Genomic DNA, 137,597 nt, shown 5'->3' with positions numbered 1-137,597 from the left:
CCATCTTTCGAGCCCAGATCCTCATCGCCTCCATAAACCTCCCCAAGCTCTCCGGCTTACTCATATCAATGGGGGTTTGTCCTTTGGCAACTTGACCCATTTGAGTGCCTGCAATCATGTTGGTTAATGCGAAGTCATCCTGGTCTGTCAAGGGTCTGATGGCTCCTGTGACCTTGCCCTGTAGTATATCTTTGGCAAGTTCGAACTCTTGACATACAGTCCTGGCCAATCCAACCCCGTCGACCGTCTCTAGAGCTTTGACCATGCCGCCGACTGTCTTAAAACCCCCAGTGATGTAGACCTTGGTCCTCGTAAGAGCCGGAACAATTAAATCAGCAAATTCCAAGAAAAATGCTTCCCTCTTCTTGGTTGACTCCCGCCGATGTTCGAAGGCCATGGACTGGTACGTTCCACCGCTCAATTCGACGAAGTCAAACTCCGCTGCTTCAAGCATGATACAGAGCTCCCTAGCCTCTTCAACAGTAAAGCCCCCGGCCTGGAATTCCATACTGTTGATCTTGATTCCGAGTATAAATCCGGAACCAGAAGGGAGCTTGGCACGGATAGAGCTGGCGATATCCAGAACCAACCGCGAGCGGTTCCTCAAGGATCCACCATACTCATCAGTCCTGTGATTTGTCGTCTGGGATAAAAATTGCCCGAGGAGATAGCCGTGAGCCGCGTGCAACTCGATGCCATCGAAGCCGGCATTCGCCAGATACTCCGCTGAATGGGTGAAACGAGCCACAATGTCGTCGATCTCTTCATGTGACGCAGCATGTGGTTTTGCAAACCGCAGTCCAAACACTTCTCCCTCCAATTGGATGTCGCTGGCGGATACAGGGTTGGCTTGAATGTTCTGATCAACCTGTCGCCCCGGGTGGCAAACCTGGCCGGTGATCAAACTTCCCTGGCGTTTTGCCGCACTAGCTATCTTGTTGAAGCCTTCGAATCGTGGGCCTTCGAAAGGCGCCTCCAGTGGAATGATTAGGTTCCCGGGGGCTTCTAATTGATCATAATCGAGCATGATGTTTCCAGTGAGGATGTGCCCGAGACCACCTTCGCCCCATCGCCCGTAGAGTCTCTGGAGTCCTTCGCCTGGTATACCTCTCGCCTTGAGGTCCCGAGGATCCCAGGAGCTTATTCTTTCCGTCATAGCACCCTTCAGAAATCTGTTCGGCGCTACTTTACCGCTGAACTCGAACACGAGTGGCTCTCCCAGGGTGGCCGCATTGTCAATGTCTGAAGGATAACGGTCGGACATCCTCTTGACTCTTGTATAATGGGAGTAAAAATTGAAGAGAAAAATGTCTCATTGAAGTTCCAAACGTCTGGTATAACGATACTTAAAGGCAGTTAGAACGTGGCAGGACTTGTGTCATAGCCGGTGACAGTAAAGCGAAGTAAGCTTCAGCTCATCAATTGACAAACTTGTCGATTACTTCTGATTAGTCAAGCCTAAAGTGGCTAACCCGCATAAGGTAGTTTCGCTGCACGAGTTCGAGTGACGAATTATTGAGCTTTGATATGCTGTTCAGTGGAGATACCGCATGATTGGGTTTGCCACCGACTAATTCTTTCTAGTTATATTACTAGAAACCGAGCGATGAGGAGTTCCGGCACGTGGGAATTTGGAGCAAGTTCCAGGCCAAAGCACTTGATGATTCGTTTGTAAGTCGGAACATTGAATGCCCACGTATCGGAGACAATAGATGGTAAATATACTTTTATGGTGTAGACTTGTAGGTAAGTTCTGTTCTTAACCATAGTAGTATAGAGCCTGAAACCATCAGTTCCTTCCGCGAGATTGCCAGCCATAACCCTAAGTCCACTTCACGAAGAGTAGCCTCGACAATCAGTCTGTGGTAATTCGGTCTGTGCTCAAGGCCATCCTCCGCCTCAGCTCAGCTAATTCAATTCCAATCGGGTTTTAGCACGTACTGTCTAAAGTCTTTTGGTTTCGACAATAGGAGACACTGCGAAATGAACCTCTTGGTCTTTCCCACGGTAAGCCTCTATATCGTGTACCTGTAGGAAGTAAGGCCCTCGATGACACGTTCTCCACGGCCAGCTTGTCGATTGGCATAGGAAAACCACATCATGGTAACCACTGTTACAACAAGACTGACGATAACCAGAACTCCCACGGCGATCACACCAGGAAGATAGCCAGGGGCGTCCTACCAAGGTTAGACTTTTAGGGAAAATACCGTCAGAAGTCGCAAGAAGTTTACCTGTTGTCTGAACACCAAAGCTGAGTAGATACCCCCAATCGAACTCAAAGACGTTCCCCACACTGCCCAAATGCTTCTCTTTGCGTCCCCCCTGACATTATTCATGCCCCAAGTATTGCCCGTAACAAGAAGGGCGTTTACACCGCTCTGTCCGAAGAATGCACCCGCATACCGAGCTCCTGGCACTTTCAAGAATGCAATCATGCAGAGGCCAAGGATAGTGAGTAAACAATGGACGAGAAGAAATGGCCCACGAATTTTGAGCCTATCAGAGGCATACGCGGTCGAAAAACAGTACACTGCAGAGAAGCCCGCAGGTGGGGCCGTGAGAAGAAATGACATCTTCAGAGAGAAACCTAATTCTCTGCGAAGAATAGTTGGGAGGAATAAGAGAAAGCTGTAGCCCCCAGCTGCACCAACTAGAGCAATAAAACCCCTGAAGCCATCAGTATGAAGATCTCAGAGAATTACATTGACTTACAGAGCCCACATATAGGGCTTTCGAAGAGTCTCGAATATGAGATTCCACGTTATTTTCTCAGTTTCGAATGAATTAATGTCTGCAAGAAGCCGTTGTTTGACTAAAGCTTTCTCTGCTGGTGTCAGCCACTTGTTCTTTTGGTCATTGTACGGCATATCTGGGATGATGCGCCAACACAAGACCGCGTAGCCGGCTGTGAGTGCCCCTTCGACAATGAAGATGTATTTCCATCCATTATGAGCAGGATTATCTGCGACCTGTGTCAAGCCATAGGCCAGTATGTTTGCGAAAGACGAGAAGAAGTTTCCAATTATGTAATAAACAGCAATCCTAGTCTGCTGTTTAGTCCATTAACTGTTCGACAGGAAGAAGTCATACCTTTTCTGGTATTCATATCTGCAATACCATGACGACAGGAGGTACACAGTGCCGGGAAATAGACCCTGACAAGTTAGTTCAGTTTATTCCACCAGGGTAGGAACCTCATACAGCCTCAAAGACACCCAACAGGACCCGCAAAACTGCGAGCACTTGCCAACTGTGAATAAAACCAACACAAAGAGTCACAATGCCCCAGCAGGACGCCAAAGCACTTAGCCATATTGCCGGTCCGACCTTCTGGAGAACGATATTGCTAGGGAGTTCAAATAGGATGTACCCGAGATAGAATACAAGAACTGTTGAGTAGCTAATGAGTATATTTCAAGGAAACCCAGGCGGTGTTTAAACATACTGACAATAGAAGCGCGATTTCCAACATTAAGCCCCACTGCTTCATCAATTCCTGCAATGCGAGCTCCTCCTAAATTGGAACGATCAATCAAGCACCAAAGATAAAGACCACCAAGGATCGGAATAAGTCGGCGATCGATCTTCCAGCTAAACCGAGCAGTCAGCATTACATCCAGAATTTGAGATGTTGTGACCTTACAGGACTTGTCGCACAAGCGCTTGCTCTGTATCATCGTTTTCTCCTGAAGAATCGACTGCAGAGCTTTTCAATCCTTCCTCTAGATGTATGGCCTCCTCTTTGAGCATCTCTTCTGCTGAGGCAGCAGTCTTAACCGGGGTCTCCATCTCTTAGATTGAAAGTATAGGGTTTAAAGGTTTGAAAAGTCTTGCTTGTGCACTAGTGAATAAGCGAGGAAAAGATGTCCTTTGAGATTACGTTACCTCAATATATATGGATGTTTGAGATTCTACGGGCCGCGGTTCAAACGAAAACCCATGACCTTGGGGAAGGCCGAAGAAAGTAAATCCGCACCCACAATTGTTTACGAATAAACCCCATACTAGGTAGGTATACACTTGGCTACTTTAAGAGGGTGATCAGTGGATAGCGGCTCCGGTTAGTAATATTTCGATACACCTCTTGGCGCCCAGATTAGCCATGAGCAGCGGCAGTCCCTTTTAGGAGAACAAAGCTACTAGTGAACGACTACCGAAGTTAGTCCTTCAGCGTGCCGCCTTGTTGCTAATAAGAGCGCACTTTTCTACCTTTTGTGCCACCGCCACTGACTTGTAACGCCCTTAACATACTAAACGCACCAAATTTGACGGCAATAACTAGCAGAATCCGACTCCCCAATGTGGCCTGGTATCCTGCAATGAAGTGGATTATTGCCAAGACAATTGTCGAAATGACAGGAGCTGTGGATGATCGCCTTCCCCCAACAGAGATGCCATGTACGGCATCACGGCCCACCATGCATAGTCACATTCAACTTCTCATTACGTCTCGGACCGAGGATACCTCAGAAAACTTCTCGTATTCATCATATCAATCTATTTACGAGGTCTGTTGTACATCGACCACTTTTTAAGCACTTTCCGCGTATTGAGGTTCTGGCCTTGGCGATCTTTGACCTTGGTGTCAGAAACCATCCACCAAGGTTAGCAAAAAAAAGCCGGGCTTTCGTGTAATCGCGATAATGGCATTAAAATCCATAATTAACGATGCTATTGGGGCACATATAGCATGTTATGCATTAATGCTTTGAGCTTTATCTAAATTGCCTCCGCACGAAAGACCTAGCTGCCTGGATTGCGATTCTCGGTTTGAGAGGCCTCGTAAGTATTAAGCCCACGCTGGTGGTAGGTCATGTCGCCGAATAAACTCTCTTGAACGATCAATAAACCGCCGCATTGGGCATTCAGCGACATTGATAGGAAATTTACCTTGTTTGTATTGCCATCCCGCTCTCGGAGCTGTGTCCATCTCCTTCATTGCACCTGGACAAAGGGTGTTACCGCCTGGAGGAGATGTCAAAGCTTCTCGACGATGAGGTACCCGTGTTTGAGAACAGCTACAGTCGGCAAGGACCCAACATTTGAGTAGAGCCTGAATAGTACGGATGAAAACGATGTGCTACATCCTTAAGACACCCCATGTCATCTAGAAAGACCCAATATGGTATCAGAACGTACCACGACATGTCAGTATGATAGGATCTTAAGCTCTATATCTTGGCGAAGGCAAAGAAAGACTAGAACAAGTTAAAGCAGGTAACCAGTACCTATGGCTGGAATGGACTCATTGCATCAGGAGGTCACAGAAACCCTTCCGAACCACTCTTTTATCTTGCTATCCCTGAACTCCTGATACTTTCATGCTACAGTTATATCCGAGAGCATTTGATTCTGTGGCGGCAAAAACATCTCTCAAACACAGACTGCAATGCTTTGGAGAAAAGGAAATTTGTTTGAGCTTGGTGGTACCTGGTTAACGTCAAGCAAAGGATCTCGGTATCCTAGATTGCTCAGAAATTTCTGCAATATCCACCTAATACCTCGTACTTTCACCGATATATGTAATTAAGGATAGGGCCTGGAAATCAACCCAGAGGCCAATACGCAGCGCATCATCCTCGGACTAGAATCTCTGACAAGTTGGCAAGTGCCTGGGTCATCGAAGGTCAAGAGCCTCTCGTAACCTCTTTTGCAGATTAGGTTCGCCAGCGCTCGTAAGCGTGCTTAGAACGTAACATTAATACCATGTCATTCCCATTCGAGAAACTCACCCTCCAGACTCTTCTAGCCGATGATAACGGCAAAGTTCCTGGTCTCGTCATTAAGGCTATGTCCATAGACACGAGGGGCCCGATTTTCCACGGAGCTCTGCAAAACCTCCAAGAATTCAATGCAGGCGGTCTCAGCTTTGTATTGTCCTATAGTCTAAGCGATTTTCACCGCTTCGGTTGATGAAGTACTAGCACAAGGTGCAACCTGCCCATTCATCTCATAAACTACCGGTAGCGGTGCTTCTTTATAAACTTCTTCTATCATGTCGGAAAAATTCCTGAAGTTTGGAGTGGCCATTTGATTTAAGAGGTCTTTCGCGGCGTTCCAGTCTACGGAACATTATTATATGGTCCTAATCAAAACAAACATGCTTACCCGAGATTAGTAGAATGCCTTTCGCGCCAGCCGACTCGACTCCATCCCGCATCTTAATGCTTTCTACCTAGACTACATTCAAGCCTATTGTGTTGCTCTGAATAGTCTCTCCAGCTTTAGGTACTATCGCCCCAAGTCTCGCCCTGACCTCCGGATTAAGATGAGCACCTGCGATAATCAACTCAACACCTATTATGGTCTCTGACTGTTAATGCTTGGAAGTTTTGTCGTGAAACAAAAGCTGAGCTAGAGTACTTCTCCGAGAACTAAATCCTGTGCAAAATTTGAAAAGTAAGGCGACATATCCCACTAACGCCAATGAGAGACAGAATAAGTTACTTGACTCTACTACTACACTTTTCGAGGGAGAGCCGGATCATCTGACGTCCGACGGCTTAAGTTCGGCTACCCGACACCCCGCCGATGTTGATATTGAAATGTGACATCACCTTTCAGCCCCGATCCATCTAGAGGGTCTTGCCACCAGTATTTGCTTTCGGCTGTAAGTACTTCATACAAGATGCTCTTTACAGACTTTTACCGTGGGCCCATTCTTATTATCGTCCAGCGCCTCAATTGACCGCCAAGCGGGCCGCGGGTCGAAGCCGGGCCGCGGTTTGTGCCCTATCTAGCAACTGAATAGCCGCTATCGGCTCAAACGGAGTTTGCGAATTGGGAAAAGTCCCAATCCGGGGCAATTTACTTGGCGCACTTCCTATACTATCCTTAACCAGAGTTGGGATGGTCCGATAAGACAATGGTTCAGATTTCAAGCGAAGCAAGGAAGACGGCTACAGACATACAAGAAGTACGAGCACCACCTCTACGATGTTTAATGCAGTGTCTGACCATTTCATAAAGATCGTATATACAGAAGAGGATGGAAGGCATGAGACTGCTCACCAACCTGATGAGACAGTTGGAGAGTACTGCAGGCCACATCAACTCGAACGACTTGGCCGGAGGCGAAATCTAGACCGCGAGTGGTCCGTTCTGGGTTGCCGGGCTCCGTGTTCAGTGTTGAAGTGGCAGTGCAGCATGCTGTTCGCTGCCCTAAAGAATCTAGGACTGTAAAATGTGCTTCATCAGATGTCGGAGAATGCCAGAGACGTGTTTGAAGGGCGCCAAGCTCACCTCAAGAGACCTTGATGCGGTCGATCATTTTGGTACTTAAACTGTCGGTTGAGATCTAGCTAGGCCTGAAAACTCTACATTTTACCTCTTTTACACAATAATGACAGGTACACCCTATAGCCAGACTTAGCTATATATAGAGGCACTTACTTAATCCTCACTCAAGTCTATTATCCTCAAAACGATATTTCTCAATCAACACAAACTAATCCCACCACGGTATTCTTTGTTTCCCTTCGCAAGCAGACTATGAGAGGCTTGAGCTTTCAACTGGTGAAATTTCACCACAGTGATGCGAGTTATGTCTACGGTGTTTCGCACTTATGATATATGCGAACCTGACATTTTGAGTGTGGGGGATGATTGAGGCACTTATGCACCAGCTCTACACAAATCTTATATCAGTTGGCCAGCGGTGGTATAGCGAAAAGTTTGTTGAACATATTCCCAGGGTCAAAGCGAGTCTTGAGGGCTTGCAGTTCCTCGTAATTATCACCGAAGATGTCTTTCGATTTCTCGTCGTAGTGGTCGTAGTTTCCGTAGAATTGAGTGGCTTTCTTCCGACCTCTAATAGTGGTGACTTCCGCAGAGGGACAGACCACTTGATCGCTGTGGTCGATCAGCTCTTTCTTGAACTTCTCGTTGATGTATCGAGCCCATTCACGACAAACAGCGTCATTTTCTGGCTTTGTCCAGATTGGACAGATCAGGCTGTTCCCATGAGTTCCTCGATTTGCAAAACTACCGGCGTCGAATTCCGCGACTTTCCTGGTGTCGATTAATTCCCAGATCAGGACACTGCCTTGCGCGTCATCGTTTCGGTCTACGAATTTCTGGTATTCTCCAAATATCTCTTGGACGAAAGCAAGCCTCAACGGCAATGTAAATGCGGCGCCTTTCATACTAGCGCGCAACCCGTATGGTGGTGCAAGGAATTTGTTGATCTCCGCGTAGGGAACCATGCTCATTGTAGATATCTTTGGGCCCAAGTCAAAGAAATCTCGATACACAGCCTGACCTTGCTCGGCAGTTCCGAAATAGATGATGGGAACGGCGATCATTGCCGTATCGAGACCAGGGGGTCGCATGAAACCGATGCCCCCACAGCCGCGACCGTCGACCTTGACCTGTCCTGCGCTATTGATGACATACGCTCTGTTCACCGCTTCCGTGACGCCTTGCATATTGTGTGATGTTGGCTCGAAAAGAAGTAAGCCTGCATAGACCTCTGGTGGGACGTCGAATGCCTGAAAAATGAATTCCGTAGCGACACCGAAGTTCTGTCCCGCTCCACGCAAAGCCCAGAAAAGGTCAGCGTTCTCCTGCTTGCTGGCGGTGACGACATCGCCGTTTGCGAGGACCACTGTACACTGGATCAATACGTCGATCGACAATCCGTAGAGGCCCGACAGCCAGCCATAACCACCCCCAAGGGTCAGTCCTCCAACGCCGGTGTCAGCGACGGTTCCCCCCACGGTCGCAAGATTATAAGGGGCTGCAGCTTGGTCAACGTCCCCCCAATTAGCACCACCGCCAACGATAAACAGCTTTTTCTCACTGTCGACCCGAATAGTGCGCATTTTGTCAAGATCAAAGAGCAACCCGCCATCTGTGCTACTCGCTCCGGCTGTTGAATGGCCTCCACCTTTTACCGCAATATCAAGGTTCTCTTTAGCTGCATACTTCGCTACGATCGAAACCTCATCGCTCGTCGTGGGAACAACCACCAAACCCGCCGGTTTTACTGCTGCTTTCGACCATCGAGCGATGGAGCGATTATAGTCCACGTCGGTTGAGATACGAAGCTCTGCCGAAGTATCCTGGAGCAGCTTGCGAAGCTCAGAGACGTGATTTGGCGATACTGGCTTGCGGCCATAAGATGAGACTGAAGGCATAACCATAATCCCTCTGCATCAGTTAACGATATTGATTTTGGGCTTGAAGCAGGATGCAAGCCCTAGTGTAATGGAGAGCGTGGTCAAATGTGTAGAGTTGAGCAGTACAAACGTGTAGGCTTGAGCAGTATGAACAGGGTAGTCGCATTTGTCGAACTGCCTACTAGAGCTATTTTTATACACAACCCAGAGCGCAGAATAGCCCAAATAGCGACGCCCACAATGACGCTGTCAACAAGAACTTGCGTAATCCTACGTAATTCTGCGCTTGGGGCGAGCAAGTCTAACAGTCGATATAGGGCCGAATGCGGTAATCGGCGCCTTGAGGCGCCTAGCGATATGACCTCGGATGTGAACAGAACATGCAGCCCGGATATGTAGATTTCGTTCAGGGATCACCCCGGGAATGTTCACCCGGACCGGATAGCCGCACCGAGGCCGTAGGACGGAGGAGAAATTTGTGGGTCGGGTGACAGAGATTGGAAGCGGCTGCCCTGGCGGACCTGTATCAGCTGAACGAAAAAGGTCCTGCCGAGGCTGACATCGGACGTGGTGTGAAGGATTCCCGACGTTTCCACCCTCAACAAGTCACTGTTTCATCATAGTCGAACTTTGCCTCACTAAACACTTGTGCCATTACTCACAGTGCCTGCACGCTGGTGCGTTGGCTGTCATGGCTTTCAATATCATCACGTGGGAGAACGCTGTATTTTATGGAAAAGAATGAAGAGAGTCCTACGATAGAAAGCCCGTTCCGGCGCGAACAACATACAACAATATAACGGCCGAATCGTGATGATAACTTTGTTATCCTTTATCTGAGGCATAAATACATGATATGTGCATAGCCTTGATTCAGTATCTGGCATCACAAGTGTCCCAATCTGAGCCTAAACCCCACTGCTAAGAAGCCCACACATCAGTCGATTCCGAGTACGTGAACATCTTGGTGATGATCAAACATTAGAACCGAAGGACGTCATGTTCGAACTGAACATAACTTTGATAGATATGTCGATTAACCTGCCATAGACGCACATCAGTCAACAGCTCATGTTCGTGAGGTCGTGGGTATTTTTCAGAGCTGACGAATGCTGTCCTAACCTATGAATATTCTTAAATTAGACGTACTGAAGAACGCGTGAAGGGGGAGGTCGAAACTGTGCACGATTCAATTTAGGGGTCGATGAGATTTGAGGTGGTTGTGTATCTTGAGAGCGCGTTGTGCGTAACTCGGGGTTGGGTGATAAAACTTTTCATAAACAGTTTAAGGTCATCGTATGCATCCCCTTGTACTTATAGCTCCTCGCTCGCAGGGCTTCACAAAGCTTCCTCAGAAGTGATGCGCAAGATCGTTGCTGAAACAGCTTGACACTCTGAGGTAATCCGCCCGCCTCTGTGCTCCTTCTTGTCTTTGACCATGCCCTTCAACTCGTCGGTACTAAGCCTGACCTTCTACTTGATTGTAAAGACTCACACTCGCTTTGTCAGTTCCTACCTCAGTTGCTACTCTAACCACTCCATCACCACTGTGGCCCGATACAACAAGCTCGTGGGTGTTGTGGTCGATACTCAGGTCGGCTGCATAGACTGCGACTTCGTCGCCAAACAACTTCGCCATCTCTTCCAAAGGTATGTTCTTAGTTTCGGGTACATAGAACAGCACAAACGCTGCTCCGAAACCTGACAAGATTATAAACAAGAGAAAGAACTTCCAACCGATGTGACGAAAGGCCTTGCAGTTCCAGTCAGTACAGTCATTCATACCAGGTTATCATCATCTGTTCTGAAACTGGGGCGACTTACCGTTGGCGCAACTTGAAGATACACCAAGTCCGATAAAGTAATGGTGCCGATGCTCAAAGCCATGCCTTTGGCACGGAGGTGGTTCGGAAAGAGCTCGCTGTAAAATACTATGCCAGCGACGTCGATTCCAAGGCTATAGAAGAATAGGAAGAGGTATGCCGCAGCTACTCCCATCTGCAAACCGGCGCTGTTGGTACCTTCCGCAGCGAATGAGCTGACCATCGCGGCTTCCAGGATAAGGAAAACGCAGCATCCAGCTACTCCTGTGAACATGAGCGGCTTGCGACCCAGACGATCCATGACGAGAGCCCCGAACAGGTTTCCCAAAACACCAACCGAGATCCAACCACACTGGAATTTGAGCTGGTGTTCGGTATCATATCCCAGAGCTGCATAGATTGTTGGCCCTATTTTGAAGTTTAGCAAATTCGTGAACCATATTCGCTTTGGAGTACACAGCGACTAGCTCACCATAGTTATTCAGAACTAGCACACCCGTCGATTGGCTGATGAAAGCAAAGCCGATGGCCATGATCATGCGCTTGCGGCTGCTTGGTTTCCGAAATATCTCAAGCTACATCGTTTATCAGCATGATAGGTTACCTCTCTGGAGGTGCAGGGCAGCTAACATATGAAGTGATCGTATGACGGTCGATTTCGGCTTGCTTTGACATCTGATAGAATTCCTCCCTGGCGAACTCCTGTTCAGAGTCTCCCTTCACAGCATGGAGGCCAAAGACGACCTTGCGTGCTTCTTCGACCCTCCCCTGCATCAGAAGGAAGCGAGGCGACTCGGGGATGACAAAGCAGACCATTATCATCATAAGTGGCCACACCAGAGCTAGGCCGAGAGGTGCTCGCCACTGGGTCGCCGGATCGTCTATATAGTAGAATGCGAGTCCCATCTGTAGACGCAAATTTCAGGTTAGCGAAGCGGCATGCCCAACGAGATCAAGACAAGATCGGACATGACACGGGGAAGTTGATGGTAGGGTGCGGGCTGGTTCGAGTATAGAGAGCTCCTCTTCAACCTGCGGGTGGTGAACTCACATAAGAGGCCAGACTATAACCCAGGCAAATGTTCACACCATTCATCCCCACCATGAGACCCCGGAGGTCAGGTGGCGCGAGCTCTGCAGAGTACATCGGCGCTGATGAAAGGTCAACTTCATGTTCCAGTATGACCGAGTCTATTTACTGACTGAGCGCCAAGAAACCGTTCGCCCCTGCGCCTGCGAAGAGCCGGGCGATAATGAACATAGTGACATTTTGGGCTCCACAGAGAAGAGAACCACCAAGGAGGGATAGGAAGCTGCAATAGTAAAATGCTCCTTAACGCCCGTACTTATCGGCGACCCATGACGCGATAAACACGTTAATAGTGGCGCCGGCTTGAAAGACCTATCTTGCTATCAGGCAACGGAATCCTACTGCAGAAGTTGGACCTACTCCCGACATGGCCCCAATGAGGTTTTCCGCATCTTTGGTGGGCCCTGGTGGATTCTCTGTTGTATCGTGTAGGCCCATGTAAATCAAAAATGATGGTTGTGCAAGTGTCACGCCAATGATGCTCGCCGGATATCCAAAAGCGATCTGACCCAGAGACACAAGCCAGCAAATGAAGAAGTTCCAAGAATTCCAGCGGCGACCAGAGCCGAAGGCCATGGCGCAGAAGATGGTCCTTTACCGAAATGTAAATAAGGTCTTTAAATTTTGGCACCAGAAATGATCCTGGTACAAGAGTATGGCAAGTGGAACTCCCGTGATGCTGCAGGCAGGCAGGAAGTCTCCCCAGTGAAATAAACCTACAGCTCCGTCTGTATTTCAATGCCACCTGGAACATTCCTCGGCCAGATCACAAGAGTTCGGTACCTGAGCTGCCTCTCGGATTCGTCGCAACAACCAGGCCGAGAATCTCGCTTGTCTTCATTTTAGAAATTCTGGAATGTTTCCTGTCCATGCCGGACGCGTGCTTGTAAAGCCTCGGCACATGGCACTTCATTTGATTTCGTCTTCGTCCGTTGAAGAGGCAGGGATGCCTAGTCCATCGGTCGATATCTGCTTGCAGTTGCCCGCCCCTTGCAACAATTTGGCAAGCTGAGGGCAGGTCATTCAGCAGACCCCTCAATTCGACGATGACGAGGATGACCCTGTGCCGTTACGTGCAGTCACTTCACAAGCAGTTACAATGTGTCTCAATGACGTCATGTCAAATCCAACCCGAGCACCGATATTATTGCTTTGTCAGAGTGCTGCGTCTGCACAATCTGTGAAATTTTAAGGTAGAGGCTGCTAAACACTTATTTTTTATTGATTTAGGAAAGTTATTGAGATAATGATGGAGAAATACTGTTGTAGTAGATGTTGCTCATTCTAAACTGGCTGAGGCCTTCTCAAATCGACGGTAAACTTTCACCTCATTTCATAAAATCATTGCCGGGTGAAGCCATTCGAGTTTCGTCGTATCTTATTCACAAAGATTGCATTATCGCATCAAGGAGATGGCCCGCTCAGTGCTTCGGCGCTCCCCCTGCCGCACCTGCTCCCAGCGAAAGGTGAAGTGCGACCGAATCAAACCAAGTTGTCAACGCTGCAAGAGAGCCTATTTGAGCTGCGAAGGGTACGAAGACTCCGTGACGTTTGTCAACTTCACGAAAGAGCTAGCTCAATCCACATCGGAGCAGATATATTCAACAGAGTCCCAGATTTGGCACCATGTTGCAATCACACGTTACGTTCATCGACACGCGTCACAGCTCAGAATCGGACCGTGGCTGAATTTAAGTGCATATTTGCAGGACTTCTGCATGTCACACTTGACACGAAGCGTCTTCGTCGGAGGACCTCCTGGTCAAAGGCAAGAGGAGAACTCCTGGGTGCTGACCGCCTTGCGAAGAGACGAGACTTTGATCACCCATTTTGCAGCCTTCGGCGTCGCGAAAGCCTATTTTGCTCGACTGTACGAACAACCCTGGCTTTTGGCCGAGGCTGCACAAGACTACGGAAAAGCCCTACAACAATTGAACTCGAGCTTAGCAAGTTCTGCCTCTGCCGCTTTCGCTAGGCATCTGGTAGCGATGTTCCTACTGGTATTCTACGAGCTGTTGTGTCCAACTTCACACGCAGGCCTTTACTACCATTTCCGCGGTATCGAGACCCTGATCCATTCGCAATCGCCAACCTTTTATCAAGCTCAGCCTAATTTAGGCTACTTCATGCAAGCTCGAGTCCTCGTCATATCAGGAGCCTTGCTGAGCTCGAAGAAGACTTTTTTGGCCGAACACGACTGGAAGTTCATCCCGTGGTCAGGGCAAACATTCAAATCGTTATACCATGAAATTTGGGATCATCTCAGTGACGTTGCGACACTTCTGGAGGAATTCGAAAAATTAACAGAAACGAAGGAAAAGGAGGTTGCAGGTTGCAACTTACTTTCGAACAGAGTAAAAAAGAAATTCGACAGTATCGAATCGTGGAGACGGCGTTGGGACGAACAGAATAGCGGCAAAATACTTCACGTGGGAGTCGACTGGAGACAAACGTTGCTGCCACGTGTAGATCCAATCGTGAATGTGTCGAGTGCGCTTGCGTACGCCAACCAGCAATGTGCGCGCGAGATTATGCTATACTACACAGCGCTACTTTATCTCTACTCTGTGACAGCAAAGTCTCAGACACTACTTCAGTCTCCTCCCACCTCTCACATACACCTGGAGCTTAGCTCCCCGGGTTGTGGCCTCCACCATGTCACTTGGCAGATTATCCTCTCGGTTGATTACCTGATGACATCTTCACGTGTAAAAGCTGGCATGTCATTTCTGACCTTGGGCGCCGACGCAATGCTGAGATGTTACAAAAGTGCGGACTGGCTCATCGATTTGTTGATGCGCATGGCAGATATATCAGGGTATGGCTTCTTCAGGCAACTGCTGAAGTACCACGTCCCGCACGTGATCTCAGCATAGAGACCTTCTCATCTTGAGATTAGCTGTAGAGGAACTATGGATCGTCCAGTGCAAGTGTTCCCCAGTCGCCCGAGCAAGAAAGGCGGACGCTTGCTTTGTCGGACCTGCTACCCGAAAATGCGAATCATGGAAACACGCTTATGCTGTGAGACTCTCACCTTCTCGTTCCACTAGACCGGTTGACCAGAGGTGGTGACAATTTCTAAGCAGAGCGACTATGCCGCGCTGGCGGAGCCTTGGTCTTTCGCTATGGGCAAGTAAATCTGGTTTGCGTTAGTCTGTTGTCGTGGATCAGGCTAATCTTTCTGGATACGGTATAGTTCACCGAGGTGCTGGATTAGTCTCCCCATAAACTTTAGGCACATATACGGCTTAGAGTCGAACAACAAATGCCAATAGTCTGCTTTTAGCAGACGTACCCTACCGCCTCAAAATTTGTGAAACGCATCCGTTTCGACCGTTCGACACTGTCTCAAACACTTGAAATGACAGTTTGACCATTTCCAACTTCCATGAAAGATCTCTACAATTTCGACTCACACGTTCGTCGAGTCCATTTGCTGTAAACCATGTCTTCTGGGAAAGATATGGAACAATCAATCAAACCTCGAAGATCTGATCTCATGGCCGGAAAACAAAAGAATGTGCCCTTCCAAGATAAATCTTGTCAAATCAGGGATGTGAGCATTACGAAGTCTATATCAGATCTACAACCATATGCTCACTGGACAGGCTTTAGACAAAACTACGAGTACCCTTCTTCATATTTTTCAGGACGTGTCCACTACCGAGCTTAATACGTGTGCATCCGTGCTGAAAGAAGAAATTACAACAATGGAAAAGAGGCTCTTAGCATCTGTCGCCCTCAGGCAAAACGGACGACATGCTTCCAGTTTAGACACTTTGATGACACAAACCTCAGGATCTCCGTCCTGCTCGGCGACAGCTCCGCAGGATACTTTTGCACAACTGCTTTCGAGCTTCACGACTCTGGCCGACGATACGGACATCTTGGAAACCACAATCGACGACTTGCCATCGAGGCGTCTCCCTGTCATCGAGGCAGAAGAGATCATGATGTCTCCTTCCTTGGGCAACTGCTCGACGTGGAGTGACAGCGACATGCGGAATGACCGATACGACCATACGCACCTTGACGATCAGTCGACGATAATTATAGCACATCAAACAACCAGAGCACGGCTCTTGCTCGAGTCTAATGATTCTGAAAGATTCGCAAGGCCTGCAAAGAAGGCTGGTGTTCGCAATAATTCAGCACTTTCGGAAGTTATACTGCCTTTTACTCCACGAACAGAAATATGTGAGCCATTTCAGCCGAATCTGTTGCGATGTCTACGAATGCCTGGCGACGCGCAGGAAACCAGAAAGCGTGCGAAACGAGGCTTTTGGGCAGTTCGAGACAAGTGCCAAGGCTGCGAAGTCGGAGAACAAGCGGGGTATCATGAAAAGTCTACACAGAATAGCTTCACTCAACCGATCAATGACCTTGAGCGGATCAATACTAAGTCGATGGTGCCTACATCATTTTCAGACAAAGTCGAGCTGTTGGAAAACTCCCAAAACCACGACGTAACATCACTCGCTGCGCTCCAGACCCAGGCCTTTTGGAGGCCTAGTATGCCAAGATATATCATGCCGTTATGCCAAGGATCAAATAGTGTCCTTCACTATTTCGCAACTCGATTGGGCAATGACGAAGAGACAGTGTTTCTGTTTACACGACTGTTTCACGCCATTGGCAGCGCTGAAGCTATCGACCACCTCAAACAAGCCTTGATATCAGCGAGGAAGGGGAGGTTACGTGGAGCACTAAAAGGCCAAAATGACCTCCACACAACGTTTGCCGCTCTTGATGACCTAGACGGGCTCTCCGCACTTTCGTCTATCCTGCGACGCCACTACCTTGTCAAACTACTGCAATATCGGCTAGAGCAAGAGCAAATTCACCAGAAGCCAAGGAGCGTGTCCAAAAAGGCAAAGAAGAGTCACAAATACGATATTCACAATGTTCAAAGGCTTGCCTCAAGCGATTCGACAATTGCGGAGAGTGTGAAAGTGAGCGGAGCCGCCAGGAATACTTCACGAGCAGACTCGAGGGCTCTTGCGACCCTCATGGCCACGATCTACCCGGCGCTCCAACCTGCGGTTAAAGGCCGCGGTTCCCCGTCCGATACTGAATATCAAAGAAAGCTACAGAAGCTCAAAAATCGGATCACGTGCGCTAGAAACTGGGCGAGGATCGCGCACGATTACTCTGCCAGCATTATCGCACTGATCCCATCTGGGGGACCATATAAGATTTCGACAGATCAGTGAGACTCCCCAACTTCATACAGGGAGTGGCTAATGAAAAATATTAGAATTGAAAAATTGCCCCAAGCAAAAGTTTCCGTGTTCCTTGACTATCTGGGGTCGAAAAGGGGCCCGTTTCTCCGATCTATTTGCACAAGCTTAACGGATCGTGTCTTTGACATACTCAGAGGCGTGGACAGTCATGCACGATATAATTTCGAGCTAAACACCCCGTATGATGCAGGCCTCCAGTTCCATCGGTGCTTAGAATGGGAATGGCTGTGCTCTTTGGAGGTACCGGAAATACCTTAGCTCGAATACATTAATTACAGGCGAAGCCGGTAGCATACTAGGCCAATTCTACAACACCTTCTGTATGTACCGTAGTCCCCACCGCATTACAAATAACCCCGCATCGATATCCCGCCTTTTTGCTTGAGGTTTAAAAGCCTGGCGCATTTTCGGTTTTAGTCACTTTTAAGAGCGGCCGCACTCCTAGAGGTTTTCCACATCCTCATTAGCACGCCCTAGAACCTCTCATCTTCTACCAAAGTCGTGTTGAGTCAAATTTAATGATGAGTGCGGGAGTGTTCGGTGCAGAAAAGCGTAGCGCGAAACGGGCGCAGCAAGCATGTTTGAATTGCAGACAGAAAAAGGCCCGTTGTAACGGGGAGAAGCCAGTCTGTCGTACGTGCGCTGAATCCTTTCTAAGTTGTCGTTGGGCTATCGGTTCAGCGTCAGGATCCAGGACTCGAGCTACTGTATTGCGGAATGAGACTCTCGCCACCAGGATATCAATACTCGAGCAGCAGCTGAAGTCCATCGCTCCCGGAACCTATGATAAAGCCGGAATGATCGAAGTGGAGGCAGAGGTCAATCTCAATTCGATAAGAGCCAATTCGCATGCAAACATCTCGTCAACTGCTGTCGTGCCGATAACACCAAACGATCCCATACAGCTTCCTTCTCAGTCGATGTTTGCTGGTATTATAGACGACTTTTTCAAATACTGTCACAACCAACCGTATAGCTACTTTCGGGAGCGCACATTCCGTCGGCAGCATTCACACAGAAAACTTCCTGTCTACTTACTCTATGCGTTCGCTGCAACGGCGATTAGATTCTCACCGCTGTTTTTCGCTACGAATGACGGAGACAAACTAGTTCAGCCTTACTGCGATATCGCCTGGACACAGGTTACTCAATATGCCTTCCATCCAACTAGCGAGCTTGACATCACATTGGTACAGACGTCGAGTCTACTATCTGTGATAGATTTTATACGTAAGTTGCCCTTCTCGTTGGAAATAACAGTTCTAATACTAGATAGATGGTCATCATGAGCTTGCTTGGATGAAGATTGGCCTTGCAATACGCTTCGCGCAAGCACTCCATTTGCACCAGGAGCCGGACTCGACAATTCCCGATCACGAGCAGGAGGCTCGGCGACGGACTTTCTGGTCCATCTATCTACTCGATAGACTCATTTCGATCAGCTCTCACAGGCCAACAATGCTTACCGATATCGACTGTATAGTTAGACTACCAGATGCCGAGGCTATATTCCAGGAAGGACGAACAACGCCTCAAGTACCAAATTTATACCTATTCAACGAACGTTGCAGCCCTTTTCCATACCACGAGCTTAGCCATTTTGCAAGGGTTGTAGTGATTGCATCTTCACTCGGACGTGTGGTCAAATATAGCATGGCAACCCAAACGCACTATACGCAGCCACCGTGGCTTAGCAGTAGCGAGTACTCAGAGATACTCGGTTCTCTCCGGAATTTGGAATCCCGATGGCCTTTACCTGCCACGGATCTTGGACAGCTGGTGGAAGAAACCGTGAGTGAGAATAATAACGCCGACCAGCAGCCGGTAAGCCATTTCGTGTTCTCACAGGCACTACTTCACCTCTCACATTGTCTATTGGATCATCCGGCACTCTTACACCATCGATGCCGTTCTCATAACAGGGAGATTCCACACAGCTTTTTGGCCGAGGCGCTAGAAAGGTGTAGGCAACATGCATCTGATCTATTGGCTCTGCTGGACAGCGCAAGTAACTGCGGCTGCGTCTTAGAAAGTAGCGTCTACGGCTATTGCGCATTGACTGCCGGTACATTGCACTCACTCTTCGAACATCACGAGAATGCAGCTGTTGCTCTCGATTCTACTGCAAAGGTGTCAGTAGCCCTCCACTTCTTACAGACTAAAGCGGAACGGCAGCAGTGCTACAAGAATATGGTATGTTACCGCGAAATAGATCCACATCGAACACTTCGGTGCCGGTCGCTTGTGGTATTCCTCAAATGTTGTTAAAGGAATGACTAACTTTATAACACAGGCAATTTCACTCAAGAAACTGAAAATCGACCCCAGCACCGCTCGTGTCTTGGTCAGCCCGAGCGTCCTTGCCAGGAGGAACCTTGCCTTCGACGACCAGCTGCTAAGGGAACTATTGGAGTTCGCGCATGTCATCAAAGCTCCAGTATTAGCCAGACCCATCCAGGAAAATGCCACGCTAGATTGTCAGAGCACCCTTTCGCAGAGTTCCCACTTACCATCTGAGCGATCCAATTTCGGCCCGTTGGACTATTTAGCAGCTGTGAATACCGGGCCAGAGATTGCTGACATGCCTTCAAACTTCAATTGTCGAGATCTACTTGGTGAAGAAATTGGTGATATCTGGGATGACGTGATGCATGCAAATAGTGTCGCTGACATTATGTCGTATAGGACCTTCTCGTAGCCGCACTTTTAGTTTAGACCCATCCGAAAGAACCTCTCTTTGTGTTTAGGAGACTCCCACTTCCATTGGCTAGAGGGTCACGAGGGTCGACTTCTTCATGAGTACGCATAATTTTCTCCTACAGACGATGGAGTGGTTTGCGCGTGGTTGTGGACATCACAGATTCTGCCACTGACAACAGCCTTTAGCTGCAACAATGAGTATCCCAATGTACTTAGAGCGATCAGAACAAGCCTAATGTCTCATCATCTCTGGCTCACGACCCTAAAAAGTCGATCTTATTCGTGCAGCCAGGCAAGCAAAAGACCGCGTCGAGGCAGGATACGTTACCTAGACAGCAATAAGCGTGATCGAATAGAGTCCTTGCGTAGTCTAGGCCACAACTCCAAAGCGCACGGCGGACGAAACAACCGAGAAAGTCATCCGCTATCGACTACATCGCAACGAGGAAAGATGACTCATCATTTTTTGGTAATACCTACAAACTACTGCGGACCGATCTTGCGCCGAGCCCTAGGTCTGTCAACTAGGTTTGATTGTGCCCAAAGTGAACGAGCCATCAAGTTGTGCATCTGTTAGCTCCTCCATTTCAAATCACAGAGCTGTGAAAATCTGGCTAAAGATTTAAAATTGAGGCGAGGAGAATCAAAGTCAGGCTCTCCGTGTATCGTTCTATGTGTTGCCGAACTTCTATCACCGCAGCAAACACGACAGGTCTACAATCCGAAACCAGGCTATACGCCAAGTCGACTCCTCCTCGGTACTCGGTCCGTTTGATATGTTTGTTCCCCTGATTGACTTGATTCCATTACCCGATTCCACATACATATAAGGGTTCTATGTGTTTACTATCCCAAGGGACAAGTTGTAGCCGGAACCATTACACAACAATCTTTTCCATGGCTGTCGCAACAACAGTGGTGCTAATCACAGGTTGACTGATACAGTCGAGTCAAATGCGGAGACTAAGCTAACGCCGGTGCAGGAGCAAATTCGGGCGTTGGATATGCAACTGCCGAAGTGATCGCTGAAGCATCCGAGAGCTACCACGTCATTCTCAGCAGCCGCAATCTTGAGAACGCTGAGAAAGCCTTGGTTGAGATCAGCAGCAATGCCAACGTCAAAGGCTCGATATCAGCTCTGCAGCTTGATGTCACCGACAGAGTCTCTATTGAGGCGGCTGCCCGTGAAGTACTCAGAGACTTTGGTAAAGTAGATGTACTTATAAATAATGCAGGTTGCGGTGAGTGACTCAATTACACCCTACGTGGCGTGGCTTATGAGACATATAGCAAACCAAGATCCAGATCTTCAGATCAGACTAAAAGATACACTCGCGGTGAATATTATAGGTCCTGCGCTTGTTACCGAGATTTTCAAGCCCTTGCTACTGAAGTCTTCTAAGCCTCGATCGATTTATATAACTAGTGGACTAGGGTCCCTTCATAAGGCGTCAGATCCTGATGATCCCTCTTCGAATAGACCAGGCACGACGGTCTACCGTATCAGCAAAGTAGCGCTTAATATGCTCATAGTGGAAGAGTCAAAGGAACTTGGCCCACGAGGAGTCAAAACATTCGGGGTTTGTCCAGGTCATGTACGATCAAATATCCGTGGCCGCTCGGAGGAGGCCATCAGTTCGGGAGGGAGAGCAGGAGACCCGCGTATCTCAGGTCAGACAATTCTGAGAGTCATAGAGGGTCAACGCGATCAACATGTGGGAAAGATGTTACATAAAGACGGCGTCTACCCCTGGTAGGACTAGGAGGAGAGAAGTCGTCGAGTTCTGCTTGTACTTCAACACTGTTTCTTTACTATGGGCATAGTATGCTCGCAATCTCAACTTTAGTTCTTACCCGGAAAGCATGTCCCCACGTCGTATCTTCCACATTACCAAGCCACGAAGATAATCGCGCTGTATCGACAGTATCTGCCTAGCTCTTATCCCGAGGTGTCATGATCAAAGTGCTGTAGAGACGTAAACGTTGGGCTTGGATGAATGGACAAGCAGAATCGTGGCCATCATCTATCATGGAGATAGGACGGCAAATCCTGTTCTCCCGGACGTCTTTATTCCGTGACAAGCAGCGACCATGAGACTGTTCACAGTGGATACATATTGTTGCTGACATATTACCACAGAACTTATCACTCCGTGGAGCTGACTTCGAAGGCACTAGCTGGAGGCTTCCATTACAAATCAAGAGTGCTTCCATATTGTCGCTTGTGGATATCCTCCTTCGATAAGGGTTTAAATTCCCTCGTTCCTTCCTCCTTGAACTCATACTTTGCAATTCGATCGTGTTTGGAAGTGAGAATCTTCCGTATTCAAGATGGTCGTCGTCGCTATCATTGCTCCAACGAGCACTATCGGAAGTCCTCTGGTTCAGGCAATCCAGAGCACGCAACATAAAGTGGTCACCGTCTCCCGCTCCCCTCAGCCAGAGCTTTCTGCGAAAGGCATTCCGACTCATGTGGCAACATATCTTCCAGGCGGGCACGCAACTCTTGTTGCCTTTCTCAAAGCTCAAAAAGTCCACACTATCATCAGTGGTATATGGTCTTTGACGGGCCACGTGGAATCGCACCTCGCCGTGTTGGCCGCTGCCAAGGAGGCCGGTGTCCGCCGCTTCGCTCCTTCGGAGTGGTCTGTGCCTGTCTATCAAACAATCGGTCTCTATGCCATGAAACTGGAAGTGTGGCAAGAGTGCCTCAAGTCTGGCCTTGAGGTCACACGGTTCCAATGTGGGATCTGGATAAACACCCTTGGTTATGGCGCAACGAAAGAGCCTGAGGAAGCTCTTGCGGGTTATCATGGCCCGACTGTCGGGATTTTTATGGACAAGGGAGCTGCGACTCTTGTCAAAGATGGGAACGACGAACTCGTGTTCTCACGGCTGCAAGATATCGTGCCCCTCGTCGTCAAGTCACTTGACCTACCCAAGTGGGAGCACGATAGTTTCATTGTGGGCGATAGAACCACTTTCAAAAATATCCTCAATGTCGCTCAACAAGTTACTGGGCGATCTTTCGAAGTCAAATATCTCAGTGAGCATGACATCGATCAAGGTCTTCAAAGCAGTGATATCATCGAAAAACTATCCAGCCAATTCTACAAGGCTCTGGCTAATCGGGAGTTAAGTTTTGGACAAGGCCAAACACTGAACAAAACCTTTCCCAATGTTGGGATGATTACTGTGGAGCAATTCATTAAGCGTCACTTTGGAAGATAGTGCGATTATTATGGCTGCTAAAGGATGAAAAGACGTCTGCCCAGACTTTAGTGCGTCGAAGCTAAGGGTATTAGCTCGGACCCTCGTAAGACTCGATGCTCAGGCATTAAGACGCTATCATCGAAGCTAGCAAATAGTCTATATAGTCTAATAGCTCCTACGGCTGAATTAAATCCTCATATCCCGCAAGAATCACAACTACCCCGGTAGTCGTTACTTAATCGGGCAACAAATAATGCAACATTTCCGAAACCACCGCACCACTTCGTCATCTTCACGACGCGAATTATACTCACCACAAATTCTAATAGTTATGTTGAACAGAACTGAAATATAGTTGAAGGCTTTGATCACCGCCACAGGAGTTTTTCTAATCGAGTTTAAGCTCGAATTAGTCGGGAAATCATAAAGTTTACAGCGTGGATTTTTAGGTGGCTTAGGAAAGTTACATTATCTGTTGCCCCACTGAGTACTCTTATCTTAAGCAACCTTTGCCATAGCTGCTTCAAATCTTGGCAAGAACTCCTTGACAATTGTGGCATCCACGAATTCATCCACCCGTGCAATCTTGGTACCACTTTCGTCCACTGTGATAACAAAAATATACTCGTTCGCATATGGTCCGGCGACCGTTTCTGCTTTACTCCTGGCGAAAATTATCACCTTCCCAGCTGACTCGTCCACAAGTGGCGCCTTCTCATCGATAGTAAAGTTGAAGCCCTTTGGGATACCAATCATCAAATTTTCCACGAACTGGCGGAAGGCGTTGTTGTCGAGGGGCGCCTGACCTAATGACGATGGTAAGACATTATGAGTACAATCAGAGGTACGTAGTGCCATGATGTCTTCGAGATTCCATTTGTTGTAGACCTCGAAGAGGCTTTTCGCCATGTGCAATAGTTGAGCTCGCGTGCGAGTCATTTTGAGGGAGATTAATTATATCGTGGGAGAAAAACGGTTAAGGATATGGGTAAATATCTGAGGTGTCCGTAACAAACGAGTTTGCGGATATATACTTAAACATTGTCTCCGAGCTATATTGTAGGAAAACGGGTCGACACTCTAAGCTGTTATCTGCTTACGACAGCGCTTCTCGTGCCTCGGCAACGGTACGTTTGCCATCACCCAGATCCGTCTATTAAAAACAATCCGAACACATCGCGGGTCGGGTCGTCGACGGACGAAACTGTCTCACTCACAGGCCGAGGCGAAAGCTTCGTCCACATTAGTCGTGAGACTCATTCTAGCAAACCATAGTCAACAGAACGTACGCTGTTGAGGGATTATAATGTCCCTGATCTTTTCAGGCGTTCGTAAGGTTCGGAAGAATGCTCCTTAGGCACCTAGACCTGCCAGGCCAGGCTAGGTTAAAGGAGGATCGAGACGATCTCTAATAGTATGGAACAAATCCAGGAAATCCACATACTAGTACTAACATTAACCCTGTAAGAGCTCAGAACAGCAATAAATTGGCTTCTATAAGGCTTCTTAAGGATCTAGAGACGCGCGCAGAATCACTAAAGCCATTACCAGCGCCTACTCTATGTCCCATTCCTCATCTTCGTGATTGCGGATATATGGAATAGGCACGTCTTTGCCGAACTGCGTTTCGCCTATAGTCCACCCATTTCCCAGGAAGGCAAAAACATTGCTCGGATCGTTATATACAATGTGATAATGCTCAAAACGGGGCTTTTTGAGGTATTTCAAATGATGTAACAGAGATCCGGGCCAAATGTATACCCGACCATTGATCTGGTTGTCCTGCCGGTATTTCGTGATTAGTTACAATGATCGATGTGCGAGTCTCATATTTGTAACATACCTTGTACCAGCTCCTACAGTTCTCGGTCCAGATGCTATGTTTCTCGTGCCAGGCATCCATATAGAAGTTCAACTGCCTTGTGATATCAAATCGTGGCTCAATATACCGTATGTGGTCTTGTTGCATTTTGCGACAACATTGTAGAATATACTCAACCTGGACCTCCATCGATGGTAAAGTACAACCCTGGCCCCAATTGCCACGCGGACCGTTCACGATAAAGTAATTGGGAAAACCAGGCATTGCAATACTTGCATAAATATTAGGTTGCTTCTGCTCTTGCATTACCTGTCCGCTTGTGCCAGTGATGGTGAAGTGAGGCACAAATGCCACGTCAAATCCTGTGGCGCAGATAAGAATGTCGACTGCGTGTTGCTGACCATTGATAGTGTTGAGACCGGTGGCGGTAATCTCTTGTATATCTTCCAAGACCGCTGAAACATTAGGACTGGTAAGAGCCTCGAGATAACCCTCGCCTGGCGTAAGGCGTCGACATCCAGGACTCCAATCAGGAATCAAAGCCTTCTTGAGATCTTCGCGATCGCCTAAACGCTCTGCCATGGACGCTTGCAGAACTTCCTTAGATTTAATATTGAGGTCTGATTTGCGATAGAACATCTGGAATCCAGTAACGACCGAGCGCTCCAGACTTTTACGGTAGGCCAAATGATAATCTGAATTCTCACGAAACTTTGTTTTCTCTTTCTCCGTATACTGATGCTTACCGGCCGCATGCGGTTCCATGGCGTCAGGATCGGCGTCCTTGTTAGAAACATTACTGCCGATCTGCGGCCCAATGTAGGTTTGATTTCGTATGAAGACATCCACATGCTTCGCCGTTAGCACAAGTTGTGGGAGTATCTGGATTGAACTGGACCCGCTGCCGAGGAGTCCAACTCTCTTCGCTTCCCAGTTGATGGAAGAATCCCAAGCGGCGGAATGAACGAGTTGCCCTTGGAACTTTTCAAGGCCTGGAATTCTAGGCCACTTCCATTTGTTTACGGCACCAGAGCCATTAACTAGAACGTCACAGGTATCTTCAAATCGAGTCCCATCTTTATCTTTGAGCTCGAGTACCCATTTCGAGTCTTTCTCACGCCATTGCGCTTTCTGGACCGTAGTGTTGAAGCGGATATATCTTTCAACATTATATTTCTTGGCAAAGTTTAAAAAATACTTCTGGATCTCGTTCGCGTAGCTGTAGTAACCACTCCACTCTGGGTTTGGTTCGAAGGGAAAGGTGTAAGTATGTGCAGGAATGTCGCACGCACAACCCGGATACTTGTTCTCGTACCAAGTCCCTCCAACGACGGAGTTCTTCTCGTAACAAATGAGTTCATAGTTCGTCAAGAATTTTTCCGCCTTGTGAGCAAAGAGAAGACCTGCCGCACCTGCGCCGACAAATACAATTCTGATCTTCTGAGGACTGCATTGTGGATACTCGGGCACGTGGCTTTCTGAATACGTAGACAGCCTAATGGACCCCATTGCTGTACAACATGAACACGGAAAAATCGTGCACAGCTGTTTTCCTCCTCGTCCGAGTGAGTATTATCTAGAAATTTCTCTAAGACAACCTCGTGCAGGTTGGGGCAAGCCGGTGCCTAACTCCGACCGGCTGGCGTACAGCGAAGCCGAGGTCCGTGGTAAGGATTCCGAACCAGCATTTGAGTCCGTTTCCGATCGCTGAGCTCACGTTGCGCACCGGCCGAAAAGAATGTTATGGTGAACCCTAGGTTGTAGACTCTTCATCAGAACTTCGCTACGCTGGGGTATTAGGACTTCGCCTCAATCAACCTTGCCCATCCATGTATGGAAGACGTACAACTTTCTACGCGATTCCCCCAGCCGCTATAGATCAACATGCCCCGAGTCCAAGGCAAAAACATATAGTTTTTTGTTTAAAATAGAGCGGGTCACGAGGAGTGATTTTGTCACGCAAAAACTTGCTCTGTAAATGTAATAAGGCGTAAGGGCAGCCGCTTAGGGAGTTCTGCTTACTATTCTTATTACCATCTCGTGAATTCCTCGAAGATACATTAGAACGACTCGAAATTCGTGAGGAGATCCAGTGAGACGCTAAGAAGTAGATATAGCGGGCTAGGTTTTCTTGACACAAGGTATCCTTTAATGCTAGTCGTGAAGGGGGAGTAAATACCGAATTACACATTTTGTAGTTTCTCCAGTACTTTATATTTTCTATAGTCTATCAAAGCGCTCGAATTCTACAGCAGTTGAAGCTTTATATACGACCTAATAAGAAAACGGATGTTAAAATCGTCTCTCCCTGTCCAGGCTTCACGACAAAACGCTTCGCATTCCTTAGAGACCTTATAGTTGATAACGCTATTATCGTGCCGATAGCGGTACTAGTATTTATCTATACGGCTATATTCGTTATTATATAGTAGCGGTTTTCTCAAAACTATAAAAAGGGGGCAAGGGAAGACATCAAAGTTTCCGATATTAAACGAGCCTCAAAGTTTTATTAGAGAACATAAAACTAAGGACGTTAAGAGAATCCAGTGTTAATATAATTTAGTAGTACTCTATATCTACAATTTAACGTTCTAAGCCTATAAGTCTCGTAAATCCTTAGTAATTCTATATTTAAGCTATATTATATCGGGGTGGCCACGCGTTTCGTAAGTACCTTGGTCACGTAAGGAGCGGTAGATAGAGTAGAGCCTTGCGAGCATCAAAGAGCTTATCATTAGTCGATAAGAGGTTATTATTTAGTCGTTAAGTAATTAGTTAATAAGTCGATATATACACCTCTATAGAATAAAAGCGTTAATACCGTATTAGTATCCGTGCCTTAGTTGTTCCCTTACTAGTTATATTTATTATTAGTCGTAATCCTTCATTTATATTATATTTAATCGTTTAAAGAGGCTAGAAAGTCTTTAATACCTCTATTAAGTAGTCGCTAGAACACGATTTACCTAGACGTAGGACTAGGAGGAGAACTAGAGTAAGTTACTCTTATCTAGTAACGTAGATGATAAGCGAGTGAAACAGACAAGCGGGTGAAACACTCCACCCAAAATTATGCACTTCTTACCTTCCACCGCGTTTTCTCTATCACCAATGATGACAACCACTTCTACTGATCTTCAATTAAACCTCGCATTCAAGTTATCCAATGCGACCCAAAAGTTAGTATACGGTCAGCTGCACGCTTATACTCGGTCAGCCACGTCACGCTCAGTTGATGGCTTCGCGGGACCATGTCTCGACGCGATAGGGCTCCCAATTCACGGATCTTAACGGTCCTGGAAGGATTGACGATTATTAAGTACGTTCTAGGCCTTGATGTGCGATCTTTCCTTCCCCGGCTTTGTGAGGTAGAAGATATGGCTAATCGACTGCTTGCGAAGCGCGACGCGCCGAAGGTCGGGAAGCGCTGGTCCGCAAACTTTGTCAAGAGACAACCAGAGCTCCAGACGCGTTTCTTTCGTCGATACGACCATGGGAGAGCCTAATGCGAAGATCTAGGGGTGATTCGTGGTTTGATCTCGGTCGTGAGGAATACAATCACTAAGTATGGCATCGTGGACTCGAATATTTTCAACTTCGAGGAGACCGGGTTTATGATGGGTATTACAACAGGTATGGTCGTGACAAGCACCGAAGGACTTTCTAACACGAGACTAATCCAGCCTGGTAATCGGGAATGGGTTACATTTATTCAAGGTGTCAACGCGCAGGGCTGGACTGTCCCTCCGTACATCATCGTTTCCAGTAAATATCATCTCTCAACTGGTACCAAAATAGTACTCTCCCTCACGACTGGGTAATCGCTATATCCCCAAACGGCTGGACCACTAATGAGAGAGGCCTGGAATGTATTCAGCACTTTAAGAAGTAAACTCAGCCTCGGACCTCGGGTCGATATCGTCTTCTTATCCTCGATGGCCATGGCAGTCACCACTTCACCACTCGACCGACTTTGAGCTCTACTGCAAGGATGATAATATTATTACTCTCTGTATGCCTCCGCGTTCATCTCACATACTTCAGCCTCTAGATATCGGATGTTTTGGCTCACTGAAACAGGCATATGGTCATCGCATCGAGAAGAGGATGAAACCCGGTACCACCCACATTGCCAAGCAAGCATGATTGATTCTTTGACTAATTACACACTCGATCTGAGAAGTCTCTCAAATGTTGGGATCATCTCAGCCGGTAATGTTGGAAATGCTAGTTTAGGGGTTGGGGACACGGTTGATAAGATCATATTGACAATGTCCTCTAGGAGTCGTGTTTGTTCTACTGGCAACCGCAAGCCACTTCCAATTGCAACAATAGCCCATTTCCTGCTTTCCAAGTGCTCCTTAACACTATTTCTTTCCTCTAGAGGGAAATCGGGGTTGATAAATCGAGCGTCGAAGGCAATGCCTGCTGTGATGGCATCTTGGGCTATCTTGGCTGTGCCTTCAGCCATCTGAGCTGGTGTCATGCCTAAATATCCTGCTATTCCAATGGCTAACACCGGTCGAAGCTCTGCCATTCCGTTTTTTGATGATGCTACTATTGGTATTGTTCAATCTGCTTGGACATTAGTTTTAGAGCTGTTGGAGAGATATCGTGACAACATACGGTTCAGCTAAGATACTATCAGATAACCACGAGACTTGCTAGAAACAGTGAACTCGGAAATCTAATATTGCGTCAAACATCTGAAGGGCCAACTTCGCAAGATTTGGTGATATCATTAAAATTGGTAGCGACCGGCATATAGCAGTAAGCACTAATGCAGATAAGGCGTAACATCTATCTATATAAGTACTAGCTTCAAATTCTTCCTCTTAGTCTCTCTATACGACTCAGTAGCCATGGACCCACTTTCTTCAAGTTTCCGAGAGACACTTTGTAATTATTCTCTTTTGTAAATTTAGTTAGTCACGTAAAGTTGGCTGAGGCATCTTTAAACACGACTACTACCTTCCGGTAACAAGGTAATGCATTCGACAGCATCCACGCATGCTCGAGGAGAGACTCCACAACCACTTACACACTGTTCGTCACTAGAGAAGGCAGTGCTTATGTGGCGATAAAACGCACCAAGGCCTCAACCGCACGAGCACCAACCCACACCGAAGGTTGACCATAATGCACCCTAAGCGACTTCACTCTAGGTATGTAGCCTTTTCAAATCAAGTACAGGAAGAGCTTAGGAACCAGAACCTCTCCTTAATGCAATTGGCAAAAATGGTCGGTAAAAGCTGGCAGAAGTTCAGATCTATCCTTCTGGATGAATATGCAGCGTAAGCCCGTATGACTGCTTGAATGGTATCACCATAGTATCCTCCTTGACCATTCAAGTTAGCTCCTCCGTCGAGTAGTATCTGCACTGGCTTTTCGGGACACATCCTTGATCCTTTAAAATGCTTTCGAATTAAGGCAGTCTGTAGAGAGAGGTTCGAGAGTGTCTCGTTGCCGCTTCCTCGAGCGAGGGTTCTCCTCAAGAACAAAAATAAATAGTGGAAACTGGTCCTTCCTGACAAGATTGGCTTCGTGACATCGTTCAAGGGGAAAGCGGAACTTCGCGTATTGAAATGTCCCAATTAGAAATCATCCATAGTTAGTTAAAGTAATGTTCCCTCTTCGCACTCAGATACTGTATTTGGTGTGGTCGGTGTATGAGACAATATAAATATTCTGTCGTTGTTTCAAAACACTCCCCTGGAGATTATCTTCACCCTTCAATGGTGTTATCGGCCCGCCCTGCCTGGTGGGAGACTAAAAGTCACCTTGCACCGAGACATGTACAATACATATGGCCCTGGCATCCGCAAACACAAACAAGCAGTTCACCAAATATAGTGATTTAAGCTGGCAGGCGGCGCCTTCAAGGAGACGCTAGCATAAAAGTGCTAACCTTAGACCAATAATATCTAGACTAGCGTGGCGGAAAAGGATAGTGACTGCGTCATCAGGTAATTTACGAGGCGGTTGAAGTAAACGGCCCTGGTCACATCATCACAACCAACATTAGCTAGTGTAAACGAAGAAGTTCAAAGTTACAAAGTGGCTAGCGTACACGAGAACGTGCTCCGTTTACATCACTTACAGCAGCCATGCCGTCGATTGGTTAGCAAATCACATAACATGCTGGTGTCGTGCTTACTCGAGCCAGTCCATCAGCCACACAGCCACACAACCACACAACTATTACGAGTTGACCCGCGGCCTCCATGGCGACCTGCCCTGACTGGAAGGTTGGGAAAGGCGGCTTTGACGTTACGGACACTGGAGCGAGGCTCGGGCCACGTGAGGAATTACTGACTACCACTGATCATACTAAGCAGCGTCGAGCATGCGGGATTCTTACAAGTATACAGATACGGTCATTACACGAACCTTTCATAGACTCATCGTAGTCAATCTATTAATTACAACTGCACTATTTCATGCGCGGTCGGCACGTGACCTTTTTTTCTTGGCGTGACCTTAACCAAATTTTAAGAACATTGATCTTGGTAACCAACGTAATTCAAATGCCTACAGCATTATGATTTCTATGTAGATTTGCATGAAACTTGTCGAAGCAACCCGTCTTGATGCAAAAGTGCATTTAGTAAGAGGAAGCTTCCAAATTAAGCGCACTTTGACCGAATAGGGCGGCTGCCAGTAGAGCGCAGTGATAGGATAGGTAGCGTTCGAAGCTATAACTAGCGAAGCAATTTAAATAGGTGCGTGCCTAGAATAGCGATCTACGCCGCGATCGTATCCTACTACCCTACTACCCTACTCTATAATTCCCACCGATGGAGACTAAGAAAATTTATACGACGGGAACTAAGGAAACGTAATCCGGCCAATGGGATTAAGTATATTTACGCAATGTGTGGAATCGAAATTTGCAAGAACCTATAACCTTAAGAGATAAGTTCGAGCTGGCGTAAACTGGGAATTCGGATGTCGGCTTCAGTCTCTAACTGCTGCTCAAGTTTAGAGCATTGATAATCATAATATCCACTGAGGTCCTACTGGCAAGCCATGACGCTACACTAAAAGGGGAAATCCACTCACAGTAGTTGAAACCTACTGTAGAATCACCCTGATTTATGCCTCACCGTGGTGTTTGTAATGCACACGGGACATTCGTCCACACGGCTTTGCTTTGCCGGCCATGCCTCAACGACCATGCTGTACCAACCGGCGACGGTACACACTAGTGCTGACAAATAAAGTACCACTTGATGGAAGACGGAGGTTGTGTTTAGGGGCGTTTATGACAATGGCGATGATATCTAAACGACTCTATGATTAACTCTGGTCATTGGCGAAAGATATAAATTCCTCGGTCTCTACCATTCGCCCAATATAATCATATTCATTTTGAGAAACTACAAACATCTCTAATACACCTTCCCAGACTCAGAATGTCAGCATCCAGCAAATCAGTCTTCTTACTCGGACCAGGCCTGTGAGTAATCAACCATTTCCCAATGTCTCATGTCTTGTGACCATACTAATCGTCCAACAGCGTAGGTCGTAATGTCGTCGATCTCCTTCTAGTAGAAGGATACTCGGTCACGACCCTCGTCCGACGAGAATCCGCAGCTGCCGAGCTGCAAAAAGACGGTGTCAAGACCATCCACGGCACACTAGCCAACAGTGAAGTCATCACCAAACAGACCATTGCTTGCGACATTGTCTTCCACATCGCCACGGCCGACGACCTCCCATCCGTCCAAGCCGTTCTCGAGGGCGTTAAGTTTCGAGCGCAAGCCGGCCAGCAGACCATCTACATTCACACCAGCGGCACTGGTCTATTCGGCGACGCTGCAATGGGCCAATACAAAGGCGAAAGGGTCTACTCGGACGACAAGCCCCATGACATTGACGCCCTCCCTGACACGGCGCCACACCGGACGATTGACCTGACCATTATCCGGGCTCGCCAGGAACTCGGCTCTAGAGTCAAGGTAGCCATCATGATTCCGCCGCTAATATACGGGATTCAACACAAGTACAAACGCCTGTCAATCCAACTACCCACGCTGGCACGGTTTGCCCTCAAACACGGCTATGCCGGACAAGTCGGCGAAGGTAGGTCCGTATGGTCGACCATACACGTGCTAGATCTGGCTAGAGGGTACATCACGTTATTACACTGGCTCGAGAAGACGTCAGCAGTCACGGTGCTGGAGAACCCGTACTTTTTCTGCGAGTCTGGGGACGATATCGCGTGGGCTGAGCCTATCGCGGTCATCGGCCAAGCGCTGCATGCCGCCGGGCGCATCAAGGATCCTGCCCCAAAGACAATACCGGAGCAGGACTACAAGGACCTCTTTGGCGAGTTTACGCCCTTGGTGGTGGGCTCAAATTGTCGCAGTCGTGCCACTCGCTTGAGACAGTTGGGTTGGCAGCCGCGGGAGAAGGGAGTGCTCGAATCGCTCCGGGACGATGAACTCCCTCTGCTTCTGCAAGAAACTGGCGAGTTCAATGGATACACTGGCGTGGCTGCCTCATGAACACTGACCACAGCCCTCGTCCTCAAGCCGCTAAAGTTATGCTGCTCCCATATGGATGTAAACCTGCATAGAATAATATCCGACGGGGAGTCGATGAAGTCTCAGATTTGAGTCCCGATATTTATGTCCTTGTCCTGTTCCTCTAATTCAGCCAATAAGGCCCCTTCGGTGGTGTCGATACCACTGGTGAGCCCATCATATCAGTGTCATCGACAGAAGTACTCTGTATAGTTGACCAACAGCCTTGCTGCCAAATTTTACATGCTCCATCCTAGCTGGTGGTCGGAACAATTTATCTACTCGGTCGATATATCATAGGTCCAGGTTTGCACTAATAGTCGAAGCCGATCAGACCGTTCGTACTGATGTTGATTTGATGTGGAGGGAGAAATTTTGAATACGATGAGATCATAAAACTGGAAGTACAACCGAAAAAGCGGCCTGCTAATGCTAGGCTCATGCTCGCCATTATCTTCGTGGCGATCCTCCATCATCCTGGGTTTTGTTCGAAGAAGTCACTCGCTAAATAAGGATCTATGAGGACGTCCTCGAACGGAAATTGAAAGATGCTGTTAGAGCAGAAGATATCGTGTTGAATAGACGCCGAAGGGGCATCGGCCCCGCCTATGACGGAAGTGTCCGCCATAGCCTCATCTGGTTTATAGGTCTCATCCAGCGGTATATTGGTGATTTCTTGAATGACAGACGCCGTACGCTGGCCCATGTCCATGGGAAATTTTTGCATATCACATACTCGCATGATAGTTTGAACAATCTTGCGAACGTGGAGTGCCACAATCTCGGTACTCTCCATCTGCTTCATGATGCTGAGACAGCCTGTCAGTGCTGCCAATTCGGCTGCGACGTTATTCTTCTGCTTCTCTGCGATCTCGGCAATGAGCGTGGTTGCTGCTAAAGTGATATGATAAAGAGCAGAGCCAGTCAAAGTATAGGCTTGGTGATGTGCTGTATAGTCTTGTATCAACCTGGAGATTTGTAGGGCGTGTTCAACACAAGTCCGTCTCGACTTGAGCATATCTGAAACTCTGCTATCGAGGCAGGTCCCAAGACCAGCATTATGTCGATTGAGGAGGATGAATAGGGCGCAATACTGCATCCTATAGCCAGAGTCAGGGCGAGACATCAAATTCATTTCATCACCCCACCTACCGCAATTGATAGACCGCAGGTGGTGATGTGGCAGAGGGTATTAGAGTAGCGTCCATGTTGGCGTCCCAGGTCTCCAGAGCGTTCATATAAATGTTAATCTGCTCCTGGAAACATGAATTGGTATTTCTTTGAGTCATTAGCGGAACGGAACCACAGCACTGGTCAGGTGGAGCGTACAATCTCTCGCTAATCTGCCCTGCTATATCAAGGATCTCTGTCCAGGCAGCAAATATTACCGCGTCCCACGACGTGGAAGTCTTGCTAGGTTTTCGAACGTATACATCACATAGCTTGATGATGGGGGGACGGCCAAGGTACAAACCCCAATGCCTATCAATGATCAGTGAGATTGCTGTGGCATAGAGAACAAGTTGACAAACCTGTCTAGTCCAAAGCACCCCCAGAATACGACATTTCTGACTTCTATGTCGATCTGGCTGCATCTGCTTTGCGACATGTGGGACAAGTCTTGATGAAGGCCTAAGTCGAAGGCTAGCCTGCATGCGGTTCCTATGCCAGGTCAGAAAGGAGAAAATAGAGGCACTTTTCGAACTCACCTGATTTCAGCCATCCTTTCATGTCATCGGACTGTATGCAGTCCAGGACACTCAATAACATTAGAGACTGTATAGTGGTTATTGATGGGTTCAATAGTTCTTTCTCGAGAGCGTCTTGAGCAAGTCTAAAAAGCGCCGGTGTCTCGGTATGTTCTTCATCCATTGATGGGATCGACAAGGCTCGGATCTCTGGATTGGCCGAGATTCGCGCTCCAGACACTAGAATGCACAGTAGTAGACAACGGCTGTAGTAGGGACCGCGAGCCGCCTCCAAGCCCGCCAGAAAAGCCTCTTTGTGGATTATGCGCATGACGTTATGCTGATAATTCCAGTACAGTTCGAGTAGATACTGCTGCATTGCCTGAGGAATTTCCTTCTCAAAGTCCGAGCCTGCTCGAGAGATGTTCTCGCAATAGCTAAGGATCGATGTAACATTTTCTGTGAGGTGGAGACTTGACGTTGGTCCAAAATACCTTGACTGCCCATTCTCGATACTGCTGTTGAGGCGATTCCTCGTCCCGCGTAAAAGGGTGATGATACTTTCGCCGGAGCTTGAGCTCGGCGTGGTATCTGCCAACCCTAGACCGTCCCTATTGTTGAGATCGATAGTACTCGCAATGGGTTCAACGGGTTCCCTGTCCACAAATTCAGATGTTTCGAAGCTATTGGACGGTGCAATATTGTTCGACCCTCGGGGCTGGGGCTCCGGCTGGGTCTGTGATGAGACAATTTCATGTTCGCGACATGGATTACAGGAAAGAATCGCTTGTTGTGCTTCAAGCTGCGACTGTAGGTCTGCGAGTATGGCTTTGAAATCTTGCACTTGGTTTTCGAGGTCGACGATGTATTCCTTGGAAAATCGTCTCCGAATGATGTCAATTCTTGAGGTGAGCATTCGAATCTTCGTACGTACCTTTGGCGCTCATCGCGCTCCGGAAACCGACAGGGTATCTTCATTGACCTACACCTTTCACATACGCCATCTACACGCTCGCACTATTTCGAATGTCAGTAGCGTGAGCTCTAGAGGTTCAGAGCGACCGACCTTGATCTTTCTGGGTCGGCAGCTGAGGCACGCCAGCCCTTTAGAAGCCTTTTGTTGCTTCGGCATGGATGGTCGTCGTTATCTCAGGGTGTTTCGCGACTCGGAGGTTGATTCTGGCGGCTTGGACTTTTGAAGCCTGAGACCACGTTCGACAGCGCAGACGACTAGCCCAAAGAATCGATATCCCTCTCTCATGAAGTGTCCAGTGCCGTGCTAAGAGATCAGATCTGAAACACACATTGTTTGTAAGGTGGCCACAGTTTCCGGAAGTTGAGATGTCTAGATGTCGACCACGCGGGGTCAGCCCTTCCGCCAAGAGGGTGAGGGTTTTCTGGATGCCGATCGGATCGATTTCCCCAGTTCACGAGATCATAACCATGAAGCTGGTTTTACGTGGGGTAAGCGAAATCCCCATGGGAGACCAACAACCAATCATGAGGCCGTAAATGAACGCATGAAGACCTAGACTAACTACTGGGCAGAACCGGCTCTGAGCGTTGGCAAATGGCAGATTATTAAGCGCGGAGAAGCAATCCCGATGGGTCAGTAGTGATTGGCATCCCTACCCTGCACAGTAACGTGCTGCCAAGGCTGCTAGAACACCGGATTGGAACTAGTGCGGCGTAGGCACACCGGCAGAGTTACCAGATTGGGCTTACGCGCGGACTCGAAGGCATTCTAACATCGTTATCAGCCGCTAAACCTAATTTCACTTCATTATTCGCAGCCGAGGTCCGAAATGTCTCACATCATCATCAAGATCTACAAGAATACCATAAGTCTTCTGGGGTTTATTTTCTACCAAGCAAAGAATGACCAAATGCTACGGTTATTACTACGACCACAGATCGACTACAGCTCGACCAACAATTTTCCCTTCTTTCAAAAGCCGCACCGCGTCTGGGAGCTGCGCAAAGGGGAACCTTGTGACAACTGGCGTGATCAGCCCCTGCGCACACAAGTCCAGCACCTCTGCAGCTTCGCTCAGTGTTCCTACGAAAGTTCCTCTCACAGTGATGCCTTTGGTCACGAAATCGTGCGGATCGGCCCCAGCGATAGCTGAGCCAGTGGCAGGTAATCCGACGCAAACCATAGTTCCACCAGTCCGTAGATAGTCCATTGCTGTGGCGTAACTGGATGGATGAGCCGAAGTGACGATGACAGCGTGCGCTCCACCATTCGTGATCTCTAGCGTGCGCTGAACTGGATCCGGTTCTAAAGAAATGTCAAGGAATTCGGGTGCTCCAAGAGACGAGCATAACTCTTTTTTGGCCTTGCCCTGGTCGATCGCAATCACACGTGCGCCCATGGCTTTACTGATCATGACCGCGAAATGACCCAGCCCTCCTCCAGCACCAAGCACGACCACCCACTCTCCAGCGCGAACGCCACTCTTTCGTAGAGCAGAGTAAGATGTAAGCCCTGAGCACATGATGGGCGCCGCGTAGTGAAAATCCACTTTATTTGGAATTCGAGTTGCGTAGTTGGCGGCGACGACAATATACTGTTGATAAGTTCCTTCCATGGTCAGACCGGAAAATTCTGCCCGAGGGCAATGTTGTTCGCGGCCTTTCATGCAATTCTCGCACTCATGACACACCCATGAGATCCCCTTGACACCGGCCTTGTCTCCAATTTGCCACGTCGTCACACCTTTCCCGAGGGCTTCGACCACTCCGGCGCCCTCGTGGCCAGGAGTTTCCATCCTCGACTTGAACCCCGACCATTCGCGCAGCATCATGCTAAGATCGGAATGGCACAATCCTGTGACGCTAAGTCGGATAAGAAGCTGACCATCTCTAGGTTGAGGTTTGGGCTTGTCGATGATCTCGAGACTGAAATTCGGACCCGGGTTTCTGATCACTGCCGCGCGCATGGTCTCTCCCATCTTGCAAAGAGGTTGGTGAGGATGACGAGCATACAATTCAGGAGAGAAGAACGCTACCTCATACAGCAATTATTGTGTCTGTGATTGTTTTTCATCCGTTGGACCTGCCACAGCGGCCATACTTTGCCGGCCATGCCTCAACGGTCACTCTCTGCCATTCGGTGACACTTCGCCGGTCACGACGCCAATTGAAATTCGGGAGGAAATGGATCTGATTTTGATACCTGGAGGTGTGAATTGTCCGGTAACGGCACGGCATTAATGGTTTGAATAAAATTCTATCAACTTAAATTGACTTTGCAATTTCATTATTGAGACTAAGTTATCAACATTTCGATCGTTATTGAAGGACACCTTTCAGCTCAGTCAATCAGGATGGCCAATGGTGTTCAGGGCGTGCACGACATAGAAACGAGATGTTTCATCGATAATAAATTCGTGGAAGCTAAGGAGACCTTTGCGATTCACAACCCTTCAAATGGGGAATTGACTGCACGTATCTCCCAGGCTGATGTTGACCTAGTTGATTCGGCTGTAGACGCAGCCGAAGCGGCAGGGCCAGCCTGGGCAGCACTTGATTCAAGCACGCGGGCAGAGTGTCTCAATCGACTCGCTGACCTTCTAATCGCGCATACACAACAATTTTGCTGGCTTGAGGCCATCAGCGTGGGAAAGGTTGTCACGTTCTATCCGGCAGAGATTCAATGGGCGGCAAACGTCCTGAGATACAACGCAGGACTCGCACGAGAGATCCACGGAGAGACCAGCATGGCAACAGCAGGGTTCCTTAATATGACTATCCGCCAGCCGTATGGCGCCTGTGGAGCCATTTGTCCTTGGAACGGTCCATTGATCGCCATAGCGTTGAAAGCTGGACCCGCGTTGGTCACAGGCAACACTCTGATCTTGAAACCATCGGAGAAGTCACCATTGACGGCCCTTTACATGGGGAAGCTCATCATTGACGCCGGATTTCCACCGGGTGTTTTTAACATCGTTCCGGGTCATGGACGCGTGACTGGAGCGGCTATAGCCAGTCACATGCGGATTAGGAAGCTAGCATTCACAGGCAGCACAGCTACAGGCCGCATCGTCAAGAAGCTCGCCGCCGAGTCCAACCTCAAAAATGTCACATTGGAACTTGGGGGTAAGTCCCCTCTGATTGTTTTTCCAGACGCGGATCTCGAAGAGACTGCGGCGATGGCGGCCTTTTCCATCGCCTACAATTCGGGCCAAATATGTATCGCCAGCTCGCGCGTGTACGTGCACGAATCGATTATAGACAAATTCGTCGGGTTGTATGTGGCTCAACTCAAGAAAGCCATGGGGAAAGCAGGAGATGCACTTAATCCTACCACCACGCACGCTCCACAAGCAGACGCACTACAGTACGAACGGATCATGGCTTATATTGACGGAGCCAATAAGGAGGGTGCAAAACTTGTCACTGGAGGCAAGCGGATTGGTGTACAAGGTTACTTTGTGGAGCCAACCGTCTTCCTCAACCCGGGACAGTCTTCAACCATCAATCGCGAAGAAGTGTTCGGTCCAGTTGCAAGCGTTAATACCTTTGTATCTGAAGAAGAAGTTCTGAAACTGGCCAATGATACCGAATACGGCCTTTACGCATCCGTGTTTACCAAAGATTTGAACAGAGCTTTGAAATTCGCCAAACAACTCGAGTCCGGGATGGTGGGAGTGAATTGCACGTCGCCAACGATGCCTTTTGATCTACCGTTCGGAGGCAGCAAGCAAAGTGGAGAAGGGAGAGAGTGCGCTTTACAAGCTTTGCATGCGTGGACGGAGACAAAAACAGTCATGATCAAGCTCTGAGCCTCGTGGTTCTGGGTATGGATAGTGGTTAGCGTTCTTGTTTGTTCTACCTGGGACGAGGCGGATAGAGCTGCCATTGTCAGATTGCTGTACAAGACTGTGGTACATATTCATCGTTCAGCACTGTTGAGGTAGTCCAAGGAAATTTTACTGCTATCTGAAGGTTACTAGTGAGAGACCGCTTCCATGAATGTGACATTTAGAGTGAAGGAGTTTTACCAAGTGAGCAGTCACCAGCATATATCCGTTGGACGATACGACAGTGCAATGTGCTGGAGATCATCTCGCATACTGCACGTGTACAAGCTCTTGCTGGCTGGTCGAAGAACGGATGCGAATGTTTCGATCACAATATACCGCAAAAGCCTTGGGTCGAAAATTGAGGCGCGATAGATTGTTCAGACCCTGGAAGGTCCCAAATCAATAATCGCCGTGAAAGCATCAATAGCGCTTCTGTTCTTCGGACTCCACTACTGTACCACTCAAAAGCCTATATCCGACCTCTATTCAAGAACTTTACTGGTAAGTCCACCACACGTGCTCGCACAAACTCGCCCATGGCTTTCGCAAAGGCATCAAGACGAGACGTGTTTGACACGCCTTCGCCCAGTATACCACGAACCAGGAAATGGACAGCAAGGAGGCCTTCGAATTCCACTCTTTCCAATCCAGTGACAAGCTTCATCTCGTCACCCAGTAAGTACTCAAACTTCTTCACATCTAGGAACGTCCTTAGCCATTCGTACTCGTCAACATGTCGGACATAGAGGCCAATATTGGCATTCCCTCCCTTGTCGCCCGAGCGGCCCATGACAATGCTGCCTAGCGGTTCACGCGTTGTCGGGCCCCACTTGTCCTCGTACGGTGATTTTGCATCGTAAGATGCGGATTTCATGGCCGGGATTGTGTGCGGACGTGGGGAGAGAGCCCTTGTTTGTCCATGAAGGAATGTAAGTGACAGTTTAAGGTGGCGTTCCGGAACTAAAGACGGCCAGTAGTCGATGTAGAGTTTGGGAAGGGTATTCCTCATGTCAAGAGCACGATGAAAACCAGGGTATGTACCCAAGCTTAGACCCTCAACCATAGCCTGCAGACCATTTGGTGGAAAATCTTCCAAACGGTGGGCTTGTGCAAATATACGCAGGGTAGAAGTGGCCTCAGGCTCGTTCTTAGGATCTACCGCCGGAATTCCTACATGCTGGAATTCAAGAGTCGTGAATTTATATTGCGGTTGCGTGGTCAGCCAGCAGCGACATAGCTTCTCGAACATCTTCAACTTGATTGTAGTCTCAAGCCCAGTCGCAAATGCAAACGCTTCGGCCTGGTAACCGCCTGCTGCGAAGATGGCACACTTAGCCGTCTCTGGAGGAGCATAACCCTTGATCCCAGTTACCACGACACGGTCGGGACCTACATCCTCCACCTTGATATGGTGAAGATCGACCTGAACATCCGGGTTTAGATACATGTTCCCCTGGATTTCGTACAAGATTTGCGCTGTGATAGTTTGCTTGTTGACCAGACCATTCATCTCGGATGATTTTGTGATCACGAAGGAACCATCAGCATTGACCTCGGCTATTGGGAACGCTGTATCGTGAGGTTTCTCGAAAAGCGCCTTGTATCCCGAGAAATTCCCACCCGTGGCGTACATGGAGCATTCCATAACATGGCCGCACACCACTGCTTGCGCCAAATGATCGTATTGATCTTGTTTCCAATCGTGCCACCACGCCGCTGCTGCCACAAGGCCAGAAGCATCAGTGCTCCTTCCAGTCACGACGATATCTGCGCCACCTCGTAGAGCCTCAACGATTCCCCACGCTCCAATGTAGGCATTAGCTCCGACCCAATCGCCCTTGTTGAGCGTGTTCAGTGCCTTGTCATTGTCGAAGTGCTTGAAAGTATGCTTTTGGTCAAGTTCTTCGAAGCGATCAAGAATGTCATCGCCCTCAATATATGCCAATTTCAGCTGATGGCCGTGCTCCTGCAGTACTTTCTCCAGAGCCTCTGCACAACCTTTGGGGCTCAGTCCACCCGCATTGGTGATAAGCTTTTGTTTACGCTGGACAATGGTTTCTACTGCTTTGTCGAAAACCTCCACGATAGTTTTGACGTAGTATTTATCGATCTTTTCATTTGGATTGACCTCGCGGTCCATGTACCTCTCCCTTGCAGCCCAGCCAACCGTAAGTTCGGCAAGCCAGTCACCAATCAGGACATCTGCACGAGGCTCTGCCAGTGCTTGTACTAACATTGCCTCTTTGCGATCTCCCTGCCATCCAGAAACAGCACCAAGACGGATTGGTCGTCCCATGGCTTGGCGGGACACTCAATTGCTGTGATTCTGCACAAAGATTGTATGAATGATTATCTGAGAGAAAAGCGTGAAAGCCACTCCGCCAGAACTCTCTGATCAAGAGATCGAATGCTTATTTGGAAGGAGGCTATGCGGAGTTTCTAACAGGGTTCATAGTGAGCTTGGTCCTCGGACATCTATGACTGCCGATATAGCTGGCTTTTGTCTCCCTAGGTCTTCTGTTCTGCATCGGCAGTCGTTCGCCGTGAGTAGTCCTCGGATCGCTTTGACAATCTACGTATACCCGTAGCAGGGTTAGTAACCTCTAAACTAGTAAGCAATGAAGACGGATTTAACACTACATAGGTATTAAGGAAGGGAGATATGATGGCGCTGTTTGATAAGTAGACCAAAGCTTAATTTCGTAGGTTTTGCGTGTAAAACTCGGCACCGATCGTAAATGTACGTCTTCATGTGTCTGGGTAGCGTATGTCATTACAAGAAAATAGATATTGTGTCACGGTAATAGTTTTCCGTGACCGGTTTCACGTTCGCACTCGTGTCACTCTGTTGATGCTGGACAAGTTCGGTTACAGAGTGGCCAACCTACACCGAAGCGACTTGAAACTACATTTACAAGTAGTTGACTCCCCATTTTCGTTTTTGTTATTTTCTCACAGGGTAATGTCGGTAAAGTACCTCCGATATAGGGTAAGAACGTGGGGGATGCGTTCAGGAACAGGTATCGGTGGCCAAACTGTACCTTGCAATTTGCAGGCTATATCGTCCTTTCATGATCATGCTATACTAGTAAAATTTAGATATTTCGCTGCTGCTATCCACGGTTATCTATTACGTTAGAGCCTTTGTTGTAACGCCGACTGTTTCACACGAAAACATCTATCTTTACACTTCTCTAAGTGGTACAGTCGAGCGGCTAAAGAAGCCGAAATACATGATGAAGTTCGACCCTAACTCAAATGCATTGCCTATGCGTTCAGAGCTACCTGCGATTTCTGGAGCTCCAGCCGGAGCAGCATGGTTTTGGGGCTCGGACGATGAGGTACGAAATCATCACCGATATTATTGACGTGGACGATAGTCTTACTTCCAATCAGCTTGGGCGTCTTAATCTCCTGACCAAGGAGCGTATAGAAGAAGCAGTGAAGCTGATAAAGACCGGGACGATTATAAATCTCAAGTCGGTACATGACCAGATGACCACGGCGCATCAAGAGACTAACACGAGTATACTACAAAGCTGGCGCACGGATTATCCAGATCCTCCATCATTTGGCAGAAAGGGTTTTGAGCACACGATTCAACCTGTTAGCGAGTCTGCTTATGATGACTTGTACAATATGAATACGCAGAGTGGATCACAGGTCAGTGTCGTATTACCAATATCATTCGGCATCCACCAAAAATGTTAATAATCAACAGTGGGATGGTTTCCGGCATGTAAGACCACTACTACCATATAACTATGGGAGTACATTTATAATTTTCTGATCAGGTCGGACTCAGGTCCAACAATAATATTATCTTCTACAATGGAGTAAGTGGTATGACATCTTGAGCATCAAATAACCTAACGATGAAGCTTACCAAAGACGCAATTCCCAATGCGAAGTATGGTGGAATGCAGGCATGGGCTGAACATGGGATAGGTATGACTTCTGCCGCGTCTCTCATAGTCAATGAAGACAATAACATTTCCAGCTGGCCGTGGTATTTTGATTGACTATTGGGGCTATACTGGCAAGAGCTACGATCCGATCACTACCCACCGGATTTCGCTGGAAGACATTCACGCATGTGCCAAATCACAAGGTCTGCAATTTCAATATGGTGATTTACTGTTCATTCGTTCTGGGTTTGTCGACCACTATAATCGACTGAGCGAGACGGAGCGGAAGCATCTTGGTATGCTGAAAAAGTCGGAACATGCATTTGTCGGAGTCGAGCAAACGGAAGAGATGCTCGACTTTCTACACAACAACTACTTCAGTGCCGTAGTAGGCGATGCTCCAGCCTTCGAAGCTTGGCCTCGATCAGGCATAAACCTCCACGAATATCTCCTTCCACTCTGGGGTCTGCCAATCGGTGAGATGTGGGATCTTGACAAGTTGGCTGAGATGTGTAGAAGCAGGAAACAATACACTTTCTTCATCTCTAGCGCCCCGGCTAATGTCCCTGGTATGTATATACTGGGTTACCCAAAATGTGATATATGCTAACGTTAGAAAGGTGGTATAGGAAGCCACCCAAACGCTATCGCCATCTTTTAGAACATGATGAGATATCTGGGGTTTACGTATGCTATAGCTCTTGAGTCGAGTCTCAAGCTAGCAACATTATTTATGCTTAACTGGATTTTATATCTACTTAGGCTCTATGAATAGCCTAACCCATAGTTGAACTTACTGTAAGTCTCAGGAAGATATAGATGCTGGTTGTGTTGTAATCTACCCCGCCTTAGGCTTTTTTTCCATCTAGAAGCCCTGGGTAGGGAAAGTGTTATCTTTTCCTGCAAACTAATGCGTCTGTCAATGGATCAGCTACTGCTCTTGTGATTAATATCAATGACATCTTTAGATAACGGGCTATTCCCTACCACGTACTCATATTAATCTATACAAAAGAGAAAGGTTTCTCCTAGACCTTGACCCATTATCGAATTCTGAGTCGCGTATAGGTAGAAGTCACAATGCAGCGTGATTGCGTGACGTTCTCACAATAGCGGGATACACAGGGGAGGCATTGAGAATTCAATACCTTCTACAGCATATAGGGCCTCAACGACAAGGCAAGCAATTTCCACACATGTCTGAGCGAGAACCTGTAGCGCTTTTCGTTTTTCGGACACAAGGGCCATTGTTAGTTACATAATAAGTGTAAGCTGATGGCAAGAATAAGTCTTCGTGTATCTCAAGAACTACACTCGGCAGCGTTGTCGCCAGAACCGATAGCTTTGCAAGTTTTGGTCATCCAGGTAACATTCTTTCTGCAGTCTCAGCGGATATAGGCCAATTCCGTAACTCTCTTAAATCATGGACAACTTGTGGCTAGGGTTATGCGTAGCGACTGTCCCAGCCGTGCATATCTACAGACTTCCGTGACAGAAAGAAGCATAACTGAATCTGTTTGTGATTACTCACGCTCCCGGCAGTCGTGGTGTAAGGGTTCATCGCAGCCATTGCGTGAGATTAAAGCCTTCAGCACCCAGTCATCATATAGGTTTGGGATATTGTCAATATACTGGCTACAATAGACCGTGAGACACTCGGGTACGCTTAATTGCATTCACAACCCCTTCGTTAATCCTTATTGATTCAATATATCATTCGTAGCAATTCCATTCTATCTAGAAGAAAGCGTTGGATCACGAGCTGGCTCTAAGACCGAGGCCAGATGCTGCACATATCATTTTGAAAAGTTTGTTTTGTGACGAATGCAATGTTTAGGCGCACCATCCTCCGTCAACCATATAGGTAGCACCTGTCACGAAACTAGCATCATCGGAGAGAAGAAATGCAATGACTTTGGCTATTTCGATCGGCGCTGCCATACGTACCATGATCTGTTGGCTGGTAAGCCCATCACCCCAAACAGGATCTCCAGTGTCCGTCATGGGTGTAGTAGTCCTTCCTACAATCAAATGCGTCAGCCAGTCTTAACAATAAGAAGTAACAAGCTGCTATACCAGGTGAGATGGCGTTGATTCGAATTCCAGGTGCTTCTCGTGCTGCACTTCTCGTAAGGCCAAGCACAGCATGCTTGCTCGCAGAATACGCCCCAACCAAGCTCATCCCCCTGTGTGCTGCTACACTAGCAACGTTGACCTGTTGGTCGGAGGGAATTAGTCAATGCCAAACTCTCCTAGGCTACGCCCAAGCGCATTGCGATAAATTTGACTCATTCAACCTACTATACTCGACCCGTCTTTCATGGCATTCATTTGAGCCCGGAGACAATAAAAGACACCATTGACGTTAACGTTCATCGTTCTTGTGAACCGTTCGTCGGTTTCGTCTTTCAACAAGTTGTCGTCGTACAGTATACCAGCAATGTTTGCCGCCGCATCGATTCGGCCGTATTCTTGCAAGGTTTGATTGACCCAAGCATTAACTTGATGACTATCGGTTACGTCGACGGTGGTCGCCAGGTGCTTGACACGGTGGGGTACTCCTGCTTCCCGAAGAGACTTGAACGTTTCATCGAGTCCTTCCGAGTTTCGGTCCGCTATCGAGACAGTATAGCCTTTGGCTGCAAGCAGCTTCGCGGTGGCTCGTCCAATTCCCGAAGCTGCCCCAGTAATAGTCACCTGCAATCCAGCGTTAATACGAAGGTGTTTCAAACCAAGCAAGGCTTCGGCAATCCATTCCACAAAGTGTACTACAGTAACAAACTTTAAGCTTACCACTTTGCTCAAATCCATGTCCGACATTTCATCCCTAGCTCCTGCCGGGTTGTTTTTCCGTGTGTGAGCACTATACTGAAGTTCTCTTCGTGAAATCCGTTCGTGGGTAGATACAACTGACGACAATGATACTGGTAGTCATAAATATTAGGATTGGAAATATATTACCTTGCCATAGCTAGTTGGTATCTACCTAGTATCCAGATGAAGGAGAAAGTCTTCCGGCACAATAGTGGGGACGGCTATATACCTCCGCCCATAAAATACAATGCGTTGTAGCAGAGCTTTCGATGTGACCAAAAAGGAGCCAACGGAGTCTATGGTGAATACATAAGGGCAGTCACACTTAATCTATTCTTTCGACCAAAGTTCGTTGGAAATTTCGTGATCCAACTACCCTTCGCCTGTCGTCCACTTTTACACCTCACTTGGTCCACTATTCGAAGATGGAGACTTTCAAAGCACAGCCTACCCGCCAATTTAAGCTTAAAACCATCCTAGAATGTACAGGTGTGTGCTGGGCTGTCGCAGCCTACGGTTACAGCGCCTCAATCATTGCTACTACTTTTGGGCAACCCAGCTTCATCAGGGCAATGTGTCTTGATACTGCCCCTAACGCTCCAGATTTGATGGGAGCCGCAAACGCTCTCTTCTTTGTCGGTGGTTTCTTTGGCTGTTTGCTGAACGCTGTATTGGCGAACAAGGTCGGCCGCAAAGGTGTCATTGCCATCGGCCAAGTAATCTTGTGCGTTTCGACTGCTTTATTGGCGGGCTCTGTCCACATTGGAATGTTTATCGTCTTCCGCTTCACTGCCGGTTTCGGGTAAGTGTGATGCCATGGTCAACAGATCAGACGAGCTGACTCGTCAGTAGTGGCTACATGGGCTTGATGTCAGCTCCTCTTTGGGTTGTAGAGGTCGTCCCACCGAAAGGTCGGGGTCCTTTATTAGATATCAGCGGAATTATGATCAATCTTGGCTATGTCACCGCTTCATGGATCGGAGTTGGGTTTTTCTTTTATGAAGCCCCTCATGCCTGGCGTGCTCCATTGGCACTCGGCTGTCTACCGCCCATTCTTTGCTTGATCTCCCTCTGTTTCGTTCCTGAAAGCCCTCGACTTCTGATTCTCCAGGGAAAGTCGGAGCAGGCATGGAAGATCATCTCCGATCTACATACCGTTCATGGTAACGACAGTCTCGCGAGACAAGAGTTCGAGCAAATGAACAAGCAGATCCAGTTTGAATCGACGCTGAGAACGGGTTGGTTGGAAATTGTCCGGAGGCCATCCTACAGGAAGCGAGCTCTAATGACCATTGGTTTACTTTTCACTGTTGTCAGTTCAGGTGCTCTTGTTATCAACAGTGAGTCCAATTATTGTCTAGCTCGTGGAAGATGATGCTTATTCGTACTTCAGACTACGCCACTATTATTTACGGATCGCTGGGATACAGTCCTCAAGATCAACTTATTCTTCAGGCGGGCTGGCTAAGCACTGCATTCGTCGGCAATTTCGTTGCCGTACTCATTGTCGATCGCATTGCGCGTCCAAAGCTCATAAGTATTGGGCTCGGTATCTGCCTACTCAGCTTGATCCTAGAAGCCTCCTTCGTCGCAACATATGGAATGTCCACTAACAAGGCTGCACTTGGAGCTTGTGTTGCATGGAACTACCTATTTGTCTGGGGCTTCTCGTTGTTTCTTGATGGTGTTACCTGGTGGTATGCCGGAGAAATCTTCCCAACTCACTTACGAGCACACGGAATGGCTATTGGGATGGGAACATATGCATTGGCAAATATGGTCTGGTTGCAAGCTGCTCCAACAGCTTTCGCCAATATTGGGTGGAAGTATTACCTCTTTTTCATTATTATTACCTTTTCAGGCATGTGTGTCATATACTTCACATTCCCGGATACTTTACACAAGCCCCTCGAGGAAGTGGCAAAACTGTTTGGCGATACTGATCTTGTCGTTGCCTATCAAGAGCATGGGCTGGTTACCGGGAGTGATGAGAATGGGAGTGATGAGACCCAGATGAAACAGGAGTTCGTGGAATTACAAGAGAATGAGCTGGTTGAATAGTCAACAGTCTGACCTGCGAGTCAATTGCAGGCCGTTGTTCAGCTCTCGTGAATGTTGTGGAAGTACACAAGGAGCTACCGGAACGGCGAGCTCATCTTGTGCACGGCATTGAGCAGACTAGAGCATTGAAGTCGATATTGAGATTGAGCACTATAGGTTATGGTACTGAGAGAAACCTACTCCCTTGCCATCTCACCCGCTTGACTTGGATTCTTGGCTCTTGAATTGTAGCAATCTAGACCTAACAACGACTCTAGCTTGACGAAAAGGCGCGGTGTCAGTGCCATAGGATATCAGTTGCTACAGATCAAATCCTCAGGAACTCCGCAGCGCTGGTGTCCCCTGATGATCTACTCTGTCGCCGATTTGCCATCTCCCAGCCGCTTTGTCGTTGAGTGTAGTGATGCAGTCACCAAGGCACGCACCACCACCGAACAGTTGCTGCCGCGACTCCGACACTAATACCTCCTCTTCTACACTCCTCCTTGGCTAAACTGTCATTGCCTGCTATCTATTAGACACCTGACCCAAGTTTTCACAGCGGCAATGAATCTCCGCATACTCATAAATTGCCGTGCAACCTTTTCTGGCAGTCTCTTGAGCAACAATCCCCTCTCATATTGTGCTTGCAGACGGGTAGCATTGATCTGACCCCTCTGAGACTGTTCTGTAGCCTATCTTTGTGACAAGCATGACACCGTGACGAAAAGGTATATAGGTCATGAAAGGGTGATAAGGAAATTGTTATAACTATGTTACTCTTCATTAAATAATCTAACTTAATAAATGTAGCAAAATGTCTGATCCGCCTTAGACAGCTATTTCCTGCAAAAGCTCACTCAACGATACTATTCCTAACCGTTCGGTGAAATTATGTAGTATAAATATTTACTAGAGTAGTGAACACATATTGAGATCCTGTTCTATTCTTGGATTTCATATATACTCGAGTGGTCCCAAATACTCCTTGGCCATAGGCTGCCAGTGTTGTACTCGCAAACATGGTCCTCTTCCGACATTTCCACCGGGTCCATCCATCTGCACTCAAGCGGACAATGTGAATCCCTCGTAGCCTTTGCTCGCTGAATCTTCCAACATGGCCCGGTACTTGGGCAGTCCGGCCATATAATTCAAAGCCTCACGAGGTTTCCCAGGGATGTTATCTCCGTAGTACCAGCTCTTAGCTTTAGTGTAAAGACCCTGTTCGCCTAGATCCAGGACGTGGTCTCTCCACCACTGCTCAGCCTCGGGCTTTGCATCGATCTTCGTGATATCTTGCTCCCTTAAGTGTGATAGTAGTGTCGTGATCCACATTCCCTGGCACTCTGCTGATAGCGGTCCTGTGGCGAACGCAGTGGGTGCTTGTGGACCGTACATGAAGAACAAGTTAGGAAAACCTGACGTCGCCAATCCGAATAGAGTGTAAGTGCCCTTGGACCATTTATCCTTGATAGAGAGCTCAGGATCTAATCCATAAGTATCGATAGCTGTGATTGCTCCGGTAACGCTATCGAAGCCCGTAGCGGCCACAAGCATGTCCAGTTCAATGACTGTTCCGTCGACGGTACGAATACCTTCAGGCAACACCTCGTCGATACCGTTCGCCCGTAAATTGATCAGGTCAACATTTTCTCGATCGAACACCTCGAAATAGCCCCTCTCTAGACTAACGCGCTTTGTACCAAAGGGATCGCAGGGATTACCAGGGGCCAGGATCTCTTTGTTCTTAGAATCCTTGATGCGAGGGAGTACACTCTGGCGCCAGAATTCGTATGCTTCGTCATTGGCACTCTGATCGAATAAAACGTCCCGGTAGGTGCCTAGCCAAAAGTGCAGACCACCAGCATTGAGCAGCTCTTGAAAGACTTCGTACTTGACTTTGGGATCTAATGTTAACGAGGATTCGGGTAGAAATTCATAGTCGAAGCCTGCATGGGATTTGAGCATAGCCTTTTTGGTGTCCTGGAAAACCCTCTTCCAATTGTCGTTGGCGGCGATGTCATATTTAGGGTTGATCATTGGAAGAGCCGTATTGGGTGTTCTTTGAAAGACAGTAAGATGCTTTGCGGCTTTGGCCGTCTCTTGGATTAATTGCACACCACTGGCGCCAGTACCAATAATTCCAACTCGCTTTCCTTCGAAGCTGACGCTCTGCTGTGGCCAGAGCCCAGTATGATAGAACTCGCCCTTGAAAGTGTCCAGACCTTTCAAGGCTGGTATATAGGGCTTAGAACCAAAGCCAGTGGCGACGATAACATGGCGAGCGATAGTCTCTGAGGTTGTTCCATCGGTCTGGCATAAGTTTAGACGCCAAGTATGGGTCTGCTCGTCCCATTGTAACTGTTGCACGCGAGTGTTGAACTTGATCAAATCGAAAAGGCCCCAGACTTTGACTAAATGAGCAAAGTATGATCGCAGCTCTGCGTAATCGGGAAATCTTTGCTTCCAATTCCAGTCCAGCCACGAATTATCGTCGGTAAATTGGTAGGTCGGTACGGGAGTATCGACACGAGCGCCAGGGTAGCAGTTCCAATACCAAACGCCACCGGCGCAAGAACCTGCTTCATAAAGTCGAGCATTAAAGCCTGCGTTCTTGAGTTTGTATAGTTCGTATATACCAGAGAACCCAGCTCCGATGACAGCGACTTCGTGGTCGAGCCTTGTAAGACCTCGTGAACCCATCATGAAACTCTGGATAGGCAATAATACTTGTGTCGGAATTACTTACTAGAGTATATGAATGTTTAATTAATATCTGTAAATCTTCATTCTAAAACGCCGTTTAAATTCCACCAATGACGCTTCAAACCTTTCTGCTAAGTTAGAAGATATGGCGTTTCTCGGTAATAGTTTACCGATCGTTTATTCTTGTTGAGCGACAGCGGAGTATCCGGCACGTTATCTCATGGCCTGCGGAGTATTACAGACCACCCTGCGATTAGATTCGAAGTCTAAGACACTACTTTGTACGGGACGGAAGAGTAAAGTATTCCTCAGAGCCAGATCTTTTCATCGCTCGTGATTTCGTACAGAACTGAACGCGCGACGGTATATCAAAGGGGCATATGCTTCTAACGTCGTTTACCTATCAGACCTTCTCAGTGTTAGCAACACTATTCAAAGAGACGTCGCTCATTATATCTAGAATTCGAGTCCCGGGATCTAGTCCAGGGATCACGCCATGCTTAATAAGCATCTAGATAGCCTAGTAGAAAGTAAAGCGTGGGACCGTATGGCAAGCCTCGTGGTCAAGGTTCGGAACTCGAACGCTAGTTTCTAGACGAAATTGTATGCCCGTTGTTTGGAATAGGTCACACATCTTATTAAAATACTGAGGAATAGAGAGACAGTAACAGCGCTAATATGGTAAGTGACAGTTGCCTATATATTCGCCATACTAAACGCCCCTTAGAATTCATCCTTTCTCATACCAACCCTACCTATCAGCAACCTACTTCGACTGCCAAACTTTCACCACCGGAACAAATTCCTATAGCTCATCCACGCCACTTAGTCTTATCGCCAACTCTGCAAAGTTTAGGTTCAGAAGCTCAATAACATTGCCCCATGGATCTTGAACGTAGGCGCAGTAGGCATGATTTTTCTCTAACATTGTGATGGGTTCACCAATGATCTGGCCTCCGGCGGCCTCAATCTCTCTAGCCTTAGAGGGAGGATCAGGATCTGTAATGGCTATATGAAAAAAACCACCTTTGCTGTAGTCAAATGATTTTGTCACCCCTGCCGATTTAGGGTTCTCGAACTCGAATAACTCAAGACCTACTCCGTTGCCGGAGATGAGAAATGCGAATCTGCCTTTGTGTAATGTCGCCCCATAGATGGAAAATATCGGGGAACTAGGATCGTGGGCCCGGTCGAACTCGAGGATCTTAGGGGTTTGGTGGAAGCCCAGGACCTTAGTATAGCAGGCAACGGCAGCATCGAGATCGATGACGGAAAGCCCGACATGGTTGAACCCGTGGTTAAAGGTCATTTCCGAAGCAACCATCGATGAACGGTGAAGAATATAGTAATTTGTAGTATACCGTAGGCCGACTAGTTATCTTTATGGATCCTCTAGAGTCAGCCGTTATACAGAGCCGGGGGATGCATAATATTCTCTATTAGCCATCCTCGGGATTAAATAGGCTAGATCACGAAAATAAGTGCAAGTCATAAGACCTGCGGAAGTATGACGGCGGATTACTCCCGTATACGCCACTCTGTTCCCCGCCAGGTTTTTCAAAACGAGATAATCGATTCGCGAAGAGAAATGATCTGGTTCTTGCTCGCCCATTTTCTTGATCCAGTCATTGTACTTATTTTCGCCGTACGCGTAGCCCCGCCATCTGAGCACGTCGTTTGCATCCTCAAACACCGCTATCTGCTCCATAACAACATCGTGCCGGCGGGCAAGCCATGCCCACGTGCCATTCGGGTTACCCCTCTTCGCGAGAAACCCAAAGACGGCACGAAATTGAGGTTCGAGCAGAAGCCTCAGATAGGGACGTGACTCGATTTCCATGATGAACAGCCAGATGGCTTAGGCCGAATTTGACTCCTTGTAGGTCTGCTTGGTGATCTCGAGGGCGAGGACGAAATCCATCAACTCCACCAAAACAGTGAAATCGAGCCAGGGGCAGACCTGGTCGATGAGATCACGCACGATCTGAGTGATTTCTGGCGCGTATAGAAACTGGGCAAGGGGTCGCATGATGCTGTCGAAGATGCCATCGATTTTCTGATGGAATGTGAAGGCGGAGATAAGGCTGTCACGCACCACAGCCTTGAACATGTCACGGACCTGCTTCTTGCTCAGTGGGCCAAACGCGCCGATGCTGAGTGTTCCGGTGATCCTGCTCTTCTTCCATCCCGGGACGAGGTCCAGACTCCATTTCTTCCGGTACTGGAGACGGTCGTAGAGGTAGTCAACAGCGTCGCCGCTGTTCTTGATCAAATCTTCCAGAAAAGGCTCGAAAAACGTCGCATTGACGGTGGTGGAAAAATCTGCAGGCGGTAAGACGATCTCGTGCGGCACGGCTATCTCGATTGCACAGTTCCTTAGCGCCCACAGTTCATGTGGATACAGGAGATAAGTCTCTTGACCAAAACTCATGATTTTTTTCTGGTGCCTTTCGTCCTCGAACAGGTTGTCGAATTTCTTGTCGGATGCCTCGAACTCTTTTGGGATGTAGTTCGAATGGAGGCGCCACTGGTGCCTACTGAGATACTTGATCCACTTGCTCAGAAGACTTTGTGCCTGCTGCCGTACTTGCGAAGAGCTGTTCGGGCATGTGTAGGCGTAGTAACAGGCCAGAACAATCTGACCGAACGAATCCTTGGACATTGGCCGGTCTCTCACTTGGGCATCTCCATAGTACTCCACCCATGCCTGGTGCCGGATGGGATGGGTTTCGCCATGTTCATCCATATTTCCCCAGCTCTTGTGTTCAAGCACGTCTATGAATTTACTGATGTGCATGTTGGCATTCTGAACCTCCCATGAGTCCTGTCTGTAGTTCCCGCTTGCGAGAGCCACCACGGCAATGGCGGTGAAATTGGTCGCCTCGCCTAGTGCGTGGGTGGCCATTATATCCTTGCCTTCTTTGTCTTTAATTTTGTTCCATTCGACCAAATATCCAAATTCGTCCAGGTAGCCGATCTTTTCCGACTTTGGGTTCATGTCAAGAGGATCCCTGGCAGTCGCGAGCTGCTGTTGGACCTTGATCTTGTAGGGGTTGTTAACGGTGGCCTCACTGGTGAAAACATCCTGAGCCATGCTGATGATGATGTTTTGCTCATCGGTGAGTTTAGGAAGCTGAGTGGCCAACTTCTCCTCGAGTATAACATTGGTAGGCCCATCCAAGGGCGAAAACTCCTTCTCCTCGGGCATTTTGGCAGACGGGACAGTAAATTCCCCAATATATGGATTTACGATATCCGTAACGGGAGAGTGTATGCCACTCTCAGGGATGAAGCCATTGAGATTGTCCGGAATTTCGGGGAAAGCAGGGCCTACTGGTGGTGCTGTTGCGGTTAGTGCTAATCCTGGGGGAGGGAGATGCGCTCCTGGAGGTCCAGGCGGTGCGAATGCTATTGCGGCTACTATCTGGGGCTTCAGACCAGGATGTATCTAGGATTGCTGTGCCAAATGACCGATTCCGCTTAACCCCAGGGCAGACAGCGGGCCTGGCAGAGTTGGTCCTCCTGTAGTAGGGACCAGCAATGGAGGTTCGCTGCTACACAGGGTTGGCCGCTCTTGTGAGCCCATGTTATCTGCCACAAATCACCAGTTCGAGGTATGATTTTTCAGATTTTTCAATTTGCGGAAGTCAAGACAATGTAAGAGGCAGCGAGAGAAGTAACAGCCAAACAATCCGTGAGGCCCAAAGCACAGAGATTAGAGTAGTTGTTCATATGAACTGCAGCATTGCGCTGTGCAATCTGTCAAAAGAGGTTGGAAAATAGCGAATCGAATGAAAGAGGTGGACAGCAGAACCCTTCGTTCGTGAAGCGATTTATCGAAACGGAAGCATCTCGACTCTCGCCTGGGTCTTGCGCCAAGCAGGACCTGAGAAGCTCAGCTGAATGAAGCCTTGGGTGGTTTGAGGCTTAGGGGGAAGAAGACTCGGCAAAATGGATTGATTGGGCCGCTGAAGTCTTTGGTCTCTTTTCGCTTGCAAGAAGAAGTAGTCCAAAGTAAGACTGCGACGCCATTCAATGTGGCTCGCACCCTTCACACAGCATGGGGTTCCTACTCTCCGCATACTTGAAGCGCAGGCCCATTCGCCTGATGTCCCATTTTCTGCGAATTTCAACCCCATTAGGCACCCCTGAGGCACTCTCGAGGCGCTCTCGCAGGGCATTGGGGAGGCTAAATGCCGCATGAATGGCCTTGAATTCACTGTAGATAGATACATATCTCCATAATCGTCGCTCTGTCACGTTTGTTTCCATAGAATAAGGACAACAGACAGAACAACGGGACAATCGATCACAATCGATCCAATCAGGTCATAACTTCCTCTAAAATTGCCTCGGATAGAGTAGGGCGAGACAGCTGTGACGTAGCCAACGCCGATCGACATTTGCCTGGCGAGGATACACTGGCAGCTGAGCTACGTGGCTTGTTAACTTCTTGTTTCTACCATTTTCAGCACACCAGCTATCCTAATTGGCGAAGCCACTCGACCAGAATACTCGCTACTCTACAAACGGGTTTTTCTAGTTATACGCTGACAGCTCAGCTTTCAGCAGCTTGGCAGCCCACTTGCTCGTATTCGGGCTCTTGGTAAATGTAGGTCTCTGCTCGTGTGCCACATAGTCACCTTTGCTTGATCATAGCTTTGTTATATTATCCAAGCAGCTTCGTTCTGGAACTATTATCCCGTGCGACAATTAACTCTTTCAGCCTAAACCGATCGAAGAGCAACGGTCTATGAGCCACAAGCGGCACGACCTTCAGCTGCTGTGTGTGCGACACACGAGCCTACCGAATCACTATCCTAAAGATGTCAGCTCCCTGATGAGAGCTGAATCGCCAAACCTACGTGTGGTCTGGGCCTCAGTCTGGCGGAGACACCATCTTTAGTTGTGACCGGATACACCGAATAAGGGACGCAAGGACGCAATCCTCAAAACACGTCCAGCTATTCATTAAATAGACCAAGGTTCTCGTTCTCGGAAATCTCGTTCTGTGACAGGTAGTATCCCGCCCAAATCAGGTGCAGCCTCGCTGCGTCTGATGTCGGAGATATTTCTAATACACGAGAGACTAGATTTCCGTCATTATCGAAGCCTAGTGAAGTGTCACGACGTGTTTGAAATTCAACCTCAACGCGGGATGCAATGGGGCGAAGCTACCGTCGCTCGAAGACACCAATAGAGCTCATCTAGAGATAGGTCCATCATGATGCAGTGTGCACTCGACTAAAATTCGACACAGACAGTCAATATTCTCGCACAGGTACGATTAATTTCATTAACCATGTGTAAGAGTCAACGCAATCGGCGGTTGGGTGTTTCGAGGGAACACCTCACCCGTAATTTGCAGGATTTGGGTAGGATTCCATGTAGGCCTTGATCACTGATCTCGGAGGGACAAAATCAAGCGACTTCCGAACCATGAAGATCCCTGCCTAGGAGTAATTAGTACTGGCCATGACTTTCCTGCAAACATTGCCCTTAGAGCAATGCGTAGATTCTCCTGTTCTCGGTAGACATATTCAGTCAAAAGATAAGGGCAGATCATCTGTATGGAGGGATGTGGTTGCGAATTTGTAGTCGTGTCACGGGAACTTAATACTCTCTATTTCAGGGCGAGAGTTAGGCGTTACTCGACATAACCGGGGTGCGTAGTTAGGAGTTGGAAGCCTAATCGTGAGCTTGCCCTTATTGTAATCGAAGAGGTAGAACATATTAGGTGCTAAACGTCTTCCCCGCACGCGAATCTTGGCGTGCGATTAGGTGCAGGATAGGACCGAGGGGATATAGTCCTTGGGCCCAAGGGCCGGCCTTCGGGCTGTGACCTACCTAATTACCTTTAGGTAGGTAAGTGGTTAACGTCCTTACCGACGGCTGCGGATACGAGCGCCTTACTACTTTCTGCCAGGCCCGACGGGCCGTCATCTTATGGGATTTGGTCGACGGGACGTAGTTGAGCGTGAGTAAAGGGCATAGCCGCCGGGTGTCAGCAAGTACTAGCACTCGAGCCGTTGAACATCGGCGTTGAAACTATCCGGGTGTTCTCTAGCAACTTGACACGGAAATCACGCTACTAGGCCATCTCGAGCGGAACAGCGCAAGAGATCAATATCAAGACGCCCGAACCTCAACCCTCGGAGGCACTGGACCCACTAGTCGTGCGTGAAATATCCATCTTGCCGCTTTTGTGCTTATCTGGAGGTGATCTGGTCACCGCATTGGCCATGGAACCGAGAAGGTTCTCTCACGGACGCATGGTTAGGAAGTGGAGAATATGTTCTGAAATTTATTGGTTATGATGCTGCGCTGGAGGAGTATGGGTTAATTGTTACTAGCTGTAGAGATGTGAAGATCAATATTGATGCGAGCGGGAAGTATTTTGCTAGATTGGAGGGTCGTTGAGGGAAGTGATAGGCGTGGTCATGTCAGACAAAAAATCTGGCAACTTGCCAAAGGCGCCGAGCGTAAGCATCAATGGCACCAAGGGGAGCTGGAACTTACGTAAGGTGGACTGGAAACACAGCCTCGAGCGTAGAGAAAGGTTTCTGCCAAGGTAGAGAAGAAGGAAAGTATACTGACTACGGATGAAGAAGCGGAATTAGCTCAGTTACCAGATATATCCTAGTCTGCGCTAGAATTTCTAAGTCATTGAGGACAATTAAGATCTTCATCTAACAATGGAAATACAAGTCTTGGTTTCTTTTAGCTAATCGATTTAATGCGCGAATAGGCTCCATGATACCTTATCTCTTATAGAAAGTAGGGTAGATAGTCTGTGAGCTGACCAAGCTGATGCCAAATGGGCTCTCCTTTATTCGCATTTCGTGGGATTCGTGCTTTGTCTCAAATGGATAGCGACGAATGAATGGATTGGCACGAATCCTTGACCTGGAAGGTCTTCCACAACACTGCCTTCTGCCTTTCTTGACCGTAGTTAGCGGATATTGGAGACCCAAACCTATTGGCGAATACTGGAATCTTTCAAGAGGCCTCCTAGAGGAAGGCAGGCTCATAGCAGCAGAGTTCACTCCTTGCGTCTCGACCCCTCCACGCATTTTCTACAGCTAGCAATCCGCAGGATTATTGTATGGCTGCCTTCGATACCAACCGTTCAGCATAGAGTCTCACTTCGTGGATGGACTCCCTTCCTGTCTAGCAATCAAATCGGTCGAAGCAGAAACAACAACCGTCTTCTTCTTCTGGGGCCTGTTAGAGCGGAAGCAATCGAACCTACCGGGTATAATTGTTGAGAAGGCCTTACCGTAGATTGCCATCCTTCGAGAGCTAATTGAGTCCGCTGTCGCAGTGACAATCTCCACCAAACACAAATCCAACGACACCTGCCAGCGTTGCAAAGGCGTCGAGCCCGCGAAAAAAATCGCCCTCGGCCCACAAGCCACTCGCCGCCTCTAAGTTGGCGGCCTGTCGGGGAGTGATACTTGTTCGGATCGCTGGTTAAGTGAAACTGGGAAGCTGAAACGGGGGTGTGAGACTGCTACCACAGCTAATCGAGGTGCGAGCGAAAGATGTTGTTCCTATCCAGTAACGGTGTCGTCAGGGGTGTTTCCGCAAGCCTCACTATCGTAATCATTGTCTCAGAATTGAACTCGCCTGGAGTAATGAATCTCCTCGGAGTGAAACCCCAGTGAGCGGGCTCGCCAAAAGTCGATCACGTTTTCTCCTCTGTCGTCGCTCCGAATGGATTCCGATGAGGAGATCAGTTAGAATAGTGGCACTGCTGCCGTCTGGACTGATGCGGTGCTTAAAGTGTAGTCCATAACCGAGGATGCAGGTGGGTTTGCTAGAGTTAGGTTCTATCTCCTTCAAGAGAGCCACTTAAAAGCAAATGTTGGGCGAGGCCCAGCTCATCACGTGTTGTTTAACTGCTGATATGAAAATGGTTTATATGGAAAATTCATCAATATGGATAGTATCATATCACTGCTATATAATAGATATTCTGTTCAAAGTTTTGCAGGGCGTTCTGTTGGAAAGATACATCCACTGCTTGTCAAGGATGGTAAGGTACTCTCGTGCGCTTACTTGGCTCCCAACTCAGACACACGAAAGGAAGTGTAAGCAGGAGAGCAAAGGATTGATGGTCTCCTTTTCAGATCTCTAAAGGCTCACATGATTGGGTTAAGATTTCTGTTTACTTTCGACCATGTTGACCGTTCTTCTCCCCTATATACACCAGTGATGGAATAATCTAAAATCCCTCATTTTGCATCTTTTCGAGGTTCCATTGCTTTCAGGTATTTCCTCAATCTTCTAAAAGCGATTAGGCGGCCAAAGAGCCTAGTCTTTGCCACTTGGGATCTCCCAGGCGCCAATACTCCTATAAATTTCAGCTCCTACTCCCGAACTACATTTGGATCTAGTGGTAGCTGGAACCATTTAAGGTTATTGATCCATAAATCACAGGACGCATAAGACCTCGAGAGGTGCTCGGCGGTGCTAGAGATAAGGTCTAACAGTTTTGGTCTCTGCAGAATTATGCCATCGAGCATGTGGGTGGTGTACGTCATCAGTAAGGCTGCGACTTATCGAGACGATACCGGAGCTTGTCCCTAGTCTGAATATGGCATCCGCACGTGCACCATGCATGGCTCCAGGACCTCCGATACCGGCACAGCGACATCTAGAAGAAGAAAAATCCCTAGCGGCATGGCGGGTTGAAATCCCTCTCGGAAGTCTTGGCGGGTGGGATGCAGCATAACAGGTACTGCTTTGTAGATTTGTTGCCCAGCTACTTTACCCGGGGTGGTTATGTAGGCAAACTTGAGCACTATATTCACTGTCCTTATCCTCGGAGATATATACTTGCAACAACTCATAGCTCCGCACCTCGCGGCAATTGAAGGTCGAAGGCATAGCATAGTGGTTTGTGATCGATAGTACCAGTGAATCCACCACGTCCTCCCTGATCAGTACTGTGTTCGAACCAATGCAGACTATTTGTGAAATGAATACTAATTGATCGGTCTGACTCCCCCCACAGAAGTCGCCAAGATCGGCGTGTCAAGACCTTTCACCCACTTCATCTTGGCACTCTCAGAATTGGCATCTAAAAAATTGTTGCAAACATATGACCAACCACCAGATGTGAGAGACCTAAGAGAAAGCGCCCGACTAATTCTGACTATCAGATGATCTTATCAGATTAGAAAAAAACCTGACAATCTAGCCGCACTCCACCCATGTGCCGATGCCGAGTATCCCCATTAACATGGGTCAGTCTGGTCAATTCATACCCTGTCGCTACCTATCCAGGCATTGGATCCCCGCTATAGTTGCCATTTGTTCTCCTCACTTGCGTCATTCCAGCCTAGCATTATACAATGATCTCTCTTCTCTCTGGTAGTAGAGCATACAACATAACAACACAACAGCTTAACATGCTATTTTGCCCCGCTCGACTCTCGTTACTCTCAGCGCATATCCTGCACGAACTTCGTCCTTAGACCCATAAGTTCCAGGAACGTCCAAGCGAGAAGAATATCTTGGTTGCCCAAGAGCTGGCGGTTGGGGCCGGAGCTTTTAGTCTACAAAATGTTCAATATGAGAGCTCGATCAAGGAATTTTCCTTCGCTTCTCTTTCGATAGTATCGTCTTGGAAGGTAGGACATTACGTACAGGTCGCTAGCAAGAGGTTGGAGGAATATGTATATTAGTCTCAAACCCAGTCGAAAATATTCCTTTCTGAAGAATCTCAAGCCCCGACCAATTCTCTTCTAGAAAGCTCACCGGAAACAGACCACCATGGTCAGTAAGATCCTCGCCGTGTCTGCCCTGGCTGCCTCTGCCTTGGCAGTCCCTGTTCAGTTGCCAGACACCTCGTCGCTAGACCTGGTAACCCTTCTAAATCAGACGGCCGGGTTCAGCTACCTCAGCGAGCACGTCGGCCAGGTTCCTGCTCTAGCTGGCGCCTTGAACAGTCTCACCAATATCACTGTCCTCGCACCCAGCAACATCGCTCTAAGACTTTTCCCCTGGGATACCCGCTACTACGAAGAATGGGAGCTAGCTAGCGTTGATTTGTTACAGGCCATACTTGGATACCATATCATCGATGGCATCCACACCAACTTGACGACTTCTTTCGCCCCGTACAAGACTGCTGTCAAACAGGCGCCATGGACTACGGTCCCAGGCGGCCAAGTTGTTCTGGGACGCTTCGACACTCGTTCTTTCGAGACCGCTTTCATCTCTGGTAGAGGTCTACTCGCCCAAGCCCCTACATTCCGGGAGTTTCAGGGAGGCATCATCTATGCTATTGACAACGTCCTGAATCTTCCTCGTGGTGTCGCTTACGAGTTGAACAACAAAGCAGCAAACGCCACTAACTTCATTGCGGCTCTTGGCCGTGCTGGCCTATTGGATGAAGTTGAGAGTTTCGATCAGGTCACCATCTTCGCACCAAACGACGAAGCGTTTAGACAAGTTGAGAACGCCTTCTATGGCCTTAGCAAAGCTGAACAGGCTGCCGTGCTACAGTACCACATTGTTCCTAATCAAATTACCTACTCTTCGGAATTCAAGAACGGCACAACTTTCAAAACTTTAGGCGACCAGGACATCAAGATTAACAAACAGCGACGAAACTTTATCCAGAACGCACGCGTCCTTGGAAATGATGTTCCTATCAAGAACGGTGTTGTTCATGTAATTGACCATGTCCTGAACCCCGAGGCCACTCCCAAAGCTCAGAATGCCACCCAGGGGGATGGCGAGCCTGCATTCCCTCTCGGCCCTGGCTTCTTCTAGCCTTCGAGTGACAATTGAGTCGACTCTCACAGACGCCATTGCCTTAACGACCATCACTGATATTGTTGCTGGTCTCCCTAGATACTTTCTGCCGGAAGCGGTGAGCGCCACAGTGCTCATAGGAGTTGTGATCATCTCTCCGTAAGAGAAGGGTCGAGCTCCCTCAAGTCTGATGGCTTATAGACTATTTTAAGTGGTTTTACATTCCATAGGGTGCCAACCACTTCCCTTGCCGTTATCTCGATAGCGTCGCCGGTACCGATTGCAACTAGAGAGACTAATCTGGGATTACATAATATATTGCTCTACCGCAGCACCCCTACGATGTCGGTCAACCAAATAATACAGTTACTGATAATATGAGAACATCCTGAAGAGCTTCGATCTAATCCACGTCACAATCAATGAGCTGTCTTGGTTAATTAATTCCCGAGGAGCCAGAAAATGGCATGCTTCAAAGCCCTGGTCGAAAAAGCATTGATTCGAACACATTGAAAATGTTTTCTCTTGGAGTTGTAGCCTCATTCTCGGACAGGCCTATTTTACAGGATGGGCTCCCGCCTCTACTCTTGGAAAATCACATATTGGCTTTGCTTAGGTGATATGCAAGGGGAGATATAAGTAGGTGGAAGAGGAATCTTTGAACATAAGTATGGGTTTAATCTAGAATACTCAGCAATCAATCCCACAGAATTGGCTGTTTCTAGTTCATAGGCCGCGTAATATTCGCCATCCTTTCCCCTAACGAATTTATAGCCTACTAGTCCTCCAGGCTACGCTGCATAATGATTCACTCCTGGAAGCATCGCAATCAGTGTCTTATCCATCCTTAATGTATGTAATCAACATAATCACAACATTCTCGCGAGAGGAAACAACTATGTAGCAGTAGACTCCTTTAAATTACCGGTGAGACTGAATTTGTAGAAAACATATCGCTGCCGTAGTTATAGTTAAAATGATTTAGGCCACAGACAAACATAGCAGTCCTAGCGTATATATAAATACTAACCCCGTTGGCGCGACAATGAATCACTCGCTTTCTGCAGCTTATCGGCGTTTTACATATTCAAATATGGGTTGTTGACGTCGTCAGAGATGCTATCCTTCAAAGATATTCACTCATTCTTTCCAGACCATTTCCTCAGAAGCGCAAAGGACTCCGATTGGTCGACAGATACCTTAAGGTAGTAAGGATTAGGATAGTCATTGGAGAATTTCTGCTGTGGGCATAATTCGCGCAGGATAGCCAGAAAATCGTTCCAGTGAGCGTTGATGCCCCAACTCTGCAAGAGTGCATTCATAACGTCTGGATCTAAGATAGCCACAACATGAATTAAGGCCACGTCTTTCACATTGGCATAGAAGGCTGCAAATGAAATAATTAGCCCAACGCTGCAAAGGACCTTGAGTTGGTCGCCCTTGGGGGAATTTCTTACAGGCTTGCATATGATCCATAACCGCCTTGTTATCCCTCAAGACGTGAACTACCCAGTTCGCTTGTCCTTTGATGCGTTTTTGTCCAGTGGCTCTCCAATTATTCTAGCCGGGGACACGACATTGGCAGTAAAAGGTAGATTATTCTCCTCCACTAATCTCCAAGTTTCCTTCTCAGCGGCGACCTTGCTCGCGGGATAATGTGCAATGACACGAGACAATCCGTATGGAGGTGGAGCTCAGGCGGCGTTGAGAGCCTTTGAGTTCCAGGATCTCCGGTTGACTGTACTGTTATCGGCATCTTGGATTAGAGGGGAAGCCCCCAAGCCCTGCTAGTAAACACAATTTGTTTAGCTCGTGGCTCGTGAACGGCAGGTTTCGTAGAAGAACGACTATCAGCGACCGAAGATATTATTACCTATCACAAGCAGACCGTTCAGGCTGTTGGATGGGTTCGTGTTGTTGGTCACTTCACGACCCCGGTATCTGATCAAAGTACAAGGGTCGGAATTGCTACCAATTTACTCTAGAGATCAAAGCTTTTACGAGAGTTGAAGAGCACTTCGAGATGATCGTCTACGGTCTTTCGGTCAGACTCCACGTCCTCCAATTCTTGAAGATAGAAAATTATCTTGTATACCTGTTGCTTTCCAGTGAATCTTCTTCCGGCTTCGTAAGTAGCATTTCGAATGTGACTGCCTCATCGCTGCTGTCAGTCTTCGAATCGCTGTACCGAAGGCGTCTATAACGTTGTTCATGATTTTGGACCAATATTCCATGATGAGTCTAAGGAGTTAAAGCTTTAATCAACGAGTCTAGACTAGCGCACTACCATAAAGTCACAGATATTGCGTAGTTACTAGTGGATCCGAGGGGAATTGTAGGCAGGCTCTAATTTCGACTCTGGTTCACATCACAGTTCGAGTGATCAGAAACTGAGCGCGTATGTGTGAAGATGGTGGTTATATGTGCTCGAAGACCTTTTCCGTTGCGATGAGTTCTGACTAAGGGATCTCAGCTGTCAAGAGCGTTCTAATCGCTCCTAGGTTCCTCGTGAGTGTTGTGGCTGTCTCGATAACTGAGAGACGAATCTACCTTGGATCAATATGCTCCGATCCGCGAACATCGCGCGTTGCCTGCCATCAGTCACAAGTATGTGGCTGCCACTCCGAAGAGTGTGTTGGAAGAGACGATAAACAGATCGACATTAACATATCGCGCACCATCGAATCCTATGTTATATTTCGGCGTCAGTATCGTGGTGGGCAATACCTCCTAGTTCGTGTAAGACAAAATGGGGCCACTATGGAAGGCTCAAGGCTTCCGTTCTTGTCAATGATAGAGGCTGTTCTCTTTCCTATATATGTTAGATCGGAGGTCCAATCCCCTGGGATCTTGCGTCACCAGGCAGCACCAGTGTCTTACATTCTCCTTAGTTCTCACCAGGGTCTTACGATATTCTGCGACTTGGGGTACACGTAACTGCTGACAGATTATCCTGGTTCCGTCGAACACCATGTCCCTTTACTTGACACGCTGGAGTGCCACACGCCACAAAGTATCTATACCTTGATTTTAAAAGATCGACCATATTTTCACTTGCAGTCGTACATTCCGGGGTGCTCTAAGCTCTCTACCTATTGGGGCATGCAGTTCTTCCCCGCAACCTATCTTACTATACAAGTACTTCAGACATATATGAAGCTATCCCAAATAATAGTGATACCACAACTAGAGGTGTACTCGCCGCTCAGCCCGAAGAGATACTCTATCGTTTGGCTAGAGTCTGGATTCAAAACACGATCTGGAAAGTTTTAACCTGGTGCGAGGGAGAATGTTCCGGCCGACATTGGGATGGATATCTCGAAACGCCTGGCTGGACGAATCTATTGGTGCCCATAATAAGCACAGCAACGGATCTCGCCACCTCGTGGCTGTGCGCTGACAAATCCAAGTCTTAGGAAGTGTTCGGGCCCTGCAACATGCAACAGACCTTTTAGTCTTCGACCTTCCGTACTTGTTCCATCGACTCCTCAACTAACTTAGAACATTCGACATCTTCTTACTCCTGCTTAAAACTGAGAGTGGTAATCTGGAGGAGGATTTGGGTCTACAGACTCGAATCCGTGGTGTTACGCCGTGGTTCATGAGAACAGGGCTTGAACTTGGTGTGAATTGATCGATTGAGTCTCTATTCCGTCCCTCAGGAAGGAGACCTATCTTTGCAATGTAAACAAAGCTATACCGCATTGGGCGGTCTCGTGACCGGGGATCCTGTCTCCTGCCGGTACTGACCCCAACACGTCGCCTGAAGCGTCCATGGTTGGAAGAAAATAATGAATAGGAGGCAGCAAGCTGAATTGGTGGGATTATGATGGGGAAATTCCAGATCTTGTTGGGAAGGCATTATTCAGTTTGTCATTACGCGCCGGGCAATGCAAGTCAATGGATAGATTTGTAATTGAGATAATGGTAGACGGTCCAGAGTCTCGGTCAATAAGTCCCATAAGTAGTCTCATATTCCATCAGCCTGGATCCTCATCCAGAGCATAAAGTCAGTAGACGGAGAGTCCCACATACTTTACAATAAGCTCTTCATATTGTCCTGTACAGCTCTGATCTTCAACCAGTTCGGAGCTCATGTTGTCCCTATGGAGCAAGCAAGAGAGCAAAGAAATCGGAATAAATTCAGTCCTCGACTCGTGTTACATCCCGACTGCTTCACGCCATGCTGGAATGACATCGGCGTTAGCCAGGACGTAAGTTTACGAAATAACCGGTGATGAATGCGGTCGCGCATGGTAGTATTGGTGTAAGGAGTCGACCGCAGTCGAGGCCTTGGATATAAAGTGTGGGAGGTGCCTACCAGGCCCCATCACCGTTGATTAGTGGTTAAGTACATACTCTTTAACTAACTGGTGAAATAGTATATTAGTAGAAGCTTTGGGAATCCTTAAGAGGTGCCACCTGATCGGTTTCTGATCTCAAACTTTTTGGAGGAGCAATGCTTTGCAAGGAAATCGCATGACCCATCTCCTCCAGAGAGATTCCCATTCCAACAGCGCAAGTCAAAGCTCCTACTGGAGGCCTAGCTGATGCCGTCAGCATCGGGAATCGACGGGAGCGATGCTAGAATCGGAGCGACAGCCAACAAGCTGCCGAAGAAACGCGGCGTACTGTTGGAGCCGGACAGCATAAAGAGAAAGACACTGGCTACCGCCGCTCCGTTTGCCGGTATATCGAACCCTGCTCCGGCGCCAGTACTGGTTGACTTGTCTACAGGATTGCAAAAGATTGACTGCGTCACATTTGCTCCGCCACAGATCACTAATCTCCCATTCTCGCCGAAGGATTCTCCGACTTCTCAAGCATGTTCACACGGAACGTACTATTGGCAAACAAGTTGGATAAGTTCTTTTACCCCCGACCTCAGGTAGGGGTCAACTCTAAGCTATATACCTAAGATTACGTGTAGCCTGGGCATACTAACTAGATCCTTGGGGATGAAGAAGTTCGATGCCTATATCGTCCTCAGTGAAGCCGACCTAGACGCTGTCCTTATGCGTCATAGATTCATGATCAGGACGAGATAGATCTCGATTACCAATCAACTCAAGCATCAATATTAAGCAATGGGTACCTGTGATCGCAACGCCTTGGAAGCCTGGGTAGGCTTAATCAGCTCATGACGCCCCTAATAATCCATAACGTTTCCCGTGACAGAAAAGTCCCATTCCGAGTCAGTTGGAATGTCCCTGAAGTTGCGCCCTTGCCAGCCTTGACGCTGCGACCTATAAATCGTACTCACAGTTCTCTCGATGATACCAGGTGCCATACGGCGGCGAATTTAAGGCGCCTCTATGGGAAAGCTAATTCTCCACTCCTGTCTAAGCTGGTGCTTAGGGAAGGGGCTCTAACACTCGAGAAGGAGGACCTGAACGCATCCCTTGTACCAGCTGAGTCAATAGACTTTTCGACTCCTGAGTTTGGCTTAGGCTTCAAAAGCGAGGCCTGGATTCATATTATGCCGTTCGAGGCAGAAAGGAATGCAAAGAAAATCGCGAACGAAGGCTCGGATGACGTAGACTAAGAATCACCCCCCAAATCCCGATTAAATTCTAGTGTGATATATGTACTTTCGTTCTAGTTGCGTAATTCAGGCATTTGGGGCGATCTAAGAAGATGTCACGCTGTCGTAGAGTCATTCGAATTAATATAAGCTATACAGAAGAATGTTTAGGCTGAAACTCTATACTCTCTTGCGAGCATCGAAGGATTTCCGAGGTGCCATTCCGACTCGACTTGTGTCAAGCCCTACTTCTCGCGAAAATAGCAATGGTCAATGATTTATATTGTATATACTAGACAAATCCGGAAGAAAGGAAGCTATGGATAACATCTTTCCAGTGCTGCTATCATCTCCAATTCAGCGAGGCAAACAAAGACAATGCACTTGAAAGGGGAATGTACTCAACCGTGAGGGAACGGGAATCGAATCTCTAGGTGCTAGCTTCAGGGCAGAGCTTTCGGTCGGTTCAAGCCACCAGCGCCATATTTCCGGGTGTTTCAAAGCTGAGTTCTACTACGAGATCCTAATGTTGACGCAAATTAAGAGTGATAAGTCGGAGTAAACAAGCACCTGAGTTGCTCTTCCTAGAGAGATATCTTCCCAACCGCCCTTGTGAACGCTCCTCCCTTTGGACCCTGGAACAGCAACCTGGAACAGCAATAGTAGCGCGCCTCGTCACTTTCCGCTATAGGGCGTGCTGGTATTGACCGGAAGGTGTTCCGTATCACTGCGTACGGAATGTCATCACAGTTGAAAATTGTCTATTTCCAATATATTGATGTATGATGAGTTCAGTCCCACCCGGGAAGGCATTAGCTAATAGTTCCACGTAGCCAACGTACGAACAATGTCCTAATAGTAGCAATGGCTTGGTAGACTGGATGTCGCCATTCCTTTAAAGGTAAATCATGTTGCTTTGATGACCTTTCATCGGTCCACGGTCAGCCACGCAATCTCAACGAAGCCGATGGATAGTTAAGCATATCTGTGACTTAATATGTATTCCGATATATGCAATATTCTTTGTCACCTGTACTCGAACACAAGTTGCTCTCCAAGGCTGGCTGGATATCTGAAATTCCCGCCTACTTGACTGGACCTCCATTCTGTTGTGGGCGCTCGAAATAAAGTTGGGTGAGAAGAGCACCGAATTGAGGATCGGAGCATGAGGTGTTCTTGAAGCAGTTAATGTATTGAATGTTACAAGAAATCTGTCGAAAACACTGGATAACAGACACGGAGCTCGAATCGTTGGCTCCATCCGGGTGCATTCGCAGCGGAAGGAAGACAATGCCTCACCACAGCCCGAGCAGAAATAGGTATCGCTTAGAATAGGTTAGCGATGATGGATGAACTAGGAATGTGTCGAGTTGACATCAGAATCACGTAATAACAAGGATGGCATAAGGTGGTGATTGAATTGACTAAAGAGAGCTCGTGTTTATAGAAGAAGAGCAGCCTTGACTTCCTATTCACCCTTCTTCCTGGCCTCGCTTGTCATCGTACTCGATCCGAGAAATTTGCATGCGAGAAGTCGGGGCTTGAGGCCGACTACTTTGACGTTGTCCGAGAGCTTGTCCAACTTCTATAAATGGTTACATCATTAAAGTCACACATTTCTTCTGGAGATTACACGGACGACTACGCTTTGCCCATCGACTCGGAGTGCTGCGCTCGCGAGGAGGCAGTCTTTCGTGCCGTCTAAGGGGTTGAGGGCCCGGATGAGGTGATCCCCCCGCTCCTTTATCATTATGGTTGGACGTCTCGGGCTCCCTCTAGGCAAGCTTAGGAAGGCACGAGGCGGTGTTGAATCGTTCGTTCCAGTCCAATCGTCATCATTATCACCGAGTTGTATTATGTACGATAACTGATAGCTCTATATATTTTATAGCCAACCTGTAACGATAAGGATTGCAGAATAGGTAGTATCACATGCAAACTCATAATGGAAGAATTTCAGCGATGTCTCCATCCAACAACTTCGGTGAAATGTTTTTATCTTTATTGAGTGACTACGATAGATCGGACTTTTTAGCAGGGAGATGATAGTTTTCGATCCTTAGAATCATTTATCAGTGTACTCTAAGTGAGAATCTCCAAATCACCCGGGAGCAACACGGCAGCAAGTAAGTTCGGTGGTGAGAACCTCGTTTTTGAGTAGACATCTGATAGTGAAACGTGATGTCGGTTCGCCTCGTCAAGATAATAGGATCTCGTCTGGAAACATGTCCCATACTCTATATATCTAAGTGTAGACGTTGGTTGATGTGAGATGGTCGTTCTGCCCAGATCAATAAATACTATTCTAATCGTGATCTTCCACAGATACGCATCCATCCAGGCGGTTCTCGATTTTAATGCCAAGTTTCATGCGAGTCAATCGCCTGCTTTATCTCTAAAACTGTTGAGGCTACGAGGAAATACTCTACTTATAAAGAATACTAGCAAGTTATTTGGCTCCTCCCGAGTTCTCCTACCTAGAACAACGTCATCAGGTCGGCCAACTTGTAGTCCAGCACATACAACTAGAGTCGAAACGCCACACATTAACTCCTGAGTGCCTAGTGATTGTCACGTGTCGGCAAGTGCTCACCATCCCGGGAGGACGAGCAGTGATTCTACGAGCAGAACCCCGTTCTAGACTCCACCGACTAAAAGAGCGCCATACACTAGTCTGAAAGCCCACATTCTATCGGGTAGATCGTGATTACTCGGAGTTACAGGGTACCTTTCGGGTTTGATTGTTGACAATGGCGCTGATGTATAGAATTGAAGTTGATCAACCGGCTTTGCTGTTGACATCCTGATCCGATCATAGGTGCCAGGGTACACTAAGATATCTTACTCCCAAGCCGAGACTGTTTTCGAACGATTAATTTGTGGCTTACCCTATAGTCCAAGCTATTAAACGCCTCTCTACCTTTCCTTTGTCAGACCCGAACAGCACTACGTTTTAGTAGCGCACAGTAAGCACCCCAATCTACCACCACACAATTCTCCTGGACCTTGAAACCAACAAACACTTGCCAAGGCGCCGCACAGCCCGACCCTCATGAATCTGCGTTATGATGAGCTAATGTCATCCGTCGTCGCCTGAGACAAACCGCCGAGCAGAGTGGCCCATTCGATGAGCATTTCGACTGGTGCTTCCCCCGGACTGTCGTGTCTAACAGCCTGTTGAATACATGCCTTGGCTAAGAGAAGGCTGGCCCTACTCTTCACCGGTAAGGATAAAACTTCATTCAGCTTGTGGCGGATGGGGCCGTAGCATGTCTAATCCACGTCGTTCAGTAGCGCCAGGTCGTATTGCTGCTTTTCTTGGTCGACAATACGCCACCATCTGCGTATGAATCTTTTGTCCTCGAAAACTTAGTCCTGGATATCTTTCGCGTGACCTAAACGGCAAGCTTCGAGACGCTGAAAATCTCTATCATCCGAGTTCAGCCATCCTTTGTCTGGTCTCCTATCTCTATGACCTCTTTTAGATGTTCAAGAGTATTGTTAAAGGAGATCTCCATATCTCGCCCGAGCTTTCGGTCTGCTTGTCGACGGTGCCAAAAATCGTACCAGAGTAAGTTAGCTATATTTCGTGCCTCTTGAACCCTGTGACTGGCAGTTTTAAGACGACTGGAGGCCATACTGATAAAAACCGTTACAATAGCATGAAAGCCGGCCCACTTATCCCTATGGTTAAGGATGCTCATGCTCAGATGGATATGTTCTTGTGCTATTTCGGTCCGGTTTGGTAAGAATACCTTCAAAATTCTAGTCCCCGCAGCGAGTACAGCCAGACGTGCTTGACCTAGCTGGTTATTCAGAAGTCTGAACTCCATTGTAGAGCTTTGAAGCTGTTTTAGATTATGTCTTGAGTTGATGAGCACTGGAATCGGTCCCGGCTGAAATAAATACAGTGGACGCGAGGCAAAGGAACCTTGTTGTAAATCCTTGCTTTGGCATTTGATCCTCGTGTATGGTAGAATGGCTGAGAGCCACGGCACTTGGCAAACCGTCTGCACGAGTAAATAGGCAAGTGCGGTCGGTCCTATGGGTGATGAGCTTGTAGAGGTACCGCACGACTTTCCAGATATCCATAGAAGCCACTTGACGCCCGGGAATTGGCTGGCGATTATCTTGACTATACTGGCGAACGCACCAACAACCAGCATCATAGTAAATATTGTTATGAACCAGTTAAAGACTAAACGCAACGGCCCAATAAAGGCCACGAGCAAGTTTGCACTGTGTTGTATGGTTCTGCCGAACAGCCGTGGCCAGAGTAGGGTCGCAGGTTGTGAGCCATCGGCACGTGGACGTGGAAGACTCCCATCCGTGGCGACCGAGCTTGCGTCACTTTCATCGTCGTCGACTAGTGTCACTTGAAACGCTGTGCGCTACCAGTTGATAAGGGATGAAAGCCTTTTTGGTTTTTATTTTCTCGGACTTGATGACATCTAGAAGCGGACGGTTGCGATTTTTAGGGAGATCAGGAATCCGGAAGGTTGAAGCTGCCGTGCTATAGGCTCTCTGGTCGGTCAACGTGGGGGAGTCGAGATCTTGTGCACTATCAGTTAGGGATTCGGTAACGTCCGCATAAGCGGCAGAAGGATGAATGGACATTCCACGGTGCTTAACGATACTCGGGCTTGTATTTACTGGCAGTGTTGATTCGGTGCTGACATTGCTGTCGCTGTCGTCGCTGTTGGCTTATCGAAACCATCTAAGATGTCGATGAGGTCCCGCTGTGGCTGCACCATCTTGTCATCCACCGAGATTCATTATCGAAGATGATAAAATATCGATTTGGATTGGGAGATTTATCGAGCTCATATAACAAGACGGAGATATCCTAGACTGAAGAATCTGTCTAAGCGCGTTGATTTCAAGGTTCTAGATGAAATTGAAGTAGGGTCAAGCCGCTCTGAATTCAGACGCAGGTAGAATATACCACGGATTGCTAACCAAAGCCGGAAATTCCTTGGTCACACAAACTAAGGTGCGTGGAAAGAATTCTTCAACCCCTAGTCAACTCCCATGGTCCGTGCGACTCACGTAGTAAACATAGGGCGCAAAGAGAAACTCAGGTTCTGACGAGCTAGATTCGACACGATATTTACTCGGAAAGCTCAAGCTCAAGAGTAATGCGGTTCCGCAGATGGAGTCAACGAAACGAGACCTGTCGGTACTCGAAAGACTAAACTTGAGACAGCATTGTAAAAGAATGAGTTCACACCATCCTGTCTTGCGGATTTTGAAGCGGAAGCTCTAGAAACGACGACATAGTCTTGTCACATTATCATTTCCATTGATTCAGATCACAGATCTGAGTCTATGAAGGTAGCAATTTGCATATTTCGCGGGGAAATAGGTCTTTCTGAGGCCAGCCATGTCCACGAGTACTAAGAACTCGCGAGATGTTTTGTAATCACACCTCCTGACTGACACAAGTTCTGCCTACTCAATCCACAGAGTTCCGTTCGTCACCTAATCGTTTCCAACATTTTGGTTTAATCACCACAAGTTGCAGAGGCAAACCTTAGCCTAGTCATTAGAAAAAGAGCGTCAAAAAGTCACCAAACATCACACTTCGTACTTGTTCTAGATCACGCTGTCTCCCTTCAACGCGAGCTTGAGCTTCCTTGATCCCCTGTTTTTCAGTCTCTTGTAATTTCACGCATACGGACTCGTAAAGAGTCGCAGAATGCCGAGTCGCAGCTTCCATGCCGACTAGAGTATTGGCCAACGGAACTTTCAGACGCTTGATCTCCTTGACCTCCTTCCCGACGGAGTTCAATTTGACCACAAATTGCGCCTGGCTCTCGTCAAGTCGACCGGCCTCGGGAATCGTGTAGAACAAATCAACAATTCGGGAATAACTAGATTGTGAATTCTCCAGCTCGGTAGATCGTGCGTCGACAGCCACAACATATTCTTGCAGTTGGCTGGAAATTCTGGCCAACGCTTCAAGAGCCAGCTTGAGACTTTCCACTAACTCATTGGTAGGTTTTTGAAGATATTCGCGACCTTGGGAGGAGAATAAAGAGTCGTGTGAATGTGGAGCATAGGCTTGTAGAATTCTTTGAACCAACTGTCGCCAAGCTACTTGACATATAAAGGACGGGATTGAAGTGTCAGCAGCAAGGTGGGCGCCGACCGCGAGAACGTAGACACCGCACGAGGAGGAATCATTCTGCTGGAGACATGGCTGGCCTATGAAAGACCATTCTTCCACACTGCAGTACTTTTCGGTTGTCAACCATGTTGTGAAATTTCTCAAGTTAGTCTCGACCCGTTGCTCATACTGCTTACCAAGAGACTTCGAATTGTACCAATGCATTTGTCCAGTTTCGAGGTCCACGATTGATAATGACCAGTGATTATCTAGATGGACAGGCAAAACTAGTCTTCCCGTATCATGCGGTAGTTGAAGATGGAAATTCGTAAACGCCCCGGGCTCAGCATACGTCGACTCAAGGACGACTGAATTTGTGTCATAAAAAAAGGCATTCAAGACATTCTGTAGGCAAGTTGAATTCAACCACGCATTGTCAACTGTCGATTCGATTGCTGTGCATATATGCGATCTTTGACTCGCGGAGTAGCTGCATGTCTCATCTTTTGATGAATAAGCATATTTGGTGTGTTTCGCTTTAGACTCGCTGGGTTCATCGTTGTCGTCAATGAGGGCGACAGCACTGGTTCTCTTGCGATTGACTGAGAACCGTGAAGTACTGGGTGATGATGGAGAACCTGTCGGACACTGTCCTCTAATACCATTGGTCTGGCCAGCATTGCTGGACAACATGAACTCGCGTCTTCCCTTGAGTATACCTGAAAGATGTGAATCCTTTGGCAAGGAGGAGCCGACAGATGTGCTGCGATCTCCTCCTAAAATGGGAGTACCGCTGGCACTCAAATTTCGGTGTCTTCGCATTCCCTTTTTGAGCGAGGCAAGAGGCAGATGAGGCGCTTGTGGTTGGTCACGAATAGAATTAGGAGTACTAAGAAGTCTGGGGCTAGTACCAAATTTGGGTAGAACGCCTGGCTGACGGCTCACGGTGGTTTGCTTGTGAGTCGTCAGACCCAGTCCGAACAGCCGAGCTTGACCATTCTCGGAAACAGTGAGTTCCTCTCCGGTTTGGGGTGAGTCCATCGTGTCTTCATTACCAAAAGGGTCCAGGTCTCTAGGGTCTATGTCGTCCTGGAATCTCTTCCGCGAGAGAGCTTCTTGGTGACGAGTGGTAAAGGTGGCTAAGAATGTAGCTGCATCTGGTATTCCTGTTGAGCAACGGCGCCGGACTTGGTCTGCATGATCGCCCAAGTTAGGGGTGGCAAGGGTCGAGTTTTGAGACTGAGATTCATCCTCATCATCCGACGGCAGAAGTTGGCTCTCTCCAGACGAGGCGGAGTCAGAAGTCAGAATCTGAGAGGCTTTCTGAATATTTCTTGGTTGGAAATGGTTGGCCGATAGAAGCTGTACGACATATTCATTCTCCCAAAGACCGTCCAACGACGTGTTCTTGGAGAGATACGATCGACACAGGCGGGCATATGCAAAGAGCGTACCAGGTTTCTGAGCATTCCTGGAATTGCAGAAGGAATTCTAAACCGCTCGTCACCCTTCCAAACGGTGGCCAAGTCGAGCTTAGCAGTCTTGTCCAAATCCGCCACATACTTGGCACGTCGTTTGTCCAGATTGACACGCGTGAAATGGGCTAATGTGAAATCTGAAAGCAGGCCGTTGGGTGGCGTCCAGATATCTGCAAGTTCCTGTTCAGCCAAAACTACCTGCTTGCAAAGAGCACTGTAGGCGGTCAGGGCCGACTGTGGGATATCCAGGTAGGGCCAGTCGGGAGGCAGCCCAAGTGAAGTCTCTCCCCACATCCTATAGAGAGCCTGACGAGCCTCTTCTTTGAGATCGCGCAGCTTGGTCATTTTGATGTCTTTCAGCTTGGACTCGTTGGAGGACGTGAAAAGGCACGTGAAGCGTGTGGCGTGGTTGTAGCCAAGAGTGTTTATGATGACCTGACGCAAGGCCACGGCCAAAGGTTGATGAAGTGAGCTGTTGTGGTTCTTGAGCCCGCTTGCGATTTTGGTGAAGACAGACGAATGCTACTCGTCCGGTACCTCGGCTAGTTGCGACTCGATGAGTTTTTGGCAGAAGGTAGGAGTAGGTTTGGACGACGTCAGACGGTGTTCGAAGCCTCTAGTCAGAATCGCTTGGGCGATTCGGGTGGACTTGGAAGTAGAGTTGACTTGACAGTCGGCTCGTGATCCACGTTCGAGGCTGAAGTCGGACTCCGAGTCAGATTGAGGTAGGCTGTCAGGATCGAAATCGGGGTCTGATTCGAATGCAGCGTCAGCTCTGAGTGATCCTGGGTGCTGTCGGTTGGGGTTCTGGATTTGTGAGAGGTCGTGGCCAGGACATGGTCAGAGGGGTCGACGGGAGGAGGAGTAGGGTTTGAAGAGGCAACTAGCAGGGGATGAGGGAGAGGTTTTGAAGAGGATGGAGGGAGGCAAGGAACAGGAGAAGCAACATCCATATTCGACTTCATCCTGATAGCAACCTGGATCGAAGTGCAGTACGTGTAGAGCGGTCAAAGGGGAGCAAAGCAGCCTGTGAATCAAGAAGGAACAGTCACTGCGTGTGTGCCGCATGCAGGTGTAACTAGGCGTACGAGTATGCGCACCGTGCAGGCACAGGCAGGCGCAGAAGTACAAACTTATTGGTGGCTGCAATCGGCAACTGCGCCGACCGGCATGACGTAAGGCAGCGCACGAGACGCGACTTTACTCGATTTAACGCGACTTTATGCGACGCGCGATCCCGTGACAAGGAAGACACTTGCTCGGACCGGATCAACTCACTCCGAGCCTGAGGATGACTTTCTGAACTCGCGTTGTCCAAGTCGCGTTCACTACGCGTTAGTCACGCGTCACTGCCATTGAAGTGTTCAATTCAAGAGATTCGTATCCTGCTATAAGTCCCTTAGGCTACTGAAGCACCTTAGATACACACTGTTATCAACATGATGAATCTTGATTTTGGATTGCATTACCTCTCATTCGAGTACTGCGCTGATAAGCCCGACGACGATATCGCCGGCCTCCCAGTCGTCACGCTCAGACAGCCAGCAGTGAGCAAGTGAGTGACTGAGTGACTGCCTCGGGCTGCACCTGCAATGTGCCTCTCAACTCTAGCAAGCAACCAAATAACAAACAATATTCCTGGATTATGAACTTGCTCTGCTTCATCTCCTTTCCCTACTGCCCTGCAAGGTCAATGTCTCACATCATTGTCTCTGGACTCTTTCATACCCGCGGCACATGACCATTCCATTGTTGCCCGCCGCGACTGTAATAACATCTAGGCCAAGTGCTACATCGTATAAGTTATCATACGCATGTTAGGACGTGCTGCATCAAGTGGACTCTTGAGGGTGCTGTCCACTGCAAATCAGTAACATTAAATTATGGGATAATTGTATCTTTGCTTATAATCCTATAAGATAACCTAGATAGCACTGCTACAAGTAGGTCTCAATCTACCTGAGGAACACCGTGCAGCTAGTTTAACTAATCTTTCCGAGGGCGAGCGGGCCCGTAACGGCTGAAACTGTACGTTATTGTAGGCCATAGTGTACCCGATGAGGCACTGATGCATATTTATCGGGGTTATCAACGCGATTAATGTTTACATGCCGACGACAGGCAGTATCCTATATTTCACATAGGCTAGTTCAACATCTATTACATCTGAAGTTGTGGAGAAGCACTTCGTGATGTCGAAAAGACAGCAGAAGAGCGTGAAGGCCAGTGATATGTTCGTCCGCGTGCCCATTGGCCTTATTTATCCTTTATTGGCATTCAACTTTCGGGAGAGTACTTCTCACCCAGTGACTACTAGCCACTCGTCGCGTATGTACTCGATTTCTGTAGGAAGAATTCACGAAGATCTATCGAAGAATGTTAGTAATATACCAAACGCAACGAGAGCTTACTTTACACCTTGCCGACGGTTACTATTGAGCTCCAGGCTATATTATATCTTATGGCAGAGGTAAGTAAAAGGAATTGTGATATAGATCCCCCCAATCCGACATCACCACGTATACCATTTCATCAGAGTATCAAAAGATCAATTAGTGGCAACGAAGGTGGGGATGAACCCACTCCTGAGGCATAGCCAAAATTAGGATGATTTCTCAGTTGCTGTGCTCAAGAGTCCTGTCCACCTTGTTGGCCTCACCACAAAGCGAAAATTGAGCTGCGGAAAGGCTTCTCTTGCTAAGACAGGAGCTGATAGAGTATTGATTTCATTTCATTTCTTTGCATCAGCGTTCTTATAACTCCACATTATTATGACTAGTTATGGGGATTGAAACTATACCATGAATAATCTACCATTCGTAAGCGACTACATACCCTATACCTATCACCCATGCAGAATACTGCGAGTTAATCTTACATTCAGGGGAAACTGTAATTTATTATAGCTGCTCAGAAGAAGCTCAGACCATCGACATATCTTGTTCTTTCCACTTCTACTAATATTTGTCTACTCTATCTCCTCAGAGACAGAGCACCTACAATTAGTCTACCGAATACAATCATTTCGCCCATAAAGACGGCTTATCGCCCTATCTATAACTAAGTGAATAAGTAGGCTATAAAAGACCTGTATTATGGCGTATAAATACTCTCTTCTAAAAGTAATCTTCCAATACTTATCGGAAACATTAATAGTAATCCTAAAGCTCGGTTGAGTATACTTCCACTGTTGAAGTCTTTAACTAGAAAGTAGCTATACTAGTATTATCTGTAAATTCTCCACTTCCACTTCCTCTTCTACTTCCTTACTATTACTGTTGTTGCTGTTGTTGCTGTTGTTGCTGTTGTTGCTGTTGTTGCTGTTGCTGTTGTTGCTGTTGTTGCTGCTGTTGCTATTGTGAGGTAAGGCTAAATACTATGTTATAAGTATAAGTTAGATTTACTTCTAGAACTCTACGATAAATATATAGGATATTTCGAACCTCGTTATCACATACTTTCATAGAGGCTTTCCGCTAACGCATCGACATTTCCTCCGCATTCGGATGATCTTCAAGGCTAGTCTGAAGAAGGTTCAATGCTGGTGTAAGGATGAAAAGGGCCAATAACCGTTCAACCATTTAACCATTCAACCGAAACCTTTAACCCAGCAGCTACATTCTTTGAAACCCAATAAATTCAATTCCTGCCAACAGCACCATCAACAAGTCGGCTCGAGAAGTGTTCTCTGTCCAGTAGAGATCATGAAAAGGGGAATATCGAAGTCATCATCCGATATGCATTCCAAGAATTACACGCACATTGTGGTAGGCGCAGGATCTGCAGGTTGCGTCGTGGCAGCACGCATTGCAGAAAGACAAGATACCAATGTGCTACTCCTGGAAGCTGGCCCTGACTACGATAACATGACAGACGAATCACTGTTGGGTGTCCAGGATGCTCGAAAGGTACCAATGAAAGGACAATCCGAAGTCTTCGACCTGGCGCTAGATTGGAATATTGATGTAACTCTACCGCGAGGAGAGTCAATGCAGGTGCCTCAGGGTAAGGTGGTAGGAGGAGGTAGTAGCATTAATGGAGGAACTGCTTTACGGAATACCGTAGCCGATGCACAAGAATGGGTCGAGCTGGGTAATAATCACTGGGACTTTGACAGCCTATATCAGGTTTATCAAAGATTGGAAGACGATCGATACCGCGGAACTACTGGTCCACACCCCATTGTGCGCACCTCTTTGGCGAAGGCTGGTAATATTCAGCGCGCCTTTGTGGAAAGTGCTATGATGGTCGGCATACCCGCAGTGCACGATTTGAACGCAACCGGAGCGGAAGGCGTTGGTCCATCGCCAGTCTGTTGCAGTGGCCACCGTCGTGTTAGCGCGGCAAATACATTTATTGACCCAATTCGCAATAGGCACAACTTCACAATTCTACCAAACTCGCAGGTTGATAAGATTCTCTTCTCGGAAATCAAGGCTTATGCAGTACTCCTGGGAAACGGCGACGTCGTACACGCTTCCAGTGAGGTGATTCTTTGCGCCGGAGCAGTATTTTCGCCAGCAATTCTGCAACGGTCTGGCATAGGCTCTCCACTTTTATTGGAAAACCATGCTATACAGCTCATCAGTAATTTACCTGTTGGTGAGAACCTATCCGACCATCCTTGCATACCAGTTGTGGCAAGACCGAAACCTCTGGCATACCAGGATGGAGATCACTCATTGCAGATGCAAGCACGGTGGTCTTCTTCTCAGCGCCCTGGAGCAGTTGACCTGCAACTGGTGTGTTTCAGTTACCTTTTTGTGCCTCCTTCGACAGCTTACGGGGCGAGAGGTCTTGCAGGTACTATGACTGGTCATGTTGTCGGTATCGGGTGCAACGTCAATAAGCCCACTTCGACTGGATTGGTAACGATTCGATCGACGAACGTGAGCGATTATCCCACCGTCGACCCTAACTATCTACACACAGACCATGATCGGAAGGCTGCTAGAGAGGTTGTGAGACGTGCATATTGCGTCATGACAACTTCGGCAATGCAGAAAGTACTTGAAGAGCCACTGGCCCTGAATGAAAGCATCGTTGTGGATGATGCCGCTCTTGACGAATGGATTCTCTCACAGCTCTCGTCCACATACCATTTCTGTGGGTCATGCAAAATGGCAGCGCGTGACCAAGGTGGGGTTGTTGATCAGAGTGGCAGGGTGTATGGAGTACAGGGGCTAAGGGTAGCTGATGCCAGCATCATTCCAACTGTACCGGCAAGCAATACAATGTTGACCACGATGATGTTTGCCGAGCGCATCGGTTGTAGTGTACGAGACGCAGTGGATGTAGGCACCGAGGATCGTGGTTCAAGTAGACTGTGATGAGTCTACCACCGGCCGCTTGAGCCCACTAGTAAATACTGGATCAAGCGGCTGTACCAGCACGATCGCTGCAAACCTATACACCGAGTTTACTCTCCAAAAGAAAATAGTAGAAGACGAGAACTGTGCTTCTAATTCCTGGAGCACCAACATACCACCGAGTGGGCGTATGAAGTGCTGGACTTTTAATACAACGTTTACTCTAATGACCCACTTTCCTCGGCGTTTCAAAACCCATATCTTGCGAGCAAGTATCGTGGAAAACAAGTAGATCTCTTTATACCTGCGCAAGCAGTAGAAGGAAACTAGAGGTCACGCGTATAAGTGAAGATGTGCATCTGAAAGTTTCTACTCGGTGAGGACGTCTTGTCTGGGTAGTGTTTCCATTTCAGAGGGTTCAGTGCTTACGATCTGCTGCAGCGAATGACTTCAGTTGCTTTCAATAGCTCGTCCGATCTGGGATCTGCATTTCGGGACATGAACAGTCAGATTATCACGAGAGATCGGCATAGATTTGGTCAAATCTTTCTAGGCCCTTAGGGCATCTCGGAAATGCTCAGCTTGATATACCTTATAGATAGAGCCAGCTTGAACAGTAGCTTCATATATGTCTCAAATCCTTTGAGCCTTGAAATCATTACTTAATCCCCTGTTCGCTAAGTGTCACAAGGCTAAGATCCGATCTCCGCAGGAGCTTGCAATAATTATCGCAATCCCTACTCTTGGAAAGCTAATCAACTCAGACAAATCACCTGAGTTGATTTATACTTCACATTTCTCATAGCGGCTTTCGAGTTTCCGACCTACCATCACTCAGTGTTATGGCTACACTCTGCTGCATTGCTGTCCTGTATCTCCAGGGTCCACGACCAACATCGCCTTCAGATCAGGAGGAAGAACGTCTATTCCGTTGTCTGCAGCCTGTCTTATCCCTAGGGGCCCGGAATCGGATCGGCATACTTCTAGATTTGCCCGAGACGGTGTTGCGCGTACAGCGAGCTCGTGCAACAAAGGTGACAAGCTGTGAATCCCGCTGGAATTGTATATCTCCCACGACGCGATTTCCTTACGCATGTCTTTGGCACGAATGCCATCAAATTGTCCGCGATCGTGATGCGCGATAACAAGGATTGATTCTAGGACATCCAAACTGTCGGAGTGATATCGGCCATGTCAATATACTTCTTAACCGTGCAGGTGCTATTCGAACGCCGAGCGCGTCTTGACCACCTTCCTTGATCCGAAGTCAATCTTCGTGCTAAAACGTGACCAACTGATGCGGTTTTAAATGCGTCAATGGGAGAGCTCACCCCTGGCACGGAGTTCAAGACACCCTTTCGCCCTCAAGTTACGCATCCACTTCGAAGCGCACGAAGAGGCATAATATTCCAATATCATACTGGATGACTCTCTGATGTGACCCAGAATTTTCACGTCTGTTTTGGCAAACATCATTCGTATGTCACGGGAAATGTATGGCTTATGGCCATGGCAGCCTGTATACAGCGAGATAATCAACAATCAGGAGAAAATCCAAAGCTGGGCTGGTAGAGTTGCAGTTATAACGTTGTCTCCAAATCCTGTTCGGTAGGATCAATTCTACGCAAGTAGGCTGTATTATGGACAAATAAGAGAGGGGTCCTTACCCATAAGAGAAAGTTATCTACTTCGTAGCAACAACAGGAAGGCATACCGAAATGCCAGATCTTTCCGCTCGAAAGGCATCACATAACCACCCACTATCGTAAATGACATTCCATCTAGTCACGAGAGACACGGCATCTATCTACATATAAAACATGGTATCCCGGACGTTGTCGTGAATTTTGACGAGGCTAGAGTAAACTGTTTGTCCATCGTTTCCCCCCATCAAGCTACCGGGAGGGCTTGTCATAGGTGTAGGGTCGAAGAGCCCACTTAAATAGCACCTCGCCCGCTCGCACACGAGATCTGCATAGTAAGCTGGTGGGCAGATGCTCACCGCTTTGGTCGCCCGGCCAAAAGGGTGACATAGGTTGTGGGTCAAATTCTCGAGTGCATCGGCGGCATTCTGGAATGGATGTGATGCTTTGCTACCTTGAAAGACCTCATCATACACTACGTAGTAGTGTGCTGGACGCGCCGTCCCCTGGAGGGCAGTGTGAGCTTGCATGAAGAAGTCCCAGTTGCGAGCCTCGGTGACACCGCGATCCACCACAGTACCGTTCTATGGGTTAGATGAGCGGTCGGCGCTCTCTTTGGTCGTTGGATAAAAACGGGTGTTGTGCCTAGTAGTTGGGGGACACACTGGTAGCGTGGTTTCGGGCTTAAGAGGAGCGGTGATTGGTAGGAAATTACCCCTGTAAGTCGGTAGCGTGGAATGTGCGGTAGCGTGGAATATTCGTGTAGCGTGGAATCTCAGCTAAGCTCAGCCTCGTATTGATACTACCCCTCGAAGAATATTACCTTTACTTTAAATAAATTTCGTTCCTAAACGATCAATATTATCCTTAGGTACGAAATTGATTACCTTCGTAGCGATCCCAACTATTAACCTAGTATCCTAGGTTTTAATAAATAAAATTAGTAAAACCTTACGAGCGTCCCAAGGAATGAACTTAAAATACGAAAGATTAAGACTGTTTTCTAGGGAGTGAGAGAAAGAGAGAGTATCCTTCTTACGAACTATCTAATATCTTCTCTATCCTAGCTCTTAAGGCTAAATCTCGCTATTAGGGCCTTAGAAAACGCGTTAATTTGTATTAAGTGTCGACGGGCGATAGTAATCGATCTATATATCGTCTAATAGTATTTAACTTAAGTATATTCTATTAGTAGTACTTGGTAGCTATAGCTCTAAGAGCTCGCTACGTGTCATGAACGTCGATTCAGACAACCCGTAAACCAAACAAACAAGCCAAGACCCGAGAACCAGTCTCGAGTCGGAGGCTTATCGCATACTTACCGCAGGAGGGGAGCTTCCCTCCTCTCTATGCTTTGAGTCTTAGTTAAGACGCACGTCAAGGAACAATCTATAACCTATTGAACTACCCTAATCGTCGTACTCTACCTATCCATATAGGTTCGTTCCTAACACTACGCTTCGCTTAACTGATATCTCTAATCTACGCTCGCGTCTAGATTTATCCCTAGAGGATATAACTTTTATTACTACCCCGGGTTTCGCGTATAAATATTGTTCCTATCGAATAACTGAGAAAGATATCTTCCCCATTCTCGTCACTTAACGTCGATGTTCCTAGCTATAGTGCGTGTCAAATTCCTTCCACTTCTATGACAGTAGGTCGCTTGATAAGACCGAGCTGTTGTTTCACATGCTCAAATAATTGCTCTAGTATGAGAATTGAAGCCAGCTGGTGGTGCAAGTTCATAGTACCCACCAACATGTCTTAGCTTTGCGGTCAAAATATAGCGGCTACCTCATGCTTACATGATCAAATCCCATTGAACTCGTGCGAGGTGTCATTCTCCAATCGCCAAGGGACAATTCGTACGTGGCCAAGGTTCCTATACCATAAACGTATACCAGAATCTTCCATCTCAGTTATTTTTCGCAGGATTGTATTGTATCGAACAAGGGCAGAATCGTCCTCGGATTGATGAGACTAGTTGAGGGTCCTTTCGACCAACCGAGTGAGCAGGTGCTCTTCTGGTACACTTTTACCCGAAGGAACTTGAAGAAATGTGTCATTCAGTGAACCTAACGGATTAACAGTTTTTGCAGTCCATTTGCCTCGCTATAGACACTACAGTTTAGATGCTTTTGCGTTATGTACCCAGGTGCCCCATCTAAGTTGCTCACGTGATCGACAAAAATTGTTGTTTATCCCTCCATCAACCGCCTCCTGGACGACACCGGCGATAATGTCTTGCTGTTAGCATTCTTCGTCAATCAGGCATTCCCAAATTTGCCAATTAGGACTTCGAGGATCTCTACCCCACAAGAGCATATGGGGAACTTGAGCCCGTTTGTATACGGAATAAAGTAACTCGTACACCCAAATCAGGATAACGTTGGCATATGCTGTCAGAAGCTTGAGCAAGACCGATGACTTTTGGTAAGTCCTCCAAGCTTCCTCATCAAAAAGGGTGTCCGTATGCAGCCCACAAATGCTTTGATGAAGACGTAAATACAATACAATACCTCACGATTGTGAGCTTCTGCCACAGCTGAATCGAGAATTGCCGCAATCGGTACAGTAAGCAGGACTCTTTATGAGTAAGTCCCCTCCAACATATGAACTTGCGAGATGCCAACCATCATCAGCACCAAGAAGGTCTTGGAAACTGTGCGGCGCCAAGAGATAGGAATTGTTCCGATTCAGTCGAAACTGTGTCTAACCGTGTTCAGTATCCAGCGTGAATATGAATTGGAAGGCTGTTAGGGTGTTGGAAGTTTGTACTGGCGGATATTGGAGGTCAATAGCAACAGCGTTATCAATTCGACAATGCTTCTCAACCCTTAAATCCGCCGGCAGCAAGCTTATCGGGAGGATGTACTATTCGATTTTCGCCGCTAGAACATTTCTTTTCGGCATGAAGTAGGTTTTGCAGGCAATCACGGTCATGTAGATATGTGGTTGCATTATCGCAAGTCTTGTGGTGAATGCCATGGATGCCAATTCAACACCGTTGGCTTTTACGTGAAATTCGTGAACGATAGATTGATAAACGATAAAACTAAAGATTTATACTAATCTCTTGGATTGCCAACGTTTGGGCGCAGTTTGCTAGACTTTGAGCCTGGATGTTGGCGTAGAGGCTTTGTGACTCCAAAATCGGACAACCCAACGCCGCTATCAAGCCTTCTTTATCCTCACAAATTCCATGGATAGGGTAATGTTCGAAGTTCGCGGTAGTTGACTGGAGGTTTGACTGAAATATTCCTGCAGCTGAGAATGGCAAGAAGTCTTCGTATGTGATTGGTGTTGCCTTGATAATGCCGGCATTGAGCAAGGTCATCAGCGGCACGGGTTCTGCGGAAAATGACGGGATCCAATTGCTCGCTTTATCGGTGCAGTGAAACTCACAATAGATCAGACCTTGTCTCACAAGTGTCTCCCAATCGTCTGGATATTCTTGGAATATCTGCTCGTAAATTTTGCCATCGGGACTTTCGCCCTGGGCTGCTACCAATGTCAACGCTTTGTCCAAGACTCGGTCGTACAACTGACGGCCTTTTATAGTGACAGCGGCACCACGCTGTTCAATCTCACCAAAACGTGCTCGGTGATGACCGATGGTGATGTTAATAGAATCTTTCACTGGGAAGCGGATCTGTTCCTCCAAAGCTAAGAAACTCGTCTGGCGCAGCAGGATCGGATTTTGACGGGTAGGTGGTCCTTCAATCCTTGATTTAATTGCGAGGCCTTCATCTTTCATTTGCTTCTCGGTCATATCTATATCTAAGGTGCGCGGAGTCAGATGATTGATGTGTGCGCTGTTAAAACATGCAATGTCGGCTAAAATCGGGTGTTCTTGAGCCAGAACGTGATAGTCTTCGTACGTCGTCGCTGCGAGAGAACGCCATTGGAAAGTCCGCAGGGCTTCAGTGATGAATCTCGTTCCCTGATTGGGCCATAGTCCACCCTGTTCTTCACCGAGCGTCGTGAGCTGCAAAAGCTCCTCGCTGAAGATCCTGCGCTTGTCAAGAAGATCCAGTGCGATTTCTTTCGGTTCACTATCCAACAGCTCTGGTCTCAACAGTGTTGTAAAGACACGAAAAGGGTTTTTGCTCAAGGCCACAGGATCGATAGGGCGGAAGGCTGTGGCGTGCATCGGCAATCCCGCAACCGATAAGTCGTAGTAATCAACGGGATACAGCCCGATAAGAGCGAAGACGCGACGTACGGTGTGCAGCTCGGTAGGGGTCCCCAGTCGGATCGCGCCATGTCTCTCCAGATCGAGTCGTTCAGGAAGATGTATTTCTTGGTCTTCAGCAACTTTCTGGTTGACTTTACGGACGATACTGATAAGTTCTCCGTATAAAGGCACTTCCGTTCTGTACATGGCTGACATTGCCAAGGCAAAACTGGTGCGAAGGTCATTTGGATCACAGAGTGGCCTCTGCTCCAGATCCTGGGTGGCGGAAGACGCCTGCGACTGTATTTCCATGTTGGTGATCATAGTCCTCCTATATCGAGGCAACTCTTCCTTGGGGATGGGTGTACACAAGCTGAGGTTGCACAAAAACGTACGAAATACAAATCCTGTACTGGCGAGTATATATCGAAAATCACCAGATCAGCTTACAAGATTTTCTGATTTGCAGCGAGTAGACTACGAACTGAGAATATAGTTGTATCCATTCTCTCCGATCGAGCCAGATGGTTGGTGGCAATCCGAACCGGCTTATGATTGGCTCGATCGGAAACTCATGAGTATCGCCAATCATTTTGCTAACTTCGTGCGCTTGAACTTGTCCTTGGGTCCTGGTTCATCGTACTCAGTCGAAACGCAGGTGCATTATCAAAGGCATACTGAGTTGATATTTGGGTAACTTTTAGTGCTAATGTTTCACCAACCATTCTTCAAAGTATTCTGGGGCGAGTCCGGCCGCTTTTATCATCCCCCGTCATTGAGCACGTTGCTACTGTCTCCAAGACTATAAGTCAGTCGGATTACTATGCGCTGCCCAGCTCCTGCATCAAGGTGTTGCTGCGAGACATTTACAGGACGTGGAGCATCCGACCATGATCACTGCATGCTCGCTATCCTGATCGCTTCACTGGAGGGGAACACAAGGCGGACGTGCAAATGAAGTTGCCTTTCCAAAGGTGTTACAAGGAATATAGCTAGAAAGAAGTCGGGAGCAGGGTCTTACTCACAGTAGGTTCCGATATACCGACAATACTGACATCTGGGTGCCTCTTTTCCCGGCATAACCGTGCTATTGATTACGTTCCTAAGACTTGTTGCTATTCTTCACTGCCGCCATTTTCTGATCAGATCTTTCGTCTAAGGACCATGGTATGGAGAATAAACCTTCTGACGATCGCTTTGAAAATGAAGATCAGTAGGTTGCTGCGCTACGCCTTTAGATTTACAATCTACAAAGCCTGTACGCAGTCATCTAGGTAGACAGCCGGCTCAAATTGCGAGAAATCATCGGTGGTACAATGACATGGGAAGTTGCCCCCGTTTTAGGTAGGCATCAACACGAGTTGAGATGTCATTGCTTTGGCATTACCATTTAGATCCTCTTACAGAATGCTTAATAACCTCGAGTAATCCGAGGACAATGCATCAATTATACCCAGGAAAAGTTCAACTATCTTCGAACGGTTGCCGTGAAGACCGGCGAAGGTTAATTCCTGTGCGTAGGACCTGGTCTTTCCCCAGCGAGGGGACTTTGACATGAATAGTTTTTGAATGGAGATAAGCCTTGATTCCCTCGAGACCTAGCTCACGGCCATAACCACTCTGCTTCCAACCTCCGAATGGTGTGTTGTAACTGGTAGCAAAAGCCCCATTGATTCCAACAGTGCCCGCTTCGATCTGACCAGCGACGCGAAGGGCCCGTGCAATGTCTCGTGTGTATATAGCGGCTGGTACAGTTAGAAAATTGAGAAGATTTGATAAGAAGAACACGACCTACCTCCCAGCCCGTATGGTGTGAAGTTAGCAAACTTGATAGCCTCAGCCTCTGTCTCAAATGTGCTCACAGCCAGGACTGGCCCGAATAACTCCTCCCGATAGAGCTTGCTCGTCAGGGTCAGATCCAGGGCCAGAGTCGGCCGCACGAAATTACCTTTGTCCCCTGCCCGGCCTCCACCCGCAATGAATTCGACGCCGTCTGCCTTCCCCTGCTCGAGAAACCCCAAGACTTTGTTCATCTGGTCTTTACCGGCCACTGGCCCAATACCCGTCGCGGGAGCGGACGGATCGCCCATTTTTTTCACGGCCTCCTCAAACGCTGCCTTGAGAGCCGATATCACTTGTGGTGCTATATCTTCCTGGACTAGGACCCTCGAGGCAGGAAAACAGATTTGGCCGAAATTTCGAAGAATACCATCACAGCATTGAATGGCCGCCTCTTGAATATCGGCGTCAGTGAAAATCACGGCTGGAGACTTGCCTCCCAGTTCTAAGGTCACTCTCTTGAGGTTAGACCTCGCAGCTGCGATCTGGACTTGTCGCCCAGCACCTTCCGAGCCTGTGAAGGAGATCTTCGCAATTTCCATGTGGCTCGCTAGAAGTGCGCCGACCCTGCCGTCGCCAGTGATGATGTTGACGACAGCCCGCCCCGCCGAGAAAACGACCGTATTGGTCCAGAGACAGCGGTGACTTTTCGCTTGACTTGAGGATGAAGGTGTTCCCTGCAGCCACGGCCGGAGCTAGCTTCCAGGCTGCGAGTGTATGAGAAACATTCCAAGCGCATATCCCGGCACAAACACCCAGGGGCTCGTACTGAACGATCTTGTATGTCTGGTCTTCAACCGGGGGAAAGGTATCTCCACCTACTTTTCCAGCGTAACCAGCATAGTATTTCCAGACGCAAGCAGCCGCAACTATCATTCGTTTTGCAAAAGACACCGGTTGTCCCATGGCCACGGTCTCGAGTTGAGCTAGTTCATCGCTGTTGGCTTCGAAAAAGTCGGCAAACTTTGTCATGACCACGGCTTTCTCGGCTGCAGGTGTTGCGTCCCATCCAGGAAACGCGGATTTGGCCGCAGAAACTGCTGCGTCTACATCTTCATCACTTGCAACCTGAAATTGCTCTGTAATAATGGAATCATCATAGGGGTTGACAACCGTCAGTGTCTGACCTCTGCTGGACGGCACAAACTGAGTCTTGGTCAGGCCCGATGTTGATCCCAAACAACCTGGGTTACGTACCTTCCCATTGATGGATAAATTTTGTTCGAACATGACGCCTACTGTATGTTTGGAGGTCGCTGCTCTTCGTCGACTGGTGAAGTGGATTTTTAGGAGAGCGGCGTCGAAGTTCTGCGCCTGAGAATGAACATTCCTTTCCTTGACAGCGACACGAGCCGTACGTGAGCTAGACCGGCAGATTTCGGGGCTCCATATTTTCTTTCACCGAGTCTTCCTAATACAGCAGGGCTGGAGCGACTCTAAGCCGAGGAAGCCTGCTCTCTATTTGAGGGAGGATACTGATTGCGATCTGACGAATAGGGAACTTATGGCACTCTGGTACAAGTTTGAGTTTTGAGGTGGGTGGACATCAATTTCTAGGAAAGCGAAACTCTTGCAGCTGTAAAATCTCGTCCTTCAATCGCCTGTTGTTCACTTGAGCTTTGTAAGCTGCCCATGGACTTTGCGCAGGAAATGGTCATTCCTACATCTTGCCGGGTGACGTGATTGGCCGATACATCGAGTGTGCGGCTTGACCAATAGTGATGGAAATTGTCCACACTCAGTGCTCGCGTCCACCGCAGCCTGGCCAGTAATGGAATCTGAAAGCTAGATCTCCTAAGAATCCAGATACACCCTCCCTGAGAATGGCCTGAGTCTCAACTCTCGATGTGCTAGCGGATAAAGTCTCCACAAAGTCAGACTGGAGCCCCGCGTCACACGAGCCCCGGGTTGATATGGCTCCCCAGCATGGGCAACCAATAAGGTGTCAGACCGGACTGTACCGGCTCGTATGGTAGTCTTATCAGCAGTTTAACATGGTGGGTAGAACAGGTTTTCGTGTGGAGCTATCCTAGCAGTGGCGCACAATGATTTATCCTGGCTCGAGCTGCGTTATCGTGTCCTTGGCCGACGGCGCAAACGGGAATCTTGCAAACTATTAGAATCCCAATGCATCTCTGGTTGCCGTCTGGGAGCAGCTTATTCAAGACTTCTATCCTGGACCATTGTTCCTAACCATCCACCTCGATTGTCTATACCTCCTGTGCCAATTCCTAGCCCTCTCTACTCACAGCCATGACGGAAAAGATAGCCGAACATATGGGCAACGTCGACTATGTCCAGGATCAATGTCGGATTCAGGACCTCGAAACCGAAAAGCCTGCTGTGAGGGGCAATTTGGCTCAAGGACCTGCCACATCTACGCAGCGGAAACTCAAAAGCCGCCACATCCAGTTCCTGTGAGTCCTTACCCCAGCCCCAGGACGACGTGGTTGGGTACCTGCTAATGACCAAGCAGTGCACTGGGAGGTGCCATTGGAACCGGACTCTTCGTCGGCTCTGGCAGTGTTCTATCTCTCGTCGGACCTGCTCCATTATTCATGGGCTACGTCACTCTTATGTTCATGGTGTGGTGCATTATGCAAGTTCTGGCTGAGATGGTGTCGTACCTTCCTCTTCAGGGCGCCACTATACCTTACTTTGTGAAGCGCTATGTAGAGCCATCTTTAGCGTTCGCCTGTGGCTGGAATTATTGGTATGTCTACTCGATACTAGTGGCCGCTGAGTCTATCGCGGGGGCCATTCTCTTGGAGTACTGGGACGTCGGAGTGAACCCGGCCGTCTGGATCGCCATATACCTGGTTCTGGTTCTCTTCTTAAACATTGTTGCGGTCGACTTCTTTGGCGAATCCGAATTCTGGTTCGCCAGCATTAAATTGATCACTATCCTATGCCTCATCATAACCGGTCTGGTGATCTTTTTTGGGGGTTCTCCCAACGGCCAGGGTCGGTTGGGATTCCGTTACTGGAATGAACCCGGAGCTTTTAACCCGTACCTCACGAGTGGTAGTTCTGGTCGATTCCTCGCGTACTGGACAGCCTGCGTGCGTGCCGGCTTTGCGTTCATCACATCCCCCGAGCTCATTGCCATCGCTGGCGGCGAGACCGAGGCACCGAGGAGAAATATTCCCAAAGCCGCCAGACGCTTCCTGTGGCGACTCGCTTTTTTCTACGGCTGTGGCTCTTTGGTCATCGGTTTCATTGTTCCTTCGAACGACGAGCGTCTCCTGTCTCCAGAATCCAACGCCAATGCCAGTCCATTTGTGATCGGTATTCAACGGGCTGGTATTTCGGGCTTAAATCATGTCATCAACGCCGCCGTCTTGACCTCCGCATGGTCGGCTGGCAATGCTTTCGTCTACAGTGGCAGTAGAGTCCTTTATGGCATGGCCCTAAGTAAAGATGCACCTCAGATCTTCGCCAAGACCAACCGTCAAGGTGTACCTTATGCCGCGGTGCTCGTGACCTGGTCCGTCGGTTTCTTAGCATTCCTTACAGTGTCCGAAACTGGCAGTCAAGTCTTCCTGTGGTTCGTGAATGTCAGCACCATCTCTGGATTTCTCGCGTGGATCATTGTCCTCTTCACGTACCTACGATTCCGCAAGGCTCTTGTGTTTAACGATCTGCTCGATACACGACCATATATCACTCGATTCCAGCCGTATTTCACTTACTTCGTCCTTGGCTTCATAAGCCTCTTGACGTTGACGAATGGATTCCAAGTCTTTACGAAGGCGAACTGGACTACTGCCAACTTTTTGGCAGCTTACATCACCCTTCCGATCATTTTGGCGCTATACGTGGGACACAAGGTATGGTCTCGAACGCCCTTCATGCAGAAGGTATCTGAGATCGATGTCATCTCGAGCAAAATTGAAATGGATGAGCTGTGCGCTCTGGACGAAGAGCCAGTGCCGAACAACGTTGCACAGAGAATCTGGTTGTGGATAGCGTAAACGCCTCGCTTCATGTCCAGGGCTTCTACGACAATGACTCATTAAAGGAAGCCTTGATCCATCCAGACGCGACGCTTGGACCTTTGAGATGTTTACTGTTCCAGGACAGCGCGCATTGGCAACCCTGATAGTTGCGAACGGCAGGGCCGAATGTCAAGCCAGGCTTGACTTTTCAGTTCCTCGGATGCATCATTGTTTTCTGCATCATCAGGGGGCCAAAGCACCAGTACGGCTGCTCGGGCTTAAACGGTACAGCCGCAGCTGATAAGATGACGTGACACGGAACCAGAAAGTATACAGAATGCCTAATATCTGTCAAGAGTGTCTGAACAACTGTATTGCTTTCCTCTTGTCTGATGTGCTTAGCATCCCATCTTGTTCCGTTTCACTCACATCGTGAATACCTTAAATGATGTACTTCCTGCTGGTGCAACCATGATGCCGGAATTATGAGGCTCGATGGACCCACTTGTATCTCTGTAGTGGGTCAGGCGACAACCGAAAGGACCCTCGCATCGAGTCAATTCCAGCGTATCATGAATTCTGATCCCTTTCAGGCTTAGGTACACGGGATTAATTCGAGCAGTGGTCTGAGCTCAACACATGGGAGCGCAAATTAACCTTGATAATGCTTATGTCTAATTGGCCGTCGCGTGCTCGTTGCGAGCTAGCGAATCAAAAGTATTCAGACTTCTCATGGGCCGGCAAAACCGGGAGGTCCACTTCCGCTTTCAGTTGGTTCCAAATTCATTGATTCTTGAAGTGCAACACACACGGGGTTTAGAAACCATAAAATACATCCGAGAATGTCATAGATGGTGTCCTCATAGCTGTAATCCATCGCGGTTGAGACACAATCATGCGGAGCAATAAGCCTACGCCAGGAGAGATCCTCATCATTGGCGGTGGTGTGTTCGGCATCAGTACCGCCGTTGCTCTCCTAGAACGTCCACGATTCTCCAACACCAGGATCACCATTGTTGATGCCTCGTCTGAGCTTCCCAACCAGTCAGCAGCATCATGGGATACAAGTCGCATGTTAAGAGCGGATTATGCCGAGAAGGCGTACACGAAACTCGTGTCCGAAGCGCGTCAACAGTGGACCATTCTCGACAGCAATGCCTGGGGTGGCGAGAGTCGTTACTGTGAAGCACCATTACTGTTGACGGCCCAGCCTGGTGTTCTTGGCCACGTTGATGGCTATCTCGAAGAGAGTCTGACGAATCTGAAGAAGCTCGCAGAGACTCGCGAGTTCGCTTTCACGCCGGAGGACATCGAAGAACTCGGAGACAAAGACGCACTCAAAAGAGCATCAGGACCGATCCCAGGGGCGAGTGGGAACTCTGGTTACATTAACCGGAACTGCGGCTGGGTGGACGCTCGCAAGTGCCTGCACTTCCTGTATCAAAAATTGAAACAAGCAGCCAAAGGCAGGTGCGAAATTCATCGCAGTACAACGGTCCGCAAACTTCTCTATGACGGACTTGCTGGGTTTACAATCAATCAGGCTCGATGTATTGGGGCGGAGCTGATGAATGGGTCTCATATTCAGGCCGACCTGACGATTCTTGCCGCGGGTGCGTGGAGCCCGTCGCTGGTTGACATGGGGCCACGCGCTGTTGCCACCGGTCAGACGCTTGGTTATCTGGCATTGACCGAGGAGGAACAATCAAGTGTAAACAACATGCCCATATACTTCAACATGAGCACGGGCATGTTCATGTTCCCCGCGCACACCCGCGAGCTCAAACTAGGCCGTCATGGATTTGGGTACCAGAATCCTACTCCGGTAATCCTCGAGGGGAAGCGCAAGCTTGTCAGTACTCCAATATCTCACCTGCCTGTCCCGACGGAGGCAGAGGACGCCCTCAAAGAGTTCTTGGTCGAGTTGTTCCCTCACTGGAGACATAAAGAGTTTTCGAAGACGAAACTCTGTTGGTACTGTGACACGTAGGTCAAGAGTCTTTAAAACGACAGAGGCGCCAAGATGCTGACATAGTATTAGACCGAGCGGAGACTTCCTAATTGACTACCACCCTGAGTACGAAGGCCTGTTTCTCGCCACTGGCGATAGCGGTCATGGTGTCAAGGTCCTGCCTGTGATCGGACAGAAGATCGCGGATTCTATCGAGGGAAAGCTGGACCACACTCTGCAGGAGTTATGGCGTTGGAAAGAGGACATTCCATCAGTGTTCCAGGGGACTAGTGATGGGACACGCGGTGGTAGGCGCGGTATGGTGTTTCAAGAAGAATGGCAGCGAGTACGTGATCCGACGGGAGTAGCAAGAGAACGCCTGTGAACCAGCCTTTACGACTTGTGTCCAAGATTGCACGTCATTGTGGATGCAAAAACCAACTGCATACTCCAATGTTTTTGGTAAAAGCACAACGTTCTGGATATTATGGAGAACGATACATCAAGCTGTCGCTCAAAACAATGTGGACATCTGTGGTTGGTAATACCCTACGGTTCAGCATAACCTGGACGCGATCTTTTCTCCAGACACAAGTCATTCTAAGCCAACGCCCATTCCGCAATCCCTTCAGCGTGTATCGTCGTGGTCTCGAAGGTTGGGTTTGACAGATCTGTGGGAGTGAAGACAAGTCGCAGCTCCGTGCACGCCAAAATCACGCAGTCAACTCCTTGTTCTTGCACGAGCAGTTTGTAGGCCTTGTGCCATCGAGACTTGACATCGTCAGGGATGATCTCTTTACTCATTTCCACAAAGATGTCGTTGTCAGCCGTAGATCTAAATTCTTCGCCCGGGACGGCGATCTCTAAGCCGAACTCTTGAAGCCGAGCCTTGTAAAAGTCCTCCTCCATCACTGCTCGGGTTGCCAATAGCCCGACCTTCTTGAATCCACACGCGTTGATCTTTTGTGCCGTGAAATCCACAATGTGTAGAACAGGTAGGCTGGACGACTGCTCCAGAGATTGAGCAGCTTTATGCGCAACGTTGGCGCATAGAACAAGGGCTTGTGCATTCGCGCTCTTTAACTCCTGTCCGTACTGGCAGAGCATCTTGGTCATACCATCGTAGTCCTTGCGATCGACCATTGCGGCAAGCTCTGCATAGTCGATGGATCTGATCAGGAGATTGGCGGAATGGATGCCGCCCCGCCTTGCATTTACATGCTCATTGATCTCTTTGTAGTAGACGGCGGTGGACTGCCAGGAGAACCCGCCAATGAGGCCCACTGTCTTGGTCATTGTGTCGGGGAAATTGACAGAGTTGATGTTTGATCGTGGAACAGTGAAAAGTCACATAAGTAAAAATGAAAGAAAAGTGCGTTTTGCGTGAAGTGTTCGGACCCCTGAGTGTCAACAGTCGTGATGGTCACCCGAGATATTCGACCCGAGCTTTTGTGACGCAAATCTTGTTTCGATTGCGTGGATGATACGGAGCACTTAACAGGCACAGGGCTGACCGTGATCCTGCACCAGGTGCACGCCTGTTGCTGGTTGTAATAACCATGATCGCTCTGCGCGGCGCTTCAGGCGTTGGCAAGTGTTGTTTATTGAAAGTTCCGATTGGACAGGTCGGGATAAAAAAATTTAACCAATCCGATCATGATGCCGCACCGGCACAGGATGCAACTGAAACAACACTGGTTCTTGCCCATTTTCTCCAACCCCCGCTCCACCATGCCCCTCATGCCCTAATGAGGAGCTCTGGAAGGTGAACCGTGGACTTCCAGTTCAGCTCTGATAGGCATCAGTCAGAAAGATCGCGCGCGGGCCAATGAGAAACAATCGTTGCCGCTGGGACAATGGTGGATGAAAGTGCATATATACAGGTCGAGGCATTCCTGTTAGGTCATATACCCGATCACTCTGTGAGCATTCATATCATTCACCGTGCAAAATTCCCGTCGAGAAAAATACCACAAATGGCCAACAAAGAACTCCAGGTTATCTTTAACGAAAAGGGTGTCCACCGTAGGTGACTTTGAAGACTCGCGATCTGTGACTTGCCAATTGACAGGTGTCTTTCAGCCATCGGCCCATACGTATGTACACTCGCAAACGCCGACCATCTAGAGTGTTGAGCAGCTGCCTAACTGTCCCCGCAGTCCCAGGCTATTAAGGCTGGTGGATTCGTCTTCCTAGCCGGTCAAGTTCCTTGCGACTCGCAGGCTAAGGTTGTGCCTGGTACGATGCATGACAAGGCGCGCCGCATGTGTGAAAATGCGAAGCTCATGATCGAGTCGGCCGGCTCCAGCATGGACAAGGTCGTCAAAGTTAACGTAAGCGGTCACTCTCCGTCTGGCCTGCCAACGAGACCAGTTCTACATGTTTGTTCTTGGACACATACGAAACAACACTAATTACATTTTGTTCAGATTTATTTCGAGGACATCGACAGGGATTTCGCCGCAGTCAACGAGGTTTTTGGCGAATATTTTGTGTCGAAGCCCGCCCGTACCTCTGTCCAGGTTGCCAAGCTTCCTGTGGGATGTCCCCTGGAGATAGATGTGACTGCTGTTGCCTAAGAAGTGCGGTGACGCGATGTTGATGGAGCTTCAGACTGCTCGCTTAAGTATGTAGAAGCCAAGTTCCAACACCGTGGTGGGTTCAGATTCGGTGCGAGACGAAAAGCACTCGCTCAAAGCTGGGGTGTTTCATGGGGTACCACCGAAGATGTTCCGTACATCAGCGTGATGTTATAGTAGCACAAGAATCCAAGCATGTTAAGCAAGCATAATGATCACCCGTCTCGACCGACAGGCCAACGTGCTGTATTTATTGAGATTCTGCTTGTTTTCCATGATCAAGATCTACAGAAACTTCCCCTTGATCGTTGATTTTCTGGGACATAGACATCGTCGATTGTGCTACACAACCCCCTGGTTCGCTCTCGATGACGGTTGATGCGATCGCATTTTGAAAAATTGGCTTCGTTCCTCTTTTGCAACAAAATCTATTTGAACGATACAAGGATGTCCCTACAAGTGAGACGCCAGAAATACCCTATTCACAGCTCTCGAAATCTTCCATTCCGGAGTCTATCAGCTGGATTACGGTGGAAGGACAAGATTCACTCAATGACACTGACGCTGGAAGCATTGGAAAGGTATATCGATTGCTCCTTCGATGTTCGACAAAACGTATTGTATACTACCTCGTCCGACGTTCCGAGAAGCATTCAATTGTACTGTGTCATGCGTGGCTACAGTACCACCGTTGCTGATGATGTTTGCGCTTGGATGCGCAAAAGCCGAGCGACGCGAAAACCTGCAGCTGTCGGTCGCTGGTTGGTGCAGAGGCGTATCACACATAGACACAATTTCTGCTTAAACCGACCATAACAGCTATTCGGATGATGATCATGATTGTCTCTTCTGATGACTGCGATAGTGTTTAGCCTTCCTTAAACTCATCGTCCGCCTGGCCATATTCATTGGGCTTCACCAGGATCCTGCGTGGTTTGGGTCCATGCAATCCCCGGAAGCCGAGATTCACGACCGTATGTGGATTAGACCTGTGTTCATGGACACGTACAGCGCTCTTGAATGGAGTATGTTTTGATTCCGACTCACTGAAGATTATGATTCTCCGGCACCAAATGCTTACACTATGACCTGCTACGCCATTAGTACTGGAGTGTCACGGGGCGACAGTGATATACTCGAGATCTTGGTGTTTTAACCTGTGACGCAGAACGCATCACCTGTAACATTGATCACTAAAGTGGATAGGAAAATAAATCGGATCATCTAGCGTTAGAAATATTAGCTAAACAGTCTTATTAACATCACCCAAGGGCCTCTAAGCAGCAAAAATAGCAGGTGGTTTTGGCATCTGGACAGCGTGCCGATCTCCAGATAATCCTTGGCATGGTCGATTGGTTGACCAAAACATTTATTTTCTACCGGAAGAAAGATGGCCTCAAGGTGTGGCCCTTGTCATCGCAACCCAGCGGAGTGTGAGCTCGCAATCCTTAACCCACGGTTTGGCATTGCTATCTGTACTTGAAATTAACACATTTTCGGTAGAACCCGGACCCAGCTTACGTTGCACACAAAACCCGCCACTGATTGTCATACTATAAATACGTTGCACAATTTGGCGCATTTTGCTTCTGGTTTTCTCCTCTCTCAAGTATCGGTCTAGAGCGATAACTTTGAATTCCAATACTACCTCAATTCATGCACCTACGAGTCCCCGTACGCTATCTAAAGGGAGGTGTAGGACCGTCAATATATCAATGTAATCAGAAATCCATAGTCGCAACGCTATGCATGATCTTAGTAGCTTGTGCAGCCTGTCATCTACGTCTGGCATTGCTACAGGCTGCTGTATTGAATGGTATTCAGCATGATATGTAGGCTACGTAGGTTGATTTACTATGACGTGCCTGAACTTATTGAATACCTCTTGAGGTATTAAGTCTATATTTATGTGAGAGAGTCGAGACATATTGGGAAGAGGTTGATTTTGCTATAACTCTTCGAATTCTCTTGGCGACGCGAGGACAGCGTGAGCGGTGAACCGGCCAATATCGTCTAGGTCTAGGTACGAGCCTTTCAGGTCTGGATGGTACGATGTCTTGATGGACGAGTTGGGTGCGCTCAAGTTAGGATATATCACCAGCTGAGAGGGTAGGAGGAAGTTAGATAGGAATACAGTAGGTAGGAGGACCGTGTAAGTATACTCTACTAAGGTGTTTGGATTTCGTGGTGCCTTTACAGTCGCTACGATATCCGCTTTACTCCCGTAGTATCTACCTATAAAGCCATTTAGATTGAGGTTCTTGAAAGTGTGGACTTAGTCGGTATGATTGACGGCTAAATAGATAATATACTTAATACTGGTATCGAGAGCCGCGTTTAGTATGTTATGTGCGTGGCGTGATTCACCACCGGTGTCGGTGAAAATAGGTTTCACGTTGATGAATGTTGCCGTTGTACCCTGAGCTGCTCGTGCGAGAGCGGCAACGTCGTCGAAGTCCCCCTGGAAAAGCTTTATCGCATTTGGGTCTAATGAGACCAGAGCTTGTGCAGCTGCCGATGCGGGATCACGAACATAGGCATGGATGTGGACGAGAGTGGGTGGAACAGTGGATTTGGCCTTGATAAGGAATTCTCTCACCACACCACCCCCCTGAAATCCTGTGGTACTGGTAACAAGGACGACAGGACACGACGGGAGCATGTTCTGGAGAGAAGAATAGAGTAGAGTCGTTGGCAGAACCACTGCGAAGAAGATAGAAAGGGCTTATATAGAACTGCTAGTGTTATTCTCGGAGCAGTTTTGTATGCAATGTCCCTGATTTTCTTTGTCAGCGCACTCCTAAACCGTCGATAACAGAGCTTCTGTCGGCCGACAAATTCAAGCTTTGGTAATTCTGTCCATTCCGAGTACACAATGTATTATGACACTGCGCATGTTGAGGTTTATGCTGGTTGATCATGGTGCCACTCAGCAGAACGCTTTGAAATCGCCAAGAGAATTCAATTCGGTGCCAAATGTCGGAATATGATGTCAAATTCCTCCAAAGATGGACTATTTCACGCCGAATCCTGCGCAGTATTTGTGACACACATACATCAGCAAGTCAAGCTACTGTCCTCCAGCTATTGTAAGGACTAAGTGTTGGGGAGCTAAGATGAAGATGGCTATCCACGCTCTTCTCCACCAGGGTCGCAGGCAGGGCGATCGGATCTTTGCGATCAAGATTTCAGGAGTATCGAGAGTAGAGGGGGCATCGTGCTGGGCTAGGACCAGCGTAAGCATGGTCTTGCCACCCCGCATGCCCTCGGGACTGGAAGGGGAATTCCTTAAGCCAACCACTTTAGCCGTCACCAAATTGCTCGCCGTAAGCCAACGATCACAGCCGGCATAAACTCTTTGAGCGCGGTTTTACGCCCCTCAGTCTCTTCTGCCTATATCTGCAGCGGTATGACATCCCAGCTACAGTACTGCAGCAAGGACCGCGGGCAGATCGGTCAAATCTAGGAGAAGCTGTTTGCAAAGATGCTTTCAGACTGACCCGCGTAAATCGAAATTTGACTATGTTGTTCGGAGAGTATCGAGTCAAAAGCAATAGCGTTTGGGATGAATGGCTAAGCTGATTGAAAACTAGCAGGATTAAATACTAGCAGGATTAAATGGTAGAAATCACACACCTCCTTATTGGATATTTCTACCATATTTGTCAACATCCGCCAAGGTACAAGCTCTTACATGGATGGGCAGGAGCTTGTGCTGAACTTTTCTCTCGCTTTTCTCTCTCATTTCCGACTCCGACAGCCTTTAACCCTACTGCTCGCCTTCTAATGGTCTATCAGACTTTCTTGGGCTCACTACGCTTGTTTCCCAGACCGACTATGTACTCCGTCATGGGAACCTACCATCAAAATTGCACCAACCAATCCTGTAACATTCTTTGAGTCACCGTTAAGTTCATACACTGGCCGGACAGTCCTTTCCAAGCTTGGACACATTGGTACAAGATTACGAACGTATATAAATCTACATAGACGTCAGATCCTCGACTGACCGAAGACCGCCAGAACTCTCGATCGCTTCCATCCATTCGGTGTTACACCACTCTGGCACCTCACCGTGATCGTAACGCGCTTTTGGCTCAATTCCTCTTGTGGACATTTACTTTCACTCAAATATTCCTGTCTAAAAAGGACATAATCTCACCATAGAACCCTGTGGCATTGGTTGCGAAATTGGTGCCGTGCCCCGCGTGTGGGTGAAGGTAAGTCTCAATAACCTGCGCGTGAGAATAAGTGGAAGCTTGCTCCCCGACCTGGTAGAACGAAGTTGTGCAGTTGCCCCCGCAAACTAGAAAGTCATTTTCGCCAGTCGTGAGCATAATCGGCTTCGTGAAGGATGGAGCATGGTAATTCAACGCCGAAACGCTCAAGAACTCCAGCAAAGAGAGAGGCTGACGAATCGATTGCGCGTATTCGACGGTCGAGATGTCGTAGGGCGCCCGGAAGAACAGCTGTGCATGCGCATATATGTCACCGAAGTCGGCGTAGCCGGTATCACGAACGAAGTCATGGCCATCGGTGTCTGCGAGGCGTGGGCGGAAAGCGGTGGACAGGAAGCGCGGGATTACCGCAGCTAAGGGGAATGGATCGATCGAATCATTACCTAACGCCATTCCAGTGAGAACGGCACCTACGCCAAAGGTCAATTGCATGCTCCATGAACCGAAAACGCCGACGGTCGCATTGCAATCCATTCGCAAGCGCGCCACATACCATCGACAAGATCCCCGTACTTGGACAGTACAATATTCGATATCCTGGAGCCCATCGAATGACCGACAGCCACGACCTTACTGGCTGTGACGTTCCCAGTATATGCTCCGATCTTCATTTTCCTGACGATCTGCGCCAAAATCTCAGCCTGATAATTGACCGAATTTTCATATCCTGACACTCTGGGGAGAATGAATCAGTTAGAAGCCCAAGGACACAGGTCATGGGATAACGAACATTTGTGAACGTCCAGTTCCCACTCGATCATACCAAAAGACCGAGTAACCATTCTCGAGCGCATATTGAGCGAAGCTGTATTCTTCAGGCTTGTATGAGGATGCCCAGTAACTGGTGCGGTGGTCAGAATGATATTAGCAAGGAGTGTGTCATGGCTGGTTGGCATACCGCCCATCATATCCGAGGCCGTGCGTCGCTACAAGGACTGTTGTCTCTTTACTGCTCCCCGGCTTCTGAGGGGAACAGAATGTCGCCGAAACGGTGTAGTTGTTCGTTCTGTTCTGGTAACCGGAAATGGGCGGGACTGTGCTGACCTGGGAGTCCTTCCTTGTGCTGTTGAAGAGAAAGTACGCGATGTCGAAGTTTGTTTGAAACTTAGGAAGACCCCAAATGGCATCGGATGAGTTGGTTTGCTCAGTGATGGTGTAGTCAGTGCAAATGCCGTTGGGAGGATGGACATAGGTATTTGGCGTGGGTGTCGCGACAACGGGCACCATGTGGCTCAACGCTGTGAGCGCAAATAAACAAAGCACTGAAGCCATGTTCTCGTTCGACCTGGGGTAACTTGTGTGGGCATAAACCAAACACAACGTATGTTGAAGAATATAGCTCCCATGGACATTCGGTCTTGTTGGGATTTTAAAGGTGTTATTTTATAGCTTTCACTGCTACATATGTGTGGGATTTGCTCGGCTCAGCCAAGCATTCTCTCAGGGGTGCGAACATGGTGGAACTCAGTCACCTCGCTGCATCAGAACCTCGTGTTAATTACGGACTTACGGTAATGCAAGCTCAATTGAGAACGACGGACGATGTTGTGCTACGCGACCGGGGACTGCATGTGTCATCTCAAACGGGTACGCCTGATGACGACTATAGGAACCTCAGCGTACGATGAGGCACTATAGATCGGATTGTGAGAACTTAATGACGTTCTCTGGCCGATTTTGATGGTTTCCGCCTTAGCACTGCGTCATTGTACTCACTACTGCTTACTACTGCACGAGGAGGCATGCAAATCAGCTAAGGTGTGTGGTGCGATTCTCGGCCGGTGCGGGACTATACGGGCCAATACAGCATCCACCATCTACATTCATTGTCCTTTCCGCCCAGGCGAAAACGCTGAAGGTCTAGGCGACTTCTCTATCCAGCCTTGCGCTTCGGTTGTCGTGATTTTTAGCTCACCAGTGGCTCTCAGAGAAAATTCATAGTCGGCAGCTACGAGCGCGTATCGAATAAAAATCGTTGAATTCGATGTTTTTGTGCAAGTCAATTACCCTTAAATTACCTATAAGCGAGCCTCGTGGTCGGTAAATTGCGCCTGCGTACGTGGCAGCACTTTGCACGACCCATTCATATGCAGGTCCATATGCGAGACTCATGTTCCCCAGCCCTTTCGTAATTTGACATCATAAATCCAAGTCGGCACTTGAGTCCCATCTGGGATATATGCCTACTGTAGGTTTCCCCAAAGGTGTATTCCTTCTTGTCTCTTCGTTGACCTGGAGCTGTAGGGGTGTATCAGGTGGTAGATGGATGGCGTGTACCGTCCTTGCCAAATTCGTAATGCCCTTTGTGGGAGACGATATGAGCTAGCCACCATCATCGCTCAAGGAGACTACCAGATCCTTGTAACAGAGGAGGAGTAGGGAGGCGCGTCCTACAGAACCTAACAGTGTTTACAGGAATGTGTATTTGATAGACGAGACCAGAGGTCACTCAAGGTGCCGTCTAGGTGGACGTATTTGTGAGTGGTATTGGTAAACGTACTGGTAAGCGCACCTCCGAGGACGTATACACGCCCTCGGCTCAACGGACTGCGCGTGGGTGCGCGCACATAGGGTGGAGAGGCGACTGGAAATGACGCTGCGACTACCTCGCTGACACATTACGTACTGTCATGGAAAGCTTATTCACAACCTAGGTGCGAATGTCTACGGCAAAGCGAGGAAAGCTAGTGCAGGGGTAAATAGTCTATGCCGGCGACATTGTAAGAGCTGTGCTCAAGATAAACCCTGCTAACTCTGGTTGGCCTCCCGACTGCCTGCTGATGAATCTAGTAGTTTTGCCAAAAAGAGTAAGTGATGGCAGTTGGGATCAAAGAGACGTATCTCGATTGCTCATGAAAAGTCTGTCCGGCTCTCCGAACCCGAACACGCCACATTTCAGATTGCGGAAATGATGTGAGAACAATTTGGCGTTGTGGTTCTCTCGTCTCGACTTGTGGTGTCTCTGGGCACCAAACCATCAATCATTGCACGAGCGCAAACGCACTCATGCACACCAACAATACACTCCCTAAATGTCAGCTGGGAAGTTAGGTTTGTGGACTGCGACGACTGTACCATACTCTTTCGGGTGAGTTTTGGACCCTGCCCCATCAAACGGGTAGAGTTTAAGTCGGTGCTTCTAGTCACTCGTTGGCGTTCTTTCGGCCCCGAATTTTGATACGAGTACAACGCAAGTCAAAAATTTCCACAGGTCGGGAGCGGGTATGAGACATCGTGCCTGGTCTGTTCTTCACCTCACGGGGCGTGTGGCCACGCTGGGTGGTTGATTATGTTCTGGCCATACTTAAAACTTATCACCTGGTTACCATTCTCACTCTTCGCCTGGGGAGAAAATGGACTCTTGCCCTTTCTTGGCATGACTTGTTGCGCTACCGTGGGTCAAAATGCGTCATACATGGTTGGATCTTCATTAGTCCATTGAACGAGGAGACATAAATCACCGTTATTGGCTACATCAGCTGAAAAGCGAGTGAGCAAATAAGGTTGCTAGACTTTCGGTTAAAGTGCTCGAAACCGTGGATGTGCACTAAGCTCTTTTCAGTCACAGCGATGCAGGCATTTGCCCCCTTCAATCAACCAGAGTACGCGACGCCCCGATTCTTTGGGCCAATAGCAGCCCTTTTTGCGAACAAGGGTTTCGATCGGATCACAGAGCTCGTCCGATTTGGATGATAAGTCTGCGTGGTTGCTGAAAGTGAAGAAGGAAAGCTTTTGGCTGTACCAGAACACGTCGTTATATCTCTCCCCAGCTGGTACGATTTCCGCATCGTGTCCCAACGGTTGGTCAGTACAACGAGAGCCCCACATGTAGTCGAACAATTGGCTACTTCACCGTGGCTCGACATTGCCTGTCAACCGCAAAATCAGGCGGAAGCCAAACACCATGAACAGTAGTTCCGAGCACAGGCGTCGGTACTGACGCCCCTGCTGTCCTGTCAAGACCACTTACTGTCCACATTAGGGAGTTCAAATACGTGACCAGGCGTGGAAGCTAACATTGTGAGTGGGCTCTTGCCGTTGGAAAGCAGGCCAAGTGTTCTTCATCGAGAGGGACAGAGCAAGACAGATTGGGAGGGGGTGACTAAATGATCCGCTTCGGTGTATCGTCCGGGGTTGAAACCTTGGCTATACGCTTCTGTCATGCAGCTGGGGCTTGAAGCGTGTTCGTCAATGGTACTGCAAGGCAAGGAAATTAGGTTACTTGATGACTATTGAGGGCCTGAATGGAATCGTGAGTGCGCTCACGATCCGTATCCCGAGAACAGCGGGTGGACAGCTCCTAACCAAGGCCAGGGGGGAATCAGAGGGCAAGCGCCACTGAGAGAGCGACCGAGCCAATTTCACACACAAAAGGTTAAGTTGAATTATAGCTCTCATTCCTCCGCCTCATCGCCTTGTATTGAACTCAAGGCAACGCCAGACTCTTGAAAAGAGCGGTCATCAGAAATATCGAGTGATTCGTGTGGCAGGTGGTACCTGCTCAAGCAAACTTGTCTTTATGTTACTCTATAAAGTTGTGGACTGCTGTTCAGCGATATTCTTTCCCACACTTCGGGTACGTAAGATGTGCGACATTGCACCTCTGCTAAAGGCGAGAGACCGGATGATGGACATCTGTCAGGGATAGACCTCTTCTCCCCCCCCCGGGTTCAGGTGAGGAAAAGAGAATACGAGATGCACCAGGGTACTAGCGCTGGTGGAAAGAAAAACATGTAGCAAGTATCAAAAAATGGATCAATTGCGGCAGAAGTGCATGGGTTTCGAGGAGCTGAAAGGGCGAAGTTGATGGTTTATGGGGCCCGAATTCGCTCGATGGCCAAAGCCATACGAATTGGTGGGTGTCAAAGGGCGCAACCTATTTGTTTCTCCCCAATTCGTTGCCTCTCACTTCCGACCAAAGCGTTCCAAAGAACGCCTACACACTGGCCGAAGATATATCTCTCGAACGAGAGGTGAGATGTAAGAACTCCTTTGAAGGCAGCTGTACTGGGAATGTCGTCTTTGGGAACGTGGGGTCGGGGAACGCAGGACGGATACACAGAGTTCGGAATCAATCATGCCTTGCGGCGTATTGTGTGTAAAAGCGGTGTTAGTGATGGGGCTCGAATGTTAGTGTGACCGTTAGTCAAGAAGCTCTCTGGTGATGCCGGAAACTATTTTCGTAAGTGAGATCACGTTTGTGAACTTTGCATGACAAGGGATATGATTCAAGTCGCTGCCCAGGCCGGTGTGTATGTAAACGCATTAGACTGAACGAGACATCTGCAGAGACAAGCTTCGTCGCCTTGGCAAGTTGGTGGCCTCAAGAATGTGGTCAACTAACTAGCGAGGTGCGGGCGCCCGTGAGGCGATAAGCAAGTCAGATTTGAGGTAGCGAGCGAACTTCGCTTGATCGGTTTCTCGACAATTCGTAGTCCGTTGAGTAATCAGACCGAGACACCATCAACAGACCTACAGTACCACGTTCATATGCACATGCCAGATTTCCCCGAGAGGCCGAACTAGGTTCCTCTGAAGGATTGTGGGTCTTTCTGATCAGCCAGACAATCTCCTGTCCAGTCACCAATTAGAGCCACTGCTTGAGCCCATTGGGTGGTAGCAAAGGTGACATAAGACTAAATTGAAGGTGTTTGAATTGGAAATGAATGTATTCGGCTTCCGAGCGATCTCTGCCACCATTAGAATGCGTCGACTAATGTACTGTATGATCACCACAAGACTGCAAAAGAGGTAATTGTGGCATGGATCGGACACCCTACTGCTGCACGATCTGGAACCTTGTCTTTGGAAATCTCTACTAGACCGAATCACGGGTCCTTCGAAAGGTGGCAGCTATGATGTTTTTGCACCGTTTACTTTTCTAAACTCTTGTTTGCAGTATCTCTCGCGAGATGGTGTTAATTATTCCAAAGAGAACACGTAAAAGCGTATTGCCGACCTGCAACGTCACTTCAAGTCACTGTTCGTAAATAAATCCATATATTCTCGGCATTTGAACTCTCGATGCCTGTTACGTACCACAGCCGTCTCAATTTGCACCGCTGGTAAACAACTCGTCTCACCAGGTTGTTCTCTGTTCCGTATGCTACCATGGTATGTTCTACCGGAAGTCATTAGTGGTCATGACTCTCACTCAATATAGGTTAAAGAGGGAGATTACATCCCTGATGTCGACCTGTTCGAGAATTCCCCGCGCACCAAGGTCAACCTCGCTCAGGAGCTTGCGTCTGGAAAAGGTGTCATTGTTGGCGTGCCTGCCGCATTCTCCCCCTCTTGCTCAGACAAGCATGTTCCTGGTTATCTTGCCAGTGGCAGGCTGAAAGATGCTGGAAAGATTTTCATCGTCTCGGTGAACGATGCTTTCGTGTAAGAAACCGGAACATACTTCCCACCGATTTATTGGTGCTTATACGTTCAGCAGCACCAAAGCTTGGGGCAAGGCCCTGGACGAGCATCAGAGCAGCGGAGTCCGCTTCCTGGCTGACCCGGCTGGTCAATTCTCCAAAGCTTGGGATGTCTTATTCGACGCTACCCCTGCCCTGGGAAATCACCGAAGCAAACGCTACGCCATCACCACTCAGGATGGCCAGGTTGTCAAGGTCTCCATCGAAGCCGAGCCCGGCGCTGTCACAGGTGTGTTGTCTATGTATATCCATGAGGCTGGTTGTTTCTGACACGCACAAGTTTCCGGAGCAGCCCAGCATTTGTGACGTGAATATCCCAAGCCATTCCTCCTTCAGATGAATTGGGAGCCCAGCTGCACCTGGGTAGCAGCCGTCTGGGCCACAGTCTATACACACAGATTAAAAGTTGTAAGGGTCAACACGCGAGGACATGCACGACAGATGCTATCAATGAAATATTTCAACATTCCATGTCAGGGTTCGTTATTGCCCGCACGAAGTTTGGGGCGAATTGAGTTGCTAAGTCTTTGCTAAAACGTGATGTAACCGTAGTCTATGTGGGAAGTAATTGCCTTTACCCTCGGAGCTGTCCCTAGCTTTGTTACAAGGCCTGTCGATAAGACCCGATAGGTATGCGTAAACCGGGTTCCAAACTAGTTGGTGGGGGAACGTCTAATGCCAGACCGATTGGTTCTGACACGTTAGGGAGGAAGATATGAGGTAGATTCATTAGTAAGGCACAAAGTGACCCTTGCTTAACCGTCCTAGTTCGGTCAGATTTATGTGCTAGTTTTCAACCAGGTTAGCATTGAAGCAGTCATTTCATATCTGTGCAACAGAAGCTCATTCCGAACGCTTGAACCCTAGTTGCTCAGTTTTTTAGGTATATCTTTAGGTGCTAAGATTTTGATCGTAAGCATCGCAGCACCGATAAGTCTCCCCCAATGAAAAGACTTCGCAGAGTTCCTCGGGTTACCCCCTAGTACGACGTCTAGTTAATCAAGGGGGATTTCACAGTTTTTTACAGTCACTTAGACGTAAGGACAACGCGCCATCGCTATCAGTCCAATTAGGCTCAAGTAGAAGATTTAACCTATGCGCAACTCTGCGCGGAAGTAACGAAAAATCCCTCCTACATCTTCGTATACTCGATAGCAGTGAGGCAACAGTGGGGAAACAGAAGGAGTCTCCGGCTCGATGGAAATTCGCGGCCACGCCATTCAACCATGACGAAGCGCTGACGTGAAAGTGCTAAGGGGCCTGTTCATGTGTGGAAAGATTAGAGGTTTAGAGTTGTTTCATTTTTGATGCTTCAGACCTTGGAATTGTACGTGATGGTAGTGATGGTACAGGCACATATGCCACCACCTGACAGATATAACCTGCCAAGAATAGGATATCGCCTAGACTTTGCTGCGCCGTGTGTGCAAGAAACTTCACAACATGCCTACAACATCGGTAATCAGAAGTCAAGGCTGGATAGAGGAGAACTCCGGCCCAAAGCATAACATGATGGATTTATCCTTGCTCTCCCATCCCTTCTTTTGTTGCATCTCATCGATTTGGAAGCTTTCGAGCTCATACTGGGGATTGCCCTATGAATGTTTTGTTTTGTGTCGAGTTCAAATGAGAAGGCTTCACGCAATCTTGTGTTAATAAATTAATGCTTCAGGGCGCTACAATACCTCTGGGTGATCCACTGACAATTGGCACATTACTATTGGGGCCTGCATGCTTGGTCAGGACACGCAACTTCTCACGTCAATCCGACAAGTATTTTCATGTCAGTTGCATAAGATTCCGACCAAGGCCTCCCAAGCTCCACCTGGGCATCAGAGCCTACCCAGTTACGTAGGTACGGTTAATTCAATCCTCGCCAAAACTAAACCCTGAAAATCCGTTCGCTCTTATCTCAGCAAGGGCTGTCCTGAATCTGCCCAACCCTCCAAAGAACACTCGCGGAGACACCCTTTTGTCAGGAACATTTTCACTAAAGAACCACGAAGGGGTCTTAGCGAAGAGTGTGGCATCCGCACCCTGAGCACATATCTTTAACTATTCTTCATCGGCCTCCTTAGTGCTCTCTATCACCCTAGTGCCCTACCCGGTCTTCCGAATCTCCTCTGCGTACGCTACTAAATCGGCCACGAACCGTGCGCCTTCTTCTGCCGCCGGTGGGTTGTTGGAGAAAGGTACACCCGGCCTATTGACGATGAGTAGGCTAGAAAACTCTAATGTCATGGCACCGTAATGTGTCCTTAGACTATTAACCTAATACTCTTCTAGACCCTTCCCTCCGCGGCCCTTAAAATTAATGTTGTGAAAACTACTATTTAGAGCGTTAAACTCTATTGCGAAAACTATTAGATCCACCTTATAGATCTTTTCGTCCCTCGTCTTAATGCCTATATAGAGGTAACTTCGACGATTAGTGTCTTTTTTAAGTTAATAGTAAAGATATTATCCTAGTTAAACCGGTTATAGTATTTATCATCGGTTAGTGATCGTCGGGCGAACTAGTTAGACGAGGTAAGTATTTCCGCTTTTTAGGAATTCTTCACGATCTCCTTAATCTTCTTATAAATAAACTTAATAGCTTCCGTATTTATCGCTTCGTTAATAGTAAGATTTAAGAATTCTCTAAAAAGAAATCGAAATCTACTACCTTAATCCTAAAGATTCCAAAAAATTGCTTCCCACTTCTCGGCGGATACTGAAAAGGTCGGTCTCGCGGGTTCCGCGAATCTAAAGACTATTGTAGATGTAAAAATCTAGTTCTAGATCTCCTTATACCGGTTATTAATTTATTTTCGTTCCTCCGGTAGTATAGAGCGGAGGGCCGTAGGGAGTATATACTATAAGTGTCGAATAAAATGCGTTAGAGTTTTAGCTAATTTAGCTAAGGCGCTCGAAAGTTGTACGCCGGACGCTTCGCTTCCTATAACTGTAATCCTGTGGTCTTTCTATCATATTTCCGGGGTCTACGATGCACTATAAGTAATTTACCCTTTAAAATTATCTAGTCTAGGGATATCTAGTAGATACTTCTTATATACAAGGCTAATACCTATTACTAGATAGCGAATCGTAAATACCTCTCTAGTGCTGACCTTTAATTACTAAATGTTCGATAATTCGTCCTAGGTAGCTCCCTTTAGTTCTATATTAAACTGGATATATCGATATAGATTATACTTATAAGCCACCTCCTAAAAATACGCCTAGAGTTCTAGTTATGTAAGATAGTTATTTAGCCACGGTGACTCCTGTAAGAGATTTTTGTCCCATGAATAGCGGTAAACATGACTTTCGACATCACTCCTAGCTCCAGGGTAGCAGTTCCAGTGCCAAGTGCCGCCAATATCTACTGCCGAATCAACTGCTTTCACATTCAATCCAAGCTGTGTGAGCAGGTACAATACATATAGCCCAGAAAAGCCAGTTCCAACGACTAATGCATCATATTCTTGCTCAATCGCCATGCTAATTTTTTGCTTGTGTAGGTTCAACTCAAAACTTGAGGTATCGCCAGGTTGTAAGTAGAGTGAGACCGTAAGGGAGATGTCACCACGATCAGATGCCTTGTGACCTCAAGGTGAAGAAATCAGTCAAAAGGTATGAAGCAGATAAAGTATCCATGTATCTAGGTGACCTCCAGGTCCACAGGCCATTCACGCCAGAGAGAGGTATTACAATTCTTTACCATTCTCAACAAACCCTTCCTCATCTGTAAGTTGGATCCTTACAAGTAACGCGCGTCAGCCCGCAGTTAGACAGTCCGTCCAGCATGGAGGCGTTTACCGTCCTTAGCCTTGCTTCAACATCCGTCTCCAATCTCTATGCACGGATTCTGGAAGATCACCCGATGATTATGACTCACGTTGCGCAGCACAATCCAGCAATACATCGGTTCAGGGTCAAAGGTACGAATACGCTGTGGGTTTAAAATTCGCGCAGAGATGCTCGGGTGTACCATCGGTCCAGCATCCGATTTCAAAACCCATCCGTTTTTCTTAGTCACCGAGATCGTAGTTTTTTCGGCACATTGAGCGATTTTCGGCCCAGTGCCGCACCACATTGGTATACTCTCTCTCGAGTCTTTATCCTTCCTCCTTTATGTCACATGCAGTCATAGATGGAGGACGAGGCCGCCCTGTTTTAGAACCGTTATCATTTCCCGCAAATGCTTAGCATGATCAGCCAGTAGAAATATGGATTGCATCGGGAACTCTGAATGGAACGCCTCGACCAGCCGATTCCGATCCCTTGATGGCCATAACAAGGATAATGAGATTGTTCTCTGACTTGGCTTGATTGCCTGTTTCACGACGCCACAAGGCTTATGCTAACTTGAGTGAGGGCAGCGCAGCAAGGGCTTTTTGTACTATACTATTCTTCCTACTCAATTCGCTCCCGACGAGTCATGCTATTTCCGATTCGGAGACCGTGTGCCTAAACATAATTCGCTGCTTCCCAAGTTATTGAAGTCAATATACATGTCTGAGGCGCGTCGATCCGGGGACGTTTGTCACAAACGAAGGTGTTCTGTCCTGACCGAGGATAAAGCTCTTACAGTGAGCGCGAGATATTGTTGACGTGTGTAACCTTCGAAATTGGATGCTTGAAGGCCTGAGTCGACTGTTGGTCCAGAACAGGAAACATCTTCGGCCAAGTTGTTTTTAACGAGGTGGTCCGCCACAGATTGAGCGCGCTTTATATGCACACATTGTATTCCGATGCAGATGAGAAGCTCAGAGAGGTTGATCTCAATGCATAAAAATAGACTTCATCTCGTCGCAGCGGAAGTTGTGCACAGAATGTGATAAATACGCCGCCATGCATGCATCTTATTCGAGGAACGGCTGAAGGCTGATCTACGTATCACAGTCGCATGTAATACCTCCGTTAACAAGAGCAGTATCAGTCGTGACCCGATTGCACCAAGCCTCATGCTGGCCGCCAGGTAAATCGTCACCTGCAGGCCAAGGTGGAAGCAGTAGCAGGTATCAAAAGGGCCCAGTAGCACCACGCAGAGAACCAACATGCATGAACACGTTCAGGATGAGACATTGCTGCAACAAGGAGAGATACTGGGAATTTGCGAGTACGAGCAGCATCGGGTAGTAATAATGATCACTGGCCCCGTCCATCTCAAGCACATTGGTGCTGCACTGTCGATGCAGACCTGCGTCGACCGTCAGCCCAAATATCCTCTTCTTACGGATTGAAAAGTGGGAATCGGGCAATCACTCTCCGAGGTGCCCCGAAATACATCGTTCAACCAATGCGCTCCGACAGGGACAAGAATATGCTTTTCTCAAGCGTCTTGCCAAAGTTGGAGTTAGTCCGATGTTACGTATTCCCTTGCGACAATGATCCCCGTTGAGGGGTGTGGCGCAGGTTTAGCGTTGGCCATTGGCCTGCAGTTTAAGATGCGAGAATGCGCGAAGCCCGCAGTATCTCTGCTGGCCGACTCCCTGTGTTCGTAATGTAAGCAGAAGCGTATCAGGCTATGCGTTGCGTCGTGTTGTGTACGCTATCGGCGCCTTGTCCCGGAGCGACATCGCGCCGGTTCTCGCGGGACCAAGCTCGCACCTCCATGAAGTAGACGGGGACATATTTATGATTATACAATGACGCAGTGAGGTTTGTACGTTTTATGCTCATGCTACAAGATAAATAAAGCGCTTCAGCCGTGAATTTCGAGAAATCCTGGACAAATGAAAATTGATTGACATCTATAACCAGCAAGAAAAAATGAACTTTATTCGATCTGTGTCATTGGCGTTCAGAACTAAACCACCACAGACAGGTCCAAATGGCCAGGACGCGCTCGAGCGCAAGCATTACACGCCCGCGCCTTACCATGCGCGTTGGACAGACATGACCAGACTTGATGAGCAAACTCACCATGAAAATAACCAAAAGTTGAACAGCCATCTGAGTATGCGCTGCGGTCAGATAAAGAAAAGCAAGGCGGTGAGTGGAGAAGGAGTATAGCGAACACAGGTGGCAGGACGGACATCGGACGCTAGGAGTTATTTGCGACCTGCTTCAAGCGTGAGCCAGCCCCGCAAGAACAGAACTCACTATCGAGTCCGAACCTCTTTGCCCTTGGGCAGAACTCGCCCTGACTCGATGTTGTCAAACGGAGTACAATTTTTCATGATCAGACGCAAAACGCGAGAGGGTCAACGGCGGACATGTATAGTTCTTGTACTTGCGATCGTGGATCTATGGTCCAAGTGCACACTTGGGTTATCAGGGGTCACGTGCTAACTACCGCCATTGACCTTTAATGGAACAAGTGAAGCAGACCTGACCCGTCTACATCTACAGCCGAGAAGCCAGTCTCATGATACGGTGGCGCTTTGGGAAAGTGGGATGGCACTGTCCCATTTGGGATTATTTGGTACTTAAAAATGTTTTACATGTGCTCACGATGCATTTTATTCGTAGTAGCACACTCCTGCCGGACCAAAAGCAGAAGGTAGAGTTCTCCATGGTGCCCACTCAACTTGATTTTGCTGACCGATGTCCCAGCTTGTCCCATAAACCAAGAAGAAATGCATGACACGAAGTACTTCATAGGAGTTTATGTGCCAATCAGAGATTGAGAGCGCTAAAGAAGAGGGGCCTTGAGGCAAAACAGAGCAGGGGAATCTTAGCCCCTGTGATTAAATGTTATGGGAGGATCGAAAGCAAGAAAGACGGTAGATAGCCCTGTCGAAACAGTGAGACTTTATCATGCTGGTATTGCCTGGAAGGACAAGAGTCAATCAATCAATCATCAGTCAGTACCTGCGATGCATTTCCTGCCTCAACAAATGCTGCATACGCACAATATGAGCTTTGGTTACAACGGCACCACAACCGTCGGGCGGTGGACGGGGAGATCAGGGCCCGTAAGTGAGGGCTTTGTTTGCCGTTTGGCGTGTTAAGACTCAGCAACATGGCCATGCCCCGATGAGCGTACCTAACCAAAAACTTTGCTTTCGCGCATCCACAAAGTCAAATCTTGAATTACTTGATAGGAAACCACGACTAAAGTGATTTTCATATGTTTTTGGATCTCTTCGATCATTCTTGACTCAATTGCTGTGTCCATTCACGGTAGCATCTGCAAAAGCATGAACCCTCGATACATATTTGTCATGTGAGCTGTGCCATCTACCATGCCTGTCTCCAGCATTGGTCAAAGCTCTATCGCACGACTTAGTACCTGGAATGATGCTACACTGGCGACGAGAGCAGCGGTGAAGGAAGAGAGATCAAAAGACGTCGGTCCAATCGCCAAACACCACCGAGGGGTACACATAATACATCACTCGGCACTTCGGATAGACGGACTCTGACCCTCCTTATTATGAATGCTTGCTAGCCAGGATTCACATCCACGCTTCCAATGTCTTAACCAGATCTATAGCTAATGGTAGCTTCATCAGAGGCATATACTGTTGAGACCCGTGTACGTCATTTTCCATATAACCTCCGGAACAACGAAGCTCCCGGTTCCTTTTCCTCGCGAGAGTCAGCTTGAAAGCTAATGCTTGATCGAAGAAGCCGCACCATACCACGTCACTGACTGGACGCTGGAAGAGTCGCACCATCGTCTCTTGGGTAAGCAATCCGGATCTTTTTCACGGCCTTGTAGACACGTGTGTCGTCGAACATGATGTCAAACGTAACCTGGAAGGGCCCTGCATTTTTGGAGCGGATAAACTTTGCAACGTCCTTAAGTTCTTGGAGTCGAGCAGGAGCCCTTTTTACGCTGGTCTCCGAAAGCGTTTTCCCGAGCACAGGCATTCCTACGCCCTTGCTGCGAATGTCCATTAGCGGACCGGAAGTGGTTTCGTTGGAGTCTGGGTCTTTTATTGCAGGTGGGTCGAGCGTCGTGACCAGCCACGGGAATAATCCTTCTGTTGTGTGGCATTTAGGCACCACTTTCTGCCTGTCGGTGGTTATCAAGGATCCATATTCTTCTCCTTTTGCAAGGTTCATTAGATGATAGATCGAGAACTGGCAACAGGGTCCAACATCCAACTCTGTCATGCCGCCAATGCCGAAGGCAAAGTTACCAGACGTAGCCATTTGCCCTCTGTACGCACCGTGTGAGCAAAATATCCTTGCCGTCGATGCGATGGTCTTGGACAGGGTTGGAGAGTCTGCCAGAACCTCGCCCACGATGAAGCCTTCCCCGGTGATGTCATTTCTATCGCAATGGTTCGAACCATTGCCGGCAGCCTTGGGTAGCCTCGGTGGAGCACCGTGAACATGAAAGTCAAGCTTCCACATACCATCCATGTCTGAATGCTGCGCTGCGCAACGGTTTTTGACAGTGTCGAGGTAGTCATATATTCGATTCGTCAGGATGGGGTCCACAAAAGAACCTAGGAAGATTGTTCGAGAGCCAATGACTCGGGCACCCTCGAGTTTGACGGTATAGGGCTTGCTCTCAGATGTGGACAGAATGAATTCTGCTCCTCGAACTCGTACAGTTTTCCCATCCGGCAATTGTTCATAGGTTGTCTGACCTACGTCGAGGCATCCGCCGGGCCCATATAACAGGTCAGGGCGCGATTTCTCATAAAGAGTATGAGCAGCGACACTAAGTGGGGTGCATCGAGCCATAGGGTCCATGGGAGATATATCAAACACCCCCTCCTCGTACACCAAGGCCATAGCACCAGGTGATTTGGGTGTTGCACAGAGACCGCCACATTCCATAATTTTCCCCATATGGTAGAAATTGCCCAGTAATTTGTTGCTGAGTGAGTCGAGCGGTAAAGACGTGGCCTTGGCCTGGTTCATGGCGCAGAATGCTACATAAGTTGCTGGGTCGTATGCTCGTCCGGTAACGATGATGTCAAAATCGGGGTTGGCTTGCATTGCTTATAAAATTGGCTCCGGACCCATTTGGGCGAGTATGCGAGGGGTCGAATCGATTTCGTCGGCCGTGAGCTGGGGGACCTTCTTCACCGCAGCCTGAAATCTGTCCAGCCGCAAGCCTCTCCTGAACGATTTCTTTCGATATTTCAGAATATACCGTAAAAATTTTCAGTGCCCTAGGATTGACAGGTTGTTTTTTAGTAGAGGCCAGTGCTCTCGCAGTCAAATACTGACCGACATTCCTGAGTAATGATCTCGGTGACAATTCGCACAAAAAGGTCAACATGTTCATTACTTCCATCTCCGCCGGCAGAAGATAAGAGAACAGGCAACCGGTAACGAATGACCACCTGGATAAGCTTGTGCAAGTCTCGTCGGTAAGATGCTTCGGGACAAGTCATGCTGCCTAGAGCCAGCTTGGATGGACCAGAATCTGTCGAACCTGAATCCATGATGATAGCTAGAGGGACCTGTGGATGGTTCTTGACCAGGCCATCAAGCGTAGTAAATAAGAGGTTTTCATCAAAGCCATGGCCCAACATGCCCATAGGCGTGACAATGGCACAAAGTGGATGTAGACGCTCGTGCACTGCTGGTTTGACGTCTTCCATGGCTTCTCTAGGCGGCGAGCTGGCTGGCGACATTGTATATGATCAAATGCTGAATGACTGAGCTCAGTTCCAAAGTGACTGAAGTAAGGACTTTAGAATTAAAGTAATTATGGTGACATTGCCAGTCAACTTTTTGAAGGACACATAATGTCGTCCAGCTTATGGAGGTCAGATTGTCTTTTATAGACTGTTTATGATGCATATGAGCCTAGGTCGTGTGCCAGAAGGATGGTGACTAGCGTCGAGCCTTCGAAAATATGAATCATTTGACGTGCCTGGGAGCTGGTCATTGACTTGGCTTCCCGCGGCCACCATTCGGGGATCCTGGGCAAACGCCACGAGCGCAATTCGCTCAGCTGCGTTTAAATGACTTCATCTTCCCCAGCCAGACATGGCTCGATCATCGTCAGCATGCACCTGATTACAACTGAGTCTGGACGAACACGGCTGCAGGGCGTTTCCACTGCTGATTTCGACCATCCTGCATCGGATTTTGCTTGAGAGCTTGTTCTATGGGAACAAAATCTCGCAGATGTTGTCGTAATGCAACGTGTTCGTCCGTTGGAACTGACAAGCTCAAGAGGGGTGGCACTAAACTCCTGCAGTTCGTATACAGCGATAATATGCAGTGCAACCGACCTCTTCTTTCTTGCACAATGGCTTGTCTCGGTGCACAGCCGTTTCGGTGATGGAATCTGATGTGCGTAAAAGTTAAATAACACGGACTGAGGCTCCCAAATGCAGGCTTCTCCAACGAGTACGCAGGACTCGGGTAGTACGCAACTGCACGACATGCACACGCTCCCAGATTGCATCACTACCTTGCCCGATAGGGCAAAGATACAACACCGCGGACGAGCCTGTGAGAGGATTCGACCCCTCCTCACCCGATAGGTCAGCATTCCCACGTTGTTACAGTGTGTGGCTCACTCCTGGGATACGCCGGACAGCGAAGCTTAACGCCTAGTCTATGGCTAGCAACGAGAAATTCCGGAGCAAGACTGGTTCCCAGGTTTATTAATGCACCGTAGATCCGGACTGGTGCTTCTTATATCGCTGTGATCAATCCGTTCTCTGGAGACTTGCCTCGGTCGTCAACGGTCCAGGTTGCTTGTATCATGGGTATTCGAGGCCACCCCATCCTTCGAGCCTTCAATGGCCGGCTCGCGTTTGTCACCCTCATATTGTTTTCATCGTCCATCAACTATGGCCTGGACATCATCGCATTCAGCAGCACTCAAGCGCTGGACGCGTTTGAGGAAAAGTTTGGTGTGTTCGACCCGAAGAAGAAAACCTGGATCATCGAGCCTTATTTTTTGTCCCTGCTGAACAGTCTGACCTACGTCGGTCAGCTGGCGGGAGTGTTGCTGGGTGGTTATGTCAACAACCGATGGGGTCGACGCATGTCGTTTCGCATCATGACCCTCTGGGCGTGGCTCGGTGCCATCCTTCTCGTCACGGCGCAGGTTAAGGAGCAGATGCTGGCTGGTCGAATCATCAACTATGTGTACCAGGGGATGGAGATTGTGTCAATTCCCGTCATGCAGGCAGAGATCTGCCCGGCCCAGCTGCGCGGTGCGGTCGTGAGTTCGTACTGGATCGGCATCTTGGTGAGTACAATAGCAAACCCGGCATTTCAGCAGCGCTAATCCGTTCGGTGAGATTGGATCTTTGATCATGTCCTTAGTCGTTTACGGCACCAAGCACATCGAAGGAGAAGCGTCCTTTCGCATTCCCTTCGGCATCTTCTTCATAGTCCCCACCTTGGTTTTTGTTTCTACTAGGTGGATGACCGAGGTACGTGGTCTCCACTTTGCCCCGAGCACTCGTTACCGGGAGAAATAACCAATGGTTTTAGTCTCCGCGCTGGCTCCTAACTCAAGACCGACCTGAAGAGGCTCTCATATCACTCAGGAAATATCGTCAAGGCAATTTCACCGAGGACGAGATTATGGAGGAGTATGCCGAGCAGGTTGCCCTCATCAGTACCACGAAAGCACGGGGCACACTGAAAGAGCTATTCCAGGGGCCAAACCGAAGGCGGACCATCATCGCTGTCCTCTTCAACATTATCCTGCAGATTACCGGGAACGCGTTCGTGATCAAGTATGGCACCATCTTCCTCAAGGACATCAAGGCGGTGGATCCGTTCGCTCTCAACAATATCAACTCGTCACTCTATATTGTCGCGACGGGCTTGTGCATGTATCTCTGCGAGCACAAGCTGTTTGGCCGCAAGTGAGTTCCTGTACGCGGCCTCTTTCTCGGCCAGTCCTTGCTGACTTGTCACGTACAGGCGTCTTTTATTGATCAGCTCAGTTGTTCAAGCTGGCGCTTTATTGGCGCTGGCGGGCATCGGCACCCACAGGGTCATGTCCCACACCGACGGCGTGGCCATTTCGTCGCTGTTAACCATCTCTTACTTTGCGTTCTGCTTTGGGTGGGGTCCACTCAGCCATGCGGTGACCGCCGAAATTCCTTCTCCCCGTAAGGACGTTGAGCCTTGAATGATCTCCAGCGCACGTCATGACAATGTACGCTAACCATCCAACAGATCTTCGAAATTATACCTACGCCCTGTCCAGCTCTGGCAATGTCCTGATATCGTTTCTCGTCGCGTTCACGGTGCCCTATCTTTACTACGAGCCCTATGCAGCGTTGGGCCCGAAAATCGGTTTTATTTACGGCGGCGGAGCGGTCATCAGCTTTGCCTTTGTCTGGTTCTGCATCCCCGAGTGCCGCGGCCTTACCTTGGAAGAAGTCGACCATCTTTTCAAGCAAGCCACACCCATCCGGGAGTTCTCAAAGCACAAGACTGGCGCCGTCTTGCCAGTTAATGTCAAGCAGACCCTGGAGGAAAAGGTCCTGGTGCCGGCAATCCACAACGAGACGACGTTAGCGGTGTAGAAGCACTTGGTGCTGGACCAGAATCTGCATTTGACATGAGGTTTGAAAGGAACGGAAGTGAAAGAGATGGAAGTGAAAGATGTGGAAGTCGAAGAAATGGAAGTCAAAGAAGGGGAAATAAAACATGGAAGTGGAATTTACAGCAGTTTCGGGTAGGGAAATCGTTTGCGCTCTCAAAAGTCTTCGCGTTTTATTCGAATACACCTTCGGTCAAATCACTTTCCTGTCTCAGTGGTGTCATGACTCACGTATCTGCCGGGTTGTCAGTTTTACACAATTCCTTGCCCAGAGTATCACTATCTTACCCTGCACAGGCGGAGTTTGTCCAGTTTCACTTTGTACGAGACATAGGTTCTTTGGAACTGTAGGGTTTGTGCACTCCAAGTCTCAGTTGATCCCGCGTCTCCTGGCTGCAGGTTTGTCCTCGTCCTGTTCTCGTCCTGTTCTCCCACGATCTCACAACGCGATTTCCCCCGGCTTACGGAACCACGATCGCTCCTCGGTGCGGATGGATCTCGTGCTCCTGACATACTGAAAGCGCGAATTAGGTCTTTCGATGATGTTAAATCTACTGCCCGACCTGGCTGAAAGAATCCGAATCTTCTTCAGATTTCTCTCTTCGATTGTAGCAGGAGTGACCGGTCTTTTGATACTCCGATCACCCGGACTCTCCACCACACTACGAACATCGAGTCCGGGAGCCCGTCACTTCCCATTCCCATGATCTAGTCTTGTAGTCCGGCGTGGCGATTTACGACGGTGGAAGTGAATGTTTTTATTTTGTTCTTTGTTTACCTCCTCAGGAATAAGTAGGGGCACGGCGAGCCTTACCTCTTACTGCCAAAGCCCCATTATCAGCAAAATCGGGCAAAATGAAAGCTGTATCGAATATCATATCTATTGTTCCTGGGCCCCTGTAAAAGCATAAAGGTGTCGCATGCACACGGTATGACCCCTCAAATGCTGGCCTTGGAAGGAGAGCAATTCTTGAGCTCGGTGCCTCGGTGAAGCTGCGCAACCACTGAGCACATCGATTTAGGCCACCAGTACTGCTTTTCATCGGTGTTATCCATGGATCTTTCGTGCAAAATGGCGTGCAACTTCGTGATGTCGGAAAAGCCCAGATCGCCAAGCCATAGGTTTTCCTCCTCCGCCGGCAGGAGAAGGACCAACCAATGGGCGTAGACTTCCCACGCCAAGAGTTGAATGTCGTGTTTGACGGTGATCGTGGCCCCCGGGTCTCTAGGTCTCAATGGTGACATCAAGATACGGAAATAGTCGTTCGGAACACGTTCGATGAAATGGAAGACGACTGGATTGAAGAGCCATTCGGGCTGAAGATCCACGGCCTTCCTGATCGATTTCGTTAACCCTATTGGCTGTGTGCCTGGCTCAAAGTTTTGTGGAATGAGCATCTGCGAAGGCTCGAGCGTCGGCTGTTCAAACAGTTCTTTGCTGACGGCGGTGAGGATGTCCAGCGCCAGGGAGCATGCGGCAAGTGATACCGCATTCGATATCTGCGAGGACGCACTTCCGTCAGCCACGTGAGCCGGCTCGTTGCGTAGACACTGCCGAACTCTTTGGTGTAACGCATCGATCCGAGTCTGCAGGGCGCCAAATGCGGCTGTTCTCGTGTTCAAGATCAGAGACATCAGAAGATATCGAGACGTCGAGGACGGAAGTGGCGGATCTGTGGAGAGCACCCATGGATTCTCTTTGCCGCTCTTGACGAGGTGTATGAGGTATGACGTGATGGCTGATTCTAGAATGTCAACGTCACCACTGCTCGATCCATGAGTGGTGACTGGCAGACACAAGTCTTCATCCTGGTACGCGGTCCTGATGATGTTCATACCTCGGAGCATGACCGCCCATTCCAGATTAGTCGGGACGTCTTCGTCAATTCCACCTCGACTCATGTAGTGCTTTTCCACACGATCCATGAGGCGATAGACTCTCCTCCAGGCCAGCGCGCAGGAAAAGAGGATGGCCGTTGAGATTCGCGCGACTTCCAGACCTTTGGGCTTCTGTGTCGCCACATGGCACTGGAGACGTCCCAGAGCTTTCCCGTAAAATTGCCGACTTGTCTGGAGTAGACGGGTTACGCGATCGAAGGCAACCGGTGATTCGGTCCCATGGAGGATCTCTATGCAGCCTAAAGCTGCCGACGCCGCCAGCACGCTATATAAGATTCCGCGACTGTTCACCGCCATGGCTACATGCGACAATCTCTGCGCGTAAGCGCTGTGCGGTGTAGATCCAAGGGTGTGCAGATCGGGTCTGAGATAGTGTTCAATCACATGGAGATTGCCAAAGATGGTGCTATCGAAATCACCCGGCCCAGTGGGACCATTCGGGGAACTGAGCTCTGACTCTGATTCTGAGCCAGCCTGCGACATTGGCGACAAACGCAGGAACGCCAACGAGCTTTCACTGCCCATCTGAAGACACGACGCCGACTCGACACATCTGTACCCGGATCCGGGCGACGGAAATGCGGTGGCCGACGTCTGTGGATCGATCAGAGCAGAATGGTACTCACACGCCTGCTTGCGCACGACACAATTGTTACATGATGGTTTGCCCTCATCGCACTAAAGCCGTTGTTGGTTAGAATGAGCTGGTCCTTCATCAGGGTGAGCATCGGGCATACCTTGATTCGTCGTCGCCTACAATATCTGCATCCATTGCGTGATTTCGTGTGAGGTCGCCGGGCTCTGAAAGGTCGTGAACCACGGGGAGTTTCCATCTTGGATTCTGCGGAGGCTGGGTGGACCGAGGAGCTCGTCATTCTCTGCTGCGCTTGCCACCACAAATTGAAGGAGAACCGAGCCCGCTGGCAGACTTGGCAGTCGTACTATATGTGCAATGGAGAAGGTCACCATGGGAGCATCACGATGCCCATAGGGAGATGATCCTACCTAATTCAGCACACCTACCCAATCCAGTGCACCTGAACGTTTTCCACTACGGACTTAACAACTCCTCTTCGTGAGAGGCTATTCGGCTTAAGATTAAGCTTTCTATGTGGGATATTAGTTGTGCTAGGGACACGTCGGCCTGATTACAGATCCGGACTCAAGTGCCGTGACGATGAGTGAAGTCCGCTGGTGTCTCGCTAGTCCCAAGATCAGTGGGGGCTGAAGGTTCGCCGACGGTAATCGAGACTGGCACGGGTCCTACGTGCCGAATCTCGTGTGCACATGTCCGCATGACGCGGACAAAGACCATTTGCAGAGGGCGATCCGGGGAGGGACAAAGGGTAAGCAAATCACCGTGTGCCTGGCTGCTACCTATCCGCAGACATAGGTGATTGGACACGTCATCTTCAGGCTGGCAGGCTCGATGAGTAGCTGGACCGCTCTCGTGACAAGGTCAACCAAACCTAGGATAGTTCGCGGAATTGAATGGTGAGATCAGCACCTCCTCACATTGTTCTCAAGGCTCTCATCTCAAGGCCCTCATCTACTAAACATACTACTGTATGTGTGGCAGAATCAGAAGTCATTTGCATTCCGCTCACCGGCGTCCTTCATGAGGAATGGAACCTAGACCCGACACTATATTTGGAGTTCCCCATCTGCGTCAAGAAGAGCATAACCTTGTGTTGACCGAGTCTGCACCTTCAGTACCCTCAACGCGAACACCAGGTATCACGAGGACGGCTATGGCAGATTCGTCAAGGAAGATCGGTCTGTCTGGAAATTGGTGGACGATAAGCCTCCGCGAGTCCCAAACTCATCTTCAAACAACACGATATCTTCCCGTAGGCCTATGTGGATATATAGATACATGATGAGAGTGCCTGTGAGAAGTTCTACCGAATGGTATACATTACTGGAGATCAATCGAAGTTGTCTGTACCCAACCGCTGCCACAGACACTCGTCAGACCCAAATTGTGGTCAGACGCCTAGCATCAAAGGAAACGCCAAAGTAGTCTTTTGACCTGGCGCCGTAGTTTTTGACTTCTGGAGAGTCTCCAGGAAACCGCTATTCCCCGCTACCTGCCAAAAGTGAAACCGGAAGACGTGTTATCTCCCAGTTCGTTTTCACCACATGGAAACGATGGTTGACCGCGGAAAAATATCCTCCATATCTAGTGTCCCTCCGCAGTGCCGCCATTGAGGCCGACGACAAGTTCGAGGCCTAGCACGTAGACCATGTAGGTGGGGAAAGCTAACCAGAACCCGTTGGGAATGACCCAGATCCAGGTGAGAGTGGACCAATCGTTGTGTCCGATGTGAGAATAATCTCCGAAATACTCTTGTGGCCCTGGTGGTGACAGTGTCATTTGGCCATGGCGCCAGGAACCGCTGGAGGAAAGGGGACTCACAGTATAAGACCGACTTGCTCAGTGTCATCACGGTGGCCGACCACAACACGAGCACGGCCGCGGCCACTTCTGGACCACTGACCAACGTTCTGGCGCTACCACCATAGAATTCCGTAACGTTGCGGGCCGCAAACAGTGCCCTCGCACTCGTACTCTTCTTCCAGACGGTCCACAGGTAACGGAGATACAGAAGTGTCTCGACCAAATTCAGGAACCCTCGTGCCGCGTTGAAGCCATCATGGCTGTTCCAGGCTGGCCAGCCGTAGACATAGTCAACTCGACCATACAGCTCGTACGGCGCCCAGATTGGTTTGTGCAGCCAACCACCAGGCATAGTGTGCGGATGCAGGAAGATGTATCCTGCGTCCCACAGTACCAGTGATAGGGATAGACAGAGCCAGATCATCAGCAAGGGTGGCACCCGATGGGAGTAGTAATGGGATTTCGAGGCTGCGGAAAGGCCTGACGTCCGCGAGGTCATATCCTTTAGAGACATGCTCACTGTACCAGCCGATGTATTGGTGAGACGTTTGGTCGAAATTATAGTGGTCGATGCTTGATAGGTAGGAATCAAGGGTAACTCGGTTGTGACGGACAAAAAAATCCAGACGATGTTGGTAGAAAAGAGTCGTTACAGCTTAAGAGGTCTCTCAGCCGTCAACTGGACTTGTTATCCCTATGAGTTGTGAAGCGCGTCCTTCTCTTGTTTTACTTACTCGAAAGGAATTGTCGGAGTATTGGATGGGTAAAATCTTCCTGGCTGACTTGTTCGATCGCGAAGACTGTGTAAGATGCCGAGATAGTCTGTAAGTAGTGACCGGTGGTCTCGTAGATTGATCGCGAAGGTGTACGGATGGAAGTGGCCTTTTACATACATTTCACAATTAGCAACGACTCAAGTAGATATACTAGACAACCTACATGTGAGATGACCCAACGCGACTTGCGAGATTCCCTTGACGCTCCTTCGCCGACTCGAATACGGACGATAATTCTACTACAATTCCAAATGGCTTTTTGGAAGACTGTCAATTGTGGACCGCTGTTAAAGTCATCACCAATTTATGATGACGTAGATCCCATTATACTTATACTCCTAAAGGCCAGAAAATACGAGATAGAGATATATAAGATGGACGGCAAATTTCTCCCTGTCCTTTGCCCTCAGCTAACTAGATAGACTGCTTCGTCGGCCGAGACCAATGCCAAACCTTATTTTCCGAGACCGACGACAGTTTCGGCGCCGATTTTCGCAATTTAGCGTACTCTTGTGTCCTTGAATACGTCCCACTCACCTAACCACAAGGGAAAGAGCCCGGGGGCCGTTATGCGCAAACCACTGGATGATAGCGATTCTGAAGACTATGGCAATGGAGCACTCATCCGCCCACTGAGTAAGCGGCCATGATTGATTGCGGTTAGGCACCGGCGGAAAAAATATGTACGTATAACATCTACGTAGTAATACCGTAACTCTGCGAGAGCACATTTTCACCAATCTAGAAGGGTGATGACGGTGCTGACACTGAATGCACCTCGACGGACGAGGAAATTTCCGTATGTATAGATTAACCATGCACCACTAGAAGCTATCTAGGGAGATGAAGGTGGGTACATTTTATCTACTGGGTGTTTTTGGAAGGTATGGGTTCAGATCTCGCTCACGGCGGAGTGGGTGTACAGTGAGGCTACAACGTCGGGCTCTAATACGAGTAAATCGAAAACTGACATAACGTAACATAATAATGTAAAAATGATCTGTTCTGGGGCTTCCCTGGTGGCGGCATGCCCGTACGGCATCATTGTCACGCGAGAGAGCTTGGAGGCCTTGATTGGAGTTATCCACTTTTTAAGTTGGTCGACCAAATATCGGGATCTTCCGTCGTGCACTTTTAACTCAATTTATCCAATAACAGCCAGTGCATCTGCCCCACATTGACAACCCCAGATCTAACCATTTTCGGCGCCTCGATAGCTAGTCCACCCACCCCTTGTTGACAGGGGCGGCCCTATGCCAAGATTTCAGAGACGAGGTCCTACATTAGCGGCATGCTGCCCTGATCGCTTAATCATCAACTAACGGGTCCATCGATTTAGCTCCCGAAACGGAGTCTCAGGGAAAAGTATTCATGCCGCGTCAACTCCTGCAAACCACCAACTCCAGCGATCCGGGCCGCTTGGTATATGAGACGCCTCGTTGGGTGACCGTAACGCCGATCTTCTCGCGGATAGCTACTGATAGGAAAGGTGAACACCGTCTGACCCCATCTTAGTTCAATTACTGATCCCGCAGGGTCGAACCACCTCCAGCTCTGGTCTCCTCTGGTTCGTGACCCTTCCTCGTTTTAGCTACTCCAACTACGGTCGCGAACAAAGTCGCCTACTGTATCTTGGTGCCTCGTGGCATGGAGGTCGTCTTATTCCCTCGTTCGATTTCTTTTATTCACTCTAGGACTTTTTATTATCTCCATCGGTATACTGCCTGGTCGTGACTGGCGCTGGTGGTAGGATGGCTTCTGTACCGCCACCACGACCTACTATTGTTTTCATTCCTGGTGCATGGCATGACCCTGAATACTTCGGAGATGTGATTCGACGTCTGGAGCGCGCCGGTCATCCATGTGGTGCCCTAACGCTGCCATCCGTGAGTGGAGCGGAGGCAACGGTCACATCCCAAGATGATATAGCACATATCCAGGGGGTGACTTCGAAGCTGGCTGATGAGGGTCAAGACATTGTCCTCGTTATGCATTCATACGGCGGGATTCCTGGCACAGACAGCGCAAAAGGGTTGTCCGTCAAAGAACGCAAACTCGTCGGCAAAAAGGGGGGATTATTGCGCTGGTCTACCTCTGCGCGTTTCTGCTGCCAGAAGGCTCTTCGTTGGGATCTTTCTTGGGGTCTTTCGGGCCAATCCCTGACTGGATCGTTGCTGATGCTCGTGCATTGCCGTTTTCCGCCGATATGTGGCTCAAGTCGGCGGTCGAAAATTACTAACTGACTGCAGGGGAATCGCTTAACGCTTCAGAACACCCACGAGATTATGTACAACGACCTTTCCGCATTAGAAGCCGCCCAATGGGCCTCCAAGCTGCATCATCACGCTGCGCTGACGTTTCAGTCGCCCTCGACGTATGCGGCCTACCAGAGCATTCCCGCGTACTACCTGCAATGTGGTAATGCTCAAGCTTACAGTAAAAGTTCAAACCCATTGGGAAGATTGTTGGATTATCTTTGCACTGGTACGCATTAGACCATCATCCCTGCCCCCATTCTGACCGCAGGGTAATCATTCAAAGCATTTCAACTACTGGCTTGTGGGACCGGCATCCTAAATATTATTGGTATGACAAGCAAGTGAGATGACGATCCTCTATTGCTAGACGAGGGCGCAATTGAGGGTCAAAATTATGGTGCTCAAAAACGTGTTTAACAACACTAAACACATCCACATGTCGACAATCCAGCGCCGCTCGGGTTGAACGATCATCAGATCCAGTTCTTCTGGCCATTGTGACATTGTCGCCCATATCAGAAGACAGAACTATTCAACAACAATTCGTTCATGCTTCAACATCACCATTCAAATTTCTGAGTTATTGACAACGATTCCTCCTCCGGCATCGTTCACCTCCCATTTTGACCATTCATGACACTTTTCGGCCGCGTAAATTTAAACTATAACCCCACATGAAGCTCAAACTCTGACGGGGAGGTAGGACTTACCAATGTGGAAATTGGGTATAATCAAGTTAATGACCAGGCAGTGAAAATATAACATGCAAAAGTACTACGTCTTACAAACGCTTCAAGACCTCCCGTTACTGGAGAAAGCCATTAAGTATCATGTAGGCGGTGAGTCTTTACATTGAGTCCAACCCCTAAAATAACGACATCTTCACGGGGACGATAGGTTAGCGTTCTCCTACCACGGAGCACGAGCCTCAACTGAGCAGCGTATTACTGTATAAGATATTTTTTCAAAACCATTTATTACGGGTTCGCTCTGCTCAGGTAGGGATGGGTTTCACGTATATTACAGTAGCACGATACTGCAGAAATAAACCGTATTCTGGCTTCATCGGTTGCTGCCTGCCAATAGATCATTGTCCTCGAAAAAGCTTGGCATCGCTGATCGGATGTATCCACTTTTTGAGTAGTCTAGTCGAGATTATTGGTTCGTTCGCTGTGAAAACGATCTTGCCAATGAGAGCCGCTGTTGTCCCCCACATTGATGACCTCTGGTCCCACCACTTCCGATGTCGAGACTCTGCAGGCACGATGTCGCGCACTAGCCCCGTCTTGATCCCTCTTTCGACGCAAATTGCCGTGCGCCAAAGATTTGCGACGCGAGAGAACGCGAGAGAACGCCAAAGAACGACCGGGAACCCTGACTTGGAGCTTTACCCACTAGACATGGCAAGACATAGTAGAATCCCACACCACGCGGAAGGAGTATTATACACTCATCGCGGGTCCGACATCCCAAATTTCCTAGCGTTCAAGGTTGTTGTCGGCCCAACGCCACTCGTGCAAGGGCTTGCATTAGCAGTGGGTCTGGGTTTCGCGCCTCCGTGGCAAGGTAATTCTGTGTAAGAGCATTGCAACGCCGAATTGTTATTTTACAGAGTCTTCGTGATGCGAAGTGAGGTTTACCTGGATACCGCGAGCTGCACAAACCCTTTTGAGCTTGGCCTACCCTCTGTCACCCGACATGCGTCTGTACGATTCCCACGTCCGATTAAAAGGTTGTCAGAAACGCACTAGCCAGAGGATAACCAGACTCAGCAGGCCTGCCATTGAGCACAGGTCTCTCGATGTCGGTGCTGGTTCGAGACTGATTACGGTGTTCTGCCCTTGCACACTTTGACATGAGAGCAAGCTCTGATTAACAGCCTGCTAAAATTAGTGACGATATCACAATTACCGCAGAAGCGAGTACGCCGATGCATTCGCTAACCCATCCACTCACCAAGAATGGTCTTGCATATTCACACCTACGCATCAAATTATTGGACGTCCTAGAAAGTGGGCTGGTTGCCACAACTGACACGTACTTAGCTACAGCTATTCTATCACCATGATTAGTGTTCTCCTATGCCGAAGATGATAATTTGCTCCGATCGCTTTTGAGATTCCACGCGTATAGTGCAGGGAAAATGCGCTCCATTCTTCTAGTTCTGCGAAGAGACAAAAAGGAATATGACTTCCGCGAACTCTACAGTGTGGCGTACCTGATGGGGATGCAGATGTTTGCTGAAATTTGTGCATGGACCTGCTTGTGACTAGGTTTCTGTACAACGCGTTTGCAGGCTCACAGCCAAAGTCTGCCAGCTATGAATAACTCCTTCACCAGCGGCCAAGGGCAGTGTCTGGCACAAAACTGTAGCTAATAAAGACATAGCTTTTTATGGTACTCACTGCTAGGCTGGAGATTCACGACAAACGGACCCCAAGGATGGAAAGGAATCTCGACCAGGTAAAACCATAAGCTCTTGCTTGGGGTGAAAGGACAATCGAGATGGTGTTGTAATGAGGACAATCCTGCTAGAACGGCCAAGATTCCCCCACAGCCTCTTTGGGGACTCATCCGTTCAGTATGAAGCAGTAGTGAGAAACCCGGCTACATGCTGGCGCTGGAGTGCGGAAGCGGTAAAGTAATACGGACATCGCCTAGGAGAATGTTTTTCTTCGAAGTCGTGCGCTCGACCGAAGTGCACCTCATCATCTCAGCGCGAATCGTAGGCTTCGGTCTTTCATTGTTATCCTGCGTATTGTATCTACAACTCCAACACCACGTGCTACATGATTGATTCCCTTCTGCCAAGCTCCCCACTACAGCCATTTGTAATTGCACGGGATCCTGATGCAGCGGTGTGACTGGCTGGCCCTCTGTAAGCACATCGAACAGCTGATCTGAGCATACCCGGTGCTATCTATTCATGGCAACAAAGAACCATAAAATAGACCTGAGTGTCGTCGAACAGTGGAAACTAAATGCTGAGAACTTTTTTAGAACTGAATATCTTTCAATCTATACGGACGAGAAGGCGACATCTCAGCCAGTGAGGAATGCGGCATCTGTGGAGTTCTTACGGTGGCTTGGACTTGTACTTGTCTCGTATTTACTCCGACCGCTTGGTCTTATCGAGATGCTACAGTATTGTGCAGAATTGACGCTGGCGACATGAATGAAAAATATTGAAGGGTTATATGTACCCATCTATAGGGTCAATCTTACCTTGACAAGTCAATATAAAGAAACGTGGGAAGCCCGCCGGACGGGTGTAAGTTACGTGAGTTGCACTGCAAAGTAAACTTTAGCTCAGGTGTTTCCATTTTACGAGTGATCCTCTTCGACCTACGTCAAGGCCACTACCGAGGGCACGATCAATCGGTGACGTCATTAGAAGGTGGCCATGAATATCGCATTTGTACTACAGGTCTTCATTATTGGCTTCTTCCTCTCGAACTACATGAGCCTTTCTGGTTTCGAAAAATCTTTGAAATTACCTAACCCCGTCAGCCAGTACAACATTCAATTAAGACCATAATGTCTTTGCAACTTGATTCACTTCGGAGGCGCGCGACCGCTGTGGGTGCTGCTAACGACTAAGCCAGCGCCTAAGCCGAAGCTACAGAATGGTTGTTTCCCGAAGGGGGGAAGGAAGCGTGGAGGTGCTTATTCGGTTCGTTCGCATTAATAGTGCCATCTTTTGGTTTCTAAACCGCTAGTGCGTCCACTACCTTCCATTCACCACCGACTATATATTGATATAGTAGAGTAGTTAAAGTAGTCCACGACTATATTACGATATACTAATTATCTTCGCACTCTTAACGTAATATAGACTGGATCTCTATATTAATAGTCTTCTTTACTCTATTACTTAGAGTTTAAATCGGCCCTCTCTTTAATCGATATAGAGTATACTACTTAGTGCTATATGGCTCTATTCTAAGCGTAAACTCTTATTTCCTCCTCGCTTAGTGTGTTGAATATTGGTAATTTATTCTCTATCTAAGTGTCTATAGCGGGTTTACCTTCGCTATACTCACTACGGTTGCGATAGCTGTCCTAAGCTATTAATTCTATAGGCGCCGAGCGCTAGCGTTAGGTATCTATATAGGCGGATCTTCCTTTAGGGGTACCGCTATCCTAATCGTGTGTTACGGGTTGACACTTGACCTACATAACGACCCGCTAGGAGAGGTAGGTCGGGCGAGGAGGCTATAATGTGACGGGAATCCCCGATACACGAGGCTATGACACGTGACGTGCTCTAGTGCTCTGGTGCTCTAGTTGCTCTCTTCTAGAGCAGTAGAGTAAGCAGAGCGGGAGAGTAGGAGATCTTACGAGTATATAGCTACGGTCATTACACCAACATTTTATAGACTCCTCGTAGTCAATAATCATCTTACTACTGCACCTAAAGCTGTTGAACCCTCGAGCCCTCACATCTTCCATATCTATTCGCAAGTACCTATACTTCCGTTCGCGAAACCCAACCACGTCTGAGTCCAAGAACCATTACGCCCTTGGCAGTTCGTAACATCGCGCTTCGAAAAATCTGATCGCGATATAGCTGGGTTTAGTCTATACGAATCCTAGGTTTTACTACGCTTACTTACTATTATATAGGTATTTTACTCGTAAAAGGTCGATCACTAAAACGTAAAGTCGCTAAAGCGGTAATTAACTTTAAAGTCTTTAAAACCGTATTCTTCATCTTCCTAACTATCGCCGTATTCACCTTCGAATTTATTATCTTCGGGTCTACTACGCTTCTACCCACTTACGTCCGATTTACTAGTTTCGGTGAAGACATATAATTTTACACTTTAGCCGTTCTAAACGGAATAATCTTCTTTAGACGAATTCTACTAGGCTTTACTGTAGACAAAATTAGCCGCTTTAAAGTCTTGTTAATCTTAGTATTAACTACTATCTTAATAATGGTAGTTATCTAGTTACCTTTTAGATCTAGTAATGTTAGTACACTTTATACTATTATAGCTTTATTTAAGTTTAGATTAGGAGGGTGGTTATCCCTTACACTAGTTTACGTAGGCTAACTCTGTCGTACGGAGGAGTATAGACGCTTCTATGGGACAATATATAGTATGGCGGCGTTCGGAGCTTTGTTGACAGTTCCTATCGGAGGACAGCTACTCGATTCTACCACACCGACAGTACTTGTTGGATTTTACGCCGCTGTGTTGTTCGTAGGGTTCCTTAGTATTGTACTGTCGCGATGGGCACTACTTGAGTGGAGCTGGAAGTAGAAAATAAATGTCTAGCGACTATTCCTGCCCTAAGGGATGAGTCCCATATCAGATTGGTGCTTGTGAGGGTCTTCGATACTAGGAGGAGTCCCGATATCGGAGGGTCGACGATAGCGGCTAAAAGTGTTGCTTGGTAAGGTTCAACGGCTAGTCTAGAGTCGATTGAGATAATCATTCGGCAGACCAACCTACTGCCATATCTCCACGACCATGGAATGCGTCTGCAGACAGAGCTCGAATGCTTTTATGACCACGATGCACCCAACTACGAGTACGGCTGCAACGCCAGGGAAGAGAAAATGATGCTGGCATTCCGGGGAGGAATTAAAAGGATCGGTGCAATAACCCCTTGAACACAAGGCCGTGGTCGACTTGAATCGATGGAATGTCACCGATCAGCGTTGGGGTTAGTGAGCTAGCGAGTTCTCCAATCATCCTCACAGTAACCTTGATATTGAAACGTGCAAAGGCTTCAGCGCATGACATCTCCACGGTCTGCCAACCGATGATCTCGTCAGTTTGTGTCTCGTAGAGGTTTACCATCCCGAGAAGCATGTCTTCTCGACACTGGTTCTCTCCGCTTTTATTGCCGGAATGATCTTAACGCTAGGTGTGCTGCTTCTAGAGTGTCGGCTCTTGTCGCTCTCTATACGCAGTGAACTAGAGCTGCAAACCCACCGATCAATCGGCGAAAGACAATTAACAATCGGTTTGTGTAGCGACTAGGCTGGCGAAATGGTCTGAAAGGGAGAATTTGTAAGATGTCCAGGCATTAGATGAAGCCTAAATTTACGATGTGCTTAAGCCTACACTTGTACTGAAAGTCATCTGTGGTGTCCCCTTTTAGTTCACACCCAGTGGCCACTTGGATAGCCAGTAAGCAGCTAACAACAAGCCTAACTTGGAGCACGTGATCTCACGTACCCGCTAGATGACTCAGAATCGGCACATTGAAAACACGAAAGTACGGAAGCATCGCCGTGACACCTACACCCATTTGCACTAAGCTTAATTTACACCAAGGTCAACGAGACTTTTATTGTTTAACAGGATTTTTTGTCAGTTATCCAGCATTTTTCAACTCGCGCAACTTTGTCATCACCTTACTAGGCTTAGACTCACCCGTGACCCTCTTCATCTCCTCGAATCGAGTCTACATAAAAACGTTATATTCCTTCTCCTACTTAATCGTAAACCTTCCTTGAGTCTCCTAATTTTCTTCCGTAAACTTCTCCAGCTCCTACACCGCTTTATTTCCCTCTACAACCTTCTTTAGGAACTTAATATTCGACTTAGTGTATTTATACCCGGGGAATACCTTCGTATCGTCCGGTAGCGCCGCGAGGACTTAATTTAACGCCTTTTCTATCTCTTCCCTATTATCTTCGAAGAATTTCCCGCACTTACCGTAGAATAGCGTGTCGCCTGTGAAGACGACGCGCTTATCGCTCAACTTATCCTCAAAGAACTAGTAGATGCTATTCTATATATAGTAAGGGGTGTGTAGCGCTATAACTTCAATATTCTTACCGATGTTGAATTTACTACTATATAAGGGCGTTTTAATTACGCTTATACTATCCTTACCTACGATAACGGGGACGAGCTTAGGGAGGGTCGCGAGGATTGTAGTATTCCCGCCTACGTGGTCCTAGTAGTGGTGCGTATTTATAATAGCGGTTAGATTTAGAGAACTCTACTTTTCGTTAAGCACGGGGATAACTTTAGGAGGGTTCGCTGGGTCGATGATGACGGTGTCTTTAGTCTCATCGTCGCGAATTAGATATGCGTAGTTATAGGATGAGCTAACCCCTTAATGGCTATACCTATCAGCGCCGCTCGTCACGCTATATATTTCTGAGAGGTCACGAATACATGGGGATACTCAATATATACATGTTCCTTACGAGCTGCTGGATGGTAGCTCCAGGATTCCTTCTGGGGGGCTTGTGGCTGTAGCGTGTTAAACGACCGTTCTGAATGCTCCGCGAGTAGCTCTAGTCGACAAGATTCCCCAAGCTGGACGAGATGCAATCGTGAGAGTGGTTTGTACTGTAGCGTTAAAGCAGAATCAGAATCTGAGCTGCCCGACGAGCGACCAATTGCCAGCAAGCAACGTGATTTGATACTGTAGCAATGGCTGCATGGCTCACTGTAAGAGGATGGCTGTGATCACCCTCAGCGCGGCGTCATGATACACGCAAAACTGGTACAAAATAACAGCGCTTACACAACTTCAATTTGCGCGAGAGCATACCTGAACTGCTAGATAGGCGGCTTGTTTCACTAGTATTGCAAAGGCCGGAGCCTGACTAGGACGACCAGTAGGAGCTCCTGAAAACCCTGTTTTCGGGCTCACTCGGTTGCAGCGTGAGAGCCCGGTGGTCTTGATCGATTTATCCACTTCTTCAAATACTCTTATAAGTAGTTGAGGCGCATCAATTGGCTTGTTCGCTTTCACGCCAGTCTCACCAATAAGAGGCTCTATATGTTCCCACATTGATGACGCGGGATCTAACCTTTTCCGACCAGGTACGATGTCTCTCCTTAACAACTCCGCCTGGAGGAAAGATTGACAGGGATTGCTCTGCGCCGAGAAGTGGAACACGAAAGAACGCCAAAGGATGATGAGGAGCACAGGCTTTGAGCAGCACCCATTTAACCAGGTAGTATCTAGTAGAGTCCAAAACCCGGCAGAGGGAGTATCGTACAGCCGTAGCGGGTCCACATCCCGATCTCGGTAACAAATCAAACCCGCTAACTGATGCGAGATACTGCCTTAGTGGTGTACCACTTTTTACGTTCGCTCGACTATTCCGATTTTGGCCTCCAAAGATCCGGCAACACTTCGTATGAGGATCAAGACGGCAAGTTGTTGTCGCATTCTCTCCATGATATGAGGTGCGGTGTCTGTCGGTTCCGAGAGCTGGACAGACCTCTTGATGAGCTTATCCCAAGGGCCGGAAACTTACTCTGACTGGCCACATTGGAAGGGTCACTGGGAAAGCTCAATCGAGAAACAAGCGGATTTGATAAACTTCTACCTTGAGAAGAGCTCTCTCAGGATCGCGGTATATTGACGTTGCTTCTGGTTGTACTAGCCTTGCTCGCGGCAATACAGACAGTTGCGACCAGAGCGGGAAGAAGCTCTCAATCTATTGCAGAGTGGTTTGCAACCACCTCTCCTTTTTTTAGGCCTCGCGTGCAGCATACGCAGGATGTTGAGTTGAAGGTGGATACACGCTTGTGCAATCGCTTACTAATACACTTACCACAAACACCCATGGATACATCTACCCACGGGTCATCTGGTCTGCCATCGTTGAGCTAGGCCTGACGGGTTTACATTCCTGTCAACGCTGGTTTACGAAGCCGGGTCTTAAAAAGAGGACTAGTGCCCTTTATTGACACGTGCCTACCTACACCTGCTACCTTTACCTTGATCTATGATGATAATTCGTGAATCGCCTCCCGAGAACGGTTATATGACCATGTCAAAGGACAATTCACGCCATCCTTCCACTGTGCCGTGCCTTCTCACAGCCCCAGGTGACGAGGAGGCAGAAAAGAATACCACGTTTATGCACTACCTAGGTCCGAAGCGGTATACGGGAGCCTGTGAATTCCGCCAGTCGCAAGAACCTCCTTCCCCGGCACTAAAAGAGCAACATATCTCTGCAAGAATCTGTTTATGAAAATGATTCCCATCTGTCACTGTAGAATGCCGTGGCTGTCGACAACGCAGCTTTGGCATGGCACTCCATGCCAGTCTGAAGCTACACAACAACGGCTCAAGCGCGGAGATCCAGCCCCTGAGCATCCACCAACTTTCGATCGGGCTGACAGGGCAATGTAGATGGTGTTGCAATAATCCAAATATCATTTGACGGGCCAAAAATCGTTTTGCAACCATAGATCTTCTGAGAATCTGCCATTCATTATTCCGCAGTAGCGGGGAAAGTGACTCAGTGCTGCGGTAGCGATATGCGAACGTTGGCCGAACAATATCTTTAAAATCCGTGAGCTCAAACAACCCATCAAACTACAGTAAAAATCTCACAATGAGTCTATCTTGCTCGCGGGATGCTTCTTTAAACAATTGATTGCCTATCGCCCAACCCTGGTATATAGCTCGCCCTTTTAAGGCTTTCTACGAGCTCCAATTTTCAAAACCAAGCATGTCCTGCTCTTCCAGGCTGTCCCAGCGCGAGATCATGGTGGGCTCACCCTCAAATTCCAGCGACAATGGTATACACCAGTTGGTAGAAGCGCTCACAACCGTGTCAGACGAATGTTGAGCACAACAGTAGAGACTTTCGCTTAACTTGTATTCGATCAACTCTGCAGGCTTTCAAAACGATCAATGGGAAGTGGCATGTCGTCAAAAGGATCTTTCCTTAAGAATTGGCGCTTCTCTAGCACCATCGCCGCCGTGGTGTAGGTTGCTATGATTGTAGCTGGGCTGTGCGCCCGGGTTCAGGTAAGAGGCACCTCTGAGATCATGCTCTTTCCTTTCGCCTGCGGTTTTCGCACTTTCCACAGCTTTCAACACTTTGTGAGAAAGTTGTTCAAGATTCCGGCCGCCCAGAAGGTATTCCGCAAGGGTGCCACAACAATCATGTGAAGGTCCAAATTATATGAGGCATACTGTCAAGCGAGATCTTTGGGCCGGACAACATCGTGGAAGATTATCTGCATGGTTGGTATTAAGCTCGGTATAAACATAGCAGCGGGCACATCGATGTGATCTAAAGCGACCAACTTGTTCAGAGTACTGGTCGTTCTGGCTGCGGCATCGCTTGTCCGCTGCGTTGCGATCTTCTGGAGGTGGTTTCGCTCTTCCCCTGCTAGATTCTCACACGTGGTAAGTATGTATGATTGGCGGAGAGCAATAATGACTGCGTTGACGTAAAACGTCAGGTGGCTATGATGTAGCGTCACTACTAAAGAAGTAGAGTCACTCTCTTGTGCGATACTGTTATGTAGTTTCTAAATCTCGCCGTGATCGAGCTCCAACCGAGTAAGTGAGAATGGTGGTCTCCTGGGTCTGTAGTGCAGAAGCAAAACTTCTTCCAATTTCACTG

General features: G+C 48.2%; 38 protein-coding genes across 38 annotated transcripts in view; 17 read left to right on the top strand and 21 right to left on the bottom strand.

The window, feature by feature from the left end:
• LTR84_009135 (uncharacterized protein) overlaps positions 1-1,264 on the bottom strand; it is a gene marked incomplete at both ends in the record, with an annotated part of 1,314 nt that extends 50 nt beyond the window's left edge. The window contains one exon of the mRNA XM_064852677.1: positions 1-1,264. This exon is cut by the window's left edge and continues 50 nt beyond it. Within this exon, the coding sequence (XP_064701141.1) occupies positions 1-1,264 (1,264 nt within the window).
• A 1,447-nt stretch (positions 1,265-2,711) lies between these two features.
• LTR84_009134 (uncharacterized protein) lies at positions 2,712-3,792 on the bottom strand (the record flags this gene model as incomplete). Its single annotated transcript, XM_064852676.1, has 5 exons — positions 2,712-3,045; positions 3,094-3,158; positions 3,283-3,392; positions 3,449-3,594; positions 3,647-3,792. The coding sequence occupies 5 exons, from the start codon at positions 3,790-3,792 to the stop codon at positions 2,712-2,714; spliced, it is 801 nt and encodes a 266-aa protein (XP_064701140.1).
• Positions 3,793-7,646: 3,854 nt separating this feature from the next.
• Positions 7,647-9,140, bottom strand: LTR84_009133 (uncharacterized protein; the record flags this gene model as incomplete). Its single annotated transcript, XM_064852675.1, has 1 exon — positions 7,647-9,140. One exon carries the CDS (start codon positions 9,138-9,140, stop codon positions 7,647-7,649), a length of 1,494 nt encoding a protein of 497 aa, XP_064701139.1.
• Positions 9,141-10,460: 1,320 nt separating this feature from the next.
• LTR84_009132 (uncharacterized protein) lies at positions 10,461-12,611 on the bottom strand (the record flags this gene model as incomplete). The annotated part of the gene is made up of 8 exons (XM_064852674.1): positions 10,461-10,565; positions 10,618-10,875; positions 10,947-11,353; positions 11,418-11,520; positions 11,576-11,851; positions 11,997-12,009; positions 12,292-12,347; positions 12,396-12,611. The coding sequence occupies 8 exons, from the start codon at positions 12,609-12,611 to the stop codon at positions 10,461-10,463; spliced, it is 1,434 nt and encodes a 477-aa protein (XP_064701138.1).
• A 1,142-nt stretch (positions 12,612-13,753) lies between these two features.
• On the top strand, positions 13,754-14,911 carry LTR84_009131 (uncharacterized protein; the record flags this gene model as incomplete). The annotated part of the gene is made up of 1 exon (XM_064852673.1): positions 13,754-14,911. The coding sequence occupies one exon, from the start codon at positions 13,754-13,756 to the stop codon at positions 14,909-14,911; it is 1,158 nt and encodes a 385-aa protein (XP_064701137.1).
• An 834-nt stretch (positions 14,912-15,745) lies between these two features.
• LTR84_009130 (uncharacterized protein) lies at positions 15,746-17,248 on the top strand (the record flags this gene model as incomplete). Its single annotated transcript, XM_064852672.1, has 1 exon — positions 15,746-17,248. The coding sequence occupies one exon, from the start codon at positions 15,746-15,748 to the stop codon at positions 17,246-17,248; it is 1,503 nt and encodes a 500-aa protein (XP_064701136.1).
• Positions 17,249-17,799: 551 nt separating this feature from the next.
• On the top strand, positions 17,800-19,976 carry LTR84_009129 (uncharacterized protein; the record flags this gene model as incomplete). Its single annotated transcript, XM_064852671.1, has 3 exons — positions 17,800-18,508; positions 18,555-19,471; positions 19,572-19,976. 3 exons carry the CDS (start codon positions 17,800-17,802, stop codon positions 19,974-19,976), a joined length of 2,031 nt encoding a protein of 676 aa, XP_064701135.1.
• Positions 19,977-20,875: 899 nt separating this feature from the next.
• On the top strand, positions 20,876-21,735 carry LTR84_009128 (uncharacterized protein; the record flags this gene model as incomplete). Its single annotated transcript, XM_064852670.1, has 3 exons — positions 20,876-20,909; positions 20,962-21,188; positions 21,214-21,735. The coding sequence occupies 3 exons, from the start codon at positions 20,876-20,878 to the stop codon at positions 21,733-21,735; spliced, it is 783 nt and encodes a 260-aa protein (XP_064701134.1).
• A 574-nt stretch (positions 21,736-22,309) lies between these two features.
• Positions 22,310-23,209, top strand: LTR84_009127 (uncharacterized protein; the record flags this gene model as incomplete). The annotated part of the gene is made up of 1 exon (XM_064852669.1): positions 22,310-23,209. The coding sequence occupies one exon, from the start codon at positions 22,310-22,312 to the stop codon at positions 23,207-23,209; it is 900 nt and encodes a 299-aa protein (XP_064701133.1).
• Positions 23,210-23,689: 480 nt separating this feature from the next.
• LTR84_009126 (uncharacterized protein) lies at positions 23,690-24,130 on the bottom strand (the record flags this gene model as incomplete). Its single annotated transcript, XM_064852668.1, has 1 exon — positions 23,690-24,130. The coding sequence occupies one exon, from the start codon at positions 24,128-24,130 to the stop codon at positions 23,690-23,692; it is 441 nt and encodes a 146-aa protein (XP_064701132.1).
• A 615-nt stretch (positions 24,131-24,745) lies between these two features.
• LTR84_009125 (uncharacterized protein) lies at positions 24,746-26,522 on the bottom strand (the record flags this gene model as incomplete). Its single annotated transcript, XM_064852667.1, has 2 exons — positions 24,746-24,973; positions 25,035-26,522. 2 exons carry the CDS (start codon positions 26,520-26,522, stop codon positions 24,746-24,748), a joined length of 1,716 nt encoding a protein of 571 aa, XP_064701131.1.
• A 5,906-nt stretch (positions 26,523-32,428) lies between these two features.
• Positions 32,429-33,523, top strand: LTR84_009124 (uncharacterized protein; the record flags this gene model as incomplete). Its single annotated transcript, XM_064852666.1, has 2 exons — positions 32,429-32,472; positions 32,533-33,523. 2 exons carry the CDS (start codon positions 32,429-32,431, stop codon positions 33,521-33,523), a joined length of 1,035 nt encoding a protein of 344 aa, XP_064701130.1.
• Positions 33,524-34,013: 490 nt separating this feature from the next.
• On the bottom strand, positions 34,014-36,361 carry LTR84_009123 (uncharacterized protein; the record flags this gene model as incomplete). The annotated part of the gene is made up of 7 exons (XM_064852665.1): positions 34,014-34,641; positions 34,694-34,819; positions 34,871-35,023; positions 35,238-36,113; positions 36,164-36,180; positions 36,229-36,246; positions 36,296-36,361. The coding sequence occupies 7 exons, from the start codon at positions 36,359-36,361 to the stop codon at positions 34,014-34,016; spliced, it is 1,884 nt and encodes a 627-aa protein (XP_064701129.1).
• A 769-nt stretch (positions 36,362-37,130) lies between these two features.
• Positions 37,131-38,183, bottom strand: LTR84_009122 (uncharacterized protein; the record flags this gene model as incomplete). The annotated part of the gene is made up of 1 exon (XM_064852664.1): positions 37,131-38,183. One exon carries the CDS (start codon positions 38,181-38,183, stop codon positions 37,131-37,133), a length of 1,053 nt encoding a protein of 350 aa, XP_064701128.1.
• Positions 38,184-38,558: 375 nt separating this feature from the next.
• Positions 38,559-40,016, top strand: LTR84_009121 (uncharacterized protein; the record flags this gene model as incomplete). The annotated part of the gene is made up of 1 exon (XM_064852663.1): positions 38,559-40,016. One exon carries the CDS (start codon positions 38,559-38,561, stop codon positions 40,014-40,016), a length of 1,458 nt encoding a protein of 485 aa, XP_064701127.1.
• Positions 40,017-40,506: 490 nt separating this feature from the next.
• Positions 40,507-42,333, bottom strand: LTR84_009120 (uncharacterized protein; the record flags this gene model as incomplete). The annotated part of the gene is made up of 1 exon (XM_064852662.1): positions 40,507-42,333. The coding sequence occupies one exon, from the start codon at positions 42,331-42,333 to the stop codon at positions 40,507-40,509; it is 1,827 nt and encodes a 608-aa protein (XP_064701126.1).
• Positions 42,334-43,273: 940 nt separating this feature from the next.
• Positions 43,274-44,606, top strand: LTR84_009119 (uncharacterized protein; the record flags this gene model as incomplete). The annotated part of the gene is made up of 7 exons (XM_064852661.1): positions 43,274-43,378; positions 43,434-43,700; positions 43,759-43,776; positions 43,832-43,873; positions 43,919-43,985; positions 44,038-44,514; positions 44,566-44,606. The coding sequence occupies 7 exons, from the start codon at positions 43,274-43,276 to the stop codon at positions 44,604-44,606; spliced, it is 1,017 nt and encodes a 338-aa protein (XP_064701125.1).
• A 1,172-nt stretch (positions 44,607-45,778) lies between these two features.
• LTR84_009118 (uncharacterized protein) lies at positions 45,779-46,765 on the bottom strand (the record flags this gene model as incomplete). The annotated part of the gene is made up of 3 exons (XM_064852660.1): positions 45,779-45,966; positions 46,022-46,160; positions 46,247-46,765. The coding sequence occupies 3 exons, from the start codon at positions 46,763-46,765 to the stop codon at positions 45,779-45,781; spliced, it is 846 nt and encodes a 281-aa protein (XP_064701124.1).
• A 419-nt stretch (positions 46,766-47,184) lies between these two features.
• Positions 47,185-48,820, top strand: LTR84_009117 (uncharacterized protein; the record flags this gene model as incomplete). Its single annotated transcript, XM_064852659.1, has 3 exons — positions 47,185-47,561; positions 47,612-48,099; positions 48,153-48,820. 3 exons carry the CDS (start codon positions 47,185-47,187, stop codon positions 48,818-48,820), a joined length of 1,533 nt encoding a protein of 510 aa, XP_064701123.1.
• Positions 48,821-52,310: 3,490 nt separating this feature from the next.
• On the bottom strand, positions 52,311-52,829 carry LTR84_009116 (uncharacterized protein; the record flags this gene model as incomplete). The annotated part of the gene is made up of 1 exon (XM_064852658.1): positions 52,311-52,829. One exon carries the CDS (start codon positions 52,827-52,829, stop codon positions 52,311-52,313), a length of 519 nt encoding a protein of 172 aa, XP_064701122.1.
• Positions 52,830-53,363: 534 nt separating this feature from the next.
• Positions 53,364-54,713, bottom strand: LTR84_009115 (uncharacterized protein; the record flags this gene model as incomplete). The annotated part of the gene is made up of 1 exon (XM_064852657.1): positions 53,364-54,713. The coding sequence occupies one exon, from the start codon at positions 54,711-54,713 to the stop codon at positions 53,364-53,366; it is 1,350 nt and encodes a 449-aa protein (XP_064701121.1).
• A 6,572-nt stretch (positions 54,714-61,285) lies between these two features.
• LTR84_009114 (uncharacterized protein) lies at positions 61,286-62,290 on the top strand (the record flags this gene model as incomplete). Its single annotated transcript, XM_064852656.1, has 1 exon — positions 61,286-62,290. One exon carries the CDS (start codon positions 61,286-61,288, stop codon positions 62,288-62,290), a length of 1,005 nt encoding a protein of 334 aa, XP_064701120.1.
• An 11,051-nt stretch (positions 62,291-73,341) lies between these two features.
• LTR84_009113 (uncharacterized protein) lies at positions 73,342-75,728 on the bottom strand (the record flags this gene model as incomplete). Its single annotated transcript, XM_064852655.1, has 2 exons — positions 73,342-75,312; positions 75,360-75,728. The coding sequence occupies 2 exons, from the start codon at positions 75,726-75,728 to the stop codon at positions 73,342-73,344; spliced, it is 2,340 nt and encodes a 779-aa protein (XP_064701119.1).
• Positions 75,729-79,120: 3,392 nt separating this feature from the next.
• Positions 79,121-80,713, top strand: LTR84_009112 (uncharacterized protein; the record flags this gene model as incomplete). The annotated part of the gene is made up of 1 exon (XM_064852654.1): positions 79,121-80,713. One exon carries the CDS (start codon positions 79,121-79,123, stop codon positions 80,711-80,713), a length of 1,593 nt encoding a protein of 530 aa, XP_064701118.1.
• A 4,680-nt stretch (positions 80,714-85,393) lies between these two features.
• On the bottom strand, positions 85,394-86,827 carry LTR84_009111 (uncharacterized protein; the record flags this gene model as incomplete). The annotated part of the gene is made up of 1 exon (XM_064852653.1): positions 85,394-86,827. One exon carries the CDS (start codon positions 86,825-86,827, stop codon positions 85,394-85,396), a length of 1,434 nt encoding a protein of 477 aa, XP_064701117.1.
• A 1,152-nt stretch (positions 86,828-87,979) lies between these two features.
• LTR84_009110 (uncharacterized protein) lies at positions 87,980-89,584 on the bottom strand (the record flags this gene model as incomplete). Its single annotated transcript, XM_064852652.1, has 4 exons — positions 87,980-88,260; positions 88,311-89,049; positions 89,108-89,500; positions 89,552-89,584. The coding sequence occupies 4 exons, from the start codon at positions 89,582-89,584 to the stop codon at positions 87,980-87,982; spliced, it is 1,446 nt and encodes a 481-aa protein (XP_064701116.1).
• A 1,023-nt stretch (positions 89,585-90,607) lies between these two features.
• LTR84_009109 (uncharacterized protein) lies at positions 90,608-92,328 on the top strand (the record flags this gene model as incomplete). The annotated part of the gene is made up of 2 exons (XM_064852651.1): positions 90,608-90,771; positions 90,831-92,328. The coding sequence occupies 2 exons, from the start codon at positions 90,608-90,610 to the stop codon at positions 92,326-92,328; spliced, it is 1,662 nt and encodes a 553-aa protein (XP_064701115.1).
• An 859-nt stretch (positions 92,329-93,187) lies between these two features.
• On the top strand, positions 93,188-94,628 carry LTR84_009108 (uncharacterized protein; the record flags this gene model as incomplete). The annotated part of the gene is made up of 2 exons (XM_064852650.1): positions 93,188-94,278; positions 94,334-94,628. 2 exons carry the CDS (start codon positions 93,188-93,190, stop codon positions 94,626-94,628), a joined length of 1,386 nt encoding a protein of 461 aa, XP_064701114.1.
• A 215-nt stretch (positions 94,629-94,843) lies between these two features.
• On the bottom strand, positions 94,844-95,539 carry LTR84_009107 (uncharacterized protein; the record flags this gene model as incomplete). Its single annotated transcript, XM_064852649.1, has 1 exon — positions 94,844-95,539. One exon carries the CDS (start codon positions 95,537-95,539, stop codon positions 94,844-94,846), a length of 696 nt encoding a protein of 231 aa, XP_064701113.1.
• Positions 95,540-96,219: 680 nt separating this feature from the next.
• LTR84_009106 (uncharacterized protein) lies at positions 96,220-96,822 on the top strand (the record flags this gene model as incomplete). The annotated part of the gene is made up of 4 exons (XM_064852648.1): positions 96,220-96,268; positions 96,326-96,339; positions 96,403-96,576; positions 96,673-96,822. 4 exons carry the CDS (start codon positions 96,220-96,222, stop codon positions 96,820-96,822), a joined length of 387 nt encoding a protein of 128 aa, XP_064701112.1.
• A 2,275-nt stretch (positions 96,823-99,097) lies between these two features.
• LTR84_009105 (uncharacterized protein) lies at positions 99,098-99,484 on the bottom strand (the record flags this gene model as incomplete). The annotated part of the gene is made up of 1 exon (XM_064852647.1): positions 99,098-99,484. One exon carries the CDS (start codon positions 99,482-99,484, stop codon positions 99,098-99,100), a length of 387 nt encoding a protein of 128 aa, XP_064701111.1.
• Positions 99,485-100,949: 1,465 nt separating this feature from the next.
• Positions 100,950-102,287, bottom strand: LTR84_009104 (uncharacterized protein; the record flags this gene model as incomplete). Its single annotated transcript, XM_064852646.1, has 4 exons — positions 100,950-101,470; positions 101,554-101,735; positions 101,791-101,901; positions 101,959-102,287. 4 exons carry the CDS (start codon positions 102,285-102,287, stop codon positions 100,950-100,952), a joined length of 1,143 nt encoding a protein of 380 aa, XP_064701110.1.
• Positions 102,288-107,171: 4,884 nt separating this feature from the next.
• On the top strand, positions 107,172-107,791 carry LTR84_009103 (uncharacterized protein; the record flags this gene model as incomplete). Its single annotated transcript, XM_064852645.1, has 4 exons — positions 107,172-107,174; positions 107,224-107,447; positions 107,503-107,714; positions 107,766-107,791. 4 exons carry the CDS (start codon positions 107,172-107,174, stop codon positions 107,789-107,791), a joined length of 465 nt encoding a protein of 154 aa, XP_064701109.1.
• A 7,272-nt stretch (positions 107,792-115,063) lies between these two features.
• On the bottom strand, positions 115,064-116,374 carry LTR84_009102 (uncharacterized protein; the record flags this gene model as incomplete). The annotated part of the gene is made up of 1 exon (XM_064852644.1): positions 115,064-116,374. The coding sequence occupies one exon, from the start codon at positions 116,372-116,374 to the stop codon at positions 115,064-115,066; it is 1,311 nt and encodes a 436-aa protein (XP_064701108.1).
• Positions 116,375-118,103: 1,729 nt separating this feature from the next.
• LTR84_009101 (uncharacterized protein) lies at positions 118,104-119,892 on the top strand (the record flags this gene model as incomplete). Its single annotated transcript, XM_064852643.1, has 5 exons — positions 118,104-118,595; positions 118,648-118,782; positions 118,844-119,223; positions 119,282-119,472; positions 119,540-119,892. 5 exons carry the CDS (start codon positions 118,104-118,106, stop codon positions 119,890-119,892), a joined length of 1,551 nt encoding a protein of 516 aa, XP_064701107.1.
• Positions 119,893-120,848: 956 nt separating this feature from the next.
• Positions 120,849-122,291, bottom strand: LTR84_009100 (uncharacterized protein; the record flags this gene model as incomplete). The annotated part of the gene is made up of 1 exon (XM_064852642.1): positions 120,849-122,291. The coding sequence occupies one exon, from the start codon at positions 122,289-122,291 to the stop codon at positions 120,849-120,851; it is 1,443 nt and encodes a 480-aa protein (XP_064701106.1).
• A 1,699-nt stretch (positions 122,292-123,990) lies between these two features.
• Positions 123,991-124,561, bottom strand: LTR84_009099 (uncharacterized protein; the record flags this gene model as incomplete). Its single annotated transcript, XM_064852641.1, has 2 exons — positions 123,991-124,166; positions 124,228-124,561. The coding sequence occupies 2 exons, from the start codon at positions 124,559-124,561 to the stop codon at positions 123,991-123,993; spliced, it is 510 nt and encodes a 169-aa protein (XP_064701105.1).
• Positions 124,562-132,351: 7,790 nt separating this feature from the next.
• LTR84_009098 (uncharacterized protein) lies at positions 132,352-132,513 on the top strand (the record flags this gene model as incomplete). The annotated part of the gene is made up of 1 exon (XM_064852640.1): positions 132,352-132,513. One exon carries the CDS (start codon positions 132,352-132,354, stop codon positions 132,511-132,513), a length of 162 nt encoding a protein of 53 aa, XP_064701104.1.
• Positions 132,514-137,597: the final 5,084 nt, after the last annotated feature.

This window comes from Exophiala bonariae (genome assembly GCF_035927105.1).
Source record: "Exophiala bonariae strain CCFEE 5792 chromosome Unknown scaffold_36, whole genome shotgun sequence".
Taxonomy (NCBI): Eukaryota; Fungi; Ascomycota; class Eurotiomycetes; order Chaetothyriales; family Herpotrichiellaceae; genus Exophiala; species Exophiala bonariae.
The sequence above is the reverse complement of the archived record's forward strand: the minus strand, read 5'-3'. Positions and strand labels throughout refer to the sequence as shown.